Source organism: Puntigrus tetrazona, chromosome 21 (genome assembly GCF_018831695.1).
Source record: "Puntigrus tetrazona isolate hp1 chromosome 21, ASM1883169v1, whole genome shotgun sequence".
NCBI classification, from domain to species: domain Eukaryota; kingdom Metazoa; phylum Chordata; class Actinopteri; order Cypriniformes; family Cyprinidae; genus Puntigrus; species Puntigrus tetrazona.
The window spans coordinates 15,176,801-15,320,979 of NC_056719.1; the positions used below are offsets into that span (position 1 = coordinate 15,176,801).

Sequence of the window (144,179 nt, forward strand, 5' to 3'; positions counted from 1 at the left end):
TCTAATTAATTGAGTGATTTCCTTGTGTATTTAAGTCCTGTGTGTTTGTATTCAGTTGGTCTGATCGTCAAGGTTAATACGTGTGGTTTTTGGTCTGCCTGCCTGCATATTATTGTTTTGTCCGTTTGAAGAGGATTAAAACTGTTTAAGTTTGACATATCTATATATATATTTATTTATTTTTATTTATTTATTTTTTTTGGTCAATTTCAATCCAAATACAGTACTGAATAGTATGATTTGGACACAGCTACAGTCATATTCCTTAAAAACGCTATATTCTCTCACCTGTAGTGATGCTTCCTGTAGTCTTTAATCTTTACATTAGCTGGTGATAAATGAAATAACTCATTTATCTGCTGTTTTAGCGACAAGAATTCGGTTGCATTTACTCATAGCGTGACAATTAAAGATTGGATTTTACTGACATTTATGCGGCCAAGCGTAAGCACGCCCGAACAAACACCATTAAATAAAAAGATTAGCTCTTAACCCAACAAATAAATAACGACAGCAAAGACAACACGAATAAAGCCTGCAAACTACTCCAAACCAATTACCTTTAATCAGTATCCGCATAATTTATGCATGCTGCAATGTTGGGAGCTGGCGGTCCCTTAACAAATCAGCAACTTGCGTTCAATGTAAATATTCAAACAACTCTGTTGAGACAACATTTGGGGAAAAATTGCCAGTCTTATTATCTGAGACTAAAAAAAGCCCCGTACGCTGGATAAAACGGAATTGCTTTTTTATAGGCAGGATTTTGAACTGCTACAGAGAACCCGCTCTGAAAGATTTTCTGCTTCCTCATCAAAACTAACCACAAAGAGGATCTTTTCATTGCACGTTTGCCCACTTCATGTTTATTTATCTAACTGGCATGGCCTCGAGAGGGCTGGAACAAAAAAGCTCATTTGTTAACATCACGGCGACTTTATCAATCTCATTAGGCTGATAGGCCTGCAGCAATAAAGAGACACGATCGCTGAGCAAAAAGTGACCCAAAAGCAATTATGATGAACCTTCAGCATCGCCCCGCTCCGACTGAAACCCAATAGCCTCGTAGAGTCCAATTTTAAGACCTCCTAATTACCTATGTGCGTGTTCCCCTGATAAAATGACCACTGCTGGTCTCCAAAACCGGACACTCATGCTGGTCTGAGCTGAACACACCGCACTCCGTAATGAGTCTTCTTTAAGGGTGTGTGTGTTCAGTTTGACGCTCTTGATTATGCAGGGTGTCTAGGCAGAGCTTGTGTATCACGCCACAGTGAGGTCTCCCTCCAGGACTTCCCCTCTGGGTCACCGTAAGCGCCGCAGCCTGGTTTCATCTCATTATAATTCAGCCACGATCGTAACACTCTCAATTAGAAAGGCCAAAGTCACAGAGCCCAGACGCTGACCTTATGCATACAGTACAAACACATCACAATACCGATGACTCACCCGGTTTGTTTATACATTCTGCATTTTAAAAAGTTTTAGCGTGCTAATTATACTAGTCTGAGGGCGGCACTCTGCTGACACCTTCATGACACTGTCCCAAAACCTGAAAAATTAAGAGATACTTCCTGTAGATATGTAAGATGTAGTTTATTATGTAAGAAACTGGGGATGGCAATTAGAAATTTCATTATAGATACAGACACACACACAAAGTACCAAAAATATGATACATGATACGATACATGCTTTTTTGATGGAAAAAAAATGCTGTAAAAAAAGTAAAATATTATTACAATTTAAAAGAATTGTTTTCTATTTTAATATAATTTGACGTGTAGTTTATGCATGCGGTTTATTTATTTCTTTTTATATTGTTATTATACACGCAAAAACTGAGCAACAAATCTCAATAGTAGAATTATTTCTGAAGGATCATGTGAATACAACTTATTATATACAGCATAAATAAGTAAAACATGAAAATATTAATAATGACCTTTTTCGGCGTCAGTTTATTCATTAAAACTCAATTAACGAATTAAGGGATCTCAAATATGATCATAAAGAAAGAATACGGTATTAATGTGTTTTATTAGTACTAATAAACAGCCAATATGATAATAATATGCATGCTAATAAGCAGCTAGTTAGTAGTGTATATACTGGTCCATGAAAGAAATAAGTGTTTATGAATGCTGCCTGTATGAATATTTTTCCTTGATCCTTTGAATCTAGCCTGAAGTGTTTCATGTACTATGTAAACATAAAAGCAGATCATATATAGAAGGGATTTGCCTTTAAACAAACAGTGGAGGCTGCCTACGCTTTTCAAAAAAGGACAGGCATAGATATCCAATGTCAGGAGTATTTACTTTTTATTATTGTTATTATCTTGGTGGAATGCAAGATGCAGCAAACACTAACAACTTACCCAATGGGGAAAAATAGCTATGAATTACAGTATATATTGTTATTCATTTGAGATGGCAGTAGAACCTTGAAATAATTACCAGCGACTTACGCTTATATATTTACACTTAGCATTTACAGAAGCATAATTTATGACACGTTTCATTCAATACGTAGAACAGTGTGATGCATAACGATGACAACAAAGCACGCGTATCTACTTCATAGTCTCCATTACTGATGTGGTGTTGTATGGTAATTGTGGCGCTTATTAAATTTGTGAGTGAGAACATGCACGATCACCTGCAGGCTGATGATTCACGCTGATTTTAGAGCTCATTCATTGTTAAGATGAAACTGCTCTCTGCCACAGCTAGCTTGTGTTAATTCCAGTCAAGCGGCTGTATTTCATGATTTACGGTTCACGCTGAAGTCGTGAGAGAACTAGCAAATAGATAGGAGATGAAATTTAAACTGATGCTGTTGAATTTTTTTTTTTTAACTCGTTAACACAACGTATGAAGTCTTTAAATACCCAAATTGCATTTAGCTAATTTATTGAACTTTCATGAGAGAAATGGGATGAGAAATAAATTATTATATATATAATGCATTTATTTATTTACATACTTAAGAATGTTCAACTGCCTTTCATAATGCTTTCTTTACACTTTCATTTCTATAGATCTATCGTTTCTGTAGAGCTGCATTATTTCATGCAATTCCTAAAATGGATAACTGAGTATTATGAGTTATGAATGATTATTGTTACAGTATAAGCAATTTTAAAACGGATGATAACCGCAACCTTCAAAATGTGTGTGTGTGTGTGTGTGTGAGAGAAAGAGAGAAAGATAGAGAGAAATATACATGGAGCATGATAGAGTACAATCAATAAAAAATATGTCTGAGATTGATTAGAGACACATCTGAAGGTGGGAGACAGATATAGCATCAAATACAGCTTTTTACAGAACTGTAATGTATAATGAAGTCTTACTGTAGTAGAGGCAAATTACTGTAAGTCACCCTTACACTTTATGGATGTTATATTAATTACCTGTTGCATTAAGTCTTTTTATTACAAATGACAAAACCCTTATGTTTTTAAACTAAAAATGTAATGTTTGTAAGGAAAGATTTGAAAGTTAAAACAGTTTTTTATTTTTTGCAAACACAAAAGATTTTACCAAACAATTTAATAGTCTTATTTGCGATTTTTTTTAATTTAATAGGAATCTTTCTCTTATCAGGACAGTTGCGATTTCATAAATAATCGCAGCCTTGCTGGTTTTGTTACTAAAATTATTTCCTCAAAAAAAGAATAATCCCATTTCCAAAGCACGCCAGTTATTACTGAGGCTATCATGTTAATCATAGGAATCATGTGTTCTTTTTCGTCTTTCACGCTAGGTACCATCTTGACCCAGCCATCTGCGATCTCGTGCCGTTTATGTCTGAGTTTCTCAAAGGCGCGAGTCCAACTAGTGTACAGCTGTGACCGTGTCATTAAGCGCTCCGTTACGATCAGCGCAGCACTGCACTGCAGACGCAGTCTCATCAACTTAATCTCATTAATATTCATAAGGAGAGAGTGCTACCCATTCATCCCTGTCTATGATGACATTCTACTACAGGAGCGTCTGGCAAAGCCCGGAATGACAAGCAGAAAGGAAAAAAAAACTGATGCCGATCAGGCTTGAAGTTAAGAAATAGATGGTGTCGGACTTTTGTCCTCCGAGTGTCCTTGGGTTTCCGCGCGCGCAACACTGTTTATGAGCTCCTCCGGAGTGACTAATGTGTGTCTGAAGCCGATTTCGCTCCCTGACAAGTCAACAGAGAGAGTATTTCGGGCTCTTTCTGGGCTGGAGGGGGGGGGTGGATTGCTAGTTTGTTTTCCCCGGGTGCTCAGGACAGGATAGAAGTGCATGAGATGAATTAAGAAGCCAGTGGAAGAATCTCCCAACGGACTCTCTACACCCATTTAAACGCTGCAGGAGCGAGTCTGTTTTATTCTTAGCTTGTGCGTTTTAAGTGCTGTTCCCTAGTAAGCGCGTACAAGGCTCGAGAGGAGCATGCTGGGTAAGACGCTTTGAAGAAGAACGCCGTTGATAGGCGTACCAGAGCCTGAATGAGTAACATAAGGATTGGAGGCAAGATTTTCTTGAACGCGACCAAGGAATAGAAATTCAAAGAGTGCGTGGTACACTAGTGGCGATGTTGCTTATACACAAGGTTAAAGATATTAAAAATGAACTATTTGAAATCATGCGGCTTATGGCCTTGATACACCCCATGTTGAAGTTATTTTTAGTTCTTCGCTCATAAAGTTCAAATATACTAATAACAGGTCATGTTTATTTATGTAGCACGTTATAAAGTAGATTGCTTTAAAACAAGCAGCTTTACGATATTAAATATTGAAGATTGTCAGCGTGGCTTTCGACTGGAATTGCAATTCCATTTTCTACTAAAGCAGTTCTCCATTTCTTTTTTTTTTACTCCCATTTGACCCCATCAACTGAACAAAAGAAAGGACTAACGGTAGTTGTATAGAAAATCGATTTTTGGCAAGCTGTTTCATAATCTTGAAATGAATCTGGAAACAAACTTCGGTTTGGCCTGATTTTGTTCAAAATGACATCTAATCAATTTTTTTCTCCCAAACTGCTGAGATTTTCAGGGCTTTTAATGTTACACTATGTCAGAGCTCGCTCCATCTATCAATGGAGACTGTATACAATGCAAGAAAGTTAAGGAAAAACAATCACCTCTAAGAAAATACTGCATTAACACATTAACAACCACAGAACTTGTAACGATAAAAAAAAGTTATTGTTATTACTCTTCCAACCCTCATACATGCAATTTTTTTTAGAATGTACTCATTTAAATATATGCTACCAGTCAAAAGTTTTTATACAGATTTTTTATGGGTTTTTATGCTCAACAAGATGCTTATATTTGATCCAGATTTTTGTTAAATATGAACATAACAATTATTTATAGCTAATATATAGGTCACATTAAATTTGTCTTGAAAACATTTTGTCTTCATTTATTTGATTGGTTTGACCATGAAAATATGAAATACATCCTTCTTTTTAAACTATGATGATCTTCCAGAGGTAAGAAAATTACATATTTATTGCATGAAAAGACTTCTATTAATGCTGTAGTTAAATGTACACAAAAATAAACAACTTTGCCTCAAATAGTTTTCTGCTAATGGTGTTTTCAAAACCTGGTTGTTTACCAGGACAGAAGAGCATTATTAAAATGTAAGCTTTATATGAATAGAAAGAAAAATGAATAAATTAAAATAAAGTGTGTGTGTGTGTGTGTTTCACAAAAGTTTTTTTTTTTTTTTATATACACACTGTGCATAGATTTGTGCAATTATGCAAAAAATGAGAAAAGACTATTCATTTGAGTGTATTTACTACTAAAATGCTAGCAGGAATGCAACCCAATCTCATGAGAAAACATTTACGAGTGGGAGAACTTATATGATAGTCTTCAGAATCAAAACATAAGCATGAAAGTCCACCCCCTCAGCAGATGTTGCAAATTCCCTCTCCATTTTCTTAAGGCATGAATTGATGCATTCCCTAAGCTTCTCTGTCTGAGCATATCCACAATTTGGAATCTATACCAATGTACACTTCTGTTTGTAATTCTTAGAGTTTGTCACCGAACCCAAGAACTTGTCGCGGTCAACGAGATACTAACAATCAATTCAGCTCTGTAACGTGAGAACGCCTACAGCGCTGGAAAAAAGGCGCTGGATGCACACCACGCTAAGCTTTACCGTGAGCTATTGGAGTGCATCACTTCCAAGCACAAGCGTAGCAGTCACAGCATTTTAACTAAAAATGCAACAACACAGGAAGTGTCACAACTGTAAACAAATGAATATTTGAGTCTGCTTCAAATTGCCTTATTAATATTTCATTTTCCGCAGCAGCGGAGACGACTATAATGCACTCTGTTTGCACTGAACGTGAAAGCTTTGTTTACCTACTGTCTCTGATGCTAACGCTAGCTGCACTCAGGAAAACGGCTTCGTTCTTAGGGGGACCGCGAAGCGTCGCTCAGTCAAAGTCACATCGCGCTGTTATCTATCTCACTGCCTTTCAGCAAGGGCACCGCAGCTTCAGAGCTGGCGAGAGCGATGTTATTTGTGTTTGTGCCCGCTGCTGACTCATATTGGAAATAATGGGAATGCTACAGCTGTCACATGGGTCCTGGGAAAATCAAATCGTGTTATTCCGCACCCGGTGAACAGCCAGGACCGAAGTAACAACATCCACCTACCACTGAAAGCGAAAGGGGATCTGGTGTCTTTGCATAAGTGATATTTTTAGCGAACACTCTGCAAGCGCTGGTTTTCCGAAACAGTGCTCAGTGGTGAAATCGAGGCCCGAGTGCCAGTTACATAAGAACATTACAACGGCTCATAGACATCCCTTTTCCACCACAATGAGCATTGCCCCAGGCCTGTCATTAACCTTGACTATGTGTTTTTCCAAATGGGGACCTTGTGAACTTGGGTGCGTGTTGGAGGGTTTGTATGTTGTGTCCGCTCGGAAATAAAGACCGGGTCAGATATCTACAGTCGAGGGCCCTCAGGGGCGTGTGTTGGGCCCATGGCTATTATTACTCATCACATTCTCAAACAGGCACCGATGGAGAGCAATGCACTTGACTATTCATGATACTGTATTTTACGCTTGAATGTTCAGCGCTGCAACGCCTTATGGATTAAAATAAGAGCCAAACACAAATGCCTTAAAGGCAACCTCCATGTGCACTGGCTTTGGCTCGTTCAGCTGTTGTGAAAAACGCACCGCTCTCTAAGTCAAATAAGCATTCGGAGCGACCTGTTAATGTTGCAACACAAAAGTGTAATGTGATTTTTATTAATTCATGTAGTTCACAAAAACTAAATTTGAATATGCCATATATACACTAAGTGTAGTTCAATAATAATTCAACCTAATTAACCTTTTGGATACAAAAGTAATCATTCAACTTAATGAAGTTAAACTGTTTTTCTTGGTTATTAACTTTCTTTGCTTAATATTTTGCAATTGTCTTAATGTCACTATTGATGAGGATTGTATGATTTTTGAATCATACTGTCTTTAAATGCAAGATGATTAAAGTGTATGTTAACGTGAACTAACTAAAACCAGACAGAAATTATTGGTTGATAATGTTTTTAAAGCACCAACTCCAGAACACACACACACACACACACACACACACACACACACACACACACACATATATATATATATATATATATACACACACTCTTCTATACTATATGGTATACTATGGTTAGGGTGTTATTTGAATTAAGGTTCAGTTCAGGGTTACTTGCGCTTTTTACCATAAATAAGTACTTACGCTGCTGCTCTAATATTGCACTAAATAAGATGTGCAAGGACTGTTTGTACTGTCCCTACTGCATTAATTAATTCTTATATCGTTCTCATTTGTGAGTCACTTTGGCCAAAAGGCTCTGCTAAATCAATAAATGAAAATAAATGTGTAAAACCGCTTGGGCTGGGAGGTCCAAGCACTAAAACAGATGCTAGTAACAGACCTATAATGTCCTCACTAACCAAAATATATAGGCTAGTTTATATTCATAACTGCATCTGTTAACTGCATCAAAGATAAAATTTTGGTTAGTATGTAATTCCTGAAATGGTCTTATTGAAACAGGACTCAGAAGGTCAGGTAAATAAGAGTTTTTCCCCATACTTTATGATTTTAATCTCATCTGAATTGAACACATCTGTTTTTCCTCACACAATCTCAGTATAATTTATGACAAATTACCAACTGTTCTTCGGATAAATCTGGGATCCTCTGAGAAATCTAATCCCGTCCGGATGGGAATGTTCGTGATCGTGGTATAATATTTATTCACATCTTTTCCTCGTTTATTTTGACCTTCAACAAATATTGTAACCGAAGCTGAACTTCTGCGTGCAACATCATTATTATGCGCTGAAACCTTTTTGCCAACTTTCGGGGGAAAATAACACTTCATGGTTCAAATTCTGCTTGCATCCTGTTTGAAAATTTGAATCAAATCAATAATGAGAGTCTCATCGCAGAATTAATGCTCAAAAAACAGATTGTAAAAAGAATGTCAAAGGCATTGTTTCTCTCTAGAAAGTCATTCGGGTTTGGGACAGCTTTTAAATAACGTTAAAATTCATGCTAGCACTTTGTTTTATTTTTCTTACTAGCATGCATATTACTAGAATATGAGCCATTTATTAGTAGTAATTTAATGAATTATTATAAATCTTTATTCTACATCCCTAATCCTACCCTAAACTTAACAGCTACCATACTAACTATTATTAAGCAGCAAATAGTCATTTATTGAGGGAAAAATCAGTTAATAGTAAATAAGTGTTCCCTATTGTAAGGTGTTACAGAATTGATTTTTAGATTGAACCCATGTCATTGATTCATATCCAGGTGTATCAGCAGGGGAGTCAGAGTTAGTTCTTGCCCTCGAGTTACTGATACTAATATTCTAGTCTCCCATCTGACCATAACGTTTTTTTAAAACACTTAACTCCAGTTTACTCCAGAGGCCCGATGACATGTCACATCACTCCTCATACCTCTCATCGCACAAGCCTTCAGGCCGCAGAATGACAATAAATGTTAGAAAAAGTGTAATCAATCAAAGGAGCTGAAATTTCCTTCTCAGTACAAAAAACGTTATGTAAATTTCCCGATTGAGGACACGCTTCTAGCTGACAAAAGTGCGTCATCGATGGTGTAATCAATAACGATTGATTTTCTGCAAAGAGTTGACCTTTTAAATAAAGAATTGGAAGTGACATACCTCATGACAGATTCTGCGGCTTCTCATAAAATGAAAACAAGGGACAATAGACAGCAAACAAGATTACAAAAACAACATACACTTTTATTTAGCAAATAGAAAGGGGCCGTTTTATACAAACTGTAAACTAGGTACTGTAATAAATTTTTGTTGGGTATACCTTGAAGAACTGCAGCACAAATATGAACCTGTACAGCAACCATGATTTTTCAACATAGGACATGTTCCTCGATTGACATCCTTAGTGGACCTAGAACAACATTGCTTTCAACCAATCAATTTAGGCTAGTTTTAGGGTCAGGAATAGTAATATTTCAATTGAAATGGGCCAGTCCATGAATACAGTATATTCACAAAATGCGAGTTACCATGATTTAAACCATTTCTTTTACTTTTATAAATCCTTAAAAAAAATGGCCCAGTTAATGTTCATTAATAAAAGCTTTTCTGTAGTGAGAGATGAAAACATGAGATGTTTTTTATATATATATATATATATATATATATATATATATATATATATATATATATATATATATATATATATATATATATATATATATATATATATATATATATATATATATATATATATATATAGTTGCTGTTTGTTTGCACTTGTACTGAACCCAGAGTATTCCTACAAAGCTGGGTTTGGGGCTTCAAAAACATTATCAACAAAACATTTCTGTCTGGTTTTGGGGTTAGTTCATGTTCACAACAGCACAAGAATGTTGTTCCAGGACAAACAAAGCATGTTAATCCCAGAACACATCCGACTTTATGGAATCACGGAAACTGGTACAGTGTTTTAACTGCATGACAAACCCACATGAAAACAACACGTACATTTGTTTTCTCTACTCACGATTAAGGACTTAAAGATAAAAAGCACTTGTGTTCACATCTCTATTTTAACATCTTACAACACAGGTTTTATTTTTTTTTTCTCCCGTTTATATTACAATGCGCTAATTTCGTTGAGCATCTGAGGTTAAGGTTGTATCACCTTGGAATGAATGTCCAAAAATAGTGGTACAATGCAGCTGATAAATTTATGTTCCAAGGGGTTTGTGCTGCCACTGTCAAACAGTATTGTAAGCTATCGCCATTGTCATTTTCAACCTTCTCTGAAAGGAACACAGAAAAACAGCTCCCAACCTAAAATCACTGTTTTTTTTTCTAAGTGTGTAGAACGACACCTGCAAAATAAAAAAATAAACCTGCAGTCTTTGGTTAAAAAAAAGAAAAAATTAGAAACTTGGCTCTAGTTAAAGGACCGCCTGTGATTCCCCAGCATTTCTGGGAATATCTTAGCGTTTGCGATTTTTAAAGAAGCACCTGGGACTTTTCAGAATGTCACAGAGGTTCATTTTAAATGCTGATCACCTCATTGGAGAAAATAAATCAGATGTTACTTAACTGAATGCTGCTGAAACCAACCGTCTTATATAGTACATCATTTGCATTTTCGCTAAAAATGCTATTGGAAATGTGGAGGTCATTAAGATGAACTTTTCTATAAAACATATAGCTGAATATTTCCATAGCAGCATTGTGAAGAACGGGTCTTTGACAGGCAGATGAGTAAACAGAGTCTTCTGGAAAATTCCCTGGAGCAGATGTCCAATTTTAGACAAATATGTGTACTGAAGTCTGTTCATCTAGTCTCTCTCTGCTCAAGTTGTTCGAGTCGCACGACACATTTACTCCATTCATATAGTTTGGAGTCAAACATACGGAGCGGTTGTAGCTCATTCTGTCAAGCTTTTAAGAGAGGAGGAGAGTATGAGGGAAAGTGAGAAGGAAGCTGGCAAAGGCTGTTGATCATGATGTCCTCAGCATTTTGGCACAGGGTATTACTGAAGGCGAAATACGAGAGGCTTTCTCTTTAGAGTCAATGTGAGTTATGATAGTCAATGTGAACTAAATAAAAAGGGGCAAAATTATCTAAAAGCTACCTCGATTGATTTGATTTTACAGTAATCATTTTGGTCTGGTTTGCATCTTGCTTTTTTTTTTGTCACTAATGCACTCTGAGAACAAGCTCATGCGTATCCGTTCGGTCAAATCCTGATGTTCATGGGAAGCGCTCACTGGATGGTAGGCCCTGGAATTAACTTAGATCAAGGGCAGTTGCATAACCTAACAAAACAGCTCAACAAATTATTAAAACTAGGACGGCAGTTTATACGCCACAGACTCTGTTTGGGCAAGGAGAAACAATTTAAAATGGTTAAATTGTTTCGAGGCAAATCGAGAGACAATGTACCTAAGGATGTGACATATGTTGGTAACCATACTCCCACCCATCTGACAGCTGACATAACAGTTCAGGGGCTGGCTTCTGCACAATAACTATATGCATGATGCAAGATGGTTTTCATCCTGGATATGCTTTGAAGCGCTAGAAAGACCTACAGAGTGCTTCTTATGGTGTTTTCGGAAAGGTCACAACATCTTTCTGGGTAGCTGGACAGATGCGTTGCATAAGATACAGTAATTACATTTTTTCCGTTATGCATTAGCGGGATTTCACACTGTCCTAGAGCAAAGTTCATCCACGTAGTTGGCAAAAGAAACTGTTTAAAGGCAGCTGTGGTGCCTGGAACTACTTTTGTACATTTAGAGTGGATGGAATTAAAGAGGGAAAGCAGAACTAGGATCCACATGAGGCTTCTTATATCATTTAAATATGCAAGTACACCAGCGGGTCTCTTGTGCACAGGGTATAAATAAAACAATTTTCCCTTTTAAAGCATGAGAATAATGACAATCGAAGTGTAGGTAACAACCAATGAGATTACCACTGGGATCGTATTTTCCCTGCGCTGTGAAAGTGAGGCAGAGGGCTAGGGTTGGGTAAGGAACGGGTCGTTGACATCAAAATATTTAAAAATTACATCCAAATATTATGGCCACTTCCACAGCTGATAAATCACATAGCAGAAAAATCCACTGTTCTCCGACTTCTTTGACATCACACCAATGCACACGCATAGGACTAGGGATGAGAATGGCTACTGCTCTCAAGTTACATTATGGGGTGGTTTGCACATACAATTTCACAACTAGCAGCGTAAGGAGATGTTGACTTAGCCAACTCTGATAAATGGTGAAAAATATAAACAACACTATGTACATTTTATTGTCGACAGTAGACGCAATTTCTCTACTCGTGAGCCATTTACGTAAACTCACCTAAAAGATATTTTACTAGTGACCTAACTCTTGTCCTTTATATTAACAACAGCAGTTCTACCACAACCACATGGGCATGCGCATGTATACACATTTTTTGAAATGCATAACATGTATACATATGCATACATGGTTTATTCACATTTATGTCTTGCCACAACTGACCTGGTAACGTCAATAATAAATGCTGCGCATATTTTGCAGATAGTTATCCAGCATAAAGTGCCTTCATTTGGAACATTCTTTTGTTTTCCGCAAGTTTCGTGTAGTCCAAGAAATGTTTTTAAGGTCCTCAGTGAAGCTTTTTTGGATTCCATACAAGGATTCTTTGTTGGGGGCACCCAGTACTCAGCAGGTTATGGATTTGTGCTGCCCGTTTTGAGTTATGGGGTTTATCTTTTCTAGCGAGACATCTGCATCGCTATCCAAATTGCCTGACATGGAAGGCGACAGTTTCTCAAAGGTCTTTATCCCAGAGTCGTCCTCCCTTTTCTGGTTTTCCTCCTCCTGGCAGAGGATACTGTGAGGGATCACATAGTTGCTGTTGTTGCCCTCCTTTGGAATGTGGCCCTTAGGCTGATACTGAGAAGTAGACGGAGGGCCACCGTTGTTGTTGATACTCACAATCTCTATAGCGTTGCTGCCCGGGCAGAGTCGATGACAGCCCAGCAGGATGGAGAACGCCTTTCGGAAGTCAGCGTTGAAGGCATAGATGATGGGGTTGAGTGAGGAGTTGGCCCAACCGAACCAGACAAAGACATCGAAGGTGGTGGAACTGATGCACAAGAAGTCAGAGCTCTCGTTCGGGTTACAGAAAGGAACCATGCAGTTCAAGACGAAGAAGGGCAGCCAACAGCACACGAAAACGCCCATGATGACCGAAAGGGTCTTGAGAACTTTGGTTTCGCGCTTGAAGGACATCTTGAAGGAACTTTCGGACTCCATACTGGCGTTGTTACCCATGCTACTGTGGCGGTTCTTGGCGCTTTCGGCCGCTCTTTCGAGTGCCGAGATTCGGCGTATCTGCTTCTGGGCAATGCGGTAAATGCGGGTGTAAGTGACCAGCATGATGGCCACAGGTATGTAAAAACTGATCAGGGAGGAGGAGATGGCATACGTCCGATTAAGGCTGGAATCACAGTTGTCTGGGGGAAGCTCGCCGTAGGTGCCATTCAGCTCCGTGTAACTGGTCGTCTGGGCTTTGTGCCAGTTTAGCTGCACGGGGATGAAGGAGATAAGGATGGACAGCGTCCACGCCACACTTATCATGATGAACGCCACCTTGGGCGTCATCTTGCGCTCGTAGCGGAAGGGGCTCGAGATGGCCCAGTAGCGGTCCACGCTGATGACGCACAGATTCAAGATGGAGGCGGTGGAGCACATGATGTCAAAGGCCACCCAGACGTCGCAGAAGGCGCCGAACGGCCAGAACCCTACAATCTCGGTGGCCGCTTTCCATGGCATCACCAAAATGGCCACTAGCAAGTCGGAAATAGCCAGCGATATAACAAAGAAGTTGGTGACTTTTGAGCGCAGGTGGCGAAACTTTGTGACCGCGACGCAGACCAAAGTGTTGCCCAGCAGGGTGGTCAGGATGAGGAGCGAGAGGAAGCAACCAGTCAGAACTCGCTTTGACGAATCGCGCTGCGACACACTGCTGTCCAGGACCGTGGAGTAGTTCACATCCATGGCTTCTTCACCGAGTTGACTGAGCAGTCACCCCATAATTCCAGACCAAACCCAGAGCGCTTACACAGGAATCGGAGCAACTAGTTGATCTGGTTTGTCTGATGCTACGCCGACTGTAGCGGTCATCTTGCAAAGCACATATCATAATTTCAATGTAAAAATCTCTCGAGGAGTTCAAAAATAGATCCATGAATTCCCACAGATCTTCCCAATGAACATAAAATGACTAAAAGAAGAAGGAAAAAAGACACACGTTTAGTCTAATTATTATCACTTAAACAGATCAGTGTCTAATTAAGATGCTTTCAGTACCTTGTCAGCAGGTTGTTCATCGTCCCACAGCATACTCTCCCGAACAGGTTAAGCAAACATAGACAGGCGTGATGATTAGCCTTATATATGAGCTTATCGATAGTCTATTGATCGGATTGCCGCTGCGTTGGTCTGATTTGTCCCCGTTAATGACAGCAAAAGCGCGTCCGTGTCATGTTGTTCCCAAAGCTGACTCTCCGTCCAGAGAGAGAGCGGGTGACAGTTCGCTTGGGAAACAGCAAAAAGGTGCGCATTTCACTCGAACAAGATTTCTCCGCCGCTTTCCTCAAACGCTTCGCCAAAAGGCTTCACTCAACCAATAACAAACAAAGTCCTTCATTCCTCTCTGCGTCGCGTCTCTGTATACATCCTGTATTGTGTTGCGTTCAGCGCGTCTCGATTCTACTGATCACAAGCTGCAAGCGCACCAGACTCAACAGTAAAGTCATAGTCGCAATTTGGCGCACTTCTCACGTTTCAGGCGTCCGATTTGTCCCCGTTCCATCTTGCGCGTCAAGAAAAACATCTTACTTGCTTTGGATTTCGTTAAAAGTGGTTTAAAGCGTTTGCATCGGTCTCGTAAGGAAAGGCTGTTGCCGTCCCATGCACATCATGTGGAATTACAGCTCATACTCTCTCGTCCTGTCGCGCAGCATCACATGTGCATTAGCAGTCGAGCGTGCATATCCCTGAAATGTCAACTTTACAGTGCATTACTAAAAAAAAACAACTATAAAAATAAACTAAAATCAGATTAGCTTTTAAAGCATCTATTGATTTAAATTTGTGCACCCGTTAAAATTTTTTCTCTCTCTGTTGGCTGATAAGAACAGTCTTGAGCATCATCAGGTTTGTTTTTGTCTGTGCAATAGTAGTTTCCTTGACTTTTCAAGAAGGCTTGCAGTCTCCTGTACTGGGCTTGCACTGAGAAGCTCTGACAGGTCTGAAGTTATGGCAAGCCACTTTAACATGTATTCCATCAAACTAATTGTACTAAACGTGTGTAATTTTACTAGCAACTATTGATAAGACACCTAGACCTATTTTATTGTGATTAGTATCTAATAATGTAGGTGAGTTCTTCTTTATTATGTTTTATTTTATTTTCCTTTTATTTATATTACTTCTTTTGTCAATGAAATAATTTTGTCAATTGGTGATCGTTAACAGATGTTCATATGTTACTCATATTTATTCCTGTTTTACTTATAACTAGCGTATTGATCATTTTTAGTTACTTATAACTATTTAAGTAGTTGTAGCAAAAAAGTCTTCTGACTAGTTATTATATATGAAAAAAAAAGATATTAGTGTTTCAAATTGGTACTATTATGTGTGGAATCAATGGAATTAATTATGCGTGTGTGTGTGTGTCACACCAAAGGAAACAGTCCCATTTTTATTTGTCACATTAAAGTTGCTAGTGATTAGCAGATAACTAACAAGTTAAAATAAAGGCCAGTAGCACAATGGCAGTTATCCTTAAGTAAACATTAATGTGGCTTGCCATACTTACCTCTGTAGGAGGTGAACATCAAAAACCCTCATGATTCGATTATTAAAATATCACAGACATTTCATTTCTCCTATAGTTGCTAAATAATTAAACATACCTTATTTTTTTCTTTTTTTCTTCCGTACATCAATACACAGTGCAGCTGAATGATCAATACCTCACATGCTTTCGGAACAATTCGGAAGAAATAACCTTAAAACTAGAGCAGAACAGGTTATTTTAAGGGCAAAAAAACATGGCTTAGGCAGGCTTTTGCATATAAAATGGCTCAATGAGGCCATCTGCTGGAACAGATCATTTAAAGCTGTGAATGAGTGTCCATATGACAGCGTAGAAATAGATCTACAATTGCCCTGTCGCTATAATTCAATTTTCAAAATGGTATGCATTTCATTAAAAACAGGAGCGTAGAGTAAAGTGATATCATCAGATGGTAACGCGTGGTATTTTGATATATACTGTGCTCTTAAACGATTAGCGTATTCATCAGTGGTAATCATGCATTATCTTGGTACATGTCCAACATGATGCTTTAGTTATGTTTGCAAAAAGCAAATGTTCCACGCACGCAGTTATACATATTTAAATTACTTGCGCGTTTTTAATACAGGCTAGCTTTTCTATTTAGTTCTAAGGCGAGTCAGATGGTGTGCTTCATCCACCAGAACATTAGGTTAATGACAGTACCTTGGACAGCGCCTGGGTTAATAACTCAAATCCCAGAGCTTACCACAAGCCTTCTCATTGGACTTGGCTGACTCTTAGTACATAGGGGTCAAGCTTTCCATTGGTCTCAAATGGAAGATTTGATAGCCATTCAGTTAGAAGGATTTTCAAGTTCATTTAGCCCTAGCACAAAAGTCAGCAAGAATCAACTGACAGTTTCAGGCCACGGCACAAATGAGCCTTTTGTGTCTCTGTCAGTGTTATCGGACCCTTGATAGAGTTGAAATATACCTTTCGAAAGTAAAGTTCCTTCACTGGTTTCGGCTTGGCAAGGGTGAAAGCGTTTTCCAGTATTATACCGTAATCTCCTGAAACTCTTTAGCGGCAGCTAACGTAAGCTGAGAGCTAATGATATGAAATTTAGCTGATAAGACTCTATAAGGTTGGGGAAAAGATCTGCCTTTCTGCTTGATGTCCTCACTGCTGTTTACAGCTGAATGTTTTCCAAGAAACGCAGTCAACTAACAGAGAGGTCCGGGGAGAGGACAGGCAAACACAAAGCTATTGATGCGTTCAGTCGATTCCTCGAGTATATCAGAGGCATAATTATTTTCGAAGAGCAATCTTCACACTAGAATGAGATGGCTAGACTGAACCGTGTAAAACAGACACTGAAATAATGTACTTGGTTGTACCTACTAACAATTTCAAAAACTACATTTTGATTAATGGCAGAACCCAAGCAGAATCTAACAAGGTTTGTTAAAATTACGAATGAAAAATACAGAGATAGCAGAGATTCTTGACTTGGTCCATTTAAGCAATCACCCCAAACATTTTAGCATTATGGCATATAGTATTTCATAAGTATTTAATTATTTTTTCTCTGAAGAACTATTGAGTTCAACGAACTCTTAACAAAAATCATGGTGTTAAGAACATTTTAATACAAATATAATATAAAAATTTTATATAATATAACATCTAAAGAATCTTTTCTACTATAAAGAACTATTTATGCAACAGAATGATTTGAATGTTAAATCTTCTTCATAAATTGATGCTAATAAAGGATTCATAACGGTTTACAGTTGAGGTAGGAATTTAGTGCCTGACAAAAATCACACTATATTTTACTATTATATAATCGTAGGTGAAAATATAATCAAAATGTGTGTGTTCTCCTTCAGTCTCACGTTGTTTCAAACCTGTATGCTTTTCTCTTTTCCGTGGAATATAACCGAAATGTATTCATTGATATTCCTGCCTTTATGCCTTTTGAATATGCATGTATTCAAAAGAGGCAAGCCACACCAGAATCAATGATATTTGCCATTTATTTACATCAAATCTGGCACGGCACTATATCTGAGTCGCCATTATATGCAAAATTTGAATTGGGGTCGAGGAGACAATTATTCTTGTCAGTTTCTGATATCACACACACACACACACACACACACACACACACACACACACACACACACACACACACACACACACACTAGGATTCAGTGATTTGGAGTTGGTACAGGAAGGTTTCTCGTGCTCACTAAGGCTGTATTTATTTGGTGGTGAGCTAGTAACAATATATAATAAAGGATAAATAAAGTTTAATCAAGAGATTTGATTTACTATAGTATAATTGTTTCACACAAAAAAAATTCAGTGGCTTTGTAAATAGGACTGTAAAAATTTATTATAATACTTTAATAAAATAAAAATTTCTCTTTCACACACACACATAGAAAGAGAGCTAGAGAGGGATGTTTGACTGTCATTTAAATTATATTTTTTAAGGTTTAACCCTTTGATGCACAGTAAGGGTCTTGACCATCACAAATCCTTATTTTCATTTTCCTTTCTTACTTTTTTATTTCAAAAATAAATAAATAAACCGTATCAGTACCCCTCTAATGCACAATTTCCTAATATTATTTCAGTTATGATTTCTTTGCTGAATCTAAGAACTGCATTTTATTATTTAATATTCCAGGTATTTATTAAATATCCTGTTTTTGATTTCCACTTCATTATGTTACCTTTAACATCTAAAGATATTTCTGTTTCACAAAAGGCCATTTGTGTTAAAAGAACGTTCTTCGGATGAAGATGATTCTTTAAAAATCCCTTGGGTTCTTTGTGGAACCAAATATTGTTCTTAGAACCTTTTTAAGCATCTTTATTTTTACGTGTATGCCAACTTGCTATATGTAACACTTTAGAATAATATATAGTAGAATAATGTGAATAATAAAGTTTATTTGTTCATTAATTACTACTAATAAAATACAATATGCATGCTAATAATCAACTAGTTTGACCCTAAAAAAACTTTTTACACCATGCATAGACTGAACAAAATTAAGCATTGCTTGGTAATTAATTTAATTATTATTATCCATAATTGTGCATTCAATATTAACAGCTGACAGCTATTCAACTTAATGCATACATACATTTCTATCAGTTATCTGACATTATCAAGACTCTTGCCATATTAAATGTGATAATGTGGGAAATTCTATGAGTTCTACAATTATTACTCATTTCATATTGATATTTCTGATCGTCAGTAATGATGCATGCTTTAATAATGACTGTATAAGGAAAGTAAATGTTGTGTTGAGTGTTTTTGCGCAAAATGAATACAGCAAGCCATCTGTTAGTGTTAAATGCTGTTGCCATGCTGCTATGTTTTTAGACACATTTTTCCATAATCCTGAGCTGAATAGAAAGCTCAAAAGAGCAACATTAACAAACAAATATTTATAATTACATTTTAAGAGATTGCTTAAGTTCGAGAAACTAGGTCAGCTAAAGCGTCGTGTCTTATTAGCCTTATCTGCATCTCCTACGCATTCGATATTTTGATGAGGAAATAAAGACAAACATACTAATAAGAAAATAATTTTATGCAGCGTGGGGACGAACGGAGACTTCCAGAGCTTTACGTTTGCACAGCTGCTCTGTTTTATAGTCGATTGCTCTCATTAAGTTTAAAAGCAGCGATTTGGCACACTGTACCATTTTTATTTCGACCTCTTTATTTGCAACACTTAAGCTATTCCGCTAATCATTTGGCTTGTCTAATTAAACTTTCAGCCGCCGAGGAAGGGCAAAGATCTCATTTAAACAGGTTAACGCGTGTCACCGAGACGCTTCCTCTCATCAAGATCTCTTTCAAGATGGCTAGAAGTCATGCAGGAGGTTTTTCCAATTTCACGTTACCGCCCCACTGCTAAGAGCAACGTGGAGCTTACGACTCGGGACATCAAGGGCCGCAAATCCTCTTTGACGTCTCTCGGCGTATATCCGACGCCGGGTCTCGACGAGCGCAGAGATCCGACGATTGAGAGCCGTCTCATTACGGCGGCCGCTTGGTATGCGTCGCTCGTCGCCGGTTTTGTGTCCGTTGCTAGTTATGATTTGGTGATGAGAGTGTTTTTTTTTTTATTGGGCACCCGGCTCGTGTGAAAGCTGGAAACCTTCGTATATATGGCCTTTTGAAGATTTTCCCCGAGGCTCACAACGGAGCTCTAATCGAAAAGGCAAGAAAATAGAAAACCCCATGAGGCACCTGATGCGCTTTTCTCTAGCGGTAATAATTCTCTTGAGCGTATCGTTTTTAAAGAGGATAGATTCCCTGGAGAGGGCTATTCATCCCCCCCTCAGTACCTGCTAACGGATGTTTGCTTTAACCTTGGGAAGGCCCTGTGTTCTCCTGCCAAGATTTTTGCGCATAATTTTGATTATCGCCCAGCACTTTCCTTACAAAAAAACAATAACATTACAAAAAAGGCCAGTTTATGCTGTTAAAAACATGGATTTGTTGGCGAGATACACTTGCTAATATATTCAGGTACCGATTAAATTTTTATTTGAACTCTGAAACATAATAAAAGATAATATTTCCATTTAAACCTACTATAATAGACTGTCAGGTGGGTCGTAATGGAAATGCAAAATGTGATCTTTTTACATTTTGCCAGTGAACGATTTATTTATATTGCATACACAACGATATGTCAAATTTATCTATAATACTGTGAAATCTAATTACAGTTTAAATTAATTGGTGAGGTACAACTTTTATATTTTTATAAAAATATAAAATAGCCGTTGTATGGTTATCAAAATTTAAATTATAGATTTTTATAGATATTCCATTAATATATTTTGTAAATTTCCTGCCATAAATATATTAAAACTTAAAAAACAAATGTGATTAGTAATAGGCATTGCTAAGAACTTCATTTGGACAACTTTAAAGGTGTTTTAATATTTTTGTGGAAACACATATTTTTAATGAATACATTAATTTGAAACAGAATTAATAAGGAATTATTTATTATCTTAATAACTGTAGGTACTTTAATGGAAAAGCATGTGCATTTCAGTGTTAGATTTTATTATTATAATTATTATTTTCTTTACTGAACAAATATCCATTTTAACCTTTTATATCTATTGATCATTAGTTTGGCATATAAATATTTTCTAATTAGCATAATGCATGCCTGTTCTGTTAATTTAATGCATCCTTGCTAAGTAAGTGTTTTATAAATATATACTGAATGCTATAATATGAATACTACATTTGTCATTTTACATCATTTTTAATATGTGATATTTTGCTTTAGGATCCCTTAGCTAACCTTTATGCTTTTTAAACAGCCTCTGTTTTATGAGACTGGTGTGTGTGTGTGTGTGTGTGTGTGTGTGTGTGTGAGGCAATATTCCTATTGACACATACTAAATAAAACATACTCCATTTCTGAATAAGGTGCTCAAGTCACATAATATAGCTGAGATATATAAACTGTAATGTACATTTTAAATAAAAGCGATAGGCTCCTCCTTTTCAGTGTCACCTCAATACCAGGAAAGTCATGCTTTATTTAACCTTGAGAAGGTATTGTTAAGCGCTCCTATCGATTTATATTTTTGACATCATTTCGATCCTGGGTCTTGGGATGGATTTCGAGAGCATAATGTCAGGAATTGTCTGCATCCTGTCTGTTCAGGGTCCCTCATACAGCAGTAAATGGATAGGACAGGTGTGTTGATTGCCTCTTCACACACACAGAATGAAGTCACACAAAGTCATTCTGCATCTCGCCTCTCTTGGCTGTTGGTCGAATCAGGTAATAGATAGATAGGCAATGAGAGCAACGAGCAATGAATAGTGAGTTATTCAGTCTCAACACCTGGAAAATTATGGTTCTTTGTTTTACGTTTTTACAGCAGTAGCAAAAGGTAAAAGTACGTCTCTATATATACCCCAAGTCTATGGGATTTTGTTGCGTCTTTTTTTAGCTACCTGGACACACACACACACACACACACACACACACACACACACACACACACACAAACTTTTTATGCCCATAGAAAGGACATTAAATATAAGTATCTACTTTTAAGGTTTAGGTATGTTTTTGAAGAATAAAATGTCCAAATTTGGTTGAAATAATGTTACATTGTCATTCGCTGTAACGATATTTTACTGAGAAATGGGCAAAATCTAGGATAGCAGAAAAAAAACAACTTTTTACTACTATTTGAGGAGAAAGTAATTAGTCTTTTAATGTCATGTGTTGTCTAAATTCAGGGAAAATTGTGTGTGTGTATATGTGTATATATATATATATATATATATATATATATATATATATATATATATATATATATATATATATATATATATATATATATATATATATATATATAAAAAAAAAAAAATTTTTTTTTGCTCAGAAATCGAACAGAAAACTCTTACATTTGTTGGAAAAAAGCAACAAAAATATAAAGCAGTATTATAAACCATTTTTCATCTTTGAACCATGTGCATATATATATATATATCCTGATTAATTGCAGTCAAAATAAGTTTTTATTAACATACTAGAAGAGGCACACGCACACATAAATGATAATCAAAATAAACTGACCCGCCCCTGTAACACACTAGCAACCACTACATATTCAGCTATGATTATCTTTTTTTATTTTTTTCTTTGGCTATAGTGACCTCAAATCAAAATGACAGACAGTTATGAAATTCACATTCACGGTCATAGTCCAGTTTACCGTGCGGCTGACACACGCGTGACACACAAATGACTGTGTTCTAATGGAAAGAAGATTAGACATGCTATTTGCATTGAAGAGCAACTTCAAATGACTTTCCCATGTCTTGTCGCACAGCCCGTGCTCTCTAATCAGTCTGGGAATCGCGAAGAGGCAAAAGCAGACATTTGCCGAAGTAATGAGTGTCCCTAATGACACTAAGTTCGTTTAATTTGTCCTCAGGATGGTAATAATTGGACTCCATTATGACCTCGGTGCCGTAATTAAACCGCCGCCTGGTGATATTCTGCACACTGGCATGTAGTTGTCAGTAGCGATTATCAGCAACGAGAGAAAGAGAGTGACAAGCTACAACTTTCCTGGCGACCCACAACGAGAAGCGTTTTCAAAGGCAGCTATTTTTCCGAATATGATACGTCATTGCAACAGCAAAGCGATGCAGGCCGGTCCATTAGCAGGCCAAATGCGCATGGGGTGGGAGAGCAAATTAATCAAACCCCTCTCTACCAATGTTTGCTAAATTGGATAGACGAAACGGCCAGCATTTCAAACAGCAACCGGTCTGCCGTTTGACTTAAGGCTGCGCGGCGAACAAGTGACCTTGCTGTTTAATCAGCAGCCGTTTCGACTGACATTTCTGCCAATCCGATTTCTACCAGTTCACACTTTAAACAGCTGGTCTATCGGTCCAAACGCGGCCCAGGCGAATTTTACTTCGATTTCTATCGATTTTTTTTTTTTTTTTTTTTTTCTCCTGTTCGGCCAGCTAATACGTCTCTGCCATCGCGCGAATCAATCTTGTCCTGAGCGTTGTGATTAATCACTAGCTTCGCCGACCATTTCCAGATGATAACTGGCACGTTTCTGATTGAGAAGATTTTAAGGAAACCAAAAATTGCGAAAGCGAGCATTCTGCTGATTTTCCCAAATCATGATGATAATAAATCAATTGTTTTTCAAAGGCAGTTATGGTCACAGTATATTTATTTTCAATTAACTAACTATTCATAGGGGTGGATGTTAAATGTATTAGGGATGTAGAATATGGCCGTGCAGAATATGTTCTTACTAATAAATAGCCAGTATTAGTAATATGCATGCTAACAAATTAGTAGTCGCTATGTTTTTTGTCCCTTAGGCTGGAGGATCTTCAGGTTTGCCTTATATTCTCAATGCATTTGAACATGCTTAAAAATAGCCCTGGATCATGTGACAACAAATATCATGTGACGGCAAAGAGCATTTGGCAGGAATTCAAGCAGAGAGTGATCATTGAACATAGGGTCATATAGCTAATATAACTGTTACGAGACTATAACTTTCAGTACTGACCTCTTTCAATCGTCCTTTCCTTCTTTCAGATCACAATTCACCCTGGACGATTTTTTGGCAGATTTTTGTTCAGTTTGCTGTGCTATTTATCTTTAAGCTGAATGAAGATAGCAATCATTCTTACAAGGAGAGAAACGGTCACCTTGCCGGCCGCGGCTGGGTCTTGCATCAAAAAGTTTCGAGATTCATTTCTCTTTGGGTCAAACTGTAAGATTTTCTGCATTGGCTGTGCCACATGAATACATTTTCTACGTGTATTTACGCTTTGATTCGACCGCAAACAGCATATTCGTGTGGGAAACTGTTGAATAAAGTCATTATTTCCTCGTTGGTATTCTCATGACATTCGGATTGAGCCAATGGTTTTCTGATGGTGTCTTTCATACGTTGACATCATTATTTACTCGGCAGTCAATGGGACATGTCTCCCGATTTTCAGCTAAAATATAAATTGTGTTCCGAGGACGAACAAAGCTATTACGGGATTGGAGCGACGTGGGCGTAAGTGATTAATGACAAAAATATATATTTTATGATTCTGTCCAATCATCATTGTTTTGATGTAACACCTTCAAACCCAAGCTTTCAGTTTCAAAGTTTGTTCTGACAAATTTTAGCATTCGTGTTTCAAGCGTTTTAATAGTGTTTCAATCACGCAGTATTTTACAACCGTAAGAGACCGAGTTAAATTAACGTATCACTGCACCTAAACCAACATGGTTATTAGATTCTGTACAAACTAAATTACTGAAAGAGTTGTTATCTGTAGCAGGAGAGCTGCTTCTCGATATTATTAAGGTAGGAAAACTCAGGACTTGCGACAATGCCTATAACAAAGTCCATTAAAAGGAAGTTGAGCATTTTTGCATTTGGCTCCCAAACTCTGGAATAGCCTTCCATAATGTCTGGGTTTCAGACAAACTACCTCTTTGAATCTTTAGCCAAGTATTTCCTGCCCATTTCATTGACTAAAATTGTGCAAGATGAGTAACACGAAGCGTTTTGCTCAACTATGAGCTGTATTTCATTTGGCCTCGTATTTCACACGGCCAGGTTTGTTCTACTTTGAAGCAAGTTCTCAAATACCGAATCCAACCGTTATCTCAGAGGTGCAAACCGTGAGGAATAAAAAGTCAACAAATTAAAAGTCCTTTTCTTATGAAAACTTTCGATAGCTTACATGTCCAGGGTCACCCAGTCGACGCCTTGGAGGATTTTTCTCTTTTAAGTACCGTCGACAATATCTGAGAGTCTAGGATGATGGAAAAAATAATTATTCAGGTGCACTTGCGGTGCTGGCAGAAGTTTCAACCGGGTCGCTGACATCTCCTCTCATCTCCTGAACTCACTAAGGTTCTGGTCTTTGATCCCTAGCTAGTATGTAACACCTCATGCAGAACGCTCCGGGCCACTGGTGTGAGACGTGAACGAGATATTTCGCTTTATGCAAAATGAACGACCGGAATTGAATATCACTGTACCGTCAAAGCCCCTTTAGGGCAAGTCAGTCTGCGACCGTATTCATAACACCCCCGGGCAACTATTTCCAGCTTGAAACAGGAAAGACCAAATGTCTCCAAAACTGTTGGTCAATTGCAGAAAGTGGGCTTCTTTGGCTCATATCATGCAAATGAGTAGTAAACGTCAGGACAGTCCTCCATGCATGTACACGTGGACCCTGTATGATCTATCTCGGACCGCACTGGGCGCGCATTATTCATACATCGTGCACAATATATGCACATACATATGGCGTATTTCAAAAACTGTATGCCAGGCGTGACTGTATATCATTTCGAAGATAACTCGTGTGCAATAACGTAAAAGAGCTGAATTACTGTAAACTACTGAATAATAATCTACTTTTAAGGTTGAAAATGAGATCAGAAAAAAAAAATACATAAATGTAACTTATATGAAGGTACACTGACATTCAAAAGTTTGGAGTCTGAGAGATTAAGACTTCTATTCTGCGAGAACGCATTCGATTAATCGAGCGACAGCAACGATATGCATGAAAAGCATTTATAATGTTACAAAACAATCCCTTTTCGAATACATCCTCGGGTATGACTGTCGCAAAGGAAAAAAGGCTTAATTATTGGGCATTATACAGGTAACTGTTTTTAAAAAAAATGATAAACATTGATATTGATCATCAAGAAGGTTTTCTGAAGGATAATTTGAAACTGAAAAATGGAGTAATAATGCTAAAAATTCTGCAATAACTATATTACGATATGAAATGTATATTTCCATTATGTTTTGATGTATTTGTGGTGAGCACAAATGTAATGCGTTTGATTCATACCAGATGAACTGTATTTTTAATTGCATGCCCTGGCGGCTTCTTTTCACTGCGTTTTTTTTTTTTTTTTTGATTTCAGACACGACCAGCGTCTCCGCATGCCGAGTCAGGGCCGGGAAAGATAACATCTGTCTTAGCTGAAGCTTGTTAAATCAGTGCTAGAGCTGCCTCCTCTCTCGCTGTCTCTCTTTTGTGTAACAGAGCTGTGTAGCGTCTGCTAGAAGCCGCTCGATTCCCCCGCGGATCCAGCTGATTTGCTTTCCAACTCACCTCAAAATAACTTCCTGCCCACGCACCACACTTCACCTGCCTGCGCTTTCGGTTCAGGATCCCGAAAAGGAACCGTGTTTGTTGGCTGCAGGGCTACAGGCGCTGCACGCCTTTATGAGTATTGTACTTTGCATATACTTGTGCCATATGCAGTGACACCCTGCTGTTTTTAATGAATACCAAATACAAGACTTACAAGAAACCAAACTGACACGTAGATGAACGCTGAATTGAACTGTCACCTTGCATCTATAACTGATTTTTTTTTTTTTTTTTTTTTGCACAAGTGGTGTCCAACGTTAGATTGCATTTTCACCAGCTAAAAAAAACAGATATTTCTATTTTTGCTGTGCGTCAGTAGGAAATATCAGTAACCAAACCCTTGTTCTACTTGGTCTGAAGGCATAAACATACCTGTGCACACTTTTTAGTGAGACACGGAATACGTACCAGTAAGTACATCAATGCAGTGACAGAAATAAAAAAATGTAAAAAAAAAAAAATCACACACAATAAAAACACAGCAATACCTACCGATATCAACGTAATAACATTTTTTATTTGTTTTGTTGCAACTGTGGAAAAATGTGCAGTAAGGTACATAAAAATGGTGTCGCCGAGGTACATATTTTCATAAAAAAAGGTTGTCATTTTGTAATTATCCAGTAAGATTTATTTGTCTGACGACATCCAGGCTCCGCACAGAGATCTGATCTCATGGTTATCTAGTATGTCTGGAATGACATGAATAGACATCAAGGCTCCCCAAATCGTCTCTGACTTCGAAACTTCACGCTGGACTCTGAATCTAAACCTCTTCAGTCTTTCCCCAGACTCCAGAAGACGCCAGATTTACTTTCATCTGAAGAGAGGACTTTGCACCACCGAGCAACATCTAGCTCTTTTCCAGGTTGTGATGCCTCTGGAGTTGTTTCAGAAGTGGTTCGGTAGCTCTTTTCTTGAAGACTATAAAATGAAACCATAAAACTCTATAAAATGACCAAAAAAAAAAAAACTCTCATTTGAAATGTTTTTTTTTTTTTTTTTTTACATGTAATGAATATAAAATATATGGAAAGTTTTACTTTCTTTAAATTAATTTATTTTTCTCAATATATTCATATTTTTCGAAATGCGCCTATTTTTATCATTCCACATTTAAATATTCCAACTATTAGAATATTTACATTTGGCTTTCATTAAACGACCGTCTCTACAGTGTGTGTGTATATAGAGATAGACAGACGGATTAACATACATATGCATTTCCAATACTAAATCAATGCCAAATATTAAATTTTCTAGTGTTAGACATCTTGCCTGACATTTATCTCGCGAGAGCAAAACAGCCAAAGAGGAGCTTATAGAGCAAACTGAGACGTACAGGAAACAGAAACCAATAAATGTTCATTAGTGCTGCTCTTCAGATATTATCATGCAGCTACTTCACAATCCAATCCAATCCTGTCCAGCCTCATTTCATTCACACTTACTTCTCCCACATTGTGTTAAAATGAAGTGGAAGCTAGACACTGCCCTCTACTGCAAACTTATCTAAATATATGAATCACGACAAAAAGAAAGCTTCCCAAGTCACGGTCACACATTATCATTTATTATTAAGAAACAAAATCACGCAGTAACGCGGCTGAAAGCTCTTATCAAGATAAGGCCATTTATAAAAAGTAATACTCAAACGGCTCAATCAATACGGCTCGAATAAATCAAAAGTCCCTGGCGGGTATGCATTTGGACATCCAGTCCTGGAAAAAAGCGAGCCATCGACGAATGAACATCGACTCTTGATTAATCCTCCAGTTGATCTTGCGAACCATGACTTTGTCCTTTAGACAGTGCTCTCCAATCTTGCAAAGGGAAAAAAAGAAAATCCATAAAAATTCACATAACCCTACCAAAACACACGCGAGAAACCACTTACCGAGTTCTGAAGGAGATGTCTGATATTGTGCCGTAACAGTCTAAGTGCGGTGCGCGGTTCAGCGGCAGCGTCTTGAGCGCCGATTTCTGCTGAAACTAACGTCTTCAGAAGCTCTTGAGCAATAAACTCTTTACAGCTGCACATCTGGAGAAAACAGGCCCCGTCTTGCTCAGATATACGGCATCTCGAACACACGAATTCTGTGTTTTTGCCCTAAACTTACCTCCCCGCTTTCGGTATGCACATTCGGTATGTATATCGCGTTTGTGTTCTGCAGAAAATGGGAGTTATTTATAGCAGAAATAAAGTGTAATGAAGGCGTTTAGCGTAGCACTTACAAGTGTTAAGAGATGTGCGTAATCCATGAGGTCTCGAAGATGATGAAGGGCCTCACGTATAGCGTCATCCCCCTTAACCGTGTGCTGCAATGCTGGGAAGAAAACAGCATATTTTTAAATGTTTTTTTAATAAGTCTCTTTTGCTCACAGACACTTTATTTGATCAAAACATATTCACATATTAAAACACAATGGAAAATAGATATTTTAAACTGCAATATTTCACAATATTGCAGCCTAGATGAGCATAAGAGATCATTTTTAAAGAAGTCTTGTGAATGAACTCTTCTGCTCACCAAGACTGTAAATGTGATTTTAAATAATTGTAACTATGTAAAAATATATAATTAGAAAAGTCATTTTAAATTGGAATTTTATATATATATATATATATATATATATATATATATATATATATATATATATATATATATATATATATACACACACACACACACACACTACAATGTTAAATATATACTAAGCATAAGAGTATTTCATTCTTTCAATATTTCTTAATTCATCATTCAGTTTTAACTTTACTTTGATATATTCTACTGACATTCTCTTCCAAATTTAGTTCTATTTTTCAATCTCTCATGACTGTGCTCAATCTATTTGAATGGAATTTAAATTTACAAATAATTCATCATCTGATTTCTACAAATCTCCAATTTAACGTCCTTAAATTGATGAAACAGCAACACCAAGTGGATGGATGTGGTATAACAAGAACACCACATTTTGAATGGCAAATAATGTTCATTTAAGCAACAAAACATGTGATGTGACAATATATATTTGAATAGAGAATAGATTAAATTGTTGTTACGGCATTTTGTCGTTTTATGAAAAAAAAGTGATGATATCAAACGTGACTTGACCACAACAAAGAACGTGCGTCAAACTTTTCTCTTGCTCCACGTTGGCAGGATTTAGGTCAAATCATTTTGCTACTTACAGATTAGAAACAGGAAGGTTGTGCAGATCTGAGCGATCGTGTGTGTGGAGGTTTGCGTTTGCCCCTGGAGCCTTTGAAATCCTTGAAGAGAGGAGCCTTCCGACTCTTTCACGCATGCTTCGTGTTTTTCAGGGCCATATTTATAAACCAAACTTTGGTGGTATTAATGTTTAATATATTGAACTGACAAGGCCGTTTCCTCGGGAGATCACGTCAAAAACACATCAAACGCTCATGTCATGGGATCAAACGTTTCGATGTGTTTTTATAAGATGAACGTGAACTTTAACGTTAAGCCATATTCGTACTGGCTAAGCTGATATTGGCTATGTGCGAAACAGCTACTATTTCCACAAAACATGATTAACTGTAGTTGTTTAGTCAAGACAATTTAAACTAAACTAAATTTGTGTGGTCATAGCTGGTGTTTGGAGGGGGAGGTTTTTTTTTCGTTGTTGTTGTTGCAATATTTCATTATAAATATATTTTATTAAATATAATATAAAATAAAAATAATCACTGTGCACTTTGGGATTTGTAGTTTCTCGATAGTTCCTGTGACGGTGATTTGAATGCGGAAGCACGTCACTGCGCCGACGCGGGAAACACGCGATTGAGAGCGAGGAGCCAGTCAAAACAAACCGGAACTTCGGTTTACGTGGAGTTTACAGATTTGTTTATCCCGTGTAAGGTATTCTAATAAAATGCTATGCTATTTTATATCCCTGTTAATGTTTTTATATATATCTATATATGTTTGGTAGCCCAGCTGCATTCTAGAACGTTCGCGTCTTCATTATTTGAACACATTATACTACATATGCCACTTGTCCAAGTAATTTTATGCATCTTCACTGGATTTCATAAGCAAGGCAAAAGATAGCCAATATATTTTTTTAAATGTCTGCGAACAAAAAATTGAAAGTTTTAATTATGTGCACTGATTTTCACTGCATTTGTTTTGATATAATTTCAAGGCTGCAAGTCCAAAATGTCTAAGATTGAAAAGATGAGTATCCTGGGAGTAAGGAGTTTTGGAGTTGAGGATAAAGACAAGCAAGTGATCACCTTCTTCAGCCCTCTGACAGTCCTTGTGGGACCTAATGGAGCTGGAAAAACGGTTGGCACATTGTCGTCAGTCATGATACTCATAAAATTGATTTAAAAAATGGTTTTATGTTTACAGCCAAAATAAAACATTATGATGATTAAATATTTATGTTTAAGTTCTACCTACCGACAAATATATAATATAATAATATTTTTTCAGGAATAATGATAAAACATCTTTTTATGACCTGCAGACCATCATTGAGTGTCTCAAATACATCACTTCAGGAGACTTTCCACCAGGAAGTAAAGGAAGCACATTTGTCCATGATCCCAAAGTAGGTCAAAGAGCAATGCAAGAAAACAAAAAACGAGACTTGCTTGTCTTAAGTCCCCTTTCCAGCAATAACTATTAGCATCCACACCAATGCCACAGATTTGTTTATTATAAGCAGCCACTTTAAATGCAGAATGGTTCTGATTGGCTGTCAATTTTTTTATCGGCTGAAACAAAATTTAAATGTAAAAAGTGATTGTAACGTCATTATTGTTATAGTTGTGTGTACTCTGCTATTCTTTGCTATTTTGCATAATTTGGTTATTGTTCTTTATGTAAACAAAAACTAGCAGTACCTACGTGTGCTAATGCTAATGTTGGTGTGTTGTAGGATGCCCATGAGACGGATGTACGGGCGCAGATCAGACTCCAGTTTAGAGACGTGAATGGCGCTCCTGTGGCTGTCCAGAGGTCTATGCAAAGCACACAGAAGGGCAAGAAAACCGAGTTCAAGACTCTCGAGGGTGTCATTACGAGATTCAAGTGGGTTTCGCATTTGGCGCACTATTCTGTTTAAAAGTCATTTATTTGATTGCAAGTACTGTGATTGAAAGTTTTCTTGCAGCAGACGTTACTTCAACCTTCACTTTAGTGTCATGTTCGCCACATTTATTGATGATTGCATTAATATGCCTTGACCTCTCTTATGTCAGGCATGGAGAGAAAGTGGGCCTGAGCTCTAAATGTGCTGAAATGGACCGTGAGATGATCTCAGCACTGGGCGTCTCCAAGGCCGTTATCAACCATGTCATCTTCTGCCATCAAGAGGAGTCCAACTGGCCTCTCAGTGAAGGAAAAGCCCTCAAACAGAAGTTTGATGACATTTTCTCAGCCACAAGGTTTGTTGATGTATACCATACATTTCTCGCCGAAGCTTCTGTCCTTCGGTCATAGACCACAAAAACAGTCACAAGGGTCAGTTCTTCTAAAATTGAGATATATACATCATCTGAAATTTAAATAAGCTATCCATCGATGTATGATTTGTTGGGATAACGTTTGGCTGACTATTTGAAAAACTGGAATCTGAGGGAGCAAAAACAATCTAAATGTTGAGAAAATCACAAAAAATGAAGGAAATTTACTAGATATTTTCATGGAACCTGATCTTTACTTTACGTCCTAATGAAAAAAAAATCTCTTACAATGTACTGTTGCTATTGCTTCAAATATACCCGCACTACTTCTGAGCTCCAGGGACACATACAATTGTTTTTCCCCATAAGGTATTCAATTTGCATCATATTTTAGCAGTTAATTTTACACGGTACAATCCCTGCTTTCTTATTTTTGTCATATCAGTAATGTTTTTGTTTTTTGGATACTTACTGTATGTGTTCACCAAGCCATTTTATCTCAGAACGAAAGGAATGGGAAAATTGGTTCTTGTAATATTTATATAATAAAGAGCATCTTTTGTATACTCTCTTACACCAGGTGGCGCTAAGGGAGTGGTTATTAATGGGTTATTGGAGAGATGGGAAATCTCTGCTTAGTTACAACTGAAACTGGACAATCAGTGGAATCATTCTTTGATTTATTTGTGAAAATTATTTCTTTTTATTTATATTATTGAGCAGCCCTAACTGAAAAACTTGTGAAACTCCACTGATTTATTTATAAGAATATATTGCCAAGCAGCATATTACAGTAGCATCACCTGAAAATAACCAAACATTTTACTTGAAGGTACATTAAGGTATTAGAGACCCTGCGAGTGCTGAGGTTGAAGCAGGCCGGCATTGTCAAAACGTGCCAGACAGAGCTCAAGTACCTGAAACAGAACAAAGATAAAGCCCAAGAGATTAAAGAGCTGCTGTCCACTAAAGAGACTCAGCTGGCTTCCTCTAAAGAAAGTGTCCAACGCGTTGAGAGTGAGATTGACCCTCTGGAGGTGAGACGCAAAGAATTTGTGACATCAATTTTTATGCTGTGACAATTCTTAAAAAAAATTGTAATGCACGTGAGGGTACCAGTTAAAGCGTATGCCACAGTTCAGTTTTAACCCAAAGGCTTGTTTATATTCTCCAAACACACGTTTTCAGAATCGAATGTATGACATAGACAACAGCCTCAGCAAAGTGTTGAAGTTGGATATTGACATCAAAGCCTTGGACAGCAGGAAGAAACAGATGGAGGATGATAATCGGGAACTGGAGGAAAAGATGGAACAGGTAATCGATATATATTCATCAGTTCAATTAGTTATGAAGGCTTTACTGCTATCAGTATTAGTCATAAAAGCTAGATAACGATTATCTGAAAGCAGAGGAAGTGTTTTGCACAGAAAACATGCACAGGATGTTCAGAAATGGACGGTTTTGGTATAGCCTACTTACGGCATTTTTCATTTTAATGGTGAAACCATAAAGCCAATCCTTTTATTAAAGTTCTATATTTAAGTTTTTATATTTAAAACAGACACTTATTTAGTATTAGTTAATATTTAATAATGTCTGTCGGCAGTCTTGGCCTATTGGGACGTAGGTTTGAGGAATTGTAGTTAAGGTACCTCTTGGTCTGAAGAAAATGTTTGTTGCCTGCATTACAATGAAAGCGAATACCATGTCCACTAAAAAGCATGACCTAAAGGGATCGCGTATATCCAAAAAACAATAGGCCTAAGACAAAGCCTTGCGCCACACCATTTGTTTATAACCCTGAATCTGTGTTGTTCTGTTTTAGGTGTTTCAGGGCACAGATGATCAGCTGCAGGACATGTATCAGAACCACCAGAGGACTGTGAAGGAGAAGGAACGGAGACTTACAGAGTGCCAGCGTGATCTTGAACGTGCCGGCCGAGAGTGCCAGAAGATGAACCGCACCAAATCTGAACTACTAGTTGAGCAAGGTAGTCAGATTTCCCTTTATTTAGTTGATTATGACATTTAATAATGTCACTAAAATTCAAATAAAAATGATGTCCTTTTAGTTTATATCACAGCCTGGCCAAACCACGATTTGCTACTCGCTATTGCAAGTCAAAGGAAGGTTATTATCTGTTCGTTATATGTTTGAATGTGGCCAAGTAGTTTTGTTCATATTGCCTTTTAGCGTCACATATAAAGTTTATTCTTTCTAAAAGCTGTTCATCGTCACTTTTTGTTCGTTTGTAGGCCGCCTGCAGTTGGAGGCAGATAGACACACTCAAAGCATAAAAAAGAGGGACACCCAGGTCAAGAGTTTAGCGTCTTGTCTGGAGTTGGAGGGTTATGACCGGACCCCTCTTAGTGAGCGACAGCTCCAGAGCTTCCACAGACAAGTCAAAGAGAGACTGGATCAGGACACAGAGGCCCTCAACCAAACCATGGTATGGTTTGAGCAACTAACTAATAACTAACTATATTATATATCATTGATTATTTATTAGGGCTTAACAGAAAGTTAATATAGAAAAGAACAAAATCTAGTTATAACTGCAATATTAGTAGTGTAACGTGTTGTCATTTCTTATTTGCGTTTGCAGCATGATATGCAGCAGAAAGAGGCACAGAAGCAGCAAAGCATCGATGATCTCCGAGATAAAAAGACGGGTCTAGAGAGAACCATTGAGCTGAAGAGAGACATACAGGCCAAGAAACAACAGGAACTGAAAAACATCAAGTCTGACCTCCAGAGACTGGAGGGCTCCTCAAGCAGACTACAGGAGCTAGAAGCCGAACTTCAGAAAGCGGTTAGGCCGGTTACACCATGCATAACTTGCTTTGAGCATAAAGATGTATTTCTATTAATGTTCTTTTTTGCTTTTAGATGCGTCTCTTAAAGTGTGTTTGTTCATAGGAGCGTGAGCTGGACAATGCCATGCAGGCCTGTACAGTGGACAGTCTAAAGGCAGAGGTGATTGAACTACAGAAGGAGAAAACTGAATTGGATCAGGCCCAGCGCAAGCTAGATCAGGAGATGGAATTGCTGAACACACACACCGCAGCACGCACACAGATGGACATGCTCAAGAAGACCAAGGTGAGCTCACATACCATCACTCTTTCGTCCGTTAGTGACCAATCCCCACTTCAATGCCAAAAACAAATACAACAAACATAAATAAATGTCTTTGGATATACAAGGGTGCTCAATGTCTGATTTCAACCACCGGTTTTCTCCCAACATCTCTCAAAGTTAATGAGCCTGTTATGATAATGCTGTAAATAAGAATATGAAAAGAATATATGAAAATAAATAAATATACGTGATAGATTTAAGATACACTTCGCAGCTTTTTTTACAGACAGAGGAACAACAGGGGTTTAAATATTTAACAAGATTCTGATCTACACAGAATTTTTTGATCAGTTAGGATACAAATTCGATTTTTGGATGCTGTAAACATAGGCGATGGAAAAACTCAGTATTATCTATTCAGTATCATATCGGTGAAACGGATCCTATCTATATTTGTGTTTGCGCTCCGGAGAATATAAGTTTTATTTTTGTCCAGAGCAAGTATGCGAATCCTCTCATTAGAACAAAACTTTGAGATCGCATGTAAAAGACAACAGATAGCTTTTTAGTTATTTTAAAGGTCCCATATTGTCAAATCTGATATTTCCTGGGGTTTTTTTCGTGATAAGTGAAATCTAGGGGCTATTTAACTGCTATATAAGTTTAAAATGGTCAAACCACACCGCTTGCATAAAGTAGCTGTGATTTTTTTTTCACGAGCCGTTGTGACTTCTGTAAAAATGTGACTATAGTTAACTAAGTCACCGCCTTCAGTCAGTTTTTTTACTTTGTTTCTTGTTTTAAAAGAAATTAATACTTTGATTCAGCAAGTTATGTTTAATTAAAAAAGTGATAGTAAAATTCTGACAATGCTTTAAAGTTTCAATTTGTACTACGTACTAGATTTTATTTGTTACTCTGGACTACAGAGCCAGTCATAAATGATTAAATGACTCCGTAAATGATTTCAAATTGAGATGTATACATCATCTGAAAGGCTTCCATTGATGTGGCTTGTTAGGACAGGACAATATTTGGCTGAAATACTTCATAATCTGATATCTGCAGTTGATATCAGGAATCAAAACAGTCTAACGATATTACTCATTTTAAACCACTTTTACTGCACCAGGCTTTTTAAATGACACTTTAAAATTTGGATTTCGTTAAACCCATTACCTCTGATATAAAGTCCTTATATTTGACTCATCCTCTGTAGTAGCTCAGTAGCACATCAAACCCTGGTATTAATACGCCTGCATATTGCTTGCAGTATATAGCTGTAAAGCCTAGATGTCAGCGCATGTCTTTATATCAGTGGTGACCAACGTTTGTCCTGAAGAGCCTCAGTCCTGCAGAGTTTTGTTCCAACCTTGATAAAATCTCACCTGCCTTTTGCTTTCTAGTAGCGCTTTTATTAGCTTGTTCTGGTGTGTTTGATTTGGTTAGGATCGAAACTCTGCTTTACATGATCCGCTTGAGACATCAACAGTATTTATTTTGATATGAGTCATACAAATAATTTGAATCTTTAAAATCATTATTTTGATCTATGAAATAATTTCTTCAGATAATGCTTATACGAGAAAGTATACTACTTTAAACCAATGCATTTATTGAAAAACACTAGGCATATAGCAGTTTGTATTATCAGTGCTTACGCCAAACCAAAATAGTTTATCTCTTCTTTGGATTCCAGATGGAAAAAGACGAGCAAGTGAGGAAGATCAAGTCGAGACATAACGAAGAGCTGGTGTCTCTGTTGGGACACTTTCCAAACAAGAAAGAGCTAGAAGATTGGATCTACTCCAAATCCAAAGAGATCAACTCCACCAGAGACCGGCTCAACAAAATGAAGTCTGTCACACTTTTGTATAACAGTAGTTCTTAGCTAGAGAATGCGTAAACAATTATTTTCAGTGTGAGTTTGAAATATATTTTGTGCATGTAACAGAGAATCTAAATGTCTACGTGATAACCGACGCATGCACTGACCTCGATACAACAGAAAATATTGACATTTGCACAACCACCCACATACTTAAGTAATATCTTCTCAAGGGTTTTGATTCTGGGTTCCTGAGGAACAGGTCATCTACAGGGCAGTGGAACATACAATGTAGTATTGAATGCCCTGTTATTACAATGCGCTGTGTTTCAAACTTGAAAATATATGAAAAATGAAATGTAACTAGCGTTGCTAAACAACAAGACTCTTTTGTTTAATAGTAAGGAGCTTGCATCTGGAGAACAGAAGAAGTCTCACTTTACCGCAGAAGTCAAACGCAAGGAAGAGCAGCTGGCCAGCTATGAAGAGAGACTTTTTAATGTGTGCGGCAGTCAGGACTTTGAGTCTGACTTGAACAAGCTGGAGGATGAGTTGGAGAAGTGTTCCAAACAGAGAGGTACAAAAGTGTGTTCAGCTCTTACCAAGCTTTTTTGAGCTGCGCAAAATACATTTCTGTGCTAATTTTGTGCGAACATTGTTCGAATGGCACAGAATTTATGTACATTTCGTACGCAAACCCACAGAAGGGCGCATTTCGTAAATGATGGTCTTTGAACTCTGCTTGAGGTGTGGATTTTGCAGATGAAGATTTTGTGTGGGCCTGATTTATGGTAAATTACTATTCATTGCCAAACAGGATATAGACGTTTTTTTTCCAAGTACAGCTATAGCTGTAGCTATGAAGTAGTGAGCTGGTGACTCTATTGTGGTAGTTGATCATTTTAACCACACAGTACCGGTTATATTGCCCTGTTTGTGCTGATCCAGAACATTTCCAGTTTTCGCAGTCCTTCCATGTTTCTAATGTGACTTCTCAGTGTGTTTTTTTTGTACTCTGTCCTTGTTCGCTCTCTGAGCAGCTATGCTGGCGGGTGCCACAGCCGTGTACAGTCAGTTCATCAGTCAGCTGACGGAGGAGGGCGAGCCGTGCTGTCCCGTGTGTCAGCGTGTGTTCCCGTCAGAAGCAGAGCTCCAGGACGTCATTAACGACATGCAGTCCAAGCTGCGACTCGTCCCAGACAAACTAAAGAACACTGAACATGACCTGAAGAGGAAGGAGCGCAGGCGTGATGAAATGATGGCACTGAAGCCCATCAGGCAAAAATATATATATATATATATATTTTCGATCTATCCATTCTTTTGTTTCTACGCTACTCTATCCTCCATTCATCCATTCTTTCATTTGACTTACATATTGTTCCATTCTCCACCTATTTATCACATCTGTGCATTCATCCTACTGCTTTTTGGCCATTCATTCACCTACTAAGCCCTTCATCCAGCCATATTTACCCCTTCATCCATCTATCCATCCATCTTGCACTTCACCGATTTATCCACACATCCTTCACCTGCTTATCATGTTATCTATCCATCTGTCCTACTTTTTGTCCATGTATTTGTCTGTCCACCTATTAACCTCTTAAAGCAGCCATCTGTCCATCCACCTATTTACACTTTCATCATCATTTTAATTCACATATTTATCCATCCGTCATTCACCTGTTCAACACTTTTTCCATCCTTCCATCCACCCTTCGTCCTTGTTTTTTGTCCATCTACTAAGCCCTTCAACCAGAAATCTGTCTGTTGTTCTATTTTCTCCCATCCATCTGTCTACCTATTAACCCCTTTATTCAGCTGTATATGTCTTTATATGTCTGTCCATCCACCTATTCCCTTTGTCATCTATTCATCTATTTAGGCTGCTATCTATCCACCTATTTACTCCTTCATCCATCCATCCACCTATTTACTCCCCCATCCATCCATCATCCACCATCCATTCATCTGTTTACTCCATCATCCATCCATCCACCTATTTACTCCCCCATCCATCCATCATCCACCATCCATTCATCTGTTTACTCCTTCATCCATTCATCCACCTATTTACTTCTTCACCCATCCACCTATTTACGTCTCCATCCATCCACCTAATTTAGCACTTCATTCTTTCACCACTATTTACTATTCATCTAAGCATCCATCTGTCCACCTGTTTACATGTGTTCATGTATTCATCCATCCCTTCACACATTTGCCCCTCATCATTCCACCCACCCACCCACCCATTCATCCTATATTGATCTGACCACCTATTTACCCCTTCACCCATCCACCAGTTTGCCTCTTAATCATCCATCCACTCTTCCATCTATTCAGTTCCACCCCTTCATCCAGCCACTACATCTCTCCATCTATCTGTTTATTTATTTAACCTTTTATCTATTCATCCATCCATATTCTCTGCCATCCTGCATATTCATATTAACACAGCTTAAGATAATGATGAATCATTTTCTAACATGTCCATCTCCTGTACTGGCAGGCTGTCCATAGCAGAGCTCCAGGAGAAAGAGCTCCCAGAGCTCAGAAATGAACTCCAGCGTGTGAATCGAGACATTGAGAAGCTGAAAGGAGACACTGAGGAGCAAGAGACACTGCTATGCACACTGATGTCTGAAGAAGACACAGCCAAGGCCTGTCTGCAGGACATATCACTCATGGATCGCTATCAGGTCTGAGCTCAATGCCATTTAGTCCAAAAACAGAAAATGTGATCCTGCGTATCATATATATATACTGTGCATACATTTTCTGCACAGCAGTATAACGCCACATATACCTTGAAGTCTTCTTATTCACATAATAATGCAGGGCAGCACAATATACCAACATTAAACATGAATTGCGACACTAGTATTTTTTTTTCAAATTTGGAATTTTCATCATGGAATTTTCAAATGCCACGATATAAACATGAGTTAAAAAATATTTTGATATATATCGCTGAACATTTATTTAACAACTGCAAAAGCATGATTTCTAAAAAGCAAATTTGTCATCTACGTTTTTAGAGTTCATTTAAAATGAGACACATCTGTTTATTATTTTTACAATTATTTCACAATTATTTTAATCTCCAAACAGATTCAGATCGTTCTATTATGACAGGTTTAACAACACAGTAGGCTATAGCCATGCAAAAATGGGTTTTATGGACATATTTCATAGACAATGAAGAAATTAAAATATAAATATTAGTAGTGAAATTTTACAGTTGTACTACAACATTAAATTGTTTTTTTCTTATTTTCTGCCATATTCAACTTTTAATAAAGAATAAGCTTACAGCAATGGCATTTTTTTTATCTCAAATATTTTGGTGGGTCTCAAAATAGATTACTTGTCTAGGTGGGTCATGGAAAAGAATTGTTTGAATAATGCAATGTTTATTCTTAAGTATGCAAATTTATTGAGACCTGGAAACAACAATCAGAATGTTTGCTGTTTTCTGCAGCTTGATCTGAAGGATGTAGAGAGGAAGATCGCTCAACATGCGGCCAGGCTGCAGGGAGTCGACCTCAGCCGCACCATGCAGCAGGTCAGCCAGGAGAAACAAGAGACCCAACACCGGCTGGACACCAGTACGTTCAGCAGTTAATGAGGAAAAAAACCTTCTGTTAATCTCAAGTGAATATGTACTATGATTCAAAAGGATCTGTATGTTTTTAAAAGGATCCCTGGGTATTAAGACTTGTGTGGCTTAATATAACGTACATTATGTTTCTTACTGAAATATGTAGTAGAAAATCCATGAATGGTTTGCTATTTAAAAATTTACAATGTTTTATACATATTTTGGACCTTGTTGTCCTTGGACTGAAATTTACAACCAAAAATGACACAGAATGGTATCTTATCAGTATTTTATTTTCTGAACTATGTATTCCAAGTTGTGTTGCCGTAAAGTGCGACAATTTGACTTTTTTTAAATAACATCTTTCGTGGGTTTTCTACAACATATAACGTAGATAATGTCTCTTACTGAAATATTAAGCTGTAAATGTCTTAATACTCGGGGTTCAGGCTTTTATGCTCACCAAGGCTGCATTTGTTTGATAAAAAATAGAGCAAAACAGTACTATTATGACGTTTTATTAAATGAAATCTTTTTTCTTTTTTATATAAATTTTAATTGATTCTTGTGATAGTGGAGTTAAATTTTCAGCAGTCATTAAAACGTAAAGTAAAATTAAATACATGTAATGTGCATTGTTGCTGAACAAAAATAGGAATTTCTTTAAAAAAATTATTAGCTCCAAATATATGTACATAGTTTTAAACATTTGTCATTTTGTCAGATTGTTATTTACTGTTTATATATTGTTTATATATAAGTGTGAGTTTAAGTACTGTAAATTGCAGCTTTTAGAATATTTCTAATTACCTTTTTTATGACAAATGAACAAATGATTCACAAAAGTCAGAAATTTATTGTCACACCACAGGACTTGCCAACTTCCCAAAGTAGTTAATGTAAAATCAGATCAAACATTGATTAAAAACTGCGCGTTCAGTTGATGTTTCTTCTATTTGCTCCTTCTCTGTAGCCTGCAGTAAGATCGAGCTGAAGAGGAAACTGATCCAGGACCAGCAGGACCAGATCCAAGCCTTGAGGAGCAGCGTGAATGAGATTCGTGGAGAAAAGCTCCAGATCTCCAGCAATATGCAGAAACGTCAGCAGTTGGAGGAGCAGTGTGTGGAGTTCTCCACTGAGATCCAAACACTCCACAGAGACATTCGAGTGAGGGTCGCCCACTCCGCTTTAAAGTACCTTATTAAATAGACATGTTTTATTTCATAGATTCACTAAACACTGTATCAGTAGTTCATTATAATTTGTCTATTTGTTAGGATGCAAAGGAGCAGGTGTCTCCTCTAGCTGCCTCTTTGGAGAAGCTCCAGCAGGAGAAACAAGACCTTGCTGAGCGCCGGAGACAGAAACAGGAGGAAGGCCAGGAAAAGGTGTTGGGATATTTGTTTTTGCATTGATGTTTTATGTTTCATACATCTTCTTATTACTGTATTTATTTACCACAGTAAACATTAGAGGTGGTGGATATTGATGATCATCAGCTTTTTGGTTTCTTTTAGATAAATGGAATCAAGGAAAAAGTTAGAAACTTGACCATCCTTGAAAGAGAGATTACCAAGTACATAGAAGAGGGCAAGGACAGCTACAAAGAGGTACAACAAAATCGTTTTTAGCCATCCTGTATTCTATATTTCCTATTTTAGTCACCAAAATTATTATTTATTTTCTTGTTTACTTTTTGATTTCTTCAGCAAAAAGAAACTGAGCTACAAGAAGTGGACAAACAACTACACGAGGCTGAAAAGCAGCGAGAGAAGATCAATAAAGACATTGGCAACATTCGACAAGATATTGACACGCAGAAGGTGCCAAGCAAAGCTTGTTGTGTTTTTTGCTATCGGTGTTGCATAGGCCTGTGCTCATATGAACATCAAAAGTGCTGAAAAACTAATTACCAAAAACTAAAACCATCCAGCTAACAGCAAGGGAAAAATTTAAATATCAATGGATCGTCTGTGACATACATTTTTTATATTATTCACACCTATGAAGTTAGGTGACTTAAATATCTTAATTAATTGGATGCATCTCTTAATCATTAATTGGATGTCAGCTGCTAATTTTAAATTTGAAATGATACAATGTCAACTGATTAATCATCTGAGACCACTGTCTGAATGCATGTTTCATCGCCATATGCTTACCTTTTACCCTAAAACAGAAGCGTATGACTTTCTATTTAATTTGTGGTTATATGATTGGTTTTTAACAGGTTCAAGAGCGCTGGCTACAGGACAACTTGACCTTACGAAAGCGTGTGGAGGAGCTGAAAGAGGTATCCAGAAAACGCGAAGACTTGGTTAAAGAGATGGGCAACCTGAAAGTTCTGCAACTGCGCAAGTATGAGGTCACATTTTATAGCCACCGTTTAGGAAACCCTGACAATGTTTGACATACTTTCAGAAGCTCAGAAGACTTTAGAGTAACTCTAGAGGAATTACTTTGCTGTTAACTAGTTTGCATAGATCATCTGCTTTTAAAAAATCTGTCTTCTGCTGTCAAGCGAGCGGCGAGAAGTGGAACGAAAGTTAGAGGACCTAAAAAAGAACCGCAGTGTGGCTCTCGGTCGACAGAAAGGTTACGAAGACGAGATCCTCCGTTTTCGTAAAGAGCTCAGCGAGGATCAATATTGCCGGGCCGAGGATCTCTACAGAGACCAAATGATTGTGATGAGAACAACAGAGTTGGCCAATAAGGACCTGGACATCTACTATAAAGCCCTAGACCAGTAAGTAGGTTTTGTTATCAGGGATTTTCTGAAAGGTAGTTTTAGGTAGTGGTTTGTCTTAGTGTGTAGGTTTGGTTTTGATGTGGTTCAGCAGACAGTAAGCAGCAATCAGCAACAGACCATGTGCATTTTTTTCTAACCTAAAGGAAGTCTGACTCATGCATTTAGCAGTAATGTTGCAGTTGAATCATCACTGACTGGTGGGCTTCATCTAAGGGACTCCCCAAAATCAGGGTAAAATGCTTACCATAGCAAGTGTTGTAATCTTTAGGTGATGACAGTATAGGAAGTTGTTCTGATGTATACAAAATTAAGCCCAAAACAATATATTATAAAATAAACACAATTATTAATTTATTTTTAAAAACTACTGAAAACATGTTTGAGATGCTTTTATACAAAGTGATTTACACAAGAAACAGTTTGTTTTTTTATGCCAGCATAATAATACCCACAATACCCGCTGTACTGAAATTTATTTAATGCCCAAATAAAAAAGGCCATTTTTAATGTAAAAAAAAGTAGATAGGAGTCTAAACCTCAATCAGTCTTCTTGTCAATATGCCTTTTACAGCTGAGCGTTTGCTGTGTATAAATCTGGGTCGGTTTTCTTAATGGTCTGAACAAAAACAGCAGACTGTTTATTGAAAACACAGATAATTTTTTTGCCAACAGGTGGCGCTTTTGGAATTTAATATAGCGGTTTCCCCGGTAACTGTTGTACACAAAGCAGTGCTGTGCTTTTAAATGCTCACTCTTCAGGCTTTAAAGGAAAGATTAAATGGACTTACTACTGAAACGTTTCTCAAGGCAGTCGGTTCCCTTCATAGATACATTAAAATTAAAATAATAACAAAGACATTTTACTATTTTTACTAAATTTACTATTTTCTTATATTTTGTTACCTTGGAAGGATTTTTATTTATAATAAGGAAATTAGTTTGACTGTAATGCTCAAATAACCTGCAACATAGAAAAACCAACATGACAGAATTGTGATAAAATGGGGAAAGCTGTAAAAAGATGTGAAAGCACCCAAGAAAAACAGGGAGAAATCGCTAGATAGTTTGTTTGTTTTTACAGCCAAGTGGTGCAAAAGCACCTATATTTGTGGAAGGAGAACTAAAACTAAACTCAGTTCCTTGTGAAACTACTTATACTATTAAAACTCTAATGGTGGTATTCCGCAGAGGAAATGGGAAACCTGAAATGTTTTTAAATTTACACAAATATTTGATTAATTTAAACTATTTTGTGTAGCTACTGCCCGAATTAGGTTTCAGTGGTGTGAATGGATTAATAAAGTGACATACACCAGACTTGAAGTCGCATTACACCACATCCTGGCTTCGGCATAAATACAAATTTCAGCAATATTGCTAAAGCGGTAAGCATTAATATCAAAAACGCTGTTGAAATGGTTTCTGATGGAGGGATATACAGAGGAAGTCCTAAGTCATCATCATCGGTTTAGATCAGTATCGTCCTTTGTGTTCACAGAAGTAGCATCAGAAGGTCTGTAGGTGTCTAAATCACTCTGGCGTCATCTACTGCGTGGAGGCGTCATCCTTACTCAAGGAAATCTTAGATTTCTTTTGTTTAAATGGTTCAAATAATTTTTCTTCGCTCAATAATGCAGTATGGTGAAGATCAGTCATTTCACTCCAGAAATATTTATTAGTAAGTATTGGAGATGCAGTAGCTTTAGTGGTAAATTAATGATATTCAATTGGATATTAATTGATTCGTTGTAAATATACTATTCATTCATCTAAATTATTTGTTGCATAATGACTGTATTGGACTTTAATCAGTTTGCACCAGAAATAGGCCAAATTGTGCAGCACTCTTAAAAACCACAATATGTTCTTACAAGGTTTCAGGGTTTGTCACACGGTTTCTAGCAAACCCTTGGTTGTTGCCTATGATTGTATAAAATCAATTTTCAGATTTCAGATCAATTTTGGGGAAAATTACCACTATTGCATAAATAAGAGGCTTTATCCCCATCTTGGTTAACCATCCACTACCTTTAATGTGGCTTTTTATTTGCACAACCAAGGAAGCTTAATTCATTGTATTGTATTTTAGTAGGTATTTAGGTATAAGTACTTTCAGCCACTTGGTGTGATGTTTTGGAATGAACCTTTAACAGTTTTTTACTACAAATGCACCTATGTATGCAAGATAGCTAATGAAACACAACAGGCCCAAACATATAGACAGATTTACACACCACACGTCTCTCTTGAGCATCAATAACGTGTAGCAAAAGCCAAGAACAGAACCTAAATGCAGAGCTACACCAAACATTGGCGCTTCAGATAATCATTCAGATATAGTAGTTACTTTATCAACAACGCATAGCAACACACGCTAATATATTTCATGTAAACCTTAGATAAAATGTTATACTAAGTCTATTAAAACGGATTAAATTTGACAGATTCTGGGTTTTTGTCATTTTTAACTATACTTAAACCAAACGTTATTCGGACACAAGATATTATATATTTATTAATTTATTTTACTAGTTTTTGTAAGTAAGGATAGCATAATAAAGTAAACTGTCAACCAAAAAGTACAATTGATCAAAATTTGAGACCAAATTTGACCATGTTTTGTTTTTCTTTCGTTTTTTTTCTTGCTAATCCAACCTTTTTTCAACACGGGCTGAAAATAATGAATCATTGCTTGGTAATTAGTTGGCCTAAATTGGTATTATCTGTTCTGTAAAAACAGTAAACAGCATCTTTCATGCAAACATGAAATATTAGACATCATACAGTTTTGTTTTTTTTTTATTTGTTTTATATGTAAACATGGAAGCGTTCGACTGTTTCTTGCAGATTCTAAATACACGGCGCTCAAGAAGTTACTTATCAAATTCTCTACAGCTGTGTGCTTCAGACGGACACTATACAGGGACAGCTGTCCAAATTAGTCAGCTTTCTAGGCTTTGAGTGCAGTCTGGTAAAGCAGTTTTCTTCTGATAAAGCTCTACGTCTGACGTTAAACCGGCTGACCCGTTCTTCTCACCATGATAGCATCATTGCTGTTTCTGCAGAGGAGTAGAGGAAGTGTGGCAATCTGATAGGACACACCATGCTAGGATGCAAGATTTCATCTAATATCATTTCTAATAAATAGTTTTTTGAAGTCTTACGGTCAAAATAGCGTTTTACAAGCGTTTTAGATTTAGTACTTTGACAAATAGTTCCAATAAATCACTACACTTTTTCTTCATTTGCTTTTATTGCCACTGTATTATTACTGTATTATCATAGGTTAAACTAAAACTACGTGGAAAAATAGCAATAGATGAACAGGAGTGTTTTTGGTAATTACCAATAAGGTGTAAAATGTATTAATATACATTGAAATTTACATCTGGTAGGCATTGATATACATTATATTAGTATACATATGTACAACATAAATATGAATACATGATATGAATGTATTTTTTTTTAAATAATAATGCATTTCATTAAAATAATAGAATACTATGAACTCTATACATTTAGGCATAATAGCATTATACTTTGAAAAAAGCACCAAAGGCATTTTGTGTATATATATTTTTTTATTATTGTTTTTTTTATTACAGAACAATAATGAAGTTTCACAGCATGAAGATGGAGGAGATTAATAAAATCATCAGAGATTTATGGCGAAGCACGTACAGAGGACAAGGTCTGCTACGACCGGTGCTTGACTTGACTTGCCGAGTCTTTCTTTAAACACAAATATAGCGTTGTTTACGTGTCTCCTGATCTCTCACAGACATTGAGTATGTGGAGATACGCTCTGATGTGGACGAGAACACCTCTGCTGGCCTGAAAAGAAGGACCTATAACTATAGAGTGGTAATGGTCAAAGGAGACACTGCTTTGGACATGCGTGGACGTTGCAGTGCTGGACAAAAGGTCAAAAAAGCCACTACATGCATTATGGGTTTCTCTAGAAAAAGTCCACCAATGGACCACTCCATTGAAAAGTTATTTTCATATTTTCGTACATAAAATAAGGGATGCATATTGAATAAAAACATTATCTGTTAAAAAACTGTTCTTAGATTATGGAGCCGAGAAGAGGTTGCTGACACTTCTTTTAGTCAAACCACATCTGGCTGATAGTTTTATTGGTCGATAGATCGAACTGTTACTAGATCGGATTGTGTCAAAGTTGTTGCTTTTTTCTAATGAAATGTTTCACTTTACATCCTGTTTGTCTGCAGGTTCTTGCATCTCTCATAATACGGTTGGCTCTGGCTGAGACGTTTTGTTTAAACTGTGGGATTCTGGCACTGGATGAGCCCACCACCAACCTGGATAGAGAGAATATAGAGTCTTTGGCACACGCGCTGGTGGAGTAAGTCTATATATAATTATCATTCATTTTAGCAACAGTTGGAACTGGACCCTTTTATCTGGACCCTGCTTCTATGTGTAAGGCAAAAGAAATAATTGACTGAGTCAGTGCAGAAGACCTTGATTGGTCACTTCCTCACCAAACACCAATGACTTGTACATTCACTATATGGACAAAAGTATTGGGACACCCAATACTTCCAAAACTGTGGCAACAAAGATGGAAACATAATCATTTTTTTTAAATATAAGAATTTCGATGTCTGTTGCAACAGTTTTGGAATTGGCTAAAATGACTGCACCCATATGTACAAGTCATTGGTTTTTAGTGATGAGTTTTTGGCTCGAGGACTGCATTTAATGTTGGGATTAGGAGTTGGCTTTATGCAGACCAGTCAAGTTTTTCCAAACTTACTCCATCGGTCAGTTTTCAAACAGGAAACTCATGTAAATTTCTAAGTAGAGGAACATGACAAAACTAAAACATCTACTGTTTCCTCTTAGGATAATCAAGAGTCGTTCTCGCCAACGAAACTTCCAGCTCCTTGTCATCACTCACGACGAGGACTTTGTGGAGCTTCTGGGACGGTCCAACTATGTGGAGCATTTCTACAGGATCAGGAAGAACCAGGACCAGTGCTCGGAGATCACGAAGTGTAACATCAACACTCTCAACTCCTACCTGCACTGATGCATCAGATCAGATGAGAGAAGAAGGACTGTTAGTCTACAGCGGCGCTAGAATCAAAGTTCAGATTTTGGACAGTCGTTAGGCATAAGGCTTATCGGCCTCTTTACTAAAAGTGTATGTTGGCCTTGTAAATTTAGTTGACTTCTTTCAGAAATATATATGTACTAAATGTATTAAAATGTATTAAAAAACATTTCTGATTCTAATTTCTGAATCATAATCCTGATCATTGGTGGCTTTTATTTCATGATCTGTTATGTTGGCATCAAAAAGTATGTGATCTAGTTCTAATAATTGACTGAAAAGTACGAACAATTCATCATTATTAATGAACTATTAATGAACGCAAAACAGTATTTACTTAAATCCCAACCATATTTAAATCTACTCAGCCCTAGCACCAAACACATTATATTATGTTTATTTAATTGTATAATTTGTGGAAAACCAGTTTTTTTCCAATCATAATTTGGATGCCTGAAATAAAAGTAAATAAAAGTCTTTACGTAATATTTAGTGTTTAAGGTAAGATTTGAATGAGCAAGTATTTAAATATAGTCTTTTTTTTAATTAATGCCTAGTCTTTTTCATACTTAATGTGTTTATTCTGAATAGTTAAGAATGCAAAAGGAATTAGTTTTGAGAAAATGTGTTTTTTTTTGGTTTGATCACTTGTAAGCAAGGTCACCCACACATTCATTTTCAATGTGAATTGCATGAGACTCATCCATGTGTCATAAGAGGGATTACTTTTGATATGTATGTTTCTAAAATTAGCCATAACATTTAAGTTCAGCCAAAAACGTTGTTAATCACCGGACATTTGCTGCCGTCATCTGTGTGACTAACCCGTCTCCATTGTATCAGTGCAACTGCAAGAACAAGCCAATGCAGATTCGCTGCAAAAGCTATCAGTATTGATCGTATGATTTTGCAGTATTGAAACTTATTTGCACGAGCAAACATAGTGAAGATGTGGCCGTCAGCACCCCATCTAGAGGCCTGTTACCCAAAATCGTTACGATCTTTCTTGGCAGTTTGTCGGTGTCAGTTCCAGGAAATCAGGACAATATGACAAATTATCAACCACATCTCAATCAAGATATTCAGTGAGCGCGCAGCTATCAGCCAATGAACGAACCTTAGCTTACGATGCAAAAAGGAAGCTCGGTAGCCAAGTCTTGTGAGAGTATATATAACGCAGCGTTCTGTGGTGGTTTAATCGGGTACCTCTGGCCTTCAAACGACCAAAGTCTCTGAGAAAACCATGCAAACAGACAAAATGATGAAGGCTATACTTCTGCTCACGTTCACTGTCTTGGTCTCCAGCAGTCCTGTGCAACCCGGTAATACGGCACCCCTGAAACAGAGCTATAGGAGGACTTTATTGAAAGAGCTTATTGATGAGCTGGATAAAGTACTGAATTTCTCAAAGGACACTCAGGTAAGATTCGACCGAAGCATAGGCAATAGTACAGTTATTATAGCAAGCCAAAACCGTCTACTTTAATATTCAGAACAGGATGTGATTGCAATATTCATTTTACCTGTTATTTCCAGGGAAACGTACCAAATGTCTTCCTGACAGAACTGAAAGCCTGTGAGGTGAGACGATGCGCTTGATTTTTTTACCTTTTTCACAGCCTTCTTGATTTCGTCAGTGCGCTTTATGCTGTGATTTTTTTTTTTACATTTCTGTCCGCTTTTGTAAAGCTTTTTTTAATGCTGACAATCAACTTTGAAGGATTCGAGCCCCGGTCTCATTTTGATTTCGATATATTTTTGCAGCATAAGAGTTTCTGCCAGTACGAGGAAGAGCTGATAAAGGAGGTCTCTGGAGTGTCTGGAGCCGAATATGACCCGTTCCGGACCGACAAGTTGCTAATGAGGAATTTGCACATGTTTAACGAGCATCACGTGGTAAGCTGAGCTGTGGAATCTGATGTCTTCTCTATACAGTACCTCGATACTATTTGAATAACCGCGACGTTTACTTTATTTCAGAAAACCTGCAAGCGTGCTGAAGGCCCGGTTAAAATTCATCTGCAAGCTTTCTTGAAAGACCTCCTGCATTGTGCCAAGAGGGAATTTACCACTTCCAAGTAAAATTAATTTATGAAAGATCAAGTTTATTTTTTGCCTTTTGCAGAGTATTACTTTATTTACGATGTCTGTAGCCGTATATAATATTGTAACTGTAATAAATATAATTTTTCACTCGAAAGACATGGTCTGATGTGTTACGGTGCAGTATTTCTGACTGAAAAGAACTTTTCTATGAAGCATAAATATACTGTGCATTTTTTATAGAGTATCCCATGATGCATGTAGTGTACCTGGGTCATCCTGTCCTGCAATAATAATCCTAAAAATAATAATAATCATCCTGAAGACCATGATTAGTTGGTTCAGGTGTGTTTAATGAGAGTTGGAGAAAAATGTGACACTTCAGTTTTTTCTTCAAGACTGGCCATAACTTTTATTTTTTAATCCAATACAAAAAGGTAGATTGACACTATTTTAGTCAAAAAGGTTAGAAAGATCACCTCTCGGATAAAAGCTAGTTGGGTCAAATTAGTATTAATGACAAATTATTAATATTATGGCACTTTTTATGCAACTGACCGGTTTAATTTTTTTGTCCAGCACTGCTGAATACTTATAGTGGCTGTAGATAATATACAAAAAAAATCAAACCCAGTTGCGTTTATTTTAAAGTTGATTTTACAAACTGGTTTAGGTAATAATAAAAAAAGCCTTAGAAATTAGTTTTGGGAAGAGATGATCATTTGATCGATTTCTAACATGACTTGAGTGCTTTTTTTTGGGACTTCTAACATGTTAGCATTAGATTTCGACCGTTATTTATCATGGGATGCTATATGATGTCAGCATGCTTACTAAATATGCACACCGTGATTGGCATATTCAAGAAAAGGTTTTAAAATAATGTTAATTGCCACATACGAATGAAAATTTGAAAATGCAGGTCGCTAATGTGTCATTAAACAAGTATATGTTCAGCTAATCGTAAGCCTCTCACATTTATGCTTTTCGTAGCGCGTATGCATATGTTTAATTAATGGAGTAGAATAATCGTGGCTGATAGTAAGAAGTGCTTTTAAATGCTTTATTGTATACAAATTAGCAAAAAGTCATGCTTGTGGTGTTCCCGGGCAAAAATGACCCGACCTCAAAAAATTGGGAACTCATTATGCTATATTATCATTAAATACTGGATTTAATCTTTTTGTCGACTTGATTTATTTTTTTTAAGACTGGTTTTATGTTTCTACGTGCATCTGATTAATCATACGCCTCATTTATCCGATCTGATTAATCGTGAGATAAACTGATCATTTATCTGAAATAAGTACTTCATGTTTGGCAGTGGCTTTATTTTGTTCAAAGTTGCACAAAGTCCGTTGTTTATAAATAATTTTCATAAAACGAGATAAATTGGCAGTTTCTCACAATAGTGGGGCTTAATGTTTATTCAGGCAGGTGGCTTTATTTTAACTCACTCAGTAGTTCAAAGTTGCTCTCACACACACACACATTTGTATCGCTTTCTCTTTAGCCTGTATTTACTTCAAAAATATTTTTTTCCACCCTTTGACCAGAATGTTTTTATTAAAGAGCAGGTTTAATCGAATCTATGGTCAGAAAACATTGTAATTTTCTCAAAATATCCATTATTACAATGACTTTGCAATGATTTGTATACAGTTTGTTTGAATCAATTAGGATCTTAAGGTCTGTGAACCCCTTCCTTCCATAAGCCAACTCTGCTCTGATTGGTCCTTTTGCCAAGTCTGTTTTGATTACACCCTTTGTGAACAAAGTCACTGAATTTCGGTCCAATGTGATAACATTAGCTAATATTTTTGGCCAAAAGGAAAAACCTTTCCAGACCAAAAAGTATTATAGGAAAATCTGGAGTTGGGATAACCTCCTAACCCAAAGGTTATACCGGTTTATGAGCTTATTATTGTCAAATGCTTTTAAATGTGTTTTTTTTTTTTTTTTTTTTTACAAATGGCTAACAACAGCCATTTTATGATAGTTGTGCAATGGTCTTAGTGACTTAGGAGTCTTCTTCACGACGCTCTCCTCTGATGGTTCACGCATTTAGGAGCTAGTTTTATTGCTAAAAAGCTTTGTGAAGACAACTGCTAAACGGTTCACTTTAACTGTATTCACTTCCAGCGTACCACTGCTGAAACACGGCTATGAAAAATGTCCCAAAGGAGGATAGTATTAAAGGATAGTAACTAGCATATGAAACTGTAGTAAGACAAAACTATTATACTTTAATATACAGAGCAGAACGTGATTGCAGTGGTCATTTACCCGCTGTTTTTAGGGGAAATAAATGATAAGACTTTACTGGGAGAGCTTGATGATAAGCTGGAGACAGAGGTAAGATGAACTAAAGTGTAGTAAATAGCAGGCTATAGTAACCATAGTAAACCTCAACTGTCGACTTAAATAGGCAGGGAGAGAATCTTAATGAAATGTGCTCCAAATCATGCTGGAAAAAGCAGTGAGACTAAAGTCAAAACTGTCTATACTTTAAAATACAAAGTAGAATGTGATTGCAATATTCATCTGACCTGTTATTTCTTTTTAAAGTTTTTTTTCTTGTTCTGTTGTAACTGCAAATGTTTGGCCGTAAGGTGAGATAATACACATATGATGTTTTTGCCTCACAGCATAACTTTAGCATATTAAGTTTATAAGCTTGTCTAAGTTCAGCTCCTTTTTTCAGCCTTTCCTCCAACAAAAAATGACCCTATAGGTCATTTGTGCAAGTACCTTGTACGACCTATATTTACATTAAGTTAAAATAATGACAGTGTCATTGCGCCTGTCGTCATGGACTTTAAGAAAATAATCACGCATGGAGCTGTTAATCTTTCATTTATTTTATATCAATAAAGATTTTTCTCGAATCCGTCTGTGTTTCAAGCGGGCATAAATAGGACAACAGATTGCTCTCTTAATCACACATGATATGCCTTTGTTTCACAAAGTCACTCTTCATTGTGCAATTTTTTTTGACATTGTCTGGGATTCAAACCCATGACCAGGGTTGCTAGCTCTATACTGTTACCAGTTGCACTACTTTTAGGTTTACTTTTCATGAACACCAGTGCCCCACAGTGGGAGCCCGTGAGAAGAGAAGTGATATAACCACACCGCTCGGGTGCATGTATTATTCAAAAGCAATTCAAGAGCCAAGTGTGCACACGTCCCACAAACCGCTTTTAGAGGGGCGTGAATGATCAGATACCCGTGCCTATCAGCCACAGGGTCAACTCTATTACAGTTTTCTGGTGTCACGTAGCCCGGACTTACCCTTCACCGGTACCTGAGTTAAAAAAAACGAGCGTCTTTGCATGTAGTGGTATGATAATGAAGTTCCTGACCTGACAGCGGCGTATGATTTCAGGTCATTCTGGATTGCGTGCAGCAAAAAAAAGGTTACAACTGCGCTCAGAAGATTTTATCCTTGTCGCTTGTTGTCCTTCAGGGCGTTTTGTAGGTCTTTTCAGCCTTAGGTGTTTCTGTTTTTCTGGTCTTCGTTATGTTTACTAGAGTCCTCACGCCTTGACTTTGCCTGCAAAATTTTCAGTATTAGATGTCATGATGCTATCATATATGTTTTTAATAATGATGATTTCCACAAAATGAATCACAAATGATCGCTCTGTTTTTAACAGGGCTCTGGTTTGTTTTAGGGTTATTTTTACCCTTCACTTCATCACTGATGTTTGCAGTGTTTTCTTTATTGCTTACTTTTCTCAAGTGAATGTAATTCCTATATAAAGCTATGTTTTGAGTCAACAAGTTCTGACATTCACTACCATGATATGTAAACTCCAGCAATCCATTTTTTTTTAGATCATATCATCCTTCAAAACAACATGACCAGAAAACAAATGAAATGGTGGCATCCACTATATGTCCACTCCAGCTAATTTTTTACTCATTTCATTTAGTTGCTGGAGTTAGTGGTTAAATGATTACCATTGCTGACTAAAACTCTGTATAGGCTGCAGATACATTACAATGTTAGGCTACTTACAGGTCCACCGGTCTAACCCACAGCGTGGCAAAAGCCGTCTAAAACATAGACACACGTGAGTGAGGGAAAACGCATAGTTTTTTTTGCAACTATGAACTATAATAAGAGTGATGTAGACATTTTCACCATGAAGCTTACACTGGTAATGTACTGTAGAAGAAAAAAATGGATTTTAAATCAAATTTTCAGCATTGAGGAAGATAAAATAATAATAAATAAAGCTTGTTTGTTTGTAGAATATCCCAATTATGCATCATTATATATATATATATATATATATATATATATATGTGTGTGTGTGTGTGTGTGTGTGTGTGTGTGTGTGTGTGTGTGTGTGTGTGTGTGTGTGAGAACAGGGCATGCATGTTTCAGTATGTGGGAGTATTAATAAGAAATGTGCGTGAATATGCCATTTAATATTTTATGTGTCATTTAATAAATATATATATATTTCCAGAATGACAGTTGAGTATTGAACAGTTTGTTTTTTCATTAAAAGTTTGAATAAAAACAATTCTCTCTCTCTCTCTCTCTCTCTCTCTCTCTCTCTCTCTCTCTCTCATATGTGTGTGTGTGTGTGTGTGTGTGTGTGTGTGTGTGTGTGTATAGGCCTATATATTTACAAATGAATATAAATTGCATCAGTTAGCTAGTTAGCTAGCCGGTTAGCAACAACTCGCTTCAAACGGGCTATTATAATTTTGTACTTCATAATTATTTATTAGCTACATTCTGTTAGACTGAAACTGCCTTTATTATGTTTTTTCTGTAAACGTTTAAAGCAAGTTGCTTCGTCGGACTGTGGGACATTTTAAAACGCGTTTCTTTTTCGTTCGGACGTCGCTCGTACTTTGGTTAGCCTTTACTTTTTAGCATTTTTGTGAAGACACGGGCTAACTCAACGGAGTCCGCTTAAAACACGCCCAAAATTCACCTCTGAAGGACGGCCTCAAGTTTCCCGGTAACAGTATCTCCTCGGATAACCCCGTGAGTTATCGCTTGGAGACACCGCGGGCAAATGCCTAAGGTGGCTTGGCGTGTGACGATGATAGGAACGGACTAATAAAGCACACCGGGCTCGCCGTCTGCCTCCGCATTGGCTGCGTTCTCATGTGTTGCTGCCGGCGCTGTATGAATAATTGAAGCGCCGGTGTCTCAGCAGTGCCGTTATCGTTCGCGGAGCCGGAGAGTCGGCGCAAGAACAACCGCTCGTCCCGCAGAGACAGAGGGGGTGCGCCACATCTTCCAAGAGACCTCCACCCTCATTCTGTCAGATCTTCTTTGCTCTGAAAGAAAAAAACATGAATTCACTTTTCTCTCAGACACGCATGACTCCGGCAGCCGCGAGTCCTCGAGTATTGCAGCCTAAAATAAATAGCCATTTTAACTATAAAGAGTTGGTTGAAAAGTTATTTAAACTTAAGACGTCTTTGTCTTTTTTATTTATTTAGTTATTTTTTTTAAGTCTAAGAATTTTTTTTTGTCTGTTCTTGTCGATTTCCTAATTAGAAGCGCTTCGTGGAATTAAAAAAAAAACATTCTGTTTGTTTATTTTATCCATCTATATAGATAGATGGATGGATGGATGGATAAAATAAACAGAATTTCTCTGTCTCTCATATATATATATATATATATATATATATATATATATATATATATATATATATATATATATATATATATATATATATATGAGAGACAGACAGAGAAATTCTGTTTGTTATCGATATATAAGCTATTGTAGCCAAGTCAGATCATTTCCATAATCAGAAAAAGGCATATGATTCCTTCTAAATTAGGCCGTGATTAGTTAATATGGCCCAAAATGAAGTACATCACATAATGAGATTAAACAAAAATCTTTCATTATAGGATGTAGTATAATTTCAGCAATGCTTCATTTCAAGTTGCTGGACTGAAATATGAAGATCTGTTTACAGATGATTCCAAATGATTCCATACTATGATCTGGAATGGAGAAAAGGTGATGAAAACTTAAGTCTAAATTGAGGCAGCGCGTTTCCTGTCACGAGTCACCGGCCTATAGGCCTCTACCTTTCAATAGATCCTCAATAATTTAGTGGCCACCACTGGCCACATGCCCCTGCTCTGTGCTCAACTTAGATTGGTTTACACCATTGTTCGAGGGTTATGATATAAAAAAAAAAAAGTTGTTCTTAATTATTAATGATCTGCCTTCTCTAATGAATTTAACCCTTCTTCCAAATCCCATCAGTTTAACGATTTCAATTTGGGCTAATTATCGGTCTCGGCAGGTTACAAAGATTATAGTTCAGGCCGGGAGAGAAAAAATAATAATCCGTACAATTAACGGCAGTACAATTATTATAATAACCGCTTAAGCTGGCATTTCTTTCGCGCGTTAAAGAAAACGATGACAAACAAAGAAAAACTAAACAAAAAGATAACGAATGTATACTAATATTTACTAATATGCCTTAAGGTGTGATACGAATTTGTGCGACTGCGTATTTAAGCTAATAATGATTAAAATAGCTAGTTATTGCAAAAAAAGAGAGAGAGCAGGGCCGACATAAAAAAAAAAAAAAATAATAATAATAATAATAAAAAATTATATATATATATATATATATATATATATATATATATATATATATATATATATATATATATATATATATTACATTCTTTTAATTCACGCAATATTCATAGAGATGAAAAAATAAAACATTTAAGTATTTAAAAAAAGTTATCCCATGCGAACTGTTCAAGTAAATCGAAGGTAATTAACGCGAAACATATGATCGCTTTTAACCTTTAAATCAGACTTTGTCGCGGTATCATGCTCCGACGTTTTCGCGCGTTTCTATCAAGATCGTCGTTAACGGAAGTTCCCGATTGCTTCTTGAAAGCTGCCGGTGAAGCGAGGCACAAAACGACCCGGACGATCATCGTCTTACCTGCACGGCGTCTCTGCCTCCTTCCCTTGAGCCTGCACCAAGCGTTTCCTGACTAACAACTCTCCCTTCAGCTCTCTGCCTGTTTTATACCAATATACAATTAATATTGCATCGTCATTACTTAATAATTTCAAATCCCTCTGCACAAAGCCGTGACAGACATTTATTATTTATCTATTAAACAAGCTGACGACTCGAATTAGAAAAGAGGAAAAACGCTTAAACTCTTTTTTTCTCGTTTTGTTCTCTTTGTAAATTGCATTGGTGATTAGTCTGTATTATTTCATTAATGTTTAATCGCAAGAAACTAATTAATAAAACAACACCGGTTTTAAAAATTAATGATATGACGGTGATTTCATGCGAGTAGCATTCTTGATATAATTTATGGAAGATGCGTGCGTGTATTTGCATATATATATATATATATATATATATATATATATATATATATATATATATATTATATTATTATATATATATATATAATTTTATATATTTTATTTTATTCAAATAATAATAATAATGCACGTAAAAAAGACCCCCACAAAGGCTTTGAAAAAAATCAACAATTTATTAAATAACATTCAAAGTCACACGTCTTGTAAAGTGAAGTTTAAACGTGAGAGTGTTCGCAGTGGCTTACATTAATAAATGCAAATCAAATAGCAGCATTCTTCATTACGTCGCCGGTTTTTGCGCGCGTCCGTCGCTCCAGGCTGACGAGCGTTCACGAAAAAAATCAGTAAAATCAATATCGTGACAGTTCGTGAGAATATGTGACTTCCACCATGACTGCGTTCACATCTGACAAGACATTCAAACGATTATCACGAACACGTGCACGTGCTTCGCGTGATGGTAAATAAGGTAGACCTTGTGCGCAAGTTGTATAATATAAATTTTTAAATACCAAAAAACACGCGTACACACTTCAAAATATAATTTCACGTGTGATAATACTGAAACAAAGTCATAGTAGCTGATAAATCTCCTGGAAATATATTTAAAGTTGTATCGTTTCAAATGAATGCTTTTTAAAGGTTTTTTTTTTTTTCATGTTAAAGGGTAAATCATAATTTACATAACGATGCCGGTGCATTTATTATCGCAATTATTTTATAACACGCGTTAAGTGCTGCGCGATTTTCGGCAATATTATTGCTCGTACAAATACAAATCGACATGAACACTGTAATGTTTTTTTTTTTTTTTTTTTATCGGTTTAAAATGGTGCTGGTGTGACAGTGTGCGAAGTATTCGGCCTTCTTTGGTTTGAGGAAACCGTCGGCGGTTTCGTTTGAGGTTTGTCGATCTCGCGCGAGCCAAAATTCTCATCGCGCCGATTTTTAGCGCCGCTAAAAAAAGTTCCACGAGCTCTCGAGCGGCCCGTGTCGCTATGGTTACCCCCAGGCACGCGCCGACACGACTTCGTGAACTTTTTTTTTTCCCGTAACTCCCGTCGTTACCGAAACGCTGCTAAAATACGCAAACGCGTATCTGGCTTCTTTACGGGAGAGGTCGAGCCTCGCAACCCCCTTGGAATAATTCGCACACTGCTCCCATCGTTTGGAGGCGATACGAAACGTACTTGGAGTCTTTATAGGCTTCTAACGATTTAAAGAAAAGATTTAGATCCCTGTGGTGTTCCTAAAATGTCTACTTTGCTCTACCAGCACTAGTGCACCGCCGAGTATTTCATCCTTTTCTGTTTTTGCCGCTGGTTGCAGAACCAAACCCGAACCACGTTCTTCTTTAGATCCAACTTCTCCGCGATCGCCGCGATTTTCTCCGAGGACGGTCGCGGCTGGATGGCGAAATACGCCTCGAGCGACCGCTTCTCCGGAGCCGCGATGGACGTGCGCTTTCGTTTCCTCTCGTTCCCGTTAAAAAGCTCCGGTTTGCCGTTCTTCTCCCGGTAAGCCGCTTCAGCCTCCTCCAGCCAGGCTTGGAGGACGGGTTTGAGAGCGATCATGTTGTTGTGGGACAGGGTTAGGGACTCGAACCTGCAGATGGTGCTTTGGCTCAGCGAGCCGACCCCCGGGATCTTCAGGTTGGCCAGGGCAGAGCCCACGTCCGCCTGGGTCACTCCGAGCTTTATCCTCCGCTGCTTGAACCTTTCCGCGAACGCCTCCAGCTCTCTGGGATCGGACTCCACGTCGTTGACGCACGCCATGCCGTTGTGGACCGAGAGGGTGTGCGGGTGGCCCATGGCCATGGCTTGGTGCAGGTGGCCCATTTGCAGGTGGTGTTGGTGGGCTTGAGTGGTCATCACCGAGGGATCCGGCGGCGCACCCATGCCGCTGACCGATAAACTGGAGGAGATGTGGTCGAGCAGGTCCCCCTCCAGGGTCTGGTGACTGAGGTGGTGGTGGTGGTGGTGCGAGGGCAGGTTGGACGAAGGGTGGGATATGGGCACTGTGGACGAAGAGGAGGTGCAGGGCACGCTGCTCATGGTATGGTAGGTCACGTCCGTCTTGAAAGGGTGACTCTTGCCGTGAGACGCGATGTCAGCCGCCGCCAGAGCTTCAGCGCGGGCCAGCAGACTCTCATCAAAGCCGCTGAATATATTGCCCTGGAGCTGCAAGCAAGAGCGCGCACATGGGAGTCAGTGGGGAATTGTGTCAACTCTGGATTAAAGAACATTCCCAAGCACCCTCCTCAAAGCACAGGTCATAAAAATTAATATGAAAGCGGCAGCTTCGCTTGGATAGGCATGTGGGGGAGAGAGAGAGGGAGAGAGGGAGGATCAGAGGAAAGGAAGGAGAGGCTGGGGAGGGAGGGATGGATGGATGCATGGATGGATGGGTGGACGGACGCCGGAGCAGCTCGAAACACCTCAAAGCGACAGAACGAAGACAATACGAGGAGTTTAGCGCGAGACGTACCTGCGGGGCAGGCAGGCACACCCGCCGCATGCCCTCGGAGCTCGGGTGCAGCGCAGGGTGCATGGAGAAGTGCTGCTTGCCGTTCATGGCCATCATCTTCGTTGCGCACCTTGCAGGTGAGTGGACCTGACATGGAGGCGACGCGGCGCTCTGGCTCGACGCTCCTCGTGTGTGCCGTTTCCATTGGCAGCGCCTCCAGGGCTCCCCCCCCCCAACACCACCACCTCCACCACCACCACCACCGCCACCCTCCCGCCTCCACCTGCTCCTCTATTCAACTTACAAGTGGTCTGACGCGTAAGCCTTTGCTGCACCACGGGACAAAAATGTTTGACAGCGTTTCAATAGCTACTTTGCATTTAATTAACTGATTGTTTTAAACGGGCGACGCCATTCGGTGTTTAAAAAACGTGTGATTTTTGCTTTTAATTTTAAGGACGTTTCGGTTCAATCTAAATCTAACCGGTTAAACACAACGCGGAGAAGTGGCTGTTTATTAGTATTTAAAATATTAAAATATATTTCAGTCAAACGTATCTACATTTGCCTACTATCAGTGAGCAGCAAGTAAAAGTTTATCGATTTTTTATATTTTAATTTCACATGTTAATAACACTTCTAATATAATGCCATTGCTCGTTTTAGTTTAATAATGAATTTTACTTTCTTATCGAAAAACAGACGATTTTTAAATAGGCTAATAATAATCAACGATAATGTTACATGCGTTAATTATATTAATGTTTATTAAAAAATCGTGCCAAAATAAAAAAAAAATTGCGTTTGCGTTCTACAAATTATGTTCATTATATGAAGGCGGTCTATCATCTGTTATCATAATACATGATAATAGTAACATTTTTGAATTCGTAAAAGCTATATATCTCACAGTTAGCGCAAGGAAAACGTCAAATGTGTAATCAAAGAACGGTGTAGTATATTTTCAATATGTTTGTACATTTCAATAAAGTCAGTTCATACCTTATTATGCATTTATTGCGCGTCATTAAAAATATAATGTGGCCCGCGCTGCTTAAAACGCTTAAGGTATTAATAAAAGTAAACACAAAATATATAAATGATTTATTATTTTTATTTGTTTGGTTTGTTTTAGTTACTTTATTTTTGCTTAAAACAATACATTTTCAATGCAACACATCTCCTCGGCCAATAACGACCGCCCATGTTAACTTGGGAAGAAAGTTGAGGCTCGCAAACTTTCACCTTGGCTGACCCCCCCCAGATCTTCACCGCCAGAGTCGCTCTCACCTAACCCTCTAACAGCATTAAAACACCTCGACAGCTCTGTTAATTGCACAGATTCACCAAGCTGTCAAACGAACGCCTTGCAGCTCTGCATTAGAAGGAAACAAAGGCATCGATTTTAGAGCGATGGAGCACGGACGCCTCCCGAGCAAGGCTCCTCCGACTCAACGTGGTTTTGGTGGGCCATTGAATGCAAACACCCGTTCTCTCTCTACGGCCGGGTTGACGTGGTGACCATGCCGGTGGCTGCAGAAAGAGAAGCCAGGCAATGCAGTGACACAGATGCACCATCCGATCCCATCCACCTCTCCTGTTCCCCCAGACGCTCAATTATTCATCCGCTATGTGGCGGGCATCCATTACCTCTCTGGCATTTTCTCATTCATTACGCAGATTAACAGTGTGTGCTTTTTTTCTTTTAAAGTCTCGGCCAAATCGTAAACAGTCCTGCTGTGCCGACCGCGTCATGATATTCTCCGATCTTGTTTATGATACCTTTTATGATGAAGCCGCGTCGCTGTCCTTCGCGAGATAAAGTTTCAACTCGTGAATATTTTACAAGCATAACCCAAAAATGCCCCATTCATAGCTCACGGTTCATCTTGATTCACACGGGCGCTCGCTTTTCCGCAAAGTTGAGAATAAAATAAATCGCATGATTTGTTTACTGTGGCACTTTTTATTTGTGGGTCATACATTTCTTTGAGAGAACTTATATGTGTATTATTTTAAATGTCTTTAAAAAGAAGTACCAGATCTACTTATACTTTGTTACCCATATTTTAAAATATAAGACATATAAACAAACGTGATAAGACCATGTAGAACATGGTTCTTCTCAAAAGACTTCATATTTCTTGCTGCAAAAATAGCCCCATTTTTGTCTATAAAAATAATTGCAGTAAAGTTGAGTAAATGATTCAATGATGTATTCTTAGAAATAACTAGGTGCCCTTAAAAACATGTTCTATGTTCTAATTCAGACATACTTCAGACTGTTCTCCTTTCTGATACTGTTCAGTGATGCAATCTGTATCGCTAAAAGTATATAGTTGTGATTCTGTACCATAACAATTTTTTTCCTAAACGAATCAGCATTTGTGAATTAATCGGTTAGTGAATGACTCATAAAGAATCACTTGCATGATTAGAGGTTTCTACTACGATGTAATGGAAACCTAATATGTAATAGCTGCAGTGAATGGTTTTGCATTGTCCTGCTAAAATGCACAAGGCTTTCCTTGAGAGAGACGTCATCTGGAGGGATGCATATGTTTCTATAAAACTTTCTATAACTTCTAAAACATGCAAGCTGCCCATACCGTATGCATGTACGCACCTCCATACCATCAGAGATGCTGGCTTTTAAACCTGATTAGACCTAATGTGTCATTTAACTTATTTGCTAGATGTTCTCCCAGCTGAATCTTACTTTTTTTTTTTTTTTTTTTTTGCATATTCAGCCCTTTGTTGAGCCCGAGCAAACTTTCTGGAGACATCAAATTTGTAATGAGCTCATTTAGTGTATAAAAGTGTAAACTTTCTCCGTTTAACATTATGTTCTCTTGCCAATAAAATATTGGCTCGTGCGATTTGAAAGTCTTTCAGTTTTCATTTTATTCAAATTTTTGGAAAAAAAAAACGTCCCAACATTTCTGAAATTTCGTAATAACAATTCGAAGATTAATGCCATTTGCGAAAAGAAAACTCATACTATTGATGTACTTTTAAACATTTTTACTAATTAAAAGGAACAAAATAGTTTGAAAAATTGTAAATTAAAATGTAATGTGTTAATTTATTACTTAAATACTACTTTTACCCCAAAAACAAACTATTTTTTAATTGATGGTTATATGCATAACCACCAATTTCCAAGATGTTTTTCTTTTTATCATTTTAAGGGGCATTTATAGGACACTGTTTTAAACTAAAAACTAAAAGTTTTATGAAGTGACATCTACTGGCCTTGCGTGAATAATACAGCCTTTTTAGCCATTTTAGTGGGTCCTTGTCAAAAGAGATGTTGTCATGGGCATGCAAAACCTTTCAAAACCACAAAGGAAAATTTTGTCACGTAAAAGCAAATAAATATTAAGAAAGTGTTATTTTTTCACATTTTATTTGATGGGTAAAGCCTAATATTTTTATTACACCCTATGCAGCGGAAAGGAAGGGATGTTTTTAAAAACCAGAACAAATGATTCTACTTTAAAAGGAACAATTGGGTCATGATGACACGTACCGCAGACGGACCAAACAAACACATTATCAGACGGGTTGAATGGTGACCATGTGTCACTGGGCCTTGACAGCCAAACCACCTGACTGATGCTTCTGTAGCATCAGGTCTCACATTGCATGCACGGAAAGATCAACCTCACCGTGACTTCACAAGTCTCTCGCTCTGATAGCCGTGCATCTGCCCACATCTTCTCAAAACCTCCCATTGTCATCTAAAAAACAGATCCATTATTTAAGGGTCGCGATGGTATTTGTGGGCTTGTCATCAGCCGGCGACAACACGGCACTGATTTCAGGTGACATGTTTTATTGATTCGGTTTTGGCGAGATGTGACAGGGCTTTGCTCTTCTGCAGGCATTATAGCTGCGATCCGCAGAACGACCTCGGCCTGCTTGCTCCATCCATTTCCATTCGTATCCAGACTCCAAGCGTGCTCTGAGTGCTTGTCGCTCCAGCAGCAAGGGATGAGAGAATGACGAGAGGGTAAAGCTGGTGGTTGACGTGGCGTCCCACGGGGCAATCAACACTGCTTGCATTAAATCAAATCGACTCTGAGTGTTTTCACTTGGCTTCCCAAAGTAAGGAATGGCTGTGCATTATTCATAAACATTTGAATATGTCAAAGCTACTGGAGCCAAATTAACTTTTACACTGTGATGAAAGTTTGGGCAAGATGGGCGGGATATGTTGCACAAATATAAGGCCGCGAAACACAATGTTATGAGCAGCAGCCAGCCGGAGGTTGGAAGAAACATCTTTCAATTATTTAGAATCCTGAACAATGTGACAAATCGGAAAGTGACTGATTTTATAATGTAAACAACATTTCTATCAACCAATCAGCTCCGTTTGCCTCCTCTTTCAAGCTGCATAATAGCTTGTTGAAAGTCCCTCAGGTTAATGCTTATAATAATAATAATATATATATATATATATATATATATATATATATATATATATATATATATAAGTCAATTTATATATACTTTTTCAAGTATATTCCTTCTCCAGTCTGTTATTGAACATCGGCTATAATAATAATAATATCAGTAAAAAGATTATAAATATGTAATACTGTGCATATATTAAGAGAAATTTGTATACATATGATTTTTGTACCCTACAACAGAACAGTAATTTGAAATATTCTTTAAAGTTGTATCAAGAGGAATAGTACGTTTCATAATTCATATTTTTCATAATTGTAAGTTAATAATAATAATAATAATAAGTGATGGAAAAAAACATTGCTTTTGATAGGATTAGCTACCCACTATTCCTGTTCAGCTGCTTGTTAATGCAAATATATCTAATTGGGTTTAACCAGCATGAAATTGAATCACCACAGCCTACCTGAGTGTTGCTGACCGTATCCCTCAGTTTATGGGTATCTTGTGATGACTGCTTCAGCAGGATAGCGACTATGTCACAAAGTTCACATCATCACAAACTTGAATCTTGCTTCAGTCTAACAGAACACCTTTAGGATGCGGTTCAACGGGAAGCATCATTAGTAAGGATTTGAATATTTAATTTACTGAGATCCAATACATCAGATACATAACTGTTATAATGGCAATTAAGCTGCTCAAATGTCTAAACACTGCTGACCTGAGCAAGAACCTCTCTCTCCAGTCCTCTTTATCATCTAGTGATTCAGCTGCCAAGACTATTACCAGAACAAAATCTGCAAAACATCTGAAACCCAGAGACTCTATACCTTCACTCTACCTCCTCCTACCTACCATATTCCACTATTCTTTCTTCTCTTCTCTTACGGAGAACGAGTTCTCCAAATTGCTCCAACAACCTGTCCCTTAGACCCTACCACCTCCCATCCACTTTAGGAGATCTCCCCAATATTGATACCCAACATGCCCTTCACTACTTGAAAATTTCCCAGCAGATTTAAGCCAGCGCAGATAACCTCTCTTCTCAAAAAGCCAACACTACAAAGGGCAAGCTACTTTTTTTTTTTAAACTAGGCACTCCCCAAGAGTTAAAAAGTTGAGTATCATGTATTTTTAATCCATTCAGCCGATCTACGGGTTTGGCCATAGCACTTTTAGCTGTAACTTAGCATACATAACTGAATCTGATTAGACCGTTAGCATCAAGCTCAAAAAAGAGTTTTGATATTTTTCCTATTTAAAATTTGACTTTTCTGTAGTTACAGGGTTTGGACAATGAAACTGAAACGCCTGGTTTTAGACCACAATAATTCATTAGTATGATGCAGGGCCTCCTTTTGTGGCCAATACAGCATCAATTCATTTTGGGAATGACAGCTACAAGTCCTGTACAGTGTCCAGAGGGACAGAAAAATATCGTCCAGGTCACTACGTGATGCTGGAGGAGGAAAACGTTTCCTGACTCGCTCCTCCAAAACACCCCAAAGTGGCTCGATAATATTTAGATCTGGTGAGTGTGCAGGCCATGGATGATGTTCAACTTCACTTTCATGTTCATCAAACGAATCTGTCACCAGTCTTGCTGTGTGCTTTGGTGCATTATCATTCTAGTCCTCCAGAATGGTTCAGTCTTTGGCAGTGACATGCCCAACTATCACAAGTATTGAACCTAGGGAATGCCATGATATTGCAGCCCAAATTATCACTGATCCACCCCCATGCTTCGCTCTTGGCATGCGACAGTCTGGGAGTGGTACTTTTCTTTGGGGCTTCTCCACACCGTAACTCTCCCAGATGTGAGAAAGACAGTGAAGGTGGACTCATCAGGGAACAATACATGTTTCATTTTGTCCACAGCCAAAGAGTGACCAAAGGTTTGGCTATAGTAGACCAGCCATGTATATTGACCCTGTGGAGCTCCCGATGGACAGTTTTGGTGGAAGCAGGAAAGTTGAGGTGCACATTTAATTCTGCAGTGAGTTGGGCAGCTGTGGCTTTATGTTTTTTGGATATAATCCGGACATCCCTTTCAGACAGCTTCCTCTTGCGTTCACAGTTACTCCTGTTGAATGTGGTTCATTCATCTTGGTGGTACGCTGACATTACCCTGGATACCGTGGCTCTTGATACATCACAAAGACTTGCTGTCTGGGTCACAGGTGCTCCAGCAACACATGCACCAACAATCTGTCAATTAGTGGTGCTCTGATATGTCACACAATGTAGTGTGCACTGCAATATTTTAAGCAAAACTGTACTATTACTTGGCTAATAAAACCTTCACACTCTGCTCTTACTGGTGGAATGTACAGTTAATAAAGATTGGCCACTAGGATGGTCAAATTTAGCCATGAAACCTCCAACACTAAATTGGCTACTGTTTCAATTTCAATGTCCAGCCCCTGTACATCATGTACTAAGACCAATGGAAAAGGATGAGTTGCTATTTTCTATGCTGATATAACTAGGAACTATACTCTCATTCCAGCATAATAGTCAAGGAACGGTCTAATCAGATTCAATGATCTATGTTAAGCTGCCGCTAAAAGTGCTACGGCCAGCCCGAGATCGGCTGAATTTAGTACAAAATGGTAAAACTCAACTGTTTATCTCTTGGGGAGGTGGAAAACAAGTTAAGCAGGCGCCTTAACCCACAGCAGCTCTCTGCTTTCTCTGTCTAAAATGCTTAAGAGTTGTTTAATCAACTCTAATCTTTTCCTTCAGCGAAAAACAACGTGACAACCAGTCCGTCTTCAAAAGCATGCACTCCACAGAGAATGCCCTAACGTTGAGTCTTTGGCTTGCTCCAAATCATGTTCTTATCCTGCTGGACCTTTGACACCGTGACTCCCAGATCCTCCTGGTGCTTTCAGTCAAACCTCACCGGCAGATCTTTCAAAGTCTCGTGGAGAGGAAGGGTGTTTAAATCACATCAGCTGATCACCGAGGTCTGTATTATCTAGTGTAATCATTCTCGTAGTAAAAAATACACGACAACTGTTTTAGAGGGGAATATTTCTTGGAATGGATCATGGAATTTTTTTTTTCTCTCTCCTCTCTTTTTCTTTTCTCTTTTGTTTGTTGCAAATCGTTTGATTTTAAGCCAATTGGAACGTAATATTTTTTTTTCCTTTGTATTCCTCTTGCTCACCCCCATTCCAATATCTTTATTGATTAGCAAACATGCAGCTGTTAGAAATCCATTTTTACAAACAAAGAACTGAAAAATACATCCATAGATTTTTCAATTTACAAACAGTAATAAAGTCAAAATCTATTTTATGCTAAATGTATGACATTGTACTAATGTGGTGTATTAAAACTGTTGTACAAATGATCAAAATCCATTCTTTAAATTCACACGCGGTCCCGAGTCCTCCTATTAGACTCATGTACAAAACCAACATTAAGACCTGCCAGACCTTATATGAGTTACTGAGAAACTGAACCATTGTGGATATTGAGAACATATTGTACAATCGATCGGAAAGAATGGGGCAAACAGGTATTTCACTGAATGTTTGGATTCAAACGGCATAGTAACGTGCTATTAAATGTCACATCAACAGTATATATATAATAAAGTCTCAAAGTTTTACACTGGCCCTTCATTAAAAGGAACTATAAACTTATATCTTAATTGTTTTAGCAAAGTATGTAAATATGATTGTTAAAAAAATATATATGCATCCATTCATATATTTTCTTTTTTCCCCCCAAATGAACACACGCATACAGATGCCAGCATGCTATTGGATAATATTTAAGTTACAGAAACGGTACTTTTTTCCTTTTTTTTTTTTTTTTTTTTTTTAATACCCATTTCTGGAGGACCAGGCTTTTGAAACGAGTGGAGTGTCAAACACGAAAAAATAAAAAATCTTCAAAGTGTGGTGTGATCGCGTAAGATCGCGTTTAAAAATTACAAAAAAAAAAAAACCATCATGATGTTCGGTTTAAGTCACACGGTCACTTAAATAAGCCTCTAAGAGTCATGAATGTGATTCGTTCAGCGATTCATTCATTCTAACGGCTAAAATAATGAAGAGAACAGTCATTACTACTGCAACCATTTACAAAATATACACAAAGCGAAAAAAACCAAAACAACTAAAAATACAAATCTCATAAAACGTCAGCTGCACACACTGACGATATAAGGCGTAAAATGAATGGTAAATCAATTCTGAATACATTCACGACACCTCTGTTCACTTGTTACCTCAATTAACGATAATAGTTTCCTCCGACCCTCATCCAAAGCTCTTTTTTGGTTTCGGAACATCACATAGAAGTGTGAAATAAATATGGACAAAATGAAGTATGCCACATACCGAGTCTATATTTACAGGAAGTGGCACATTAATCTTGAGGAGGAAAAATTTTCCACCCGGGGATGTGTGTATATATATATATATTGCCTAAACTTTAGAGAGAAGATACAAAAGCGTTTGACATCATCAGGGCATATCGTTTCTTAAAGAAAAGAGATGCCTTTAATGGGAACGATGCCGAACGAGTGCGTCCATTGGGAGAATTTACACCACGAGGTCGAAGTGGCACAAAGTGCGGATGAAGTTTCATGTTAAATCATACACCGAACGGGGAAAGCGGGTGAAACTATTTTAGGCATTAAAAGAAAATAATAATAATAATAAAAATCACAGTAGTCACAAATGTTGTGAGTTACTGATATCAGGTCATGCACAGTGAAACAAAATGTTTCCTAGTTGAAACATTTTGCATTCACTCTCAGCAAAAGTGAGAGTTTGATATATAATGCAGAGATTTCAGAGTGACAGAAACACTGCAAGTCCCCACAGACGTCTCTCATTCTCTTATGTTCTCCCGTACGGAGAATGCCATTAGCCGGTTCGTTTTCGCCGCTTCTCAAAATACTGAAAACCGTCTTAAAAAAAAAAAAGACTCTTTGTCTTATTCGATCAAATATACTTAAATTAGAATTCACAACAGAAACTAAAAATGAGAGTCCTTGAACAAAAAAAGTGGTGCCGTTTCCCCTTCCTCATCGCCTCCATGAGCGGCTCTCGTATTCGTCGTCTTCGTCGTCGTCTTCTTCCTCCTCCTCTGGAAGCAGAAAGGGGCTGACTGGCTCCTGGGGGCGTAAGTAAAGACAAACAGATTTAGGCAAAAACAAAACAAGCAGTACGAACATTTTACTGCTAATTATAGATTCAAAAATGCATCATCTGGCTGATTACCGTCATCACATGAATTCCTGCGGCGTTGACCTCTTCCTTTGACTCTTCCTCTTCTGGTTCAGTGGACACGGATGGAGTTTTAGGTTTGTACCATGAGATCTGTAAAATCCGACCTTTGAACTTCGCCCCTTGGTTTGCAGCCTGAAAATAAGATGATCCGGTGGCGTTAGATTTAAGTAACGCCATACAAAAAGATTCAATAGAAAACAAACTAAGCGACAGTACGTTTTCTGCTTCGCTTCGGGTTTTGAAGGTCATCACGACGCTGGTAGCATCATGGTCACGAAGCTCCTCAATCTCGCCAAATTTCTATGAGGGTCATGAGGGTTATATGCAAATACAAATATACACAAATATACACTATTTAAAAGCAAGTCTTACCACGAAATGCGGCATGAGCTCCTCCTTCTCTTCCTGTGTGAAGCCAATGATAGAGAGGGCTCGAGGCCGGTGGTCTACTACCATGTGATTGCCTCCACCACGCCCCCTCAGGCTCCGCCCCCGGCCCCTCCTCTGCCTCGACTTGGTGCTGCTGGTGGCTTGCCCCGCCCAGCCGGGATCAATCCCAACCGCGTTGCCTGTGCCATTTTAAAACAGAGGGTGGAAGCGTTAAAACTTGACCAAAAAAGTATAAAGTAACTAACGATATCATAATATGCATGCATGTTTCATGAAAGTAACTTTTAAACACCTTTACAGTGTAAATCACACTGCAAAAAAACAATGTCCTTTAGTAGTTTTGCCAAATGATCAAAATGAGAAGTGTAGAATAAAACCAGAACAGATATCTGCCAGTGGATTCATAAAATAACAAAAAAAGTACTTAATTCAAAAGTATTCACCCCCATTGACAGATTGTTCCTGTTTTAAGTTACAGCTCACTTTACTTTTATTTCTTCATTTTGCATCTCAAGTAAATTGTTCTCAAGGGTGTCATGACTCCATAAGATAAAGACACTTCTGCTCCATCATTTTTTGCCTTAATTTTTTTAATCAGACTTTTTGAGAACCACAGATTCAGGTCTATTTAAGGCTATAGATTATTACACACCTACACACACACACACACACACACACACACACACACCATACGTTTTAGATATACTGCCAGCCATATATCTACCTCTTATCATACGATTACTATTGTTTACATTTTAAAAGAACAAGGTAAACAAAGCCACAGAAGTACGGTGTAGAGACCTTTTAAACTTCTGAAAAAGTACTAGACTTTGAAACTTGCCTAATCTTTACCCCGACTGCAAATTAAAGAATAATGAGCCATGGAGTGACAAAAGCCACACCAAATGCTGGTCATTTCTCTTTCATGGTCTTCCAGCTAGTGTAGTCTCTTCCCTCCGCTCTCCTCCATTAATTGTCTTCCCTCGTTCTTTCGCTCATTTCTTACACGGGAGGCGATCAAACTTTAATGGAATGAGAAGCATCAGCGTGCGGAGAGGGATGTGCGTTGTTTAGGGACGGGTCCTTGGGGTTTGGGAAGTGCTCAGAGTTAAATGTGCAGGAGGTGAAGTGTAATGACATGCATATTTCACACCAGCTAATTTAAGCCCAGCGCCAGTAGTGCCGTTTCTGTTGTCACTCTTGTTTTAGGACCGCTTATGTTAGGACTGAGAGTGAGACTGTGTTTGGGTGAAATGGATTATGCTCTGGGTGTACACATCTGTCTCTTGTTTATAGAGGGGGAAAAACCTGGAAAAAAAATATTGCAAAATATGGTATAGCTACTACAGGGATCTAGACTAACATTAGACAGCCTAACTCTGCAGCACCGCTAACAATTAAGAACTATTAACGGTTTGTGTTCAAAACGCATTTTCATGGGCGAGAAATATTATAGCTGAATTGAAACATCATTTTTGTCATTTATTTTTATTTTAGTACACTAACAAAACACGCTTAATGGATAAAGGGATTAGCTGAAGTGAACATGTCGAAGGATCTTTTTTTCTCATTGTATATCAGCACCGACCTCTGAAAAACCCTTATCGGACGACACGGGTCACAACGGCCACTTACCTCCACCTGCAACTGACCCAACCTCCTCTTCAGGTCTGTGGTGTCTTCTCCCGACGTCAGCTTCTTATGGAAGTCCAACTCCGCATCAAGCAACTCTTTCTGTGCCTACGGATGAAATAACAGTTATACTCAAATTCCGAAGGATCTTATAAAACTAAAAGGTGGCAATCTATGTCTTACATCTGTTTTTGACTTTGCTTGTGTGGTGTTGGCAGTAGATGGTGAGGTTGGGCTGATCTCATTCTTCAGCTGAGAGATCTTTTCTGTGAGTTCTTTGAGAGTCTTCATTATGTTGGCTCTCTCTTCTGGCTTCATCCCTCTGTTCTTTTCCAGGCGGTTTATCAGCACCTGTTTAGGGTTTAGATGTTTAGGGTCACTTCAAAATGCATGTACAAAGCCTCAAGTAGTTTACGTGTATTATTTTCATTCAACTAAAACTGAATCAGGCCATAATTTTTCAATGCTGGGTCCTCAGTTTTCATTCACGCATTAAATCGGTTATCATTTATTTAAAAATGTAAAATAATATGCATAAATAAAAATGGTCAAAAATTGACATAATACATAAGAGAAAATTTAACTCAAAGTATAATATAATACAAAATAAATCTGAAAAAAAAAGATGATTAATACTTGACGAAAAACGACTTTAATCTGTTACCTACTTTTCTCTTAAAAGTTTTATTTATTCATTCATTACTTTCACACTTACGGGTCAGAAAGAACAAATGCCAAATATCGGCCATATGACATTCAACATTACTCTAGAATGTGGAAAACAGTAATTATAATAATAATAAAAATGTATAAATAAATGTGTAGCTGCATCCAAGACTTTTTGCATAAAAAGATATGTTTCTGCTGAACTTTAGATATTTCTTCCTACCTTCTGACATTCAATCTGCTTTTCAAGCATTTCTTGTTTCTTCTTTCTCATGTCTTGCTGCAATTTCAGCGCCTCCTGAAGGCCAGAGGTCAGAGGTCACGTTAGCTCACTCATAAGTACAATCCAGACTGTGCAATCCAAGCAGGTGGAGCCGCTGCTATCAGCTTACAGAGGTGAGAAGGAGAAAGGAAATACTCACCTGCTTCTTTTTCAAAACCTCCTGAGCTTCCAGTGCTTTAGCCGTTTTTCCCAATGATTTTGATGCAGTTTTCAAAACAGTGCGTGAGAACGGACCCTTCGGTAAATTTGAAGGTGGTGTCAAACCCTTGTTTAACAGAGAAATTAAAGTTAAGTGTTAACTGATTATATAACAGTGTTAAAATAATAATGATGATTTTATGTATGCATTCATTTATGTATTATATATATATATATATATATATATATATATATATATATAATTATTTCTATACACACACACACACATGTAATATTTGAAAGAGGTCTCTTATTTAAAATAAAGTTTGTTTTTTAATAATCAGTTATTGTGATGGAATCTTTAGCATTCGTTACTCAAATTTTTCATTCCACATGACTCTTTAGAAATCATTACAATAAACTGATTTGCTGTTCAAGAAACATTTCTTAAGCTCAAAAAAAAAAAAACTTTTTAAAGAATTATTGAAGCTATGTTGCAAAATATTTATAGAAAACTTTAGTACATTTTAAATGAACATTCTAATCAAAGAATACAAAAAGTTTCATAAATTCTACAAAATGACTAAATAGTAAAAACTGATTTTAACATTGACGAATAAAATGGTTCCTCTTTAATAACTGCATAGAACCGGTAATAATTACTAATAACTTGAGCAGCAAGTCAGCATATTATACAGTTTCTAAAAGATCATGTGACACTGAGGATGATAAATGATGTTAAACATTTTTTATTTTGGTTAGGGTAAAAATAAATAAATCTTAATTATTCCATACTTTGGTAGCGTATACAGGCATTAAACTATTAGTTGACCCTCAGGAAGAAATTAAAATGCTCGAATTCTAGCATGTATTGCTTTCTTTACCACCGAAGGCTCCTGGCTTGGGCTGGTAGGTTCAGTGCCGCCCGTGGTGCCCGTTGTGCCTGCGGCTCCTGTGGCAGTCTGCTGTTTAGGGAAGGTTTTATTCAGCACGTAAGACCCTGCTGGGTGCTGCTTATTGATGACCTGTGAACAAAACCAAATCCAGTCCAATAATGGAGACAAATAGCAAACAAACTCTCATTCGCGCATAAATATATCACCAATAAATCCTTTCAGGTGCACTCTTAAACTGACAACGATGTTTCAGAAATCAGTGAAACGTTTGACTTTTCCTCCGACGGACCTTGTGTGTTGTGGGATGCTGCTGTACAGGATTTGTGCTCTGACCGGGTCCCTGTTCCTGTGTGTTGGATGTGGCCTCTCTATGCCAGTACACTCTGATGAAGCGGTTATTCAGAACGGCTTCGGTGCTGGAGATGGCCCTTCGAGCCTCATCATTAGCTGTATACTGGATCAACGCTGCCTCCGGGTCGCCCCCAAACACCACCTGCGGAGATCACAGGCTTCATTTCAGAATCTGTACAACTACTACTACAGTATTGGTGATCAAAAGCGTAACGTGACTACAACGGCATGCACCAAAACATCGCACAGAGCGTAAAATCAGTTGATGTTCAAGCTGATCTTATATAGGACGAGTACCTGGATGTTGACTATCGTTCCAAACTTGCTGAAGTGCTCATTGAGTTTGGTGATGTTGTTGAGCTCCCGGGGGATTTTGCGGACCTCTAGTTTGGTGTTTACGTAATGGTTCTTCTTCGGGAAGGTGGGTTTATGCTGGTTATTGAAATTTGGTCTGGAAACACAAATCGATTTACACTCCAGGATTTCGTTACATATTTTATATAACGCACTACAGGACTTGATATGTAAAAAGAAAAGAAAAAAAGTATACGCCGTGTCACTTACTTTTCCATCCAGGGTTTTTTGGCCTGCGGTCCGTCTGCAGATGGCAGACATCTCTTCCTGTTCTCCTGCTCAGAGCTATACCTCGCCTCGCTGCTCGACACGCTCGTGACCGACGGCTCCGTCTGAATGACTATGTTAGCCGCTAGAAACACAAACCAAACTTCAGTTGCATGTTGCCAGTGTGAATTATTTTAAACCATTCGTGCGATTCGCAAGCAGAGCAGTCGTCTTTGTGGGACTGATCTTTGACGTCTGGCACCTCGTAAGTTTTGTCCGTCTCCAGAGGTGAGGCCGATGAGATTGGGTCTCTGCGTCTGGATGCGAGGGATGAAATGGCGGTACTGAGCTCTGGCTGGTCCGGTCAGTCCTGGGGACTCTGGGTTGTAGGCCTCAGGGTCGTAGTTGTCTGTATGAGACAAGAAAGACATGTTAAAGCATATGCAGGAAAAAACATTAAATAATAACAATAATATAAATGGCTAACGGAATGTGGTTTTTCCTCTTCCCTTGGTTTTTCCATTCGGTCTTGGTTATCTTAATATAAGTAACAGTGAAGTAAACTCAAAAGCTGCAAAAAGTAAAATATGGCAACAGCACAACTACATGGTCAAAATCTGTTACTGCAGCTTTCAGAAAAATGAGAGAATAGCACAAGACAAGAACCACCACCAACAGAAACAGCTCATTTTAAATCAACAGTTTTCTTTAAAGGGGTTATACTTTCTTCCCTGAGGTCCACTCGCAGTGCATCAGACCACAAATTAAATTCACGTTCTTCCAAAAAAAGCATGATACGACCACTTTAAAGCGCACTTATAACAGTAAGCTCTAGAAGCACCGCCGCTCAGGATGAGAACAGAAAAGTGCAGTGGCTTACATTCAGAGAGAGTGTACTGAGGGTGGAGAGAGGCAGAGGTGGAGGAAGAGGAGGAAGGAGGTGGTGGTGGTGGTGGCGGAGGAGGAGGTCCCACTCCAGGCAGGGCCAAAGGGGAAGAGGTGCTGGTTCTGGAGTGGGGTGGAGTGTCTATCCCAGTAGCTGGGATTAGAGGAGGTCCTAAAACAAGACAAGAGCAAACTGAACCACACGCTCTACAAGCTGACTTGAGGACAATCAAGTTCAAAGCGCTTAAGAAAAAGTCATTTCAAGCAGCTTGTAGAATGCAATAAATACCAGAAATGAAAAACATGTATAGTGCATTTCCTACACGCAGATACGATCAGTTTCACTTCAAATAAATATGCTTGACATTTATAATAAATGTTTGAGAAAGCCACTATTATTTCTGTTTGTTTGAGAGTTTACTTCAAATTAAATAATACGAACCTTTTGCAAATTTGTAATTAAGCTGCAACTTTTTTTTAAAAACATGAAAATAATTTATCAATCAGTACTTAAAGGGCTTTTATTTATTCACGAACATTAACAATAAATTAAATTGAAATTGTTAAGCGCTATTAGCCAAACATGGCTAAAATGCGTTAGAAGTTGTTTCCCTTTTGTTAAAAAAATGTGATTATTTCTGGACATACTATTAAAATTTTAATTACACGCTGGTTTGACTAATCTGTGCGCGTTTGTGTATGTGTTTTTATTTCTTCACTCGAAAATGCTATTTTGACCTTGAGCGCTTTTTATTACAGGTCTGACTCATTTTCTGGAAAATTCTATTTTGATACCGTTCAAAAACAGTTTTTAATGCCAACTGACAAGCACTGAAATGATTAATAACGGTCTGCTTTTAATAAAAATGTGAAGAATTAAACGAATAATTAATAAACCAAAACCTACATTTCACTAAGAATGTAACGTCACTTAAAACAAAAGATTGCTAAATTATTAATAAGCAAGCAAAACTGAGGAAAAGGCTAACGTAGCATGCTAAAAATCAAAGTGACACTTACCTGGCATGGGGTAGATGCCTGGAGGCGGAGGCTGTCCGTGGGGAGGAGGCAGCGGCAAGGGCATGCCGGGAGGAGGTTCCGTCATGGGCGGCATGGGCATCCGGGGCAGGCCTGGTGGGGGTGGAAACGGGATCATGGTTGGAAGAGTGACGTCATCCACGATCAGAGGGTCATTACCGTGGTCGAAAGGACAGAGATCGCCTCGTATGCAAAATCCTTTCTCTGCCAACGAAAAGAAAACAGCATCACGAGTATATACGAGTATTTCATACAAATGGTGGATGAACTTCGGGTCACTCTCCTGTGGAGTTTGCTCCGTGTAAACAGTGCTGTATGGACGGTCACGTCTCTTTCCTGTCAACGTGCCAAATCACTGCTGGTTTATTAAGACGAGGGCTAATCGAGCGAACCCGTCTGTCCTTCAGTGATCCCCGTGGACATTCCCGGCAGTGTGAAAAATACCCTCGCTCCTCAAAGACAGGGTGGTAAATATAAACACTGCCGGTTTAACACCCCTCCCAGAAGGCCATGCAGTGAGACTGCGACGCCATAGTCATTAGCGATGCTTTAGAAACAGACGCCCCGAAGAATAAAGCGCGTCCTTAGAGACCATCGAGACACATCAGTGTTTCTGATGCGTTATATACATCATTGGATTTAGATTTGAGACTTCCAGTGGCTGCGAAACGTATTTGGACCATAATTATGAAAATATCAAACCGAGTCACATTTACTTAAGTGCACTTTAAGCATTTTCACAAAATGGTAGTTATGTTTAACATGTTTGCGAGAGCATTTGGTCTTCATTGGAAGACTTCATTACTGAACAGTAAATAATTAGTTTTTAACTGAGCAAATAAAATGTTTTTGTACACTTTCAAAGTTGAACATGTTCATATTTAAATGCAATAAACTATACCTGTGGTTATTCTAGAAAACCAGCATGGATTTTAAATTTTACTAAAAAAAAAAAAAAAAAAAAGTGACATCAGTTCCTTTCATTAATTTTTTTTTATAAACATAACACAGATTTTATATATATTATATGCATATGTATGTGTCTGTTTTTTATACATATATTTTTTTTTGGTTTTTACAGAGAGACACACTTTATAGTATTTTTGAAAATTCTATTTTTATTACTATATTAGTCATTTTAGTAACAACAAACATATTTCAACAAACATATTTCAATTCAAAGTTTCATTATTAGTTATAATCTTTTTTTTTTTTTTTTTACTTTCAGTTCCAAATACACATTGTAATAGCTCTAATTGCATACGATAATTAAAAAAGTCAGTTAAAAGTCACTCAAGCGTCATGTGACAAAGTGAACTGGGTCTTACCGTCGTAGTCTCTGCAGCGATGTTTAAGCGTGTTGCTCTTGTTGAACGTCTTGCCGTCTGTGTGGTTGGTGAAGTATGTGGACCAGCTCTCAGTAGTGCTGTCGGGCAGATGAGCCGGTGCTACCACGGTTACGGCGTTGGGGACGGCCGGGCTCCCTGAGGAGGGGAACTGGTGCTGAGGAAGGGGCAGAGGGAGCAGGGGGGGTGGATGGCTCTGCTGGTGGTGCGGGTTACCCATGTGGGCAGAGGATGGGTTGTAAGGTTCCGCGTCCTTCCGCTCCTGCTCAAATTTGGATCTGTGCTCTGCTAAAGTAAAAGCACATTTAAAATATTTACTTGTTGAATATCTGTTTGCAAAGAACAAAATCTTGAGCGGTGTTTGATTAATGATAAATTATGTTATTTTTAAAAATGACTCAAAAATAAATTTGACAATTCAAAGTCTTTGTTTCCAACAGTTCTGTACTACTATTAAGAAAAAATAAACTTAAAAAAAATGCCAAATGGCATAATCAAATATTTTTTGCTTGCTTAGAAGCATTCATGATCATTTTCATATGCATACATACCAGTTTTATATTCTTTTTACATATTTAAAGGTAAAAGGCATTTAAAAAGCCTCCAAACCTTGAAGCTCTTCAGTGGTTCTCTCTATATACCTCCTCAAATTTTCTTCAAATATTAGCTAATATGCAGTTTTGTTTCGTAAAAAATAGTAATAAAAGTTTATGCCAAAGTACTTTTCCTTTTTGAAAATGTTATTCCTAATTATGTTTTAATGATATCAGGACAGTTATATCGTTTATACCACTTTTAAAAAAATAATCTAAATATATGCACATTAGAAAACATTGAAATATATATAAATATTTAAATCCTTCCATGTTTGAATGGAGTGTTTTATGCACTTTAGAATTAAATAATAGATCTATTTACAGAAAATGTGCATCATATTATGGAGCGATTACCCATTTAACTTAAAATTTGTAAGCACACAAATGAAGTTGAAGTGACAGCAGTGATTTGGGACGGTCCTCACCTCTCCTCTGATTGTGCTCTCTTTCTCGGCTCTTTCCTCGGCTGCTACTGCGGCTGCGACTCCTGCTTCGGCTGTAGCTTCTCCCCCGTGAGCTTCCTCCTCGCCGCTCGTGACGGTCTCGCTACGATTCCCCGCCTTTTCCATGACGGTCCAGTTCCCGCCGCTTACGGTCATCTCTCCTGCGGTCATCTCTAGCCCTGAGTTTAAACAAAAAGATAATGTGCGTTACTGATAAGTGTATTGATTGATTAAAACTAAGACATGTATATATGTGTGTGTGTGTATATATATATATATATATATATATATATATATATATATATATATATATATATATATATATATATATATATATATAATTACCATTTTATTTCCATTATTTTATGTTTCCTGAACAATTTTAAAGCACAACTTTTTTTAACATTGATAAGAAATGTTTTATGATCAGAAAATCTGCATATTATAATGATTTTTGAAGGATCATGTGACACTGAAGACTGGAGTAGCGATGCTGAAAATTCAGCTTTGAATCACGGTATAAATTTGCACAATGAAATTGCAAAAGTAATACACAACTGTGACCTTTATTAACAGAGAAGGGGGAAAAAAAAATCTTCTGAAGACCAACCTTGATTCGTTGAAATCAGAACGATTCCTTAATGGGCTTCTTCTTCTTCTGTTGTCCCTATCATCTTCAACATGACTAGTCTGAAACCAAACGTACATGTTGTAATATATATAATAATATACACACAATTTATTTATTTACAAATCTGTTATAAATATATCGAAAAGTGTAGTGCACAACTATAGGTCAAATTGAGTAAATTTTATGCACATAATGCTAAGGTTTATAATGCATTCATAGTTGCAGATAATAGAGTAAACCATAAGAGAATGAAATAGAGCAATAACAGAATAAAGAATCAAGCAGTTGCTATATAGCATATATCACTTTACGTGACTGTACTGTATACTTAGAGACACTGTGTCATAATACAGTTCATATTTTGCAACATTATGTACATTTTATGCTGTTATTTTATATTAGTACCTCTTCCTTCTCCTCAAGCTTCTGCACTGGGATTTTACTCTCTTCTTTAGCAGCTGGGTTTCCCAAATAATTTTTGGTGGTTAGACATTCAAAGAGTTTATCGACAAAGCCTGTAGTCTCTGCGAAAACCAAGAGAACAACGAACCAATTCATGAAATATCGAAGCACATGATAAACTTTTCAGATCATTCAACAAGAGATTACAACACAAAGGGTCTGGATTCACCGATCGCCGCATATTTATGTGTACAGCCATTCGCAACAGTTTCTAAATTTAAAACAAACGGCTGTCTGAAGTAGTACCTTTCTGGAGGAAAACGTCCAACTGATCCGCACACAACGCTCTGAGTTCTTTCTCCGGTTTGTCCTTCTTTACCAACGCCACAACGTAGTTTGCCAATGCAGATGGGTCAGCATCACATCTGTGAAAGATCTCAGGTTAATTTCACATAAACCCACAGACGCGAGAGAGAAGTAGTCTTTTGTCTGACACAAAATGCCAATCGCATCCACGCAGGCGTTTTAAAACAGTTGTTTATCAGCAGCTTTTCCAAGAGTTCTGCTAAGATGCACAGAAATCAAACACTTGACAAGTTGTCAGCTAGTGAACCAAACACCAAACACACTACTGACTTCAAAAATAAACTGTCTGTCTGCTGATCATACATGCCAAGGCTTTAAAACTAAAATAACTTGAGCCCTGATCCGGTTTTGGCCCAGTCTATGAAAACTATCAGGCTGTTTTGATGACCACCCCACTCAGCCAGCAGACCCCCTTAGCTTAGCTTCCAGCTACATGGTTTCTAACTGGAAGGTGTTTTAGATATCCAAAGAATACGACCTTATGTATGAATACAACATAACTGAACAGCAATTTAAACCAAATCAGCAGAAACGATATACATTCGCTGCGCGCTTAAGTGATTTGAAAGCCAGCTAAGCTGTTAGCATGTTAGCGCCGCCAGTTAGCTTCACTGTTTCAAATGTCACTGTTCATCACTTACATGGGTTCAAGAAGTTTAGCCAGCCAGGATTTCAGAGCGTCAACATTTTCTATAATCATCCTGACGCGCAACTGATTAATACTGATAAAAGGCTGGGTGTTTATGCGTAACTCCTACTAGCATCGTCTAAAAACACACACTGGGCCTTCTGTAGTCACTAGCACGTCGGAGGAGCTGCTGTAGGTTCTGCGCAACGTCATGACGCAACGTCACAACGCAAAGACGGCAGCCAATCACAGAGCTGCTTTAACATGCTATTACGAACAGCACTGGTTACAACCCACCAGTCCTCTACTTTTCACTTTTTTTCCGCAGCACTCCCCCCCCCAACTCTAAATGCATAAAAAGGAAAAAAGAAATGCAACAATGTTAATTATTGTAATTTATTTTACAAAAATACAAAACACCCCTTCAAAATATTATATTATTATATTTCATTTATTTAATTTGACATTGTCTCAGTTATATACTTTAAGTAATTTTGAGCAGATTTAATTTCCTATGTAAATTAAATAGAAAAGTAGTATCAGATTTTAAATAATATTTTAAAATGAAATTTTGTATTAAACCTGTATTATTATTGATGTTATTATTATTATTATTATTGTTTTTTTGTTTATACTCTAAAATCCCTAGCTGTATGTATATGTTGTTGTTTTTACTCACTATTAAATCCAATTGTCAACCTGATTTAACAGTATTTTTTTACAATGTTACCTACAAAACGTTAACAATAATACTTAACGACAAAGAAAAAACAGTACCTTGGCCCTACGAACTTCATTACCCATGATACACAGCGTCATCCGGCGGCGACGTTTCAGTGCGGTGTCATCAGCCGAGTGCGCGTGGGTTTCACTCTTCATTAAAAAAATCCTGCTGAAGTTACAGCGAATAGATCAGAATGACGGTAAATTCCATTTATTCCACGCTGTTTTAACGGCTAACACTCTTTATTTCGTTTAGTTTGGGGTATTGCCTGCTTAATGATCTCAAAAACCAAAAAAATGAAATAAACCGGTCCATTGAGCAGCATGGCTTATCTTTAGCTGCTAGCTTCACGCGAATGTGTCCCTTGCTAAGTTACCCTTATATTCTTTGAGTCCTGAACGAAAATTAGGGACAACCGTTCGGTCCTCACAGTGGCCAATCTCGATAACTCTGTTACTTTCAAAGTCATGTTAATGGAGTTGACAGCTGTCAATCAGTGCTGAAGTTCTGCTCTAGACGCAAATGCGCATAATCTGTGACACTGAGCGGTTCGCTAGATGCAAACTGAAATATAAATTAAAGTTTCAGTACGTTGTATTGATTATAACACATCCAGCACGCAATATAAGTTAAAACGTTATTGATCCTCTGCTAGGATATTTTTCATATGCCCGTTTAATGAACTGATCGCGACTGCTATTGATTTTTGTCGTTCCAGGAACGCAAAGGAACGGCAAAACTCGACTTCTTGAGGAAGATCGAGGAGGAGGTTCAACAGAAATGGGAGCAGGAAAAGATTTTTGAGATTGATGCTCCAACCACCTCTGAGGAAATTCCGAAGTGAGCCCGTTTTAATATATCTTCCGAAGTGGTGCGGATCATTCTGGCGACTAATTATGTTTTCCTATTTGCTTACCCAGTAAGAACAAGTACTTCGTTACGTTTCCTTACCCATACATGAATGGGAGACTTCACCTCGGTCATACGTTCTGCCTGTCAAAGTGTGAGGTGAGTCCGAAATCGAGTTGAAGAAGATCTCCGAGATGAAGTGCCATAGCACTTATGACTCTATTGTAATCTTCAACGTCTTGTAGTTTGCAACGGGTTTCCAGCGGCTGAAAGGAAAGCATTGTCTTTTCCCATTTGGACTTCACTGCACTGGGATGCCCATCAAAGTGAGTAGATTAAAGTTCCTCACCTCGTATCTGAACACGTTAGTCATCAACGCCAATGTTTTAACAGGCATGTGCGGACAAGCTGAAGAGAGAAATGGAGCTGTATGGAAACCCGCCGCAGTTCCCTGAGGAAGACGAAGAGGAGGAAGAGCAGAAGAAGTTCACCGACGAGGTCATCATCAAGGACAAGTCAAAGGGCAAGAAGGTAGAAGAAGAAAGAGCTGTGAGCGGCGCGTTAACATAATAATTAAAGCTAATAAAGTGTGCTTTTTTTGGTGTGTGCGATGCCATTGGAAGAGCAAAGCTGTAGCAAAGTCCGGAAGCTCCAAGTTCCAGTGGGACATCATGAAGTCTCTGGGGCTGCGGGACGAAGACATCGTGAAGTTTGCTGAAGCTGAACATTGGCTGGATTATTTCCCTCCTCTTGCTGTAGAAGACCTGAAGAAAATGGGACTGAAGGTAGTGAAAGTTCCCTTGAACGTCAGTAATGGTGGATGTTACTTTGTATTTTGGGCATTTAAAGCAACGAAATGAATTTTTCTTACTAATGTTGTAGGCCGATTGGCGTCGTTCCTTCATTACGACCGACGTAAACCCTTTCTACGACTCTTTTGTGAGGTGGCAGTACGTCACTCTGAAAGAGAGAAAAAAGATAAAGTTCGGGAAAAGGTACGGTAACAATAATGCTATTGATGATCGTGGAGAAAATCTAAATTCTGATTGGTTAGGCTATAGAAGCAATTTGGGCAGGAGCCTGAGATCTGATTGTTTAGCTCGCAAGAGCATTGCTTCAAAGTATAGATGTAAGAAGAAAGCGATGCGCGGCTTCAAAGTCACATGATGCATATCTACTTAATGTCATGTACTGTAGGGTGCGTTGGGATATTATCATGAATTAATATGTTCAATGCGCTGCATATTACCAGTGTTTCATGCTCAAATGCAATGCTCGACATGGAGTTATTTGAGAAGGTCATATTGTTTAGATGGGCTTTTTTTTTTTTTTTTTTTTTTTTAAATACTGTTCCTATAATAATGCAGCAGTTTTTTTTTTTTTTTTTCATAATTTGTTCAACAGATTAATCGTTTTTGAAACCTATCAATGATTGAAATAACACATTGTCAGAAACACCCATTCCTTTTATTATTTATTGGTTGTCTTAAGAAATAAAAACGAGAAAATTATGCATTGAATAATTTATGTTTGTAAAAAAAAAAGGGGAAAAAAAAGACATGTCTGTATTTTTTTAATTTATTGTAATATTTTACAAACATTGAGTTGAAAGTTTCTGTTCTTATGTTTTTATTTATTAATACATTTTTAGTAATTTAAGTAGTTTGCATTTCTCAGACATATCTACTTAAGCATATGCATAGAATTCAACTTTCATATTTATAAAATTTATTTTATATATTAAGTTTTTTTTTTTTTGATTTAATCATTTAAAATTTTATGTATGCTGTCAAATGGTTAATCATCCCCAAAATATTTGTTTACATAATGTTTATACTGTATATTTATTATGTGTGTATGAGTATAAAAAAAAATATGTATCAGTAAAAATATATATATATATATATATATATATATATATATATATATATATATATATATATAGAGAGAGAGAGAGAGAGAGAGAGAGAGAGAGTTTGTTAAATATAATTGTATGTTAAATATATTTATGTGCTAATTTATATGGATTTAAATATTTTCAAAATATATGCTGTATGTCTGTGTAATTTTTATACCCATAATAAATATACACAGTACATACATATATTGTTTAAACAAAACCTTTAATTTTGAATTTGATCAATCATTTAATATAATATTTTATCACTATTATATTAAATATATTGTTATAAAATGTGTAGAAATATATATATACAGTATTTTCAAATATTGTAAATATTTTCTAAATATAAGTTGTATCTGTGTGTATTTATACAGTTCTAATTAAATATACACAGCACACATTCATACATTATGTAAACAACAGTTTTTATTTCGGAGTGGAATTAATTGTTTGACAGCAACTGAAAACATTTTAGTATTGTTTTTTGGGGGTTTTTGTATTCTAAAATGTTTATTTAAAAACGAAACCTTTCTTGCTCTCACAGGTACACCATTTACTCTCCCAAAGATGGTCAGCCCTGCATGGACCACGACAGACAAACGGGAGAGGTGAGTGCTCTTTTAAATTAGGAAGTTTATTTTATGCTATAAAAATAAAATGGTTGTTTGTATCTCTAGTAATGTTCTGTGTCACAGGGAGTCGGTCCTCAAGAGTACACCTTGATTAAGATGAAGATTGTGGAACCTTACCCAGCAAAACTGAGGTACAGTCCATAATATGATAATGAATAATTGTCATATACGTGCATGGTGGTACTTTTAAGAACGCTATGCTAGGACCGTTGTTAAACTTTAGTTTTATATGTTTACAGTGGCCTTAAAGGCAAGCGCTGTTTTCTGGTGGCTGCGACTCTGAGGCCTGAAACCATGTTCGGTCAGACGAATTGCTGGATTCGACCAGATATGAAGTACATTATATTTGAGACGACCAGCGGTGACTTGTTCATCAGCACGCAGAGATCAGCCAGGAATATGTCCTTCCAGGGCTTTACTAAAGACAACGGAGTGGTTCCTGTCATCATGAACATCATGGGCCAGGTTTGTGTCTTTGTTCACCCTATGTTTGTGCATTCATTCATTCATTCGTTCATTTGGAGGTGAAATGTAGCTCTTTTTTTTATAACATTCACTATCCGTTTCATATTTGATTGTATTCAACTTCAAATAATTTATGTAACTTAAAACTACTTAAAATTTTTTTTTTTAATTTATTAAAAAAAGAATGAATTAAGTATATTAAAAAAATTAATAAAATAAAATAAATATATATATATATATATATATATATATATATATATATATATATATATATATATATATATTAATTACCCTTTTTTATTTTTTAAATTGCACAATTTAATTCACAAACACAAATCAAGTTTATGCACACTAGCTCCTTCACAGAATCTCTCCCGTTTTTTTTTTTTTTTTTTTTAGGACATCCTCGGCTGCGCGCTTGAACGCCCCCCTCACCTCGTACAAGACCATTTATGCCCTGCCAATGCTCACCATTAAAGAAGACAAAGGTACCTGACACCGACCCACAGTTCCGTCGCATCACATTACCCCTACACAGAAAAGATGCATCTCTTAATGGGCCGCGGGGCAATGCCGCGTGGTTTTAATAGCCAAAGTGAAAGCGGCGTTACTCATTTGCGGGAGTACAGTGAAGCTAGAAGAAATGGTATATGGAAATGCCCATAATGGATGTTCCCTCAGGCTGCACGGACCTTATTACTCCAAACACAAACCGCTCCTCACCTAATGTGATTCGTCACATATCCTTTTTCTTATACCCTGGGCTCCTGGTTTCGTCCGGAAAGGGCCGTCCCCAAATTGATATGTCAGAAATTTCAATATCGATCACCGGTTTTCTGGCCAAATATGTTGTTTTGGAAAAAAATGTGAGGTGGAGCGTTTAAAGCAAGTTATCTTATTACGGAGTTTGTTGAAATCTAATTTGTCATCGCAGGAACTGGAGTAGTCACCAGTGTTCCGTCGGATGCTCCTGATGATATCGCCGCTCTGAGGGACATTAAAAAGAAACAGGTGTTGTATTTGTTTTACGCCGTTTCATTTTCTTTTTCCGATTTGATTCTGTTTGAGTTCCTTCAATGAGAGACGTTCCCAGAGAGTTCAGATAAGGCGAACGTTCCAGATGCAAAAATACCTGAACATGGTTATTTCTTTTTTAGGCTTTGAGAGAGAAGTATGGAATTCAAGATTATATGGTTCTACCGTTTGAGCCGGTAAGAAGCACTTTTAAAGACCCCATCCAAGAGAATGCAATGTTATAAATATTAGTGATGCATGTATTGAGTAGTGCTGCACAGTTTGGGGAAAAAGTTGAATGTGATTTTTCTGACTAGTTAATAAAAACATGGCATGCTTGTACAGCAACATTAATATTAACAGAATGCAAAATAAATTGACAAGTATAATATTTTCAATTGAGGGCATAAATCATAATTACAAATCATTAAATATAATAATACATTTAAATTTAATTATTTAAAATTTGTTTTTAAATTATGCATTATTGGGAAAGTAGCAAACCAATCAGTAAAGATCTAATATTTCGATTTTCTTGCTATTGAAATGATTAATCTTGCAGCCTAGACTTGATTAGAAAACACCGCTTTCCGCGCTGTTTCAAGAAAGTGGCTGTAATCGATTTGTCTTCACAGCTGTCAAGTCGGGTTTGCGATTTGAACTAGTGCATAAGCTATTGACAGCTTTATAAAAAGGCCATTTGCCTTGCTGTGCCTGTCAGATTATTTCATGGATTGAGTTATTGTTCAAAACACTCTAGATTACGTGCGTCTGAAGTGGCTTACAGCTTTCTGTTCCGCTAGGTGCCCATCATTGAGATTCCGGGATACGGGAACCTGTCGGCTCCTCTGGTTTGCGATGAGCTAAAGATCCAGAGCCAGAACGATAGAGAGAAACTGGCTGAGGCGAAAGAGAAGGTCTACCTCAAGGGCTTTTATGAGGGGGTAAGACAATCTAAAACGATTCAAACGATTTCAAAACGAAACATCGATTCATTTTGTTTCCTAAAATACACGGATGAATTCATATAGGAGCACTCAATGAAGTGTGCTTGCTTTAGATATCTGCCAAATGACAGCATGTTCCTACATCTAACCAACTTTATTGAACTTTTTGTCAGATCATGTTAGTGGACGGCTTCAAGGGACAGAAGGTCCAGGATGTTAAGAAGCCCATTCAGAAGATGATGGTGGAGAAGGTTGGTGGACTATTTGTAATATGTGACGTGAAATAATATTCAGAACAAATTTAGAAGGCCAATATTATAGGAATTATATATGTGCTCATGTTCAGGCCCACACTGGGCTGTAATATTTTTTTTGTGCGATTGTTGGTGTGCCAAAAAAAATTATATTCTGATATTCAGCAATCACTTGCTCAGAAAGCTAATAATTGCCTCATATGAATTACTACATAAATGATGGTTAATTGTGAAATAAAACTAAATGATAAATGTTAACAGATAAAGGTTTGGAATCCAACATTACAAAAACTGATGCTTAACAAAATGCTTAAATGTAAGAAAATGTCTTTTAGAGGCCTATGATGAATTAAAATTTATATATATATATATATATATATATATATATATATATATATATATATATATATATATATATATGTATATATATATATATATTATTATTATTATTATTATTATTATTATTATTATTATTTGCTAAGTATATTAAGTATATTAAAAAAAAGTCTAACCCCAAATTATTATTATTTATTTTTTTTAGGGTGAGGCGATGATCTACATGGAGCCAGAGAAGCAGGTGTTATCTCGGTCTGCAGACGAGTGTGTTGTGGCATTGTGTGATCAATGGTCAGTGCAGAAAACACTCTCATACAGATGCTACATACTTTTTTATCTAGTGACGCATGATAGCATCCACTACCGTCTTGTAGTATATTCACTTCCTCTTCAATCAAATTACGCCCCATCCCCATGATCTTCTGGGATGGTAGTTGTTTTTTTGTTGTGGTGTTGACTTGCCTCGAGCCGTCCCTGATTGATTTGACTTGTCAGATAGTGACCGGGCTCTCTATCTGTCAGGTATCTGGATTATGGCAATGAGGAATGGAAAAAGCAAGCCACTGGCGTCCTGGAGGCTCTGGAGACGTAAGTCTCACACTTTGTGGCGTTGGGAGATTACAGTGGAAATTGTCAAGTTGCTGTGTGGCGCCGTTATTACTAGAGAGTCCGTATGAATGTGTGAATACTGACTGTGTGCTTTGCTCTTCAGGTTCTGTGATGAAACCAGGAAGAACTTTGAAGCAACATTGGCTTGGCTTCAGGAACATGCCTGCTCCAGATCGTATGGCTTAGGTAAAACCAGCTTATCTGTGTCTCACTGTAGTTAGCGAGCTTTGTCGTCAGCTTTTTATTTCATCCTGTTAGATTTTTCTATTGAAATAAATTGCTTGTAATAGTTAGGCAAACTGCACAAAGTTTTCTCTGCACACATCCTTTTGAAATCACCTCAGATGGCCGCCTTTGTGTGAAGCTTATCTTAATCAAAGTGGTTTTGTAAGGACAAGGCCCATCTATATTTCTTTTGTAATACTCTTATTCCTCGCTCCTCCCTTGCCCCCAAACCACTCAGCGATACCATCAGCAATTTTCAGTCTATTCCTTAGAGAGAACCGTTGATTTTGGACTTCTTTTATGTGTTTGGTTCCCATAGGAACCCGGTTGCCATGGGATGAACAATGGCTCATTGAGTCCCTGTCGGACTCCACCATCTATATGGCTTACTACACCGTGGCACATCTCCTCCAGGGAGGGGTCCTCAACGGACAAGGAACCTCACCACTGGGAATCAGGTATTATTTGCTATTTCAGGAAAAGTAGGACAAATGCAAAATTAGGGGAATTACAGAATACACAAGACAATCCAAATTACCAATACACAATACTCAAAAAGGTGATTGATTGGGGGGAAAAAAAGAATGTAAATTGTTTGGAATTTGGAGCCCTTCTTTATAAGGTTTAAGGGTGGGCGATACGATCAAAAAATGTTATGTCATGATGTGACAATGATACACACACACACACACACGCACGCACACATGCACATATATGAAAAAAACCATTACAAGAAATAAAACAAACATAAACTGTGTATATATGTACATATACAATGGAACAAATAAATGTATAACACTGTATAAAGTAATCAAATGAATTAAAACACCGCATATTCATAACCCAGTAAATTAAATGCATATTTGTTCAAAATTTTCTACAAAAAAGCAGTGAGAGATTTTCTGGAATGTTTGACTGCTGTCACTTTAATAGCTGCCCAGATCCGAAGTAGCATTACCCAGGTGTTTGCTTTCACCTGCATTTTAACAAATACGTGTGTGTGTGTGTGTGTGTGTGTGTGTGTGTGTGTGTGTGTGTGTGTGTGTGTGTGTGTGAGTGATAACTCTATTCAGTAATCCTGCACTCTGTGAGCAGTGTCTTTACATGCGCACACTTCACTTATTTCACTTAATTTCCTTTCAGTTTATTAAAATCACGTAATCATGTTACCGCGATACAGCAGTCTAATTCTCTAAGTCTAATTAGTTATGTCTACCCATATATTGCCCACCACTACTTCTTTATATTATATGTCGATTATACCCATTTTCTTCATCTTAACTCTTGATATTTTACCACCAGCATGAGGCAGGTACAGGTTCATCTCAATAAATTACAATTTTGTGGAAAAGTAAATTTTTTTTCAGTAGTTGTGAAATTACTGAAATATTTTTATTTTGTGAATTGCTTGCCTTCTGAAAAGTATGTTCATTTACTGTACATGTACTCAATACTTGGTAGGGGCTCAATTTGCTTTAATTACTGCCTCAATTCGGTGCTGGCCAGTGCATCTGTAGTCACTGAATCACTTTAAATATTAAATAGAGAGCTGCAGGAGAACACATTTTTGTAGGCCAAAACCCCAAAATAATAGTTTTAGCACTTCCGAATCCATCATTCTGAAGTCAGTAGGATATATATTATTATTATTATTATTATTATTATTTATTTAAAAATATTTTATCAAATGCTTGAAATGCCTGAGATGATTATTTTTTTATTGATTTTATTTTTTATAAAATATCTTTTTTGTGTTTTGTTGATATAAAATACATCACTAGTGCTCTCGTGTTCAATTTTTTTTCCTGGTCTTGAAAAGTGATAGTGCAAGCAAGTGGCTAAATGGGAATACTGTATTGTTGTTGGGTTTTTTTTTTTTGGTTTTCTTTGTGCTTCAGAAATATTAAAATACTTAAAAAGAACAATTTACAAATGTTTAATTTTAAATGAATTCATACAAGTAATAAAAGTCAAATTTACATGTACCTTAATATTTGCTTTCATTTAACAAGCTCTCAGTGTTTGTGTTAATTCCAGCAAAAATGTCATAAAAAAATATGCTAACAAACTAAGTAAAAATATCAATTTTGTAAGAATTTAAAGATAAAGCTTACATAAAAAATTTGTCAGAGATGAGAACAAAAGTAACATTGACCATTTTGTTTCTGACCATCTGTGCATATACTACTTTATTTATTGTTACTTGAATCCAAATGGTAATCCACAAAAAGCGATACAGAAAAACACATTTCCTCCCTTTAGAGCTGAGCAGATGACGAGGGAGGTGTGGGATTACATCTTCTTCAAAACAGCACCTTTCCCAAAGACGGACATCCCAAAGGAAAGCCTGCAGAAGCTCAGGAGGGAGTTTGAGTTCTGGTACCCTGTAGATGTGAGAGTATCAGGGAAGGATCTGGTGCCAAACCACCTCTCCTATTACCTCTACAATCATGCAGCCATGTGGCCCAGTGACAGGTAATGAATGTATTGCAATAAAAATAACTTTTTTTTTTTTCTTGTAAATCTCAGCTTCCCCTGTATTTTATTACGGTTGTAATTCCTACTTCACAATTATCACTACTAAGGTGAAATGCATTTTTTCTTTTACAAGGGAAGAGAAAGTAATATTCTAGTACTAATGTAGCTGTAAAAGTTCAGTTTGTCACCCTGATGGATATGTGCATTACTACACATTTTCATGATTTTTACACAATTGTATGTCGTTTGTTTTATGATAGTGGCAAATGGCCAAAAGCGGTACGCGCCAATGGTCATCTTTTGCTAAACTCGGAAAAGGCAAGTTGATATTCCTCTTCTGTCTTTCTCTTAACTTTCGTTTTGTATTCATTTTATGTTTCAGTTTAAGCTTTATTAACATTATGCGATTTTTGCCGTTGTTTTAAATGTTTCTTTTTTCGACTTTCTGTTCATTTTAGTGCTCGGTTTAGTTCGGATGGTTAACAAGGCGACATTTCTAAATGTTTGAGTGGTGTATATAGTAGTTTTAGTTTGTGTTTATGAGCACGCATGTTGTGGATGGCCTTCTTCAGTCGTCTAATTGGGTGTTTATACCCACCAGATGTCCAAATCCACTGGCAACTTTCTCACTTTGAGTCAAGCCATCGCCAAGTTCTCAGCAGATGGTAAGTCCTCACTAAATACTGGCTCATTTAAAGCCAAACGCTTCACATGCGGTCAGACTCTCCCTGAAGCAGGAGTACGTTTAAGCCATATGCATGTAATGTCTAACTTTGTGATGCCCTCAAAGAGGAAGCATGTCCTTTTTATGTAACCTGCAATGTAGAATTCTGATGCCGTAAACCTCATTAAACCCATGCCAACCTGTGTTGTAGGTATGCGTTTGGCTCTGGCTGATGCTGGAGATACAGTAGAGGACGCTAACTTTGTCGAGGCTATGGCAGATGCAGGAATTCTGCGTCTCTTCACATGGGTAGAATGGGTGAAAGAGATGATCGCCAACCAGAACAACCTGAGGACCGGACCAGCTGACACGTTTAATGACAGAGTATTTATTAGGTAACGCAAAGTGATGTGGAGAGATTCACTTGTTTCCAAGATGTACTTGCTTTATTCTACCCCGGTCTGAACTGTTTCAACTGAATAAAACTTGCACTGACTTCTAAGCCTCTTTTAAAAATGACTTAAGTGTCCTAATTGATCTATATCTACAGGCCATAGTGAATATATTATATTGTAGTATAATAACAATAATACATGTGTACTGGTAAGTAGAGAAAATTAAATTAAACTGGAATAGGTACGCTACGATTCAAAGGTTTGGGTTCAGTAAAATTTATTTAATTGTTATCTTAATTATCTTATTATTTTTATTCCTTAAAAAAAAGGTCCTGGTTTCAAAAAAATTGAGCAACACAACTATTAATTATTTATTTCCGTCACTGGAATAAATGACATTTTAAAATATAATTGAAAAGAAAAGAACTTTTTTTTTTTCTGCATTTTTATTAAATAAAGCCTTGGTGAGAGTCTTTTAAAAACATTTTTAAAAAAGTCTTATCGACCACAAACTAGTATATACAACAGTAGCGTGTAAATAAATATAAATGTATTCATTTCTAACTTTTTATAATCTTTGACTGCAAAATGAAGGCAGTACAAGGGTCTTCTTTTTTATTTATTGTTTTTCTGTGTCTGTCTGCAGTGAAATGAATTCCAGCATCATTAAAACAGAGCAGCACTTTGAGAGAATGATGTACAAAGAGGCGTTGAAGAGCGGTTTCTTTGAGTTCCAGGTAATGCACGATCAATTACATTAACCATCTGTTGGCTGAATACTGTAACTGTGGATTGGAGTTTTATGAAGCGATTGTATCCACGTTAGTGATATTAATTATGTTATGTCATGTATTGTCGGGGATATATCGGGACGCTTTCAGCAGTGTAAACTGTCGCAGCGAGGCTACGTGTATCAATAATTTCTTGATTCTTTGAAGGCCGCCAAGGATAAATACAGGGAGTTGGCCATCGAGGGCATGCACAGGGATCTTGTGTTCCAGTTTATCGAGAACCAAACACTCCTGCTGACTCCCATCTGCCCCCACCTGTGTGAACACACCTGGTCCCTGCTGGGGAAGGTGAGACCCCCTCTACGCTGAAGGACAGGTTTCCACTAAGGAATCGCCTGCTTGCTTCTGAACCACAACATTTGACAGCCAATCAGGAACTACAGCATGCTGTACGCCTTGGTGTTTGTTTCAAAGGCACAAATCAGAAACCGCATGCAAGAAATATGATTATTTAAAAATGTTGTCGATTGACATTTAATTAATTACAGTAAGAAAAATATCCTTATTAGCTAGTTTTAACTACCATAATTTTTTTGATGGATTTCATATTTATTGAATGCTTCCGTGGTGTAGTCATTCTTGGATTATTATGTTTTCATTCGCTGAATTTGAATGCCCGAATATTGTATTGATTAAACATCATCCCTTTTTTTTTTTTTTTTTTTTATTTAGTAGAAGCTGAAAAACAAATCTTTAACTGAGCTTCAAAGTTCACACTCTATTTATTTTCTCTCCCTACAGAACAGTTCTATAATGAAGGCTCGCTGGCCTACAGCCGGTCCAGTGGATGAGATTTTGATTCGATCCTCACAGTATTTGATGGACACTGCCCATGACCTCCGTCTTCGCCTGAAAGCTTACACACAACCCGCCAAGGGCAAGGTATGGACTGACCACGCTTTTTTATGGATTTTAAAGTAGACCTGTCGATTTAAATTTTGACAAAAAATCTAATTTTAAAATATTAATTTAACACTCAACATTTTTTTAAATATACCTGTAACTATACCAACAAAGAACAATTGAACTTAAAATAAATAAGTTACGCAAACTATTTTGGTCCATTTGAGACCCTCTTCTTGTATAAGGCATGCATTTTTATTTATTTATTTTTTGAGCAGAAGAGAATTCTTTAAAAACATTGAAAGATATTACAGATCCCAATTTGAACACCGTGGGTGATATTTACTAATCGTTTAAGGTCATTTCTTGAATTCAGTGAACAACAGACATGTGCTTTTAATGATTGTAGCGACACTTTTAACGCGCCTGTATTTGCGCACATCACGTCGTTGTTCAGAATCATTTATAATTATATTTTTGGCCGTATTTCGGTTGCCAAACATTCGTGCATCCCTACTCCTTAGTGCACCCCTTTAGTGCCAGATGCTGTTTTTTTGATGGATGTCAATGGAGGAGAGGCTTCACTACACTGAATAAACAGATTTTAGAGGAAACACCTCATTTAAAGCTGCAGTCTGTAAGTTTGATCAGTGCACCGGAGTGAATCCTGTACTTATCTTACTTAGTAATCGCAGATTCTAGCCCGCGTGTTGGAATATATGACCCAAATAAGAATTTTCACCAGATATTGTCATGTGAACAAGTCTGCCATGCCTTGTTCTGACATTATCATATCATTATTCTTCAAAATACAAATCTTGCGTAACCCGAAGCACATTTGAAACAGAATACATTTTTTGGAGTACAATCCGCCACCAAAATACGTTTTTGACATTTCAATTATTCCAGCTGCTATGAGAATCGGCTACAATTAAACGATGCGCCACCTGCAGGATCCTCGGGTGAATAAAGCGAGACGAAAATCAATCTTTAAATTTACAGAAGTGACGTAACGACCCAGTGCCATGCCTGAATTTCCCGCAAAAATGTAGAAAACATTATTACAAGCTAAAAGCTGCGAATCGAGCCGAATAAGGCGATGGTTTTGAACACTGGCAGGTTGTTTTTTTCAAATAATGATTTTGGATAATTTGCAACAAAAAAATGAATGAATTGACAGCATATTGGCTAATTTTTTACTTGTTTTACGCTAAACGATATATTTGGATTGATCCATTTATGCTGGAAAAAAAATGCTGTTTTATAAGAAAAGACCTTTTGTGACAGGTGGCGCTACTTCCATCCCAGAAAGCTTTTTTGTCGACATGTTGAATCAGTCAATGGCAAAACCTCTGCAGACAGATACCCAGTGACGGTCTGGTCCTCAGGATGTTCTGCAAGTCTTTAGGTTCCCTAAGAACTTTAGAAACTGTGGCCGAAATTGGCTAAGTCTGCTCATTTCTGTTGAACCATTTATCCCAAAACCGTGTTTCTGATGACTCTTTTATTAGCCTGCGAGTCTCAGTGTATCTGCCACTGCTGTGCTCGGTCCTGCAATAGCTGCTCGCATCTATATTTATAATAATTATGATAATAATACACATTTTTAACAATTCCAACTTTTTATCTCTATGGTGATGATTCAACAAACTTTGCAATCAGGAAAGGTCAGCGGCTAATTTTCCCGTTTGAATGCATGGTTGCGTAGCAACTAGTGTTAAATGTGATGGGATGTCGAGCCTTGCAACCTCAACATTTAAATTATGAAGATTTATTTTGGATTACTGTATGGCAGCTACCTGTTGGGTTTGTACTTGAAATGAATAGCACTGTTTATAAAATCCTTTGTAACAAGTTATTAGACGGAGATCTTCCACCTCCAGACCCAAACGGTCCAGCTCCACCCAAACATAATTGACATTAAGAATGAATCGAGTCGACAGCTGTCATGTAGAGTGAGTTCAGCGCTGTCCCAGACCTCCCCTGACAGAGGAGTAGTGCATTATCCCTCGCTTTTAACATGGGACAGTTTCCCTCCAGTCTGTTTCTACCTATACAGAGGTTTATGTAAGCGTTGTGAGTCAAGGCTCCGAGGAGGGAGGCTTTTCTCAGTCCTGTTATTGGGGACCATGTGGTAATGGATGTCAGTTTGAATAAGGAGAAGTTGCGTTGATGTGTTTTAGAGGGTTTTAGACTCTGTACTGGATATAAAAATAAGAATATAATACTGGTTATAAAAGTAGGGCTAGAGTTAAGGTATACTTTTGAAAGCTTATTTTATAAAATTAAAATATATTCAATGTCGATTCCCCCCTTTTTCCTCAACGCAGAAGTAAACATGTATGGGTTGGCTATAGGTAAAAAAAAAATGAGGAGAATAAAAACGTGCGGGAAATGGTTAAACAGTTTGCACTACAAACCAGTGTGTTCTTAAGATAATACATCAAAAATAACTTTTTTCAGTATAAAGCAGTAAAAATAATTGTTTTGCACAAAGAAAAATGGCTGGGCACCGATGAGACTAGAAGCTACACTCAGAATTTACGTCCAGTTTTACGTCAAAAAGGGGATAACCTCACCTTATGTAAATAAATGCTTAATAGCAGTTACATTCATAAAATACAAAAATTCCATGGTATATTTTTAAGAGCATTTCCAAAAAAAAAAAAAAATATATATATATATAAATATATATAATACACACACACACACGTACATATATATATACACACACACACACATTAATAATAATTAATTAATAATAATTAACACATTAATAATAATACATTAATACATTACAACCCTTTTACATGAAAAAAAAAACATTTATAAGAACATTAAAATAATACTTCTTAATGTTACTGCACCTATATCATCTTCTTTCCAGTTTTAAGTTTTATTTTCCTTCACAGAAGGGAGACAACAAACCCCCAGCTAAGCCCACACACTGCAGCATCTACGTAGCGAAGACCTACCCGTCCTGGCAGCACAGCGCCCTCTCTCTGCTGGGAAAACATTACAAGGTAGAAACACCCGAATCACATCCTCACATCAAACTGTATCAAACTTGATACAGATTTCATGAATTGATTTGTTGATTACGGTTTCGTTTTGATATTATTATTATTATTATTATTATTATTATTATTATTATTATTTTTACTGTTTTTTTTAGTTATAACATTCTATCCACTAAGGCTGTACAATACATATGTCACTTTAATATCACTGCTACGGTTCAGTTAGATTCAGTTGCTATTCATTTTTCAACAGATAGGAAGGTTTCGTGACAAAGCAATTGTTTTTTTTTTTTTCTTGCACTACCCAGAATGTCATTTTTGAATTCAGGGGGGTAGGATTTGATAGGCTGTCAATCAAACAGCAATTCTTTTCCATCGTCATTTCCAGAACAACAATGGAGCTCTACCAGACAATAAGGTCATCGCCATGGAGCTGGGTGCCATGCCGGAGTTGAAGAAATACATGAAGCGAGTGATGCCCTTTGTAGCCATGATAAAGGTAGAAGAGATTGGTACTTCAGCATGATCTCGTAAAAACTGGGTCTTACATTTAAGAGCATGGACAAAGGCTGTGTTCACAATAGTGCACATAGTGCTGGGCAATGATTAATTGCATCCAGAATAAAAGTCTTTGTGCACTGTGTATATGTATCAGAGATGGGCACTCGAGTTAATGACTCAGACTCGCTTTTTTATAGACTTCAGACTTGACTCGGACTCCACCTGAAATGATTTCAGACTTTACTCGACTCAAGGAAAAGGACTTGTGAATATTTTAAAAGCAAGAGCTGGGATTAATGTGGTTATTTAAACAACAGAACCACCGTAAGCAGAAAGCAATGCTGCAAATAAGTTATCTGTCTTACTATCTTTCTATAACCTGTGACAAGATGCGACGAGACCTTTCTAACGTTTTGTATTATTAAGCTAATCTGTAGGCTGAAGACGGAGAGAGAGAGGCCGAGAAGTTATTAGATGGCTAGGATGGAGTTTAAACTTTAAACTGTCTTTTCTGTTCAAGATGAGAATGGTCTCTACATTGTTTTAGTAGGCCAGATACTGTTTTAAAGGAGAATACTTTCTACTAGATTTTAATAGGACAACCCTGAACAGAAACATTTTTTTTTTTGGTAGATCAGACTCTTATTATAGAATTTGATTGCAGAAAAACATTAAAATATAAGTAACAGACTGGACGCACCTTTCATGTTTTTTTTTTTTTTTATTTATTTTTATTTTTAATTTTACAAAGTAGATCAGATTCGACTCGAACTCGTGACCAATGACTCGAAACTTGACTCCAGCTACAAAGACTCACAAACATCTCTGATATGCGTTATAAACATAATACATTTGTTTATATATATATACATGGATGTGTGTGTGTGTGTGTGTGTATTTATATATCTAAAATATACTTGTAATATAAATTCTTTTTTTAAAAATATATACTATGTGTGTTTCTATTTATATAGATATTTGTATATGATTAATCACGATTATTAATCATTTCCCAGCAGTCCAATAGAATACTACCATACTATTTCTGCAGTATGTATATTAAGCACAGTATGCAAAACATTTATGTATTTTAACATTTTACAATGGCAAGTAATTTCTGTGTAACATTAGCACACTTGTTCCTGTTTGCGCTAGTTCTACCGTGCTGTGACGCACCTGTCGTCTCTATAAAGCCCCGTTTAAAGCGGCGCTTTACAATGAAAACGATCCTGGTTTACACTGGTGTTTATCGCTGCGTTTCACTACAAACCTAAAACTCATATCTCATGTGTGTACAACCATAGATATCTATAGATAGATTACCTTTATTTAAATAACGGACATTTCTGTGTGCTTGGATCGATTGAATGGAGAATCTACCGACACACATCTATGGGTACAACAGCTAGCATGATGTTACTGTTTACACGTTTTGCTCTGTTTACACTGGATGGCAGCCCACGCATTTTCAAACTAAAACGGGATCTGCAGCAGTCAATAATTAAAAGATAAACTAAATGAATGTTTTATGCCTTCGTTTGATAACCAGATACGCGACACAACATTGCTGAGGAAAAAGAAAACATTTCACAGTGGTATTTTAAAAATGAATAACAATAAAATCATGTAATTGTTAAAACACTCAAAGTGTTTGTTTCAGCCAGTTAAAGGGTGGACGTGCTCAGAATTTTCGTGTATTTGTATTTGCATTTTTATTGTAATATGGCAATCAATTGCACTAAATGGGATTAGGTTTATTAATTATTAATATGCATAAATTCAGCAATAAAAATGTTAATTCACTTGACCTTTCTTGATGTTCTCTTGTAATATTTAGTATTGCTCTTTAATGAAGAAAAAGTTTTTATCCGATTAACTATATGCACAAAACTGTATATAAATTGATTTGTTGAATGCTCATGAACACAATTTATGCGTGTGTGTGTGTGTGTGTGTGTGTGTGTGTATATATATACAGTAATATATGTACATACTGTATATGTACACATTTTCAAAAGTAATGATTCTAAGAAATGCTTCTTGAGTCCTAAATCAGCATATTCAAATAGTTCCTGAAGACAGGATTTCAGTAATGCAAACTGTATCAATAAATGCGTTTTTCTTTTTTCATGTCAGTTGAATTGCTTAGAAACATTCTAGAATGAAATGTTTAATTTTTCTCTGCATTAAACTGGTCCCGTTTCTCTCTTCCTGTGCGCTTCCAGGACAACCTAGAGAAAAACGGGCCCAGGGTTCTTGACCTGGAGCTGGAGTTCGACGAGCGTGCTGTCCTGCTGGAGAACATCGTTTATTTGACTAATTCACTTGAGGTAATAGCGCCTAACTATTACATCAGTAATTATTTTCTGTAATTACATTTCGAATTGATCCATCGATCCATTCCTTCTTAACCCACCTGTAACCTACCCATACCACCAAACCTGTGCCTAACCTTACCCATATCCCCCTCAATAGCAGCAAAAGTCTTTTACAATACAATACGAACATAATAAGCACATTGAACTTAATTTTGACGTAAGCGTATAGTAGTTAAGGTCAACTAATATAAAATGTGCCCGAAAATATTTTTACTCTAAAATGCATTGCAATGCTTTTTTCCCCCCTCATTCTAACTATTCTTGTAATAACAGAGCTGCAGTATTGAAACTATTATTAGCTGACTTTTGTTCCGATCTCATTGTTAGTCGTTTCAGTCAATAGTTAAATGATAACCAGTGTCGTTGTTTCTCTGACCCTCCTTCCTTCTCCTCCGTCAGTTGGATCAGATTGATGTTGTGTTCGCCTCTGAAGCGGATGACAAAGTAAAGGAGGACTGTTGCCCTGGGAAACCGTTCTGTGTCTTCAGATCCGAGGTGATGATGAGAGCCCACCGAGGCCCTGTTAAAGCCGCCGCATCTATTGTTTCTGGTTTTTAATGGTTGATCTGGCCTGTGCTGCACGCAGCTCGAGACGGACTAATTTTAGAAGCATGCCGCGCATTGCTAATGCTTCTTCGCTGCTTCTCGCTTTGATGTCGCGTACAGCGTTCATTCAGACATAAAATGTTTTCTGAGTTATTGCCGGGCTTTTAGAAATATATTTGAAATGTGATGTTTTTTTTTAATGCAGGATTTGATATGCATTGTTCCCTCAACCAAGGAGAAATATTAAAGAATTGTGTTACTCAAAAATTTTATTGAATAAAATAAACATTTTATTAATAGCAAATATTATCTAAAAATATTGATATATTTATTGATATATTTTTAATATAAATGTATTTATTTGTTGTGTGTGTATAATTTTTATATTATTATATAACATAGTATTTATATATATATATATATATATATATATATATATATGTATATATATGTATGTATGTATGTGTATATATGTATATATATGTATATATGTATGTGTATATATGTATGTATGTGTGTATATGTGTATATATATATGTATGTATATATGTATATGTGTGTGTGTGTGTGTGTGTATACATGACACATACAGACATTACATGTATGATTTATATTTGCCAAAAGGACAGTCTATTAGTATTTTATGTCTGTATTAATCTAATAATATGTAATAATCATAGACCAATCAAAAAATATTGGTGAAATCCTGTGAATGAGGCAGAAAGAGTCTCATAAAACACATCTCATGATCTGTATGATTTATCATCCATTAATATGTCCTCTACAGCCTGGAGTGTTAATCTCTCTGGTGAACCCTCAGCCAGCCAACGGTCTGTTCTCCATCAGGATTGACATCCGACAGGGAGACGGCAAAGACAGCATCATCCGCAGACTGTCCCGCGTCAACAGAGGCATCAAGGGTGAAGATCGCTTGCATTTATTCTAATTAGATATTTAATAAGCTAAAATCATCTGAAAGTATAACTAGTATCCAAATACTTTGATGCCACTGCATGCTAAAGTTGACATTTGCTTTCGCAGACTTATCTAAAGTGAAGTTGATGCGTTTCGAGGACCCGCTCCTCGGACCTCGGAGAATCCCAGTTTTGGGGAAGGAAGAGGAGGGTAAGGTCCCCATCTCAAACACTTCTGTCTTCCACATCAGCCTGCAAGAAAACAAAGTTCAGCTGAGTGACAACGGCCTGAAAATGGACATTGGGGACACTTTAATATACCTGGTTCAATGATATCAGAGAATTTGTTACAAGTTTTTTGTTCTTGCTTTTTCTTCTCGACGTGCATCTGCAAACAGCATTGACTTTACTGCTTCATTTAGACCCATCTAGTGAGGATCTGTGTTTGTGCAACATCAATAATCATAAACATTTACTACACATTTATTCACATACACGGCATTGGACATGTTTTATGGACACACGTGACATTTGAAGATCTTATTCTACTTTCAAAACGTTTATAACAGTTTTAATTTGGGAAAAAAAAAAAACGTCCACTGTTTTGAATAGTTTGCATACAGCTAAAGTCGTCCAATTGAGGATGTTATCTTTTTACTGTAAACCGTCAAAGGAAGCTTGTTTTTTGCTTCTTTACGTCCCCCTGTAAAATGATACATGTTTTCAGTGAACACTTAATAAATTCATGCAAGTTAAATGTTGCTTTTTTTTTTTTTTTTTTTTTTTCTGGATCATTATCAAGAATCGCAGCCATTTTCATCCTTATTACTTGCTGCTGACATATGAAAAATGCCACATACTGAAATTAATCTGTGTTATTTAGATATAATAAACTTGAAATAAATAGCTAGCCATTCATTCATCACTATTAAACTTTAATTGTTTATATTTATTAGAATGAGGCAAAAACAAATGCTACCAGCATCTTTTTAAATTAGATTCAAAATGAATATTTCATTTTTCTCTAAAGTACTTCATGTACTTGCCGATTTAAAAAAAAAAAAAAAAAAAAAAAAAAAGTTTCTTTGTCCATGCACATTTTATTCTGTAACATTTTTGCTTTTTAAAATAATAGCTTAACAAGCTTTCTGAGAAATTAAACAAGCCCTCAAAAATAGGAAGCAGTAAATGAGCATATTAGAATTATTTCTGAAAAATCATGTGACGCTGGAATAATGATGCACAAATGAACATTTGCATCAAAGCAATAAATAATGTTAAAATATATTTAAAAATAATTGACAGTATTTATGTAATAATTAAGTCTATTTTTTTTATTTAAACAAATTTTAAAACCAGGATCTTGAGGGTTAATTGTGAAAACTATTGGCTATTTTGATAAAAGACATATCAATAATCAGAGAGTATATTTTGGCACTGAGTTAAGAAAATACAAATTTTCTTTAAAGGTTACATGTCTAAAAAAAAAAAAAAGTTCAGACACAAATAGCACTGAAAATGTGCCAACTAGGAAGCGCTATGAGGGATATAACTATTTTCCGGCCAAGCAGGCCGTAGCAGATATGAAGACGGCTCATTTTTATAGTCGGATGCGAGCGGAGACGAGATCAGCCGCGAAGAAACGCATTGGAACAGACTTGGGTGGCGAACGCGTAACCGAGCCGTTCTACACATGACGGCTACATGCAATGTTTCATTAGTGGATGTGACCCAGTTTGATGTGCGTTAGCTTCGGTGCAGAAGGAAGTGATGCGAGACATTAACCTCAAGAGAACGTGCAACTCTGCATTGTAGCACGGGCTGCGTCGCTGGTAAGCTCTTGTTGCGTGTTTGAGGTGTCGTTTGCGAGCTTTTGTTTAATATTGTGCTCGTGTGTGTGTGTGTGTGTGTGTGAATTGCACAAACCATTGGGATACGTCCAAGTAGGCCTGCAGTCCCAAAAATGCTTGATTGTGTGTTGTGCAATTGCATTTTGAGAATTCTGAACTGTATCAGCTGTTGTGTGGGTGATGCATTTCTGTTTGTGAGTTAGTATTCGAACGCACTTGAGAGGTGTTTTCGTTTGTGTGGGGCTCTCCTGTGTGTTGCGAGCTTGTGTGTGTGTGTTTGTGTGTGAAGGCTTATCAGCTCACAGCAGCTTTCTGTCAGGGCTTCTTGGCCAAGCGGCTATCAGAAAGAACACACCACTGTCACCATAGGAAACTCACCCCTGTCTTCTCCTTTAGTCTGTTGTCACCGTGAGGGATTGTTCTGAGCCACTTTGACATTCACCGTGTAAGTGTTCACCTCATTAGTATGCATTTCATTTGTTTAATGTCACAGTGCCGTCGTGAAACTTTCAGGTCAGGTAAGGACTTCCCTTTCGCTTACCTTTTTTTTAATGCGATTGCACGTCTGCGTTTTCGTTCTGAAGCTGCTTTTTGTGCGTCGCCTTCAGAAACGAATGGACGGTTCTGGTGGAAAAGGTACCGAAGCAAAACCAGAGAAGATGGAGCTTCCTGTTCTGACTCAACCCGGCCTCGGTGTGACCACGACAACAGTGACCACCATCACTCAAACCGGAGGGGGCTGGAGCACAGGACTGCTGGACGTGTGCGGTGACACCAACACGTGTAAGAGGAAGCGCTTGAGATATAAAGTCATGTTATGAGTAACAGGTTGCAAATACGACTTTTATAGTGTACGTATAAAGCGACCTTTAGAGCAGGGCCGTCCAAACTTAGGTCCAGGGCCGGAGTTTGGACCGCCCTTGCCTTGGAGGTTTAAAAATCGAAAAAATTAGGAGCGATTATAAAGTTGCATTCGTGAGAACCGGGTAGTTTCAAAATTCACATCTGTGGAAAAGCCAGCAAGACATAAACTCGGTTGGCGATATTTGATTTACTCGAAATTTACGATTACGAGAATTCGCGCTGAGAGCCACGAAGTCGCAACTGCAAGTCTTTGACTCACTGCGTTGTGGCATATGAAGTAAAATTGTGAGGTACGAGGTAAAGAATCTCTACTGATAATTTGCAAATGTGAAAAACGGCCGCATTGCGAAATATAAAGCGATATCAGTCGGTCGTAGCTGCAAGGCAAAAGCCGGATTTACTAAACATGGCAATTTAGCGCGAAAGCGTAATTATATATATATAAAGGGTGATGAGAGAGGAACTTTTTGCGTGTAATTTGACTATGACGTACACAGTAAAGCCAGGACTGCACTACATTACTTTTAATAATCTGAAAAGATTGTTAAAACACTAGGCATTATATGCTTTATCGACTCTGTAAAAAGTGATAAAAGGAAAACTGAGCATCATCAAGTGCGTTCTAAAATCGGCTGAAATATCAAACATGCTTGATAACCTCCGACTATAGAATCAAAGTCTGAAGCTAAAAAACCAAGTCTGTGACTAACATACGCTCAGCTGACTTGAGATTAGTCCGATTTTTGGATTTAAAGTTAAAATGAAGAGATATAAGTAATGAGCAATTTAGAGAAAGTCTGCTAGGTTTGCTATTAAAATGTCAAAACTAACTTTGCAGGAGATAAAGTCGCTTTAATTTGAAGTAAAGTTGAGCTCATTTGCATGCACATTCTTAACCCGGTTATGCATGTGGTCATGTAATCACGCTTACCTGTTGTTGTTGTTTTTTTTTAATCAGAGCAAGTTAATAATTGCCGTAAGCATAAACCAGTCGAAACAGGTAGTTTTTTTGCATTCTACTCTGATTTTGCATGGCGTGTAAGCTTTCTCCCAGCTTACTGAAGTGTGCACGTGTGCTACGTGAAAGGAATGCATCGTTAGTTCAGATTTAAGTGCATCTACGCTGAGCAAACATCTTGCAGTAAACAAGGAAATATATCACAAAAGCAGACTTTTTCATGAAAAAACAAAAACACATTCTCATTTTGTGCAGAAGATGTAGAAGCTGGTTCAGTCACAATGCTGCATTTAAAACTGCTTATTTTAATAAGCTGATATTTGTGAGTTATCGGCTAACTGTTAGATATGAAGTTAGATATGAAATTAAAAGGGTTTAGGTTTGCAATTACGAAAAACAGCCACATTGCGGAATATAAAGTGATGCTGTCCATTGCAACTGCAAGACCTAAAGTCGTGTAGAAGTATATAAAATTGCATTGATTTGTATTAGCGTTCTGAGATATCAAGTCAAAACAGGGAGAGGCCTAAGTATGCTTTCATGCAAGAGAACAGGGAATTATACTTTCACAGACCTTTATCTTAACTGTTCCCTCTTGTTGGAATGAACTACCCAATTTTTAGATTAACCGAGAAACATCACAGCACTTACATATTGATCTATGCTTCAGTTTTCTTCATTTGTAAGTCACTTGGTGTCTGCTAAATGAATCAAATGCATTTGCAATAAACAGGCTCTGCAAGATATAAATACTCATTGAGGGTTGCAACTACGACAAAGTCGCAAATGCAAGTTCCGAATGAGTCATTTCGCAAAATACAGTTGCATTGGTGTATTGACAGAAAGTTGCATTTTGAGAGAAAAGGCCTAATTTTCTAAAGAGGACAAGCCTCATAAGCACGGATGGAAGTGGAAAGTTCAGTGGTTGATCTAATGGCAATGTGCAAATGATTATTCAATAATAATCAGGTGCGGGTAATTTATTAACAACAGACTCAAGGTAGGTTAAGAAGTTTTTTGGGCCATTAAATAATGATACAAATATTAGGAAACTGGCTACCACAAACCTTGCAAGATTCATTGAAATACTGTCTTATAAGGTTTGCATCTTAAAGGGAAACTCCTACAAATGCGTAAGCAATGAGGACAGTCCAAAATGGAAAAAAAAAGGAAATCCTGACAGTAGAGTGTTAATGCCTAAAGAGTTGTTTGCGCTGACATGAGCTCACAATAAATTGTGTGAGGTAAAAGCTGGCAATTGTGAGAAAAAAAGACACAGATGTGCAATATATAAAGTTGCAATTACAAAAATACTGACAAGTCTTTTAATTAGACATTTTTTTAAGATTAATTAACCAATAATTTGACTTTGCCTTGTTTTGGTGATAGAGGAAGCATATTTTTTCTGTTTTAAAATAAAGAAACTGGCCTGAAACTCTAGTGAGACACAATTTGATCTAATATATTTAGAGCCTCAGACAATCTGATGCTGCAGCTTATTCATTATTAGTCTGTCCGTGAAGCCTCTGCCTCTCTATACCACTAATTAGAATATACCCTATTAGAATTGCTCAGATTTTTATTCCTCTCCAAAATGAATCACATTTTTGAGGGCTTAAACGTGTTTAAAAACTCATGAAACTTCGCACGCGGCCCAGAAGTGGTGAAAATGTGCATCTGATGTGGGTTTGTCAAAATGGCTCAGTAGCGCCACCTTTAAAATGCAACACTGATCATGTGACACTGAAGACTGGAGTAATGACCGATGGAAATAATAATATAGCAATAAAAATATTGCTGTTTCCAAACTTTTAACTGTTAGCGTGTATATATAAAGCAACTGGCATGCAATAAATACAAATAGTCGCAGTCGTGAGTCAATATTAATATTGAAAAAGTACATTCATGCGCACAATGACACATTTACTACTTTTACAAAAAAGGAAGAAGGATACGACACACTCAATAGCAGTTTTGCATTTGAAACATTTCAAGTTTTAGCAAGCGGTCCATGATTTCCAGTAGAGAAACTTGCAGCCTTCTTTGCGTTTAGTCTGTTTCACTGAGAAAACGTCGGAGGGGGATTCAGCTACATTCTCTTCGTGCCTTTTCGTGGGCGTTCCTCTGAAAAGCATGTTATTGTCCTGTAAGGTATACTTTAAATTTGATAGCTCTTCAGGAATGTAGCCTTCAGATGTTGCCATCTAAAACAAAACATAGATAAATAGCTTTAAAACCATGTGCAGTAATTTTACTAAATGCTTTAGCAAAATATGTGAGCTAAAACATAGCATTTAGCTTAGTTCACTCTGACGTATAAAGTGCACCTTGGAGAGCCCCAAAAGTGCACTAAACAAGTTAACTAAAGATAACTTGATAAAAGATTAAACACTGCTTAAAACCTACCTGTTTGTCTGCTAAAGTTTCCATCACTCTACTGAAAAATACATGTGCTGGTTTGACAGGTGCACCTCCGACTGGCAGCAGAAGAGCGATTAGAACAAAAGAAATGGAAAACATTCTTCAGTCGTGTTGAAGCGCTGGAAACTGTTGTGTCGCTTCTGTTTATTGTGAGGCCATTTATTTTGCCTAAGCCCTTTTAAATACACTGGGCTCATCTCGTATGCTCTTGTTCTGACGTCATTTGAAGAAGAGAGTAATAATGATTTTTCCGAATCTATCCACTGGAAGCCCTACAGAGACCCTAATATTTTCATGAATAGGCTCATCGATAGGCTTGTGAAAATGCATCAGTTATAATCATGCATTCATTTATTTGACGAATATAAATACATGGCAGATAGATTAAATAAACATGACTTGTTAGAGTATATAACATTATTTTAGCCAGTCTGAGCAGTTCTAACCTGTCTGCTCTGGCTGTCTCACTTAATCACTCTCCTGAGCAAACAACCTTGTCATATTTCCATCTCTAATTTTAGTCTTATGTCCTTAATTCCTGGCAGACTGCTCACGCATTTGAACTAAATGCATGTAATGTCACTGGTGTGCCTGTAGGTAATGGAAAAAGTGACTGGGAACACTAATAAAATCTGAAGTACACACATTTACAGCATGGCAATAGCATCAGTGAAATTACTTGATGCAACTACTGAAGCACATAAAGCACTTAACATTTGCTGATGTGGCAGTGCTGAGACAGCATAAATTTATGTCTGTCTGTCTGTCTATCTATCTATCCATTATTGGCAATTTCTAGTTTCCTGATTTAGTGTGAAAATCGTTGTAATTATCCCTTGGGGGCCAGTTTTTTTGGACTTTTTAAGAGGCCATGCATTATTTTATTTGGGCAAGGATCCCGTTGGAATTACTCAGTTCCCTTTTCGATACTTGTATTTTGTCGCTAGCAAAATTATGCAACTGGGTCGCTGTTCAGGCTACCCTAAAACAGATCCTCTAATAAACAGGCCCGAAGGACTGGTTCCTTTCTCTGTAACTAAAAGTTGCTTACTTTCACATCCAGGTAGCCCCCATCACAGACGATTCTTGAGATTCAATGGAGTGACATGTCAATACATGGCCCTGCCCTTTGGGGTGTCCCCGGCTTCTCACACTTTTACGAAGTAAAATATGCGGCAGATCTATATCTGTATTCTGTATCCTGAATTATTTTGGTGACTTAGTCCAGTCAGAGGCCAAGCTAATAGCCCATAGGTTCCTCCTCCTCAGCTACTTAGAGTGCCTGGGACTTAGGATCAATTTTGCCAAGAGCACTCTGTCTCCCAGCCAACTAACTGCATTCCTGGGAGCAGTTTTTGACTGTGGACTGACCATACAGTAATTGCTGGACCTCATGGCCTCTGCCTCACTGGTACTTCAATTGTGCCTGCACATGAGACCCCTTCAGTACTGGTTGAAACCACAAACTCCACCCCATGTGTGCATCATGGATTATTTTTTGTCAGGGTGAGCCAGGCCTGCCTAACAGTTCTGGCCCCCTGGAAAAACCCATAGTGGTTCAAGCAGGGTGTGACTATGGGTTTGATTCACAGAAGGAAGATTGTCTCGACTGACACATCCAACTGTGAGTTTCAGAGCTGTCTCAGCTGTTGATAGCAGCTCCCGTAACCCATTCCCCACAGGCAGGAACTTTTCTTTTAGCCAAGCAGATCCAATAGGCACCCCCAGCTTGAGCTGTGAGCTCTGCACCTCTGAGCTCTTGATGTGAATCAGTAGATCTGCCTGGCAGTATCCTGAATGCTATCTCACAGGATAGAGCCCCATCTACGATATGCTTCTGTGCCCTTAAGTGGTAGGTCTTTCCTGCCTGCTGTGCAACCTGTGACAAAGACCCAGTTTCATGTGACATATAAGTGATATTGTCTTACATACAAGATCTGTTGGATAAGGCCCTCTCCTCTTCCACACTCAAAGTCTATGTGACAGCTATAGCAGTTTCCCATGCTCCTATAACCGGACAGTCTGTGGGCCAGAACAACTTTTCCATTTCCTGAGGGTATCCAAAAGGCTCTTTCTACCCCGGTCTCCCAAAGTCCCTATGTGGGACCTGCCTGTCTTGAGTTTGGGCCTAACAACTTCAATCTCAAAACCAAGACATAAGTATGTCTATAAAGTGCTCTACACTCTGTTTAGTATCCCAGTTATTAATCTATCTGCCTTTCCTCCTGAGGAAAACCAGGAGTTTAACCTTCTCTGCCCAGTCAGGGCATTGAGAATTTACATTTAGCGTTATGCCCCATTCAGGCAGTTGAAACAACTTTTCATATGCTTTGGTAGTGAACCAAAGGGCTCTCAGTCAAAAAGCAGAGGGTTTCTTAAAGGTTAGTTGACCCTTTTGTATTTGAACACGCCTGTCTAAGGTGGTCTAATTTTTTAGCCATTACCTATTCTTTCAGGTATTTTCTTTGCCTTATTAATAGTGCTGAGACAGTACAAAAAAAACCCTTGGTGATTTCATTCCTTTTGCCTCCTGCAGGGCCCACCCTATGTATAATTAGTCCCTCTGAGTCTCTGCTGCTCAAGGCCAGTTCATGTCAACCGTTCCTCTTTATGGCACAGCGGGATTGTATTAGTTCCCCACAATGTCTAGTGATTCAGTACGAGTGAAGTATTAAAGGGAAAGTAATCAGTTACATACGTAACCTCAGTTCCCTGAGATACGAGAACAAGTACTGCTTTCCTTGCAGCACCATGACTCTGCACAAAAACTTTTTTTGATCTCTACTCCAATTAATGGCCGTAAAGTTACACTGCGTGACTTTTAACTGAGTACAATTCTTCTTCTCCAAAATAAATCACATTTTTGAAAGACTAAACGTTCTTGAAAACTTGTGAAGCTTTGAGTGAAACCAGAAGTGGTGAAAATTTATATCTGATATGGGTTTCAGAAGTGGATGTGGCAAAATAGCACCAACTCCAAATTTCAATGCAGTGCCTCTCGAGCTGTGTTTTACATACATGTACGAAATTTGGTACACACGTGTAATACACATATCTACAAAGATGTCTGCAGGTTTGAATTCCAACACTTAATAGGAAGTTTGTTATTTTGAATATGCTCTCTAAGTTTTGTGCCATTTTCAGGCATTTTTAAAAAAACTCCTAGTGATTTAGATAGATCAACCCCAAATTTGGTCAGTGTAATCTAAAGCCATATGTGATGTTAAATTGCGAATATCTTGCATTTTTATAAAATCGTCCTGGTGGCCTGCCAAACTTTTTTTTGCCATCAAAAAGGAAGTTGTTACAATTCAGACATACAATGGCTGATCTGCCCCAAAATGAACAAATCTAAAGGCCAATAGTCAGTTATAATCATAGCGCCACCTGCTGGCAACAGAAAATGATGGGCACAAATTCTATACACAAACTTAAACATGCAACGTCCAGTCTGCACCCAGCTACACATAGTTGATAAGAGTCCGGTCACAAAGACATCTAAAGGCCAATATTTAGTTATAATCATAGCACCACCTGTTGACGACAGGATATTTCATGCTTTACACCAATTCAAACATGCAATGTTTAATCTGCACCGAACTTCAAGTTTGATGAAAGTGCTGGCCTGAATACATCTACATGCCAATATTCATTTATAGTCAGAGCGCCACCAGTTGGCGGCAGGAAGTTTGGCTCATAGAAATGAATTTTACATCACTGGTTTCCCAAAGTAACTTGGTGAAGGTGAGCTGGAGTGCAAGGACCCTTTCAGTGCTGCTTGCAGCTTTAATAGGGGTTGAACTTTATGGACAAATAGCATACCGAATTCCATAGCTGTATAGATATAGATAGATATAGAATATAGATATAGATAGATATAAAAGATATAGAGTATCCTGCTTGCTCAGATAAAATATTTTACAATTCACATAAATTACTTAAAGGAATAGTTCACCCAAAAATGAAAACCCTCAAGTAGTTACTCACCCTCAAGTAGTTCCAAACCTGCATTCATTTTCTAACCAGGCTGTTTTGGGTCACTGTTGACTTCCATAGTATTTTTTTCCTTCTATGGATGTCCAAAACAGCCTGGTTAGAAACCCTCTTCAAAAATCGTCCTTTGTGTTTGGCAGAACAAAAAAATTCATACAGTTTTGGAACTACTTGAGGGTGAGTAAATGATGACAGAATTTTCATTTTTGGGTGAACTGTTCCTTTAACCACATAAATTAAGTAAAAACCCACCATGTATTGCTATTCATTATAAGCATAAAGTAATTAGGGTTGTTTTCCTAATCCAGTGGTTTGTGTACCGTTTCACAGTCATTAAAAGTTAATGACATTCCTTAATGATTATAAATTGTTAATGCTTTTTCATTCATTTAAAGCAAACCTGGGCACTGAGCAGAATTCAGCTTTTTCAAGGACACTGATTTATATTTCAAAGATATTTATCAGAATTTGATCCTCTTTGTAGTTAATCAGTATAAGCAGTGTTAAACTAATTGCAGATAAGCCCGTAGTACAGATCCCAAGCCGTGTTTCACAGCATCTCTTTCCTCTTCTGTGTAGTTCTGATGGGTGCGCTTGTGCCATGCTGTTTGGACCTGAGTCTGGCTCATCAGTATGGAGAATGCATGTGTCTGCCTCTTCTGCCTGGCTCCACTTTCGCCATGAGGGTGGGCATTCGAGAGCGCTTTAAAATCAGGGTAAGGATTTAGCAGTAATTGGAGGAAAAAAAAAAAAAAGTGGTTTAGTGCTGGATATTTGCAAGCGTCTTATTGGTATTTTCGTTGATTTGAAAAAAGTGCTAGTTTACTACAAAATTAACAGGATTCTGAAATTGATTTGATCTGTTTAGTGTGCACTTTAAAACAAATTTAATGCAAAAATATCAGTTATGCATGTCCTCATTTGTCTTCATTTTACTTTTATTATAATTAATGTGCTTCCACTGCCTATGGAGTTAAATTTGACCCATTTGACACATTCTTTCTTCTCCACCTTTTACAAATTAAAAAAATGTTATATACCACTTGTAACATGTTTCTTCAGTTGTTTTTGAGATACTGCCCCTTCTTGTGAAAGATCTGTAATGTTATATATATGTTACATTGAGCGTTTATGACACATTTTTGATGTTACATATATGTTACTGGAATTGGGAACCACTATTATAGTTTTTCTTACTATTTTGAATTGATTAATTAGATTCAGATTAATTCATTCATTTAAATGATTTAGTTTTAGTTAATAACCCCTTTTATAGGCTATATAGATTTTACTTAAAACATTTTCACTATCTATGCACTAATCTAGTGCTTGAAATAATGTAGTGCTAGCAGTAACCTTTTCGATTTAAAAACAACATGGAATAAGCATTAGCATAAATGGCGATGCTTCCTGGGAATGTGCCAGCTACGCTCAATCTAAGATGGATGTGCATGCCAAAAAAAATCACCTTAACGCGAGAGCCAACAGCTTCGAGTCAGATATTCCTGTAGACTGGATTTTCCACTAAACAGCGGATTATGATGACCTGAAAAATAATAATTTCCTTTAGGTGTAGAGATTTATCTTTGATTTATCTTGTCATGAGCTTCTCGTGCTGGTTAAAGCGCATCCAGTATTTGACGGTTAGATGAAAATTTCTTAAATGGAATTCTGTAACTAGATTCCTTGACTTGGGTGGGGTGTTAAATCAATATCAGGGAAACGTATCCTTACTTAGGAATCTGCAAACTCTAATTTGTCTGGTTATATTACATTAAGAATACATTAGAGTGTCCTGTGTGTGTCTCTAGGGCAGTGTGTGTGAGGACTGGGCTACGGTATATTGCTGCTACCCTCTGGCCCTCTGTCAGATGATCAGAGAGATGAAAAAAAGGCTGAAGACACAAATCTACACCGTTTCTACCGCGCTGGAGAGCTCCTGATGCGCTGTTCGTACGTGTGTGTGTGTGTGTACAGCTCAGATTTTCTTCTCATCCGTGTTTTTGGCGACGCTAAAAGACTGAAGGGCCATCTCAGCTGTCAGGATGTTTATTACCCGGGGTCCTGAACTTCACGCAGGGTTAGACATATCAGTAACTCTCTGCTTGAAGATTGATGCCACTGACATTTCAAACTGACGGAGAGATGGAGTGACAGATGGGTGGAGAGACGGATGAGTGAAGAAGGTTTCTGATGGCTTCTGGGACTGTGTATGCTTTGATTTCAGATTGCTCTCTCACAGTACATATACACAGGTTTCGCTACATGAATTCAGTCTGGATTGTGTCACTTTTTAAATTGTATTTCAAAGTCAGTCAAAACTGGTGTGACATCTCATCTCTCATTTTATCACGATCTTAAAAATGCTTTTAAAAAACTGTTCACTAACTAACAATAAAAACATAATACCAAAAAACAACAAAAAAGAAATAATGCGAAAATAAAATAGTGCTTTTTATAAATAGACTTATATACTATGTATATATATATATATATATATATATATATATATATATATATATATATATATATATATATATACATATCTATATATATATATATATCTATATATATATATATATATATATATATATATATATATATATATATATATATACATATATATATATATATATATATATCTATATATATATATATATATATATATATATATATATATATATATCTATATATATATATCTATATATATATATATATATATATATATATATATATATATATATATATATATATATATATATATATATATATATATATATCTATATATCTATATATCTATATATACACACATATCTATATACACACATATATATATATACACACACATACATATATGTGTCTTAAGATAACTTTGATTAACTTTTTGGATCTATTTTACTCTCTCTCTCTCTCTCTCTCTCATATCATATATATATATATATATATATATATATATATATATATATATATATATATATATATATATATATTTACACACACAGTGCCTTGTGAAAGTAATCATAGCCCTTTGGGAGTTTTTTTTCAGTCCACACTCTGACACCATAATGGTAAAGAAAAAATCATTTATTTTAACATATTTGAAAATTTACATAAAAATAAAAAGTAAAACTTGATGATTCCATTGCATATGTATTCATATCCTCATCTGAGACGGTTGAAATTTATCTCAGGAACACTCATATTGCTTGTATGTCACTACCCTTTGAGTAAAATGAACCTGTGAAAAAAAAAATTGAATGGCACATGATCTAACAGCTGAAATTGCATATCAGATCAAAACCAAGCCCTGAGGTTAAAAGAACCGCCTGCAGAGCTTAGAAACAGGTTTGCATCAAGCCACACGTCTGCTAGTTCAGAATGCTTGTGGTCTCTGGTACACTTAATGGAAGAAGTTTGAATGAACCAGGGCTCCTGGCCAAATTGAGCAATTGATGGAGAGCAATTGAAGTTGAGCTCCATGATCATATGTGGAGACAGGAGAAATCTACAGAAGAACAAACATGACTGCAACACCTTTATGTTGGTCTGGCAAGAACTCGATCCTCTCTTCAGCGAGGACCCTCAGACTCTGAGATGCACGATTCTCTGGTCCGATGTACCTCAATTCTAAGCATCATGTTTGAAGGAAACCAGCTCTGCTCATCACCTGCAGAGGGTAGCATCACAAACAGAAAGTGTGCTGCATGGGGGCTGTTCTTCAGCGGCAGGGACTGAGAGACACATCAGAACAGAAACCCAATGCACCAAAATACAGACATTGCTATTTCTCAATGCTGTTGAGCAAAGTTTGTCGCATCATTTCCAAAAAGGCTGTTAAGGTGCTTCAGCTAAATATTTGGTTATCGTTATGAATACGACAACTCTATATAACAGAAAAACAAATGTAGAAAGGAGCAAACTCTTTTCTAAAATGCTTATTCTTGTAAATGCATCAAAACTAGACCGTTTTTTTTAACAAATGTTGCCTTATGCTGTTTCTTTTCCTAGTGCAGGCCGGGGGTAGTTGTCACAAGGGCAATATTTCAGTAACTACCTTTATCTGTCTATCCATCCATCCTCACAGATCTATACTGTTTCTTCACCATTCTATCCCTCACAACCAATACTTTAAGGTATGTGTCTACTTCGAGACTGCAGTAAAAAAAAAAGAAAAGTCTAGCAACCATCCCTATAAATAATTTAAATCATCCATCATGGTTTTCAAGGATTGCATGTCATCTAAAAGCCCTGGATCCTTCTCCCTGTTCTCCTGGTCCAAAAAGTGTGTGTGTGCATTTCTGTAGAGGGCACTGTTGTCACACACACTGCTTTCAGGTGAAGTAAGGCGAGAGTGTGTGTCTGTGTGCAAGAAGACAGGTGTATGGTTGCCGTCAAGGGTTTTCTGTGAGGCCCCTAGGGGACATAAGGCCACCGGAGCCTTAAGCACTGCAGATACAAAACCTGAAAAATGAAAAATGAGGACAGGGCAGGAGTGACTGTGAGGACAGAGCAGGTTTTTTTTTCTCAGGAAATTATTGAGATCCAGTGAGCTGCATTTTATTTTGCCAAGAAATACAGTTTTAATCATGTTTTATTTTTATTTCATGCTGTCAAGATCACACCCAAACATGAAACGTACACTTTTGTCTTACAGAAATTTAAAAGAGTTGATTTCAAGTCATGTCAGAATGATCATGAATGATTTTTGTGGAACTGTGTTAACAAAATCAATTAATGTATTTGAAAATAAAAACAATGCAATTCTTACATTTGAGTTAACACACACTCTTTATGACCTGGTTTTTAATTTCAATTCAAAGTCACTGACATTTTTCAATCGAGTCTTAAAAGTTAAAAGCACGAGATTCTCGAGGAGAAAAAATGTTTGCAATAATGTTCTAGTAATATTAATATTAATATAGTACATGTTAGTATAACAAAATGCATTAAACAAAACTGCTTCAATGGTTATTAAAATAAAAAAAAACAAAAAAAACGTTTTTTTGTATGACTATGACTATGATATGTAGTGTGTCTCGCTGAAAACACAATTTTAAAGAAATACGTTTTTAAAACGTATGTAAAAACTTAAAACTTAAAAAAGTTCTCAGATGGGCCATTAAATTGAAACATCTTGAGTATGAAAACCATATTACAACATGAATACGAGGACCTTTGCTATAAAATCCTTCTTTAAAATATAGAAATGGCAGGCATGCTTCTTTTATTTGGACTAAAATCAGAATAAGGGTCTACGAGCATCCCTGGTACTTAGTGGAGCGCATGTGCCCCAGAGAGATGTTGACGTCTCTCAATGTTTATGTGTGTGTATCTCCTTAGCAGCCACATGTCCCGTGGTAACAGCCCCATCCACAGCAACAGCTCGGGCACCTGGGGCAGAAACCGTCCCGTCCCATCCAGTCCAGCATGCAGCTGATGGATGTTCGAGTGCCTGAAACTCGAATCTGTTCAGCAAAAAACAAACATCTTTTATCTTGTTCAGCATAGATGTGTAGTTCCGCTGCAGAAGATGTTGAAGGATCAGTCAACTGTTCCTTTAAAATGGGCTTTGAACCAGAAATACTGTATATTCTGCATGGTGGCATATTGTGGGTTTTATCTCTTGCTCCTCTGAGGTCTCTTCCTGACTCATGATGTAAGTCTTTGATCTCCCAGCTCTGATGTGTTTGGGTATGAGCTCTTATCTGAGTGTCTTTTAGAACGTAGTGACATACAGGTCACGTGGAATATTTTATCTCCTCATAATGCCTCTGTTTTGAAGTCTAAAATGTTGGCCTACTTAACGCTGATTAGCTGTCTCTGTAGGTTTAGACAGTCATTTGTAGAGTTTGACAGGTTTGTGTTGTCCACACATAGTTAAACAGAAAAACATATCATTGATTAATAAAGACTTACACACTGTACTTTATGACTGTAAGAGATTTTTACCATAGTGCATGTTTTGTAAACTAGGAAACACTTTATTTAAGATCCAGTTCTCCTTTATAACTAAGTATTAGCTACAACTTTTACATCAATAATTTTCTGCTTATTAAAAGTTCGTAATGTAGTTGCGATAAAGTATGGGGTAGCATTAAGAGGTCTAAAATACGAAAAAGGCATTATTATCTGCATTATAAGTACTAATAAAAAGCCAATATGCTAGTAATATGCATGCTAGTCAATAGTGTGAATTTGTCTGTCTTTAAAATAAAGTGTTACCTTAAACTAATACAGTAAACTTGCTCAGAAGTCCACCCGGTACAGCACTTTTGCTGAGCTACATTTCCTATAAAGCACAAGCTGTGATAAAGATTTATGAAAGCAAGCTTAAAAAAATGACATGATTGCTTTTTATCTCATATACGCAGCTATACACCATTAACCTTTTAGCACCCCTCACTGGATATTGAATTCACAGACTTACAGGCAACAATTCAATACAGTCAAATTCACATTGATCAAACTGATCATGTTTTTAGCTCACTGGACATTGCGCTTTGAAAATGTGACAAAATTATCTTTGAAGTGAGGTTGTGGATGAACTAACTGCTTGTCCAACCAATGGAAAATTAGGAAAATTCCAAAACAGCTCTGTAAGGATTGTATATTTGCTTAGAGCTCTAAAACAAAGCTACTTGTATTCAGTCAAGGTCATCAGAGATAAGGATGTTGTCTCCGTGAGCTGTCCCCCAGTCCTGTCTCTTCACCGTTCATCTTGATAAGGAATGATTTCCGATAAAATCCAGTAAAGCTGCCGTGAAAGATTCTCATGTCTTAAACACTATAATATTAACAGTTTGTTTTTATTTTCTTAACTAGATCGGCTCCAGTATACTCGAAAAATGATTCCAAATGCAGCTGATGTACTTGTGAGTTGAATTATGGGTATTATTTCTCTGCATCACAGTGCCCTAGTGACCTTCCTTTGGACGCTATGCATCAAGCTCACTGAAAATAGAGCTCTGAAAGAAAAACCCCCAGTGGTTCGTGACGGAACAAGACAAACAATGATAGCATATAATAGATCATAGGACACACACACACACACACACACACAAATGGGGAAACTGGAGACAGCTAATATTTTTCAGCCACTTAACATGGGGATCTGGGTTCAGCACAATAATGTACTCAGCGCAATACATAAAATGTTTACATTGAACAGTGAAAACAATATAAATCTTTTGTGACTTTATGTGGCTTTGGTAATTAATTATGCAGTATGTAGGATACTGTATACTGAGCATGCTATGCACATTTTCCCCAAGTAACCTTTTACCATTTGCAGTCAGTGGGATTACTGATTATCTCACACACACACACACACACACACACACACACACACAGGAATGTGTGCAGATCCTATCCTACTCTGAGCTGTGAAGTTAAGGTGGAGCAGAGAGGAAAATATATCCTAAAATATCTACTGTGATGAAGTACAATTTTTATGTTGCTTGCAAAAATGTATATTTACTCTGCCATAAAAATGTCTTTTGTGCCTCCAGCATGGACTAAAGCAACACTGCTAACTGCCTAGACCTGCAAATAGATGCGATTTGAACACATTTAGATGTCAAGTTCTGTCAATGATGACAGAGTTCATTTTATTCATTGAGTTAACCATTACATGTAAGGAAAAACGTCATATACTACTTTTCCTAAGCACCAGATACACTAAGAGTAAAATTGTACAAAACCTCCGTCATAACATTGTGCCTTTCCTGCTGTGCAGCACCTATAGCTCTGCATTTTCAGTCTGATCTTAAAAGTTATGAAAAGAGACTCTTAGAGGAGGATCAATTCTAAAGGCAGAGCTGCAAAATAAATGAAGTCATGAAAATGATCATGAAGAAAACCGTGGTGAACAAATGTATGATATCAGCCCTTTAAAATACAGTACATGTCAGTGTTATTTAAGGGTTCGCAGAGTATTGAAGAGGTGAGCTTATCGTATCATCCACCTTTAGGACTGGCTGACTAGAGGATTCTCCTTACAGGTCGGTGGTCCTTTTGAAGCTCCTCTCTCCGGTGAAAGCAAGACTCGCTTTGAAGTTTCCTCAACGTGACATCTACCCAGTATCTCAATTCTCACACCATGGGTGAGCCAGTGAATATTTCATCGGATATCAGTTGCTTCTCTTCACGATACTTTCCAAACATCAAGGTGGAACATCCCTCTGAAGTAAAACGAGGACTTTTAGGATTTTTCAAGTCCTTATAGAAGGAGGTTGAAGTTAACTCTAAAGGTTAAGGAACATTCATATCACCCTGGTAGGTTTTCAAGGCTTGAGTTACTTTTCCTGAAAATTGCTTTTAATATGCTACGATAAGAACAGTCTATAAAATCCCATGGCCACAGCACATAATATGCGTTAAAAAGAGACAGTAATGAAAAGCAGTTTGACATTATTAATTTTTACATTATTCGTTTTCTGAAATGCACACATCACTTGCCCGTAAAACTAAAAATAAAATAAAAAATAGTGCATGTCAAAAAAGTTGCAAGGCATAAACCTGAAAGAGCACTGGTCTAAAAATAGGGCGATGCTTTAGGGGTGCATACGAGAGAAATATTTTACAGATGACATGAGAGTCAGGGTACAATAGAAGGTCCTGAGACATGAGCGAGTGGCCGTCAGTCAGCTCTCCAGCAATGATGTGAAAACTGAAATGGGTTTGCAAAGAAGACAGACAGAGAGAACGTGATAAAACTGACAGTGAAGCGACTGAAAAGGAGGGCGGTTGGAAGTGGAAGTGAAAAAAAAAAAAAGAAAAATACCGGTCAGCAAAGAAATGAAGAAACGTGGTGTGTGTAAGAACCTCAAGAGAGGAGAGAGCAAGGCTAAGATAAAACTTTAGAGCAAGAGACGAGTAAGCAAAAGAATGCTTGACCAAACTCACCCCACGATGCTTGAGGAAGTTGTGGTTGGATGCCAGGGTGTTACTATGCAGTCGTTAAAAAGGTTCTGTTGGTTCGTCTGAATAAGCTCCCATACCGTGTACACGAATCCAATAACTGGTAACGACACTGGATCACTACATATTGGGACCTCCTTGTTTTGTGACAAGCGATTGAACAATTAGAATGACAACAATGGAAATTGTTAAAGCCTTTGACTCAGTCGCCAGAGAAACCCTAAGGAATATAACCCGGGCTGAAGGAATCCCATCTTCATTTGGTGACATCTTTTGCAGTCAAGGCTCTCATTGCTGATAAGGGATGGAAGAAGGTGTAACTGAAACTGGCGTAAGAAAACGTTGTGTGTTTTGTTGATGTTATCCACCTTCATCATCACCTTCGTCACTCACCACTCCATTGACGGGATACATATTGGCATACTTTGGACAGCTTAGGGATTGTCTTTCTTGGCCTGACCTAATCTGCACTACGAGATCTTACTATGGCCCGAGAAAATTAAACGACCAGTGCTAGAAAAAAGACCAACGTTTTTTTACATCTGGTACATAAACTCAAGAGTAAAAATTACATTTGATGGAATACAAGTAGAGAAAGTTGTAAACTTCACTTATTTTGCCAATATGATTTGTCTAATCTGTAACTTGCCTTCACTTCGAAAATTAACTGCGGCTCCTGGCCACAAATATTTCTGCTGACAATGACCAGGAAGATCACAGAAACCAAGGTTGACGTTTTCCACCTCTGATGTTTACGACAAGTCCTTAATATTACTTACATTGGATACTCGAGATGGAATCCTGGTGAGCTGCACAGCGTGAGCGAAAACAAGGAAGCCCAAAAATCCCCTGGCAAACAAATTCTGTAGAAGACCTGCAAGCAGTCACCATTCCAGGGGACGAGGCTGAAGTCATAGCCACGGATCGAAGCAATTGGAGAATGTTTATTGCCCTGTGCACTAAACAGCGCCGGTGGAATTAAGGTAATCAATTATAAATGTTAACTAGATCTATTCATTACCTGTTTAGTTAGTGATGTCTGTTTAGGGTTGTTGCTCAGGTGTTTATGTAATGCTGCTAGGGAAGTAGGGGCTGTTGCTAGGTCGTTGCAGTTATCCTTTTGCAGTTAAGGTAACAGTAGGCTTTGCTATGCATTAACTGGAGTGTTCTTGGTGGTTGCTAAGGCATTCCACACGATTATAGGTTATGGACATCAATGGATATATAGGAATGTATGTCAGTGGAGAAGAGGCTTCACTACACTAAATAAACAGCTTTGGTGAGGACACAGCTTATCTTTTAATATTTTATAATATCCATAAATGGCAATTGGCTGAAATTCAATGACATCAAGGTGGTTAATTTGATTATCAATGAATACGTGATCCATTATGCTTTTTCATTGTAAGTAAAGACCCTCACATCTCTATATATACACACTTTAATCTTTAGCTTATGGGATTTTTTTAAGGCAAAAAAAATCTGACTGCATATTCCTCGAAAAATCTGCATAGTGTGATTTATTGCAGCATGCCTACAACACAAACGTTACACATTAAGGTGTGCAACAGGACTGAATGAGGTAAGCAATAATAACAACATTGCTTGTATAAGTCAGTACTATTAAATATGACCATAGAAAAATGCATGAGGGAGTCAATTAGATCGCTAACTGCCATATATCAGACGCTATTTGCTGTTTAAAGTAAGGACTTCTCAAGTGAACTGTGTACACTTACGTAATAGCCTACAAGCACATACAGACATGGGTCTTATCCCAATTGGCACCATCAGCCCTTTGTAGTCTACACTTAAGAGAAAGTTCTCTCTCAAGACCACGAGAGTGTATGGACTATAAAAATGGGCATTTATTGGAAGACCACTGTTGCTCCTATAGAGGTAAAATAGTTTTTTAAGCACTGTGTACAGTATTCTGTCAGGTTCAAGACAGAGTTCTGCAACATCTCACCCACTCGTATGCGATATAATGCATTACACAGCTGCTCAATCATCCATGGCCTGAAAAAGCAAGAGAAACCCACTTTGTCCTCTCCAGACTACAAATAGAGCAGAGCAGGGATAATTGTATTGTTCAATAAAATACAGTTATATTTCTTTTAAAAATTACATATGCTTTGTTTTGATTTCCGGTCTTAGCTGGTAACAATATTATGCAAATTCGGCGCTGTTCCTGCCTACAGTTCTGTAGTTAATTCAGGTCCTGTGCAATTTTCATGTAAATCCAGTGCATGAAAATATCATTGAAATCAATGTCAATATTAACACACTAAGGCCTGGTTTCATAAACGGGGCTTAGCTTAAGCCAGGTTTAGACCATTGATAGAATTAGGTCATTTAAGTAATTTTTATAAACATGCCTTGGTGTGGGTCTAACGAAACAAAGGCACTGACATGTTTTAAGATCAGTCTGTGCAAGTTTCTTTCAGTTGAAACAGCTCAGATGAACAGATGAAACAGCTCTTGTCTGTGAAACTGGGGTGAACATTTTACTAGATTTTCCCACTTTATAGCAGGTGGCCTTAACTACTACTCATTTTCAGAAAATTAAAGCGGAAGGTAGATTTTAAAGTATTGCACATGTAAGTGCAATGTAAATTGCACAAAGTACAATATAAGTGTAATGTAAAAACATGTATGTAATAAGTGCATTGTATTAAATGATTAATAATGAAGTACATAGTAGTTAAGGCCACCTAATATAAAGTGAGACTCATTTTCATACTTTATTTTACGATCCAACTCTCACTGTAAACAAATCATTGTCTATGACTTTCGCCTCAATTACTTATAATTTGCTTAGTTAGTTAGTTGGGTATTTATTAGAGATGTAGAATATGGTCAGGCAGAATATCAAACAGACAATAATAAACAGACAATGTGTTAATAATAGTTAATCTTATCCTGGTGGTGCAATGCACTGCTGGGTTTAGCTCCAACCCTGATAAAACTCACCTACCTTGATTTTCTAATGATCCTCGAGACACTGATTAGCATGCTCAGGTGTGTTTGATTAGGGTTAAAGCTAGACTCTGCAAGAAAATGGATCTCGAGGTCCAGATTTGAGGATCACTGTGTTACAAGTTAAGTAGAGGTCCTCTATTCTGGTGTTTAGGTTTTTTTCATACTGTAATTACTGCAATGATTTTGAGGGTTTTAGTCATGTGCTTATTGTTTTATAATGTCTTTTTGTAATTTTGCACTATTTTATATATTGGCTGTTGCTGGTTAATCATTTCCAGGTGCTTCTTGTTAGTCTCATTTAGCCTCATTTCTGACCAGAGAATTTAACATTTTGAATTTTTAAAAATGATCTCAGAACTCAGTGACGTTTATGACACTTGGTATGCGAACACAAAAAAATGAGGATGATTTGACAAAGATAAATGGTCATAAAAATGGTCTATGGTCAAAAATGACCAATCATAGGAAATAAATGTGAAAGGCGAAGAAAGTAAAAATTGTGTACAATCTACAGATCCCCAACACTGCAGAAAAAAAACTGCACAGCAGTGAAGGGGTGAAACTCTAAAACATCCAGAGTGCAAATCAGCACATCCATTCACACACACGCCCACACACACACACACACACACACACACACACTACTATGAACTAGTGTGACTGGAACATAGCAACTATGGAAATCACGCCAGAAGGATCAGACTCTGAAAGCATTTCTGTTCATTTTTGTTACATTTTTAAAGAGTTTTAATGTTTTGTGTAACAAAATGCTTTTGGTGATCACGGTTGACTGTATAATAACCTATATGATAACCTAAACAATAATAATGGAATATTATATGCAGTTATAATGTCAGAATTGTGAGTTATAAAGTCAGAATTGCGAGAAATAAAGTCGCAGTTGTGAGTTATAAAGTCAGAATTATGAGAAATGATTTACAATTGCAAGATATAAAGTCAAAATTGTAAGATTTTGTACGATTCTAAAAATCGTACTTTATAGCTCGCAATTGCAAGTTTATATCTCACAATTCTGGAAAATACAGTCAGAATTGCGAAATAAAGTCAGATATCACACAATTGTGAGTTATGAGAATTCCGTCAGAATTCCGAGATATAAAATCATAATTCTGACTTTATATCGCACAATCGTGACTTTTTAACTCGCATTTCTGACTTTATAACTCACAATTACCTATTTTTCAATGTTTTATTCAGTGGCGGAAATAGGTTTCCATACTACTTTCTTCTGAAACACTGCGTGAAAATATTTGTAAAAATAAAAATAAAAAATCATAATTATTACACCAATATTAATTAGTACCATAATTTTTTTCTCTAAATACAAAATAAAAATAATATTGAAAAAAAAAAAAAAAAAAAAAAAATATATATATATATATATATATATATATATATATATATATATATATATATATATAATATACTACTGAGGAAAAAAAACAGTCACTTTTTGACTGTAAAAACCATGAATGTGACTCCCATATGAGGAACGCACAAGCCCTAGTTCAGAGCCAGGTCCTTATTAGGCTGTGATTGTTGTGAGACAAACCAAAGGAACCCCAAAACTGACCAAACAAACTATATAACGCTTGACCAAAGTCAAGACACACCTGCTCTGAATCCGTAACAACCTACAAGCCTACTTCTCTGAAGTAAATATTCAAAGTTTAGAGCGAACTTTTCAAAGTCATTTGAAGAATATGATTAAAATGAACGGCTGCTTTTCGAAAATGCAAATAACTTGTCATGCTGTTTTAAAATAAATCTCGTGAAACCGAACCTTTTTAGTGCTTGTGTGATATATCTAAAGCATTCTACAAAGAAAAGCTCAGTGATTACTACTTTTGGGGGGCTTTTAGTCTCACTGTAACAAACGCGCCAAAAAATAACAACGCATTTACCTTTCGTCATTCTGCTTGTTTCCTTTCAAGCTAAAAGCAATAATATTCTTGACAATAATAGGTTCATTTAAGCAATTACGGCAACTTTAGGATAATTCTTCTCGCACGCAATTTTTGTATTAAAATAACAAACCCCAATCGCTGACAGCCAAATTGAACGTGTATTATAAAAAACATATTACAAAATATATCTGCAGCCGGCCGTTGAGCGGGTCAGGCCTTTCTAAGAGAGCTAGATCCAGGCTTCAAGAGCACATGGAAATCGGGTTGACAGCCATTTGTAATTGAAGCTGCTTTTGAAAGGAGTGAACATCCAGCTACCCGCTCGCATGAAATTAGCCTCAGTGCTGCAGTTACACAACCGCACAACATGGTCACTAGCAGATGGTTTTTGTGTGTAATGATTTATGACTGAGATTCTCGTTACCTGTACGGACACCAATGAGGTGGAAAATTGCTGTGCCATTTTTTTTTTTAAAGATTGATGCATAGCAACTAAAGCATACAATGGATCACTGAAGTAATATGCCAAAGTTGACTAAGTTCACTTAAGACAAACTTTAAGATCTGCAAATGTTCAGTTCCACTTTATTTACACCTTTATGGATAGGATTTAAGCCTCTGTTTGTGTTTAATAATTATGAATCTGATGAGTTTTTATTATTTTACATTCTGAACGTTCGGAAAAGCCGTAGTTACTATTTAACAAGCGTTACCCAAAGTGTTACCAAAAATGTAATACCATTACATTTTTATTGATAGTGCATTTGAATATTTTAATTGTACCTTAAGCATCCACATATTGTACAATGTCTAATTAAAACAAACAGTCAGGCAAATAAGTACAATTCTGAGTCCGCTCCTTTATCATCGAGTTTAAATATTCTTGATTTTCTGTGAATTTGTCTGTATCGGGCAAAAATTCGAAATGCTTGATAAAATGGTTCTATAGACTCGATGATGACATTTTAAGATCCTATTCTCACATGCGATCATGCAGAATATGTTCTTTAAAAAAAGCACCAATAAACAGCCAGTATGTTATTAATAGGCGTGCTAATAAGCAGCTAGTTAATAGTTAGAATTGACCACTATACTAGTGTTAGTGTACTATAGTTTAGTAATAATAATAGGCTTAATAATGATACTTGATTTGGCAGTATACCTAATAAACACCTGAAAAATCCTAAAAATAAATTAAATTTTTATTCCCAAGTTTGGTTTCTCAATCTGTTTCTGTTTGTCTTTTAGCTGACATCTATCCTTCACACAAAACTTTCTGCTATTTTACATTTATAAGCCATTTATAACCAAAAATGTAGTTTTACAATTATTACATTTTCTCTTTTTAGGGAATATCAGATACACACACGTGCAAAAAGTAAAAAAAAAATGCTGCATATTCCAAATAATAGTCTTTCCGCTATCTTCATCTTGACCTCCAACATAATCCAGCATGAAGCCCCGGTGCTTCCACATCAGCACTTAACTCTAACATTCAGCATCTCTGTCACTCAAGACTTTCAACTGTATCGTCCAGAGCACTTTTCTACAAAACCCTCTCCATCTGTGTTAGCCAGAAGCTTGTGAATAATTCAGCGTGATACACGAGTCCTTGCCAGTGTGTAAATGTGCTTTTCTCCCCATCGCAGTCTCCATCTTTAGCCTTTCTAGGCCCTCCACCGCAGGACGTCTCTACAACACGGGTAACAACCAATGAGCCCGCAGTGTGTGGGCGACACCTGTGCTTTTAATAAGCATGAACCAATTGCCAGAGACGTTGGCTATAGCAAGTTCACAAGGTGTAAAAGATGGTAAAATTACAGTCCAAGTATAGACCTTCTTTGGCATAAATGCTATATAAGCAGATAGTCTCAAAGGCTTGAGACATAATCTTGTTGGCTAGCCATGCCCTGCTACAAAGCAAGGTTGTCTACAAAGGCCTGCTACGAATCAAATATTCTTTCTGCCTGTCGGTCAGATACTATTAATGAATAACTCACAGAGCAAGTTCATTTCTGTGTTGAATCTTTTAGATGCTGCCACAATCAATGAGTAACTTAGAAAGAATATATCAGGGGTGGAGAGAAAGGCCATGATGTTTAAAGCAGAACTTGTGCCAATACCCCCAAAATTTGCACTTTGCACTCTATTTGTCATGCTGTGTTTGTAGGCCTGTAGAAGTTTAAGTAAGTGTGTGTATCTTATTGACTACTCGATTGAAATTTATATATTTTTGTCAAAAGATTTCCATTAGAACAAACCATTTTTGTAAAGCGAGCTAATGAGTTTGATGCAAATTTGCGCAAAAATGGACATGTAGCTACATCTTTGCAAAGCTTTAGCGCATTCTTAGTTTCAGCACAGTTCCACCTACTGGTCAAAAAAAAAATATTTTAGAACGATTTGACCAAAAATCATAAAATATCAAGCATATCAACTTAGCAATTTTCTCATGTCAGCCATGTTTTATTGTCTATTTTACAAATGCTTTAGTGTACTGATGTAAATCTTATGTATCTTATAGAAACACTTGTGGCTAAGTTATGAAAATTTTAAAAATTGGCACACAGTCTAATCATTAACCACAGCAGGCCAAGTTTGCTCTCATGTTTCTGCTAATAACTTTTGAACTGTAAGGTCTAACACTTAACACACAAGCATGAACTAAGAATGAACAATACTTCTACAGCATTCACTGATCAGCATTTACAAATGCATTAAAATGAAAACTTGTGCTTGTCAACATTAATTAATGCACTGTAAATTCAAATAAAAGAAATATTATCCCAATGTTGGGGTGAGATAGGCTACATTTTGTCCAATGACAACACATTTGCTCGTCTGCTGATGCAGTATATTCATATCTAAATAGGATAGCTATAGATGTCCAACCTTATTCATTGGGATATGTCTTACAACATAAATACACTCATCTCTGCACCGATACAATAACATCTTGCAGCGTCTGGACACCTTAACACGATGAATGATGGGATACGCTTGGCCTTACAAACTACTGTTAGCGCTATTAGAGACTGTATGGAGTTAGTGTGCATTAAGAGCACTGAACTTTAGCATTTTTCAGTTATGGGATAGTCTTGCGTACTTCCTGTTGTTCAAGTGGTCAAGATGTGAGGACTAGGATGTGGTCTCCTTTTAGCTTTTCATAAGCTCATCTTATTGGTGCCTCTTTTTTTACGCTAAACCTTTTTTTTCATTCGCAGTTAGAGTTATGTGGTATGAATTGACAATCTTATTAATACATTTGTAATACATATCTAATGCAAATCATTAGAATTATATTCTATTCTATTCCACAATTCTATTGTCTCTGCTTTCACCTTGAGGCTGCCTTAGAAAAAAACTGACCACTCTCTGTTACACTGTTAGCCGAGAGCTCCAGCGACGACCGTCTGCATCAGTTGTAATTGCCTAACCTGGCACACTTTACTAATCTGAATGTCATTAAGCAGATTCCCCATGTCTTTATTCTTATCTCAGGAAACACACGAGGCAGAGAAGTAAATCTGCTTGTTTAGGAGAAGAATGGCCTGACTGCCAGCCAAATGGAAGGGCTGATGGGCCACATTCCCATAATGGACTAGAGAGGCATTGAGTGGAGTAACCAAACTGCTATGTGTGAATGCTCGGTTGCCCAAGAGCAGCCAAGCATTGTGATCTCACAGAGTCACAAACTTGTGGCAGACCAACATTGGCAGCTGACCTACCATTATCCATTCGGTCACAGTCAGCTCGCTGCAGGTGCATGGGTGCAATAAGGCCCGAGCATTAAGGTGTTGTGAACGTTACGGAGAAACCAGGGCAGAGAAAGACAGTTCAGATTTTGAAGAGCGTTGTGTAAACTTGAGCTCTTTTTTTTCCAGGTTTCATCCTGAGCAAGGGGTGAGCTAAGGAAAAAATAAAAATAAAAATGCTGTGATCCTTCTTCAAGAGGGTTTCCTCAAGATAACTAATTGTGAGTTGAGAGGAAAAGACTTGCAGGATGGCAATTTCATCTCCTAATAAAATATACATATAACAGTCAGGCACTTGAAATAAAAATAATAATTTAACATGGTCTGCATTCACGATTATGTTTTTGTTAATAATTCATCAAGTTCTGAAATATGTAATTTACTTTTTTCTGTTATGGAACTGATGTATTATTAAATTGCTGAAATATTTAATCTTGTCATTTTTTTTAAATATCAGAACAGACATCTGGTAGTGCTTTAATAATAATGATAATAATAGCAACAACTTTATACTTTAAACTCATCCAATCCTGTGTGATTATTAGTTCAAAATCATAGTGTACTGTATCTCAGTCGTGAACATTTTGTATCTCTTGCTGCTGTTTTGCCTTCTTCATCACTCCAGGCAGAGCAGTGAGTTAAGAGCCACCTCTGGTTTGTTGGATGCTGTGAGAGCACCTAATGCCAGCTTCAAACAAATCACCTGTGATGTGTAATGCATCAGCCGGTAGAACAGAATAATACTGTCACTCTGATTTCTAGCGGAATCCCAAATGTTTGGGCTGAACGTACATTTCTGAATTACGAGAAAGCACTATTTGTGCATTATATACTGACTCAGCAATTCTGTAATGACCATACGGTATAACAGAAAAACTAGTGTTTAAGATATCCACAAAATATACTGTATAAAACAATCCTTTTATTGATTGATTGATTGATTTCCACATTCAGAGCATTAACTAAAAGGTTTCAATCAACTAAAGATGTTACAAGTCTGCCCACATTAGTTTAGGATGTGTGTCTGAACTAAAAAAAAAAGCTCCTCGCTTATCTAGAAACAAACTGCCTCATCAGTTGTCAACGACTGGAACTTCAAATGGCACTGGCTGCTGAAACGGTTAAACATACCGGCCTATTTTTCAGGGTTCTGGATGTCTTCCGATTCACAGCATCATGGATTCTATCAAATACCAACAGATGAAAAAATGACTCAAAACGGGTTGTGGTTGGATTTTCCATCAGGACAAAAATACAAAACAAACATCAAAATCAACACAAAACTGAGAACTATATGAAGCTTTTGCCATGGCCGTCCCAGTCCTCTGAAGCATCTTGAGAGATTGTGGAAAGAGTTTGATCAAACTCTTCAGGCATTACTGGAAAAAACTCTGAGCTGTCATCTTGTGAAAGGACGTCGCAATAACTGGGTGCCAATAATTGTGGCCAATATGAACCAGAGACTTTGTTTATTTCGCAATGAGATTTTATAATTGTTTTACTTCAATGATAGCTTAGAAATTTGCTAGAGAATGATAGCTTAGAGTTTTTAACTGAAAGCGTTTGTTTGCAGATGCTACTTGGTTTGCTACTGTGTGTCTGAGCGTAAAGACATTCGGGGCATTTCTCAAGTATTTAAATGTTCAGATAATTGTGGCCACTGTAGTTTTCATTAACATATTCCAGATAAATAGATTGCGTAGAGCTTACGCACACTTTACATTCATAGAGTCCATTACAAATAAACACTGCATGACACTCCATCAATACCAGATACCAGCCTGCATCGAAAATAATTAACTCTTTTCCTGAGATGAAAGGTTATGCCATCTCATATTTTTGCCCAGCGGCGTGCGCTTTTTATGACCATCTGGAAAATAAGGAACTGATGACATATCATCAGAGGCATCATTAAGACAACATCTAAAGCACTCAGAAAAATGATGTCCCAATGGAGGTACCCCGCAGAAAAATCGAGTCTCTAGTGACAGCTGAAAATAAGCACGCATGCAGATTAATAATCATTTAGTACAGCCTAGTTGGAGACTTGACACCTTCAATGAGTCTTTTACTGAGAGGCACACAAAACAATTTCTCACATGAATGATTTCATAGTAATATCAGATATGAATACAGCGAGGAAAAAGAGGCAAACCATCTTAGCAGTTGGTTAGAATGCAATAACAGTCAACTAGGGGGATAATTGCAAGATGGATGTTAGAATGCACAAGGGTTAATGTCAGCCATTTATTAGATACTGTCTCAGGAAAATGGCTCCCTGCTGGCTGATCTCAGGGATTTCTGCTGTTTTACACACTGCAAGCTGCCCGGAAAGAAATAGAAAAGATGCTAATAACATTTAACTGTTAAAAACAATGCCATCGAATGTGTGTAGCAATGTGCCTAAACCGTTGTAAACTAATTGCAATTCTAAGGTAGTCTGCACTGCATAATCATAACTTTGTTGATTTGTAGTTTTAGAGAGTGAGTTGTCATGTAAGTTTAGTTGTTTTGTCGTCATAATAAATGTTAAGAGATTTCCATACCATAAATACATAATTAGATTAATCAATATATTAGCAATTAACAATTTAACAATTCATCAATCAGGCCTAAATTGCAAATGATTATAAAACATATAACACATCATTTATGCGCACTAATTTTTACCAGTAGTCATCTTGAATGTATGGGTGCAGCATCATTCATAAACAAACAACAACAACAACAGCAACAACAAAAACAGTTGATGAAATGTTTAGCTATATATTAATTAGGGTTACTGTATCAAAGCAAAAACTAACATCATTTGCGTAACAGTGGACTGCACAGCTTAAACTAATGGATGGGAGGGGCTTTCAGACTCTTTATAAATGTGCAGTGGTGCATAAGTATCTAGTGTATAAGTGCATAGTGGATAGTGTGTCATTTGGTATGCAGCTAAAATGAGCTTTTAGGATGAACAAATCACTAGAATGAATCAGACTTTATGAGTAGCATTCATCTGTGATTTCTACATGTCTGTCCTCGTGACCCAACAACTGGCCTTTAGAACAAAAACATCTACTGAATAATTTCTTACTAGTATATACAGCACCTTTTCAATTTCAATCTTTACACTAAGGGAAAAAATGCTGACTGCACCGACAATGATATTACACTCAACATAATAGTGATGGAAAGGAATTTAAATTCATTACAGGTGATGCATAAGTAATATAGAGGCACACCTGCTTCTCTCCTTCAACCATTATTATTTGATGGAACTGTGAGGTCTCAATTTCCAACTCTCCTGTTGTGCACAAGATCTCCTGCTTAATAATTCATCAGGGCTACGGAAAGCAGCTGGACTGCCTGAGTCTCTCCTCGATACTTATCTTCCGCAGTTCTTCCTGTGTTTTACAAAACTGTTGGGAATTTCAGCTGCAAGGGACCATGGAGGAGCTTCAGGGACACCCAGACAACTTGATCGAGGACAAGCCCAGGAAGGTGAGGTTCAAGCTGGCCTCGTCGTACAGCGGCCGGGTGCTGAAGCACGTGTATGAAGATGGGCAGGAGCTGGACAGTCCAGAGGAACAGTACCCTCACAGCTTCATCCACAACAAGATGGAGATGGGAAATCTGTGTGGCTTAGAAGACATGCAGGACCACAGTTTGTACCCTCAGACAGGTCTGATCGCCCAGAGGATAAACGTGTATCGAGGAGTGACGGGATGCAACTCCCTGGTGTGTGGAGATCTTCCAGAAGGAGATAATAAAGTAAGAACGCACTACTAGAATGCATACATACTTACACTTAAACAAATGCATTTATTGTGTACATACATGTACTTATATTGTTCAAAAATACTTTACAGTTTACATTTTGAACCACCCTTAAACCTACCCATAACACCAAACCTGGTCCTAACATTACCCATATCCCACCTCAAAAGCAGCAGAACTGTTTTGCAAAACATTATGAACACATTAAGTACATTTTATGATGAACAGTGATAATACAGTGTGACCAGAGACATTAATATATGCTTAATTACTACCGATAAATGGTTAATATTCTAGTAATATGCATGCTAGTTTAGACACCCTAAAATAATATGTTACAAAGTATGTTATTATTTGACAGTTAATTTTCACTTGACAATTACAGTACATGACATTTTTAGAGTCATTAATGAAAACAATAATAATTTGCAATCAGCATGAATTAAACAGTGTACTTCTAAAAGCCCATGGTTTTTAAAAAATGTGTCACTGAACCTTTTTCTATTGTTCATAATCCCCATTATGCATATGAAAAAAGTGAAAAAGCTGCAATTGCTATCTCTCTAATTGTTGCCTGGGAGACATATAATATAATAACTCCATAAACTTACACTGAAGGTGGAACGTGAGCCATATCTGGATATCTGAATATCATATGGTTTGGGGCTCTTTTGACTCGAGCGAGTCACCAATCATGCAGCAACTGCCAAGAACACGCAACCATCAAGACCATCATAACAAACCCCTGTCAAAGACTTTAAAGACAACACATTCTCACTCCCTTGTCACATATCGCTGCTTGTTTAGGACCCTTTAGCATCACTTTTTGTACACAGGGTACCCTTTTAGCATCATTTTTCGACATGCAGGTCATCCGTTGCTTTAAATAAGAAATGCTTTTATACTGCTTATGTTCATTTTTTTGCAATAAATACCTGTGACTGCACTCATATTTGCCCTTTATGTGTTTTTATTTGTTTGAATTTATATGAAAAGTAAACGGATGACCTCTATGTCAAAAAGTGACGCTAAAGTGGTACGCTGTGCGTCAAAAAATGAAGCCGAAGGGTTCTGACCGAGCAGTAATATGTGACGACTTGGAAGTGAGAATGTGTTGTCAAAGACTATTAAATATGAATGAAAGAAGGTGCGATGTAAGATATAGGAGAATAGTCCCATCTTCTCATTGGGAAGAGCTAATTGTTAATTTCATGTAAAGTCATTGGTGATTTCAAATATGAAATTTATTCATAAGATTGGCCAACAGCTTGCCTTAAAGGGACCAATCAGAAACTTAAAAATGCTGTTCTCTTCACTAATGTTATCATTCCTTTCAGTTGACTGATAAGTGTTTGCCTTGATTCTGGTTCGCAGTGTCGTTTATCATGGTAGGGAATACATTTTTGGTTATATTTGATAATGCTTTGCAGTGTCAAACATCATTGCAGCCCACGTAAGTATAATATATCCATTAAACGGTACTTGAATTTGCACATTGAAATGGAATTTGCCCTTTTCACAGTAATCATCATTTCATTCCCGTGGGGCATTTTGTAAATCTTGCAACGGGAACCAAGGTGGGCGACGTTTAGAAAAAACGGTCATTTGTTGTAGGCGAAACACAATGTGTGTTTTGTAAGGAATCCTTATTGTCTTCCTCATTAGCTTTCATTCTGGCGTTGAAAAGTAAAACATTTCTTGCCAGATTTTTTCTTGTTTTGTCTTAGTCCGTGGTCACAGTGATATTTATGAAGTCTCAGTTTTTATGCCACGCTGTTACTAATTCATAGTTCCCGGATCTAATAATAGACCCACACTCCAACACAGCTTCTAAACATAGGCATGCAATTATATCTCATCCGCATAGAAATTCTCAGCTTTTCTTTCCATTGTGAGCTGTGTTGTGTTTCTCAGCCTCAAATCTGAAGAAGAAGAAGAAAAGAACATCACTCAATATATAGACTGAACAAACATAATAAAACAAGGTGGCTCTTTAAATAAGACTGAAGGTTAATTTGCTTCTTTGTGTTGTATTAAGCTTACATTTTCATTAAAATGTCACCGGTGACATGCTGTTGAAAGACTAAGCTGTCAAAGATCCTCCGTTTTGCATATCAGCATGTCAAGAAAAAACCGACAGGATATTTATCACATTTTTCATCATCAGATCCCCAACATTTAATCTAATCAAATCTATCAATGTCTCAGAATTGTAAAAGCTAGCCATGGTACAGTGGGTAACGCACAGGCTCAAGTCACATAAAGGGCATTTGGCTCATGGGGATGTAGTTTTCAGTCTGGCCTGCGTCATGTCCTAATCCTGTTTGCCATTTCTTGCCCTAGTGGTTTCCTTTTTCTCTTGTCTTTTCCTGTCCAAAACAGATATTAAAAAACAGTAAAATAGATCCAGAGTAAATACCATTTACATTTGACAAAGTTTTACACTATGCATATTACCAAGATATTACAGTGTTATTTAATAATGTAATGCAATTGCATAATTGCAGTAGGGCTGCCACAATATCACATTTCGCTTGACATGATTATCATTAATTCACTATAATATATACATGCACTATATTCTATGTATTCTATATTCTATTCTACTGTGGGTTACATACCGTGATACTGAATGACTACCAGTGACTACAAGTACAAGTAATGACTACAAGTACAAGTAATGACTACAAGTACCACTTCATTAACATGCCTTAGAGTACCATAGAGTGCCAAAGACTATATAATGTGATTCTGTACAATAGTGATTCTGTGTTTGTCCATATAGGCACCAGTATTAGATTTTGGAAAGATTATTATCTACACCAGCAACCTGAAGATTATTCGGGCTCCTCACAGAAAAGGAGAATCTGGAAGGAGTCCTCATCGCAGCAGGGACAGGAAGGAAAGTTCACCAGGAAGAGAGTCCCGGAGCAAAGGGAGACACCGAACAGCTCGTTCCCGCGCAGAGCAACCAGACACGATGACTGAACAAAAGGTATAAACAGTCTGAAGTTCAGTAGACTGAAAATGCTCTGTCTCTATGGTCATTACTTCTGTTCTACTAGAGCGACTTTAATTAGTCTGCTCATACCGTGGTTTCTCTAACTTACAGTTAGGGATCTGAACAAACTTTGACATGTAACTTATACTGCTAAATACATCCCTGCTAAAAATCGCCCTATAGAAACCATTAAAGAAATTTTAATGGTTTCCATTAAAATACCACTATCTTTTTTCCAGTAAAACCATTGCAAAATTCCTTTTTGTAGTGTGTTTTGGGCACTTTTCCAATAGGGTTTAAAGTCCCACTAATAGAATTCATCAGAGAGCACTATAGTTTCCATTAAAAACCAATACAATATCCATTATAACCATTAAATCCATTGTTTTCTTGGGAAGGGTTCTATTGGGTTTCAGCTGGGATGAATTATATCTCAAATTTTTGGACTTGTTAAGGAGAGGTATGCCGTTACAAGTGATCAGACAAAAAAACCAATACCATAGAGTCCTGGTGACATGCTCTTTTGATTCAGTAGCAATGAAGGAGCTATTCAGATTGTTTCATATACCATTGTCTCAAAAACGATAATATTGGTTTTATCACTTTTTATCTGTACTGTGTGGTACAAGGTTGTGGTACAGTATATCTTGTAATTTCTCAGAGCTGCATTTGACTTCGTATAACTCAAAACATTCACAAAACAGTGACATTTGTTGAATGTTATCTACTTCTGAAACGCAGTTCGTCATGAATAATGACTCTTTTCTGAAACGCAATGGAAAATAATGAACCGTGACATGAATCCTTGCACTGTACATTTCGCTTCCATAAATCTTTTACTCTAATCAATCTCTCTGTTCTTTCTTTTTACGAAAGATACACCCATCACAACATAATGTAAAATATGTACATTAGGCCAGAAAGTGGTAAACTTCATTACTCAACGAAGCAATAGTTTGGTCCAAACATTTCTCTTGTTGAGCTATAATAAGGTCGAAATATTAGCTGATTTTAACTCACTTGCAAGCAGGGTTCTCTTCAAACTTTAACTTGATACAGAAAGAGTGTATGATAGAAACAGCATAGCATGCATCGTAGCCTACTTTAAAATAGCGTAATTATGGAAATAACATAAAATGTGCAAACCAACTGTTATATTTTCAAAAAATTGATTGCATTACTTACAGTTAAATAAAAATGTGTTCCAAATTGTGTCCATGATGTAGTGGTAGGGTCAACAATATAATTACCAAAATTAATTGCATATGTAATTGCAGAAAGATATTTTTTAATATAGAGTAGGCCTATTGTTGTAAAATCAATATGTGTACAATAAGTACATATTACATGATTAATTTAAATGTAAGTACAAAGTTGAACTGGAAAGGTTATTAAATGCAATTTTGACCAACTTAACTACATCTTTATATGTAATTTAATGTTTAGGTAACACTTGATAACTGTTAACTACAATGATTCCCTCAATTAATTCAATTAATAGTTATTAAGTTTAGTTATTGGGTAGGATTAGGGATGTAGAATAAGGTCATGTAGAATAAAGCATTAATATGTGCTTAATACGCACTAATAAATGTCTAATATTCTATTAATATGTATGCTAATAAGCAACTAATAGGTGTAATGGGAAAATAAAGTGTTTGTTATTTGTATTACCAATATTGTCTTTGAAATATGGTTAAAGTGTACTGTTAAAGGGATAGTTCACCCTAAAATTTGATATTAATCTGCTCCAGTTAGAAGGAACAAATTTAAAGCAACTGAAATGTATACAGTTTTTTTTTTACCTCTGATCCACCAATGTCTAACTGTTTGGTGACATGTGAGACGTCTTGGACATATAAGAGCATTTCTCTCAAACGGACCATTTATCTACCATTTATCTATACAATCCCAATAAGGAATTTCAATGGTCCATTGGGCGGAAATGCACTTATAAGTCTCCGATGCTCAGTGTTCTACAGGAGAAGGAAATACCAACAGGTCTGGGACAATAGGGCGAATAAATGAATAAATTTTCATATTTGGGTGAACTTTACTTTTAAAACATGAAAGGCCAACCAGCTGCAGGCTTGTAGTGTGCACCATGCTTGTCTGCTGTTTGTTTACTCGTTTTGTTTGTGCAGCAGGAAGCAGGCTCCTGTGGACAGTGCGGAGGTTCAGGTTGCGCGCCGTGCTCTCTCTGTCACGGCAGCAAACTGTCCATGCTGGCCAACCGCTTCAACGAGTCAATCAGAGAGCTGCGCTGCCCAGCGTGCAACCCCCACGGCCTAGAGCGCTGCCAGTCCTGCACACACTAACACATCTACTGCTGCCAAGCTGTGTCGGATGGAGATCAGATCCTTTGAGGTGTGAACGAAAGTGCATTTTGGATTAGCGCTTAAAAATGAGAGCTTGAGGGAGGAATGTGCTGCTGGAAAGTACTGCGATGAAAGTCAATACAGATTCACCAGACAACCGGTTAAGGCTGATATGAAATCAGGAAGGAACTGGAAACTCAAAGAGAGGAGAGGAACGGCTGAGGGATGGAGAGAGAGTTGTTCAGTGCTTTATGGGAGATTTTCATTGCACGTGATGAGACATTTTTTGGAGTATGAGCTAATGAAGCTCTGCAGAAGATAGCTTCCCAAACTGAATTTTAAAAAAATTTAATTTCTTTTTTTCCTCATGATTTTGAATTGACAATCGCAATTCTTAATTTGCAAACTCACAATTTTGAGAAATAAAGTTTTGAGAATTGCATGCTTCTGTCACAAAAAAAAAGTAGTTGCGACTATATATTTCACAATTGTGACTTTATAACTCAAAACTGCAAGTTAATATCGTAAAAAAGTCATTTTTCATTTAGTGGCAGAAAACCAAAAAAAAAAAACATAAACAAAACTAAAACTCAATATATATATATATATATATATATATATTTTTTCGATATCCCTGATTTTAAAGAGAAAACAATTGAAATTCAACAAATATCATTCATTTGATATCATCACTCCAAGTTTGTAAAAGAACAATTTCATTTCCAAAATATATCATACCACGATTAAAAAGTAGACTTATTTTAATAGTCGAAAGTCTTCCTTGTTGAACAATCACCCAAAAACACAACTATATGTTGCATATGTTTCATCTGCAGAGACACACCTGGAACAGTCATAACCGCATGCATTGCTGGTGTCTTTTTGTATCACTCATTGTCATTTCCCATATAGCAATTAAAGACTTAACTATAAATCTGATTAAGAACTAATCTTGTTCATGCTGTAGTCATTATTGTTGTCTTTAAAAAGCCTGGTTGTTTTATAAAGGCAATGCTGCAAAAGTTTGAATTGATATCAATATAAATTTATAATGCATTTTATAGTTTTAAACTGCACGTCTCTTTGACTAGTCATGCATTATGAAACCTAATTTCAGTATTTCTCATTCTAATTCTGTCTTTTAAGATTTCTTGGTATACAAATTCAAATTAACCGAACATTTTAAAAAACGCTACATTATTTGAGGGCCATTATTGTTTCTTATTGCTACCAAATGTGAAATGTTTTCAAAAGGTTCCAGCTTTTGTTTTTGAGAGAGATTTCATGCCGCACAGCACAGAGCCCTGATCAATAAATGTTCTGACCTTCAATTCTAATAACAACACAGATATCGACAGATTTCACATCAATGAATAAAGCTGCATAGAACTCGTAGGACGAGCTTCTTAAAAATCTGCTCATATTACAAGAATAGCACTTCCGACGGTTCAATGTGGGTGACGTGCGTGTTGCTTTGCGAATTTTGAGTCCGTCTTAAACTGTTTTGGATCATTCGCAACAAATACGCACCTTCAATAAGTTAGGGAATCCGAAACTTTTTTGGATGTCTTTTCATATCCTCAAATTATACATGCAAAGTAACTGACAGATCTCATACCACCGTATTATCTGTGGAGGGACAGCCAGGGGTCCCGCTTAGGTTCTCTAGGGTATAATCTATTCATTAGCCCTATCCATACAAATTTTGTGGCAGGTCCGGTGAATTTAAATGACAGCACTGGTAATGGGGAGTGCATTTTGGCTTGTCCAAGAACTAATGCTGTGTGCCAAAAACTGGTACAACCGCATGAAATGACCAGACAGCTGATGGTAGCATTTTGGCTTGAAGAAGATATTCATAATTGGCCTCAGTGATTTGGCTACTACACTGAGCATCACAGAGGCAAAGCTAGAGTTATTCGATTTTATTTAAAAAAAATAAAATTCTGACTTGATGGATGTAAGAGCTTCCAGTGCAAGCTTCCAGAATGAGAAATCAATGTCATAAAGTTTCAGCGCCTGACTCAGTTTAATAGTGTTTATTTCCTATTTTATCAAGTATTTTTATTTTCTGAAAGCAACTTTTATCCTTAGAAAACTTTAAGTCCAAATACTGTGAAACATAGCCAGTGCCAGTGTTATGCAACCACTAAATTTCATAAGCTGAGAAAAGTTACTTGTGTGTTAGTTTTTAGTTAGCAGGTTAACGGTTTAGCCTAATAGTTTAGCCTATAGCATAACACTGTTTAAGAATAACTATTAGTTATAGAGATGGGTGCAACATTTTGATCTGACATAGCCCCTTTGAGAAAAAGTACACTTTAAAGAGAGTACTTATAAGTACACTTGCCATTTTTAGTTATATCTATGTAAGTACTGAGCGATATTTATTAATTACATGTACTTACTATATGGTTGGGGTAGGATTAGGCTGTGGTTTAGAGTTACTTGCATGTAGTTTTGCATAATCAATGGTTATTATAATAGTAAGTACATGCCACAAAGACACCATAAAATAAGGTGTCATGTATTTAAATATATTTGTAATCATACTTTAGTAATAATTTAGTTTGAATCTAATACATTTTAAATGCATTAATGTAACTTAGGTTGACACACTACTGTTATATAATTATAATAACGTACTGTACATGTGCTTTAGTATGTGTTAAGATCAAATTTCATGTAGTATTTTTAATGCACATTTTTTACATTTATTAATGTAATTTAGTGTTAAGAAACATACTCTTTAAGTATACTCAAGTGGCTTTTTATTTCAATAATGATACATTACAAGCCCACATTCAGTACAGTTACATTTACTGTTTTTGCGCAACGTTGGCTAGGTCTGCAGGGGACTTGGATCTTGCTAACATTGTTTGGCTTGATAGTTTGTTTTTAATATAAGAAGTTCTATTTATAGCACACGTAAAAGCCCTTTCACACAAAAACGTGTAATGAATAAACCTCAGGCTGAAGGAAAAGTAAATGCGTGATGAAGGTTCAGTAATCTTCAGCAATTAAAAAACCCAATTGTTAGTTAGTCATATTTGCATATTAGCATGGTTAAACTGGATCACCAAAGGTCAGCAGCAAAGACATTGGTAAAAAAGAAAATGGGATTAGATACATTTGTATTAAGATTTATAATGATTGAAAGTTTGAATTAATTTTTATAATTGCTGTGAGATGAATTAATGCACATTCACATTTAGTCTAGAACTACACTGTATTCACGCACAATGCCTCTAAACGTCCGATTACTCTCAACATGGGGACAGGAAACTTGTTATTTAAGAAATTACCCCCAATGTTAAAGCCGGATTTGAGATGCGTTTCATGAGGTGGTTCGATTGCTCAGCAGATGATAAAGGCCTATAAGCGAAACTAAATTTCAATCAATGGATTTACCCAGTAGCTGAAATTACATCCCAGAGCACTGTAAGAAAAATCAACTTTCTGAATTGAATGGAAAGCATTAGACCCCTAACATTTCAGATACCTATTAGCCTGATCTGGCATCTTCAAATAAACAAATCTCTTGAAATCCCACCTTTCGTATCAAAAGCAGTCAACGTGTCAATGAAACGCTACGTTTGCTCGACATCATTCTTCCCCCGCACACGAAAAACAAAGAGAGAGATGAATATGAGGCTGTCAGTTCGCTCTTTGCTTTGAAGAAGTGGATTTTCTCGAACCAACCAAGCCAAACTCGTCTAGTTAGGCAGCGGCGGAGTGTACAGAATGTCAACAGTCTGGAGCGAGGCCGCGGCTAATGTTTTGACAGGTCTCTGTGATGTCAGAAAGTCGTGCTGCGTCGAGGATCGGAGACGCTGCTCCACTTTCTGCTTAATTGTTTGTGCTTGGCAGGGTGGAGGTGGTCAGATGCGTGTGGTGCTTGTTTTGTTGGTTAAACCCCTGCGGTCTAGTACTCCCAAGTTGAGACATCATGTTGTTCATTATAGGAAAGCGTTACGAGGAAATATCGGAGGTGACCTGGTCACGGAACTGCATAGTTGAACAGCAGCTCTCTGTTAAATGTGTAGATCATAAAATCTGACTATTACCCGAGAAACAATAACAACTGTTCATCAAGAGAAATGGTCCATATCTCGCTTATTGTAATACTGTAAATAGTCAAACGACTAAATGGGACAGCAATATCATTAATGGGTTATTTTAGCGTTTCACTCAAGTCTTCATGGAATGAAACAGATCTTGGTGCGTTTGACAGAAATATCCTTGGTTAAACGTTGAAGCAATGTGATCCAGACAAAATGGAATCATCTGAATGACATCGAAAATACACCCCTTTTAGATCACATCCACATTAATATGACATTTCTGAGAACTTGAGTTTTATCTCCAGATTAATAAAACAAACAAACAGTGAGATCATGAAGAGTCTGCATTGCAACTGTTGTTGGGCATGATCGGATATTTGGTGACCGGCAAACACTTTATTTATTTTGGTCAGCTCTCAGTTTGATGATGTGTTTCATGACAGACGACATAAGCTATCTCTCCATTAAGTGTAATTACCAACACTGCTTTCCACAACTAATCAGTTGTTCTTGCTTTGGTGGAAAACACAATTGCTTTAATAGTGCTGTGATATGACTAAAACCAGCTGCATTGGTGATGGGGCAGATGTTCCATGCTGTTTAAAGAGATTGACTAACTAGACTCCACAAAAATAAAATAAAATAATTTAATTTAATTTAATTTAATTTAATTAATTTAATTTAATTTAATTTAATTTAATTTTAATTAAATTAAATTAAATTAAATTAAATATTGAATAATACATAAGCATCTGCCACTTTTCATATTAAAACATGTGACAATATGTACTAGTTACATTCCATAATTTTTGCAATTTTACTACAATAATACAATATATAGATGTATAATAAACATGTATGAACAATATAAATAAAACTATATATATATATATATATATATATATATATATATATATATATATATATATATATATATATATATATATATATATATCCAATAAATATATTCCATGCAAAAATGCATGGTTACAGTTTGCATGCCTATTGATAACTAGTTGCATGCCTGTTGATTACATATAGTTTATTAGTTCTTACAGTAAAATTGATAAATAACTGACTTAATAAATACCCATTACTTAGTACCTTATTAACTTTTAGACATAACTTGTGAAAATACTCTGTTCTAATACTTTTGACCACTACTGTATATTCCGCAGGATCATATACTGTACGCCTCGATACCTGATCGTAATAACAACATTACTTATATTAATAAGCAGCAAATTAGTTTATTGAGGCAAAACTTGTAGTTGGGAGAATTGGACCTTAAAATGATGCAAGGTTATGGCATTGCAAAATATTTTTATATGTACCAATATACAATATACATGGTTGCTGTGTATATTTATTTGTGTATATATAATAAAATCTACAACGCATACTAGTACTGTAATAGCTGGTAAATTAGTTTGCCGCATACACCATCAACCATGCAGCTGCTTTTAACCAGTATGGATTATAACGGTCCAATATAAAAATGACAAACTAGCATTTCCATATACGAATAATAACTGTTATATAGTGCATAATGACTGATTTTAATGAATCATTTTTGGCATGTCTCTACTAGGCATTGGAAATT

At 37.1% G+C, this 144,179-nt stretch overlaps 8 protein-coding genes and 1 long non-coding RNA gene across 14 annotated transcripts; 5 read left to right on the top strand and 4 right to left on the bottom strand.

Annotated features, from left to right (window-relative positions):
* Positions 1–9,831: 9,831 nt before the first annotated feature.
* On the bottom strand, positions 9,832–15,348 carry drd1b (dopamine receptor D1b). The gene is made up of 2 exons (XM_043220809.1): positions 14,444–15,348; positions 9,832–14,357 (listed from the first exon to the last, which is right to left on the bottom strand). Exon 2 carries the CDS (start codon positions 14,129–14,131, stop codon positions 12,791–12,793), a length of 1,341 nt encoding a protein of 446 aa, XP_043076744.1. The 5' UTR covers positions 14,132–14,357; positions 14,444–15,348; the 3' UTR covers positions 9,832–12,790.
* A 15,045-nt stretch (positions 15,349–30,393) lies between these two features.
* Positions 30,394–48,647, top strand: rad50 (RAD50 homolog, double strand break repair protein). Of its 3 annotated transcripts, none has more exons than XM_043221890.1 (26): positions 30,394–30,552; positions 30,844–30,986; positions 31,171–31,254; positions 31,585–31,736; positions 31,907–32,092; positions 32,943–33,147; positions 33,299–33,427; positions 33,939–34,104; positions 34,370–34,563; positions 34,720–34,926; positions 35,034–35,216; positions 36,895–37,052; positions 37,425–37,600; positions 38,064–38,301; positions 39,539–39,728; positions 40,511–40,637; positions 41,604–41,797; positions 41,908–42,018; positions 42,148–42,240; positions 42,340–42,453; positions 42,861–42,988; positions 43,152–43,376; positions 46,988–47,073; positions 47,164–47,306; positions 47,618–47,751; positions 48,255–48,647. In XM_043221890.1, exons 2-26 carry the CDS (start codon positions 30,858–30,860, stop codon positions 48,439–48,441), a joined length of 3,939 nt encoding a protein of 1,312 aa, XP_043077825.1. In that variant the 5' UTR covers positions 30,394–30,552; positions 30,844–30,857; the 3' UTR covers positions 48,442–48,647. The 3 variants fall into 3 exon arrangements, with proteins under 3 accessions (XP_043077825.1, XP_043077824.1, XP_043077826.1); XM_043221889.1 differs by having other exon boundaries at positions 30,437–30,557; XM_043221891.1 differs by lacking the exons at positions 30,844–30,986; positions 31,171–31,254 and having other exon boundaries at positions 30,465–30,552.
* A 993-nt stretch (positions 48,648–49,640) lies between these two features.
* il13 (interleukin 13) lies at positions 49,641–50,663 on the top strand. Its single transcript, XM_043221778.1, has 4 exons — positions 49,641–49,885; positions 50,002–50,046; positions 50,230–50,361; positions 50,446–50,663. Exons 1-4 carry the CDS (start codon positions 49,709–49,711, stop codon positions 50,545–50,547), a joined length of 456 nt encoding a protein of 151 aa, XP_043077713.1. The 5' UTR covers positions 49,641–49,708; the 3' UTR covers positions 50,548–50,663.
* Positions 50,664–59,120: 8,457 nt separating this feature from the next.
* Positions 59,121–60,461, bottom strand: pou4f3 (POU class 4 homeobox 3). Its single transcript, XM_043221980.1, has 2 exons — positions 60,366–60,461; positions 59,121–60,058 (listed from the first exon to the last, which is right to left on the bottom strand). Exons 1-2 carry the CDS (start codon positions 60,459–60,461, stop codon positions 59,156–59,158), a joined length of 999 nt encoding a protein of 332 aa, XP_043077915.1. The 3' UTR covers positions 59,121–59,155.
* Positions 60,462–67,787: 7,326 nt separating this feature from the next.
* rbm27 (RNA binding motif protein 27) lies at positions 67,788–81,484 on the bottom strand. The gene is given in 22 exon segments (XM_043221742.1): positions 67,788–69,903; positions 70,010–70,150; positions 70,235–70,318; positions 70,391–70,518; positions 70,521–70,587; positions 72,044–72,148; positions 72,224–72,391; positions 72,930–73,004; positions 73,129–73,254; positions 74,012–74,152; positions 74,313–74,516; positions 74,672–74,825; positions 74,939–75,080; positions 75,198–75,344; positions 75,816–75,992; positions 76,841–77,062; positions 78,187–78,492; positions 79,226–79,422; positions 79,854–79,933; positions 80,280–80,398; positions 80,583–80,701; positions 81,284–81,484. Coding segments are annotated over 22 exon segments (3,051 nt in total). The 5' UTR covers positions 81,343–81,484; the 3' UTR covers positions 67,788–69,813.
* Positions 81,485–82,065: 581 nt separating this feature from the next.
* LOC122326685 (leucine--tRNA ligase, cytoplasmic-like) lies at positions 82,066–102,515 on the top strand. The gene is given in 33 exon segments (XM_043221769.1): positions 82,066–82,193; positions 82,713–82,834; positions 82,915–83,002; positions 83,089–83,169; positions 83,237–83,374; positions 83,467–83,628; positions 83,726–83,838; positions 85,291–85,354; positions 85,442–85,509; positions 85,618–85,843; positions 86,243–86,254; positions 86,256–86,331; positions 86,778–86,854; positions 87,001–87,054; positions 87,661–87,801; positions 87,978–88,055; positions 88,600–88,685; positions 88,917–88,982; positions 89,107–89,189; positions 89,548–89,686; positions 91,491–91,703; positions 91,967–92,024; positions 92,308–92,371; positions 92,582–92,765; positions 93,412–93,502; positions 93,704–93,844; positions 94,298–94,438; positions 97,312–97,422; positions 97,808–97,918; positions 100,146–100,250; positions 100,698–100,793; positions 101,632–101,764; positions 101,886–102,515. Coding segments are annotated over 33 exon segments (3,534 nt in total). The 5' UTR covers positions 82,066–82,187; the 3' UTR covers positions 102,092–102,515.
* An 828-nt stretch (positions 102,516–103,343) lies between these two features.
* Positions 103,344–114,312, top strand: plac8l1 (PLAC8 like 1). Of its 4 annotated transcripts, none has more exons than XM_043222113.1 (5): positions 103,344–103,590; positions 104,005–104,053; positions 104,193–104,391; positions 112,424–112,560; positions 113,656–114,312. In XM_043222113.1, the coding sequence occupies exons 3-5, from the start codon at positions 104,223–104,225 to the stop codon at positions 113,785–113,787; spliced, it is 438 nt and encodes a 145-aa protein (XP_043078048.1). In that variant the 5' UTR covers positions 103,344–103,590; positions 104,005–104,053; positions 104,193–104,222; the 3' UTR covers positions 113,788–114,312. The 4 variants fall into 4 exon arrangements, with proteins under 4 accessions (XP_043078048.1, XP_043078047.1, XP_043078046.1 ...); XM_043222112.1 differs by having other exon boundaries at positions 103,345–103,590; positions 104,005–104,126; positions 104,217–104,391; XM_043222111.1 differs by having other exon boundaries at positions 103,346–103,590; positions 104,217–104,391.
* LOC122326900 lies at positions 107,303–111,863 on the bottom strand. The gene is made up of 2 exons (XR_006247529.1): positions 107,837–111,863; positions 107,303–107,634 (listed from the first exon to the last, which is right to left on the bottom strand). It is a non-coding gene; the product is annotated as an uncharacterized LOC122326900 (long non-coding RNA).
* Positions 114,313–132,808: 18,496 nt separating the features above from the next.
* Positions 132,809–138,829, top strand: LOC122326841 (glutaredoxin domain-containing cysteine-rich protein 2). The gene is made up of 3 exons (XM_043222031.1): positions 132,809–133,187; positions 135,979–136,188; positions 138,339–138,829. Exons 1-3 carry the CDS (start codon positions 132,864–132,866, stop codon positions 138,510–138,512), a joined length of 708 nt encoding a protein of 235 aa, XP_043077966.1. The 5' UTR covers positions 132,809–132,863; the 3' UTR covers positions 138,513–138,829.
* Positions 138,830–144,179: the final 5,350 nt, after the last annotated feature.

Coding starts and splice junctions, on each gene's coding strand:
- drd1b (XM_043220809.1), bottom strand. CDS start 14,131: ATGGATGTGAACTACTCCACGGTCCTGGACAGCAGTGTGTCGCAGCGC.
- rad50 (XM_043221890.1), top strand. CDS start 30,858: ATGTCTAAGATTGAAAAGATGAGTATCCTGGGAGTAAGGAGTTTTGGA. Junction 42,989..43,151: donor AAAGTTCTGCAACTGCGCAA/GTATGAGGTCAC, acceptor TCTGCTGTCAAG/CGAGCGGCGAGAAGTGGAAC. Junction 47,307..47,617: donor GTTGCAGTGCTGGACAAAAG/GTCAAAAAAGCC, acceptor GTTTGTCTGCAG/GTTCTTGCATCTCTCATAAT.
- il13 (XM_043221778.1), top strand. CDS start 49,709: ATGCAAACAGACAAAATGATGAAGGCTATACTTCTGCTCACGTTCACT. Junction 49,886..50,001: donor ATTTCTCAAAGGACACTCAG/GTAAGATTCGAC, acceptor TGTTATTTCCAG/GGAAACGTACCAAATGTCTT. Junction 50,362..50,445: donor TGTTTAACGAGCATCACGTG/GTAAGCTGAGCT, acceptor ACTTTATTTCAG/AAAACCTGCAAGCGTGCTGA.
- pou4f3 (XM_043221980.1), bottom strand. CDS start 60,461: ATGATGGCCATGAACGGCAAGCAGCACTTCTCCATGCACCCTGCGCTG. Junction 60,059..60,365: donor TGTGCCTGCCTGCCCCGCAG/GTACGTCTCGCG, acceptor TCTTGCTTGCAG/CTCCAGGGCAATATATTCAG.
- plac8l1 (XM_043222110.1), top strand. CDS start 104,160: ATGCGATTGCACGTCTGCGTTTTCGTTCTGAAGCTGCTTTTTGTGCGT. Junction 104,392..112,423: donor GTGCGGTGACACCAACACGT/GTAAGAGGAAGC, acceptor TCTTCTGTGTAG/TTCTGATGGGTGCGCTTGTG. Junction 112,561..113,655: donor GAGAGCGCTTTAAAATCAGG/GTAAGGATTTAG, acceptor GTGTGTCTCTAG/GGCAGTGTGTGTGAGGACTG.
- LOC122326841 (XM_043222031.1), top strand. CDS start 132,864: ATGGAGGAGCTTCAGGGACACCCAGACAACTTGATCGAGGACAAGCCC. Junction 133,188..135,978: donor TTCCAGAAGGAGATAATAAA/GTAAGAACGCAC, acceptor TTGTCCATATAG/GCACCAGTATTAGATTTTGG. Junction 136,189..138,338: donor ACACGATGACTGAACAAAAG/GTATAAACAGTC, acceptor TTGTTTGTGCAG/CAGGAAGCAGGCTCCTGTGG.